Source organism: Salmo trutta, chromosome 21 (assembly GCF_901001165.1).
Source record: "Salmo trutta chromosome 21, fSalTru1.1, whole genome shotgun sequence".
Taxonomy (NCBI): domain Eukaryota; kingdom Metazoa; phylum Chordata; class Actinopteri; order Salmoniformes; family Salmonidae; genus Salmo; species Salmo trutta.
In genome coordinates this window covers 51,684,309-51,828,487 of record NC_042977.1, presented here as the reverse complement: position 1 = coordinate 51,828,487, position 144,179 = coordinate 51,684,309, and the positions used below count along the sequence as shown (strand labels likewise).

General features: G+C 46.7%; 5 protein-coding genes and 2 long non-coding RNA genes across 9 annotated transcripts; 2 read left to right on the top strand and 5 right to left on the bottom strand.

The window, feature by feature from the left end:
- Positions 1–49,110: 49,110 nt before the first annotated feature.
- LOC115156428 (uncharacterized) lies at positions 49,111–49,674 on the bottom strand. Its single transcript, XR_003868244.1, has 2 exons — positions 49,548–49,674; positions 49,111–49,473 (listed from the first exon to the last, which is right to left on the bottom strand). It is a non-coding gene; the product is annotated as an uncharacterized LOC115156428 (long non-coding RNA).
- Positions 49,675–53,472: 3,798 nt separating this feature from the next.
- Positions 53,473–91,310, bottom strand: LOC115157683 (chemokine XC receptor 1). 2 transcript variants are annotated; one of them, XM_029706129.1, is made up of 5 exons: positions 90,886–91,310; positions 90,727–90,786; positions 62,048–62,349; positions 57,403–57,653; positions 53,473–54,737 (listed from the first exon to the last, which is right to left on the bottom strand). In XM_029706129.1, the coding sequence occupies exons 3-5, from the start codon at positions 62,072–62,074 to the stop codon at positions 53,723–53,725; spliced, it is 1,293 nt and encodes a 430-aa protein (XP_029561989.1). In that variant the 5' UTR covers positions 62,075–62,349; positions 90,727–90,786; positions 90,886–91,310; the 3' UTR covers positions 53,473–53,722. The 2 variants fall into 2 exon arrangements, with proteins under 2 accessions (XP_029561989.1, XP_029561990.1); XM_029706130.1 differs by having other exon boundaries at positions 57,403–57,640.
- Positions 73,929–88,349, bottom strand: LOC115157684 (zinc finger protein 79-like). Its single transcript, XM_029706131.1, has 3 exons — positions 88,331–88,349; positions 86,361–86,577; positions 73,929–75,007 (listed from the first exon to the last, which is right to left on the bottom strand). Exon 3 carries the CDS (start codon positions 74,871–74,873, stop codon positions 74,022–74,024), a length of 852 nt encoding a protein of 283 aa, XP_029561991.1. The 5' UTR covers positions 74,874–75,007; positions 86,361–86,577; positions 88,331–88,349; the 3' UTR covers positions 73,929–74,021.
- A 148-nt stretch (positions 91,311–91,458) lies between the features above and the next one.
- On the top strand, positions 91,459–111,691 carry LOC115157685 (elongation factor 1-delta). 2 transcript variants are annotated; one of them, XM_029706132.1, is made up of 8 exons: positions 91,459–91,565; positions 105,617–105,743; positions 107,103–107,162; positions 108,089–108,167; positions 108,291–108,376; positions 110,097–110,282; positions 111,004–111,198; positions 111,542–111,691. In XM_029706132.1, the coding sequence occupies exons 2-8, from the start codon at positions 105,624–105,626 to the stop codon at positions 111,578–111,580; spliced, it is 765 nt and encodes a 254-aa protein (XP_029561992.1). In that variant the 5' UTR covers positions 91,459–91,565; positions 105,617–105,623; the 3' UTR covers positions 111,581–111,691. The 2 variants fall into 2 exon arrangements, with proteins under 2 accessions (XP_029561992.1, XP_029561993.1); XM_029706133.1 differs by lacking the exon at positions 107,103–107,162 and having other exon boundaries at positions 91,462–91,565.
- LOC115157686 (uncharacterized) lies at positions 105,753–106,440 on the top strand. Its single transcript, XR_003868526.1, has 2 exons — positions 105,753–106,302; positions 106,338–106,440. It is a non-coding gene; the product is annotated as an uncharacterized LOC115157686 (long non-coding RNA).
- Positions 111,692–119,322: 7,631 nt separating the features above from the next.
- On the bottom strand, positions 119,323–121,667 carry ndufb3 (NADH:ubiquinone oxidoreductase subunit B3). Its single transcript, XM_029706128.1, has 3 exons — positions 121,566–121,667; positions 121,072–121,197; positions 119,323–119,886 (listed from the first exon to the last, which is right to left on the bottom strand). The coding sequence occupies exons 2-3, from the start codon at positions 121,194–121,196 to the stop codon at positions 119,736–119,738; spliced, it is 276 nt and encodes a 91-aa protein (XP_029561988.1). The 5' UTR covers position 121,197; positions 121,566–121,667; the 3' UTR covers positions 119,323–119,735.
- A 5,356-nt stretch (positions 121,668–127,023) lies between these two features.
- On the bottom strand, positions 127,024–142,252 carry pecr (peroxisomal trans-2-enoyl-CoA reductase). Its single transcript, XM_029706127.1, has 8 exons — positions 142,088–142,252; positions 134,259–134,392; positions 133,836–134,001; positions 133,616–133,697; positions 131,348–131,444; positions 130,135–130,245; positions 127,665–127,776; positions 127,024–127,582 (listed from the first exon to the last, which is right to left on the bottom strand). Exons 1-8 carry the CDS (start codon positions 142,197–142,199, stop codon positions 127,500–127,502), a joined length of 897 nt encoding a protein of 298 aa, XP_029561987.1. The 5' UTR covers positions 142,200–142,252; the 3' UTR covers positions 127,024–127,499.
- Between the last annotated feature and the right edge of the window lie 1,927 nt (positions 142,253–144,179).

Genomic DNA, 144,179 nt, shown 5'->3' with positions numbered 1-144,179 from the left:
GAATTACGTCATTCCTGTTTTTCCCGGGCTATGAGACCTCATTGGAGACGTGCGAAGTGTCACGTAAGAGCAGAGATCCTTTGTAAACGATAGAGATAATAAAGAAGTGCAAGAAATGTTCAGACAGGGTACTTCCTGAACAGAAGCATCTCAGGTTTTTGCCTGCCATAGGAGTTCTGTTATACTCAGACACCATTCAAACAGTTTCAGAAACTTTGGAGTGTTTTCTCTCCAAAGCTAATAATTATATGCATATTCCAGTTTCTGGGCAGGACTAATAATCAGATTAAATCGGGTACGTTTTTTATCCAGCCGTGAAAATACTGCCCCCTAGCCATAAGAGGTTTTAATGCGTTTGAGCCAATTAGTTGTGTTCTAACATGGTAGGTGTGGTATACAGAAAATAGCCCTATTTGGTAAAAGACCAAGTCCATATTATGGCAAGAACAGCTCAAATAAGCAAAGAGAAACGACAGTCCATCATTACTTTATGACATGAAGGTCAGTCAATTCGGAAAATGTCAAGAACTTTGAAAGACCCAGAGTTACCTCTGCTGCAGAGGATAAGTTAATTAGAGTTAAACTGCACCTCAGATTGCAGCCCAAATAAATGCTTCACAGAGTTCAAGTAACAGACACATCTCAACATCAACTGTTCAGAGGAGACTGCGTGAATCAGGCCTTCATGGTCGAATTGCTGCAAAGACACCACTACTAAAGGACACCAATAAGAAGAAGAGACTTGCTTGGACTAAGAAACACGAGCAATGGACATTAGACAAATACTGACAAATTCAATAAAACAAAGTTGTAGGTGGCTTATGCTAGTGGAATGAACATTAAATTCTCTGGCAACACCTATGGTGGACATTCCTGCAGTCATCATGCCAGTTGCACGCTCCCTCAACTTGAGACATTGTGTGGCACAACTGCACCTTTTAGAGTAGTGGCCTTGTCCCCAGCACAAAGTGCACCTGTGTAGTGATCATGCTGTTTAATCAGCTTCTTGATCTGCCAGCCCTGTCAGGTGGATGGATTATATTGACAAAGGAGAAATACTCACTAACAGGGATGTAAACAAATTTGTGCACAACATTTTTGAGAAATAAGCTTTTTTGTGCGAATGGAACATTTCTGTGATGTATTATTTCAGCTCATGGGACCAACAGTTTAAATGTTGCGTTTATATTTTTGATGCAGAAGAAAAGCTAGCAGTTTGTTGTCCGTATTATCAGGCTAAAGTCTCTGGTGTTCCCCTGGTGGTCCTCTAGTGGTCCTCTAGTGGTCCTCTGCTGGTCTCCTGGTGGTCCTCTAGTGGTCCCCTGGTGGTCCTCTAGTGGTCCTCTAGTGGTCCCCTGGTGGTCCCCTGGTGGTCCCCTGGTGGTCCTCTAGTGGTCCTCTAGTGGTCCCCTGGTGGTCCTCTAGTGGTCCCCTGGTGGTCCCCTGGTGGTCCTCTGGTGGTCCCCTGGTGGTCCCCTGGTGGTCCTCTAGTGGTCCCCTGGTGGTCCTCTAGTGGTCCTCTGGTGGTCCTCTAGTGGTCCCCTGGTGGTCCCCTGGTGGTCCTCTGGTGGTCCCCTGGTGGTCCCCTGGTGGTCCTCTAGTGGTCCCCTGGTGGTCCTCTGGTGGTCCTCTAGTGGTCCTCTGGTGGTCCCCTGGTGGTCCTCTGGTGGTCCCCTGGTGGTCCCCTGGTGGTCCTCTAGTGGTCCTCTAGTGGTCCCCTGGTGGTCCCCTGGTGGTCCTCTAGTGGTCCTCTGGTGGTCCTCTAGTGGTCCTCTAGTGGTCCTCTGGTGGTCCCCTGGTGGTCCTCTAGTGGTCCTCTGGTGGTCCCCTGGTGGTCCTCTAGTGGTCCTCTGGTGGTCCTCTAGTGGTCCTCTAGTGGTCCTCTAGTGGTCCCCTGGTGGTCCTCTGGTGGTCCCCTGGTGGTCCTCTGGTGGTCCTCTGGTGGTCACAACGTCCACAGAAGGTGGCGCCTCTCCCTTTTGAGTTTATACCCTGCCTTGGGTTGTGGCATAATTGGACTCATTCATTAAATGTGTGTTTTCACATAGTTTTGTCTCCTGCGCTTGACTTCACCCCTCCTACAATCCGGAGACGGTTCTGACACTCTTTATACAACTATTATAGTAGTTAGTACCATAACCTGTTAGTTACTGGATGTGTCCCTTACCAAGTACTGTTTCAGCTGTCAGAATAAACTCCTACACAATCTTTCAATTGTAGTCTCCTTTCAAAATATTCAGAAACAAGGAATGGCAAATAACTGCAACAATGTCATTTTCACACTTCTATCTAAGAGTGCAACAGCAAGCGGGAAGGAACATATGTCTGTATGAAAAGGCGTAGGAGAGAGAAGTGAAGAGACAGAGAAAATAAGCTAATATCAGGTGTTGTTCTAAGTTTCTGTTCTTCCTCCAGCACTAACTATGGTGATAATTGACCTTGGGTGAATCATAACATACTGCCAACAGAAGCTGTAAATACATTTTGTCTGTTGTTATTCATCGTTGTGTTAGTACGTGTAAATTTGCATGTTGTTCTCTACCTCCCCTGTAACACGCCACACAGAAAGTTTGATGAATTGATTTGACATGCTGGTATGTAGCATGTACTGTTTGTAATATGTAGCATGTACTATATGTAGTATGTACCATATGTAGCATGTACAATATGCAAAATGTACTATATGTAATATGTAGCATGTACTATATGTAATATGTACTATATGTTGCATGTACTACATGTAATATGTAGCATGTACATGCTAATATAGGGCTGAGGGAGGACGATGAGGGAGGACGATCATTTTTTTTTTGAGCATGGTCTTATTTCTATTACAGCATATTGGATTAATGTCATTCATATTCCATCCACCCAGTTCAATGTAACAGAGAGGAGAGGAGAGGAGAGGAGAGGAGGAGGAGAAGAATGGAGGAGGAGGAGAAGAATGGAGGAGGAGGCGAAGAGGAGAAGGGAGAAGAGGAGAAGAGAGGTGAATATGTAATATGCGCAACCAGAGGGGAAAAAAATCTAGATACCCTGTACTCCACACAGAGACGCGTACAAAGCTCTCCCTCTCCCTCCATTTTTTAATGTAATTGTATTTATTTCACCTTTATTTAACCAGGTAGGCTAGTAGAGAACAAGTCCTTTATTTAACCAGGTGGCTAGTAGAGAACAAGTCCTTTATTTAACCAGGTAGGCTAGTAGAGAACAAGTCCTTTATTTAACCAGGTAGGCTAGTTGAGAACAAGTCCTTTATTTAACCAGGTGGCTAGTAGAGAACAAGTCCTTTATTTAACCAGGGAGGCTAGTTGAGAACAAGTTCTCATTTACAACTGCGACCTGGCCAAGATAAAGCATAGCAATTCGACACATACAACAACACAGAGTTACACATGGAATAAACAAAACATACAGTCAATAATACAGTTGAAAAAAGAAAACAGAAAGTCTATATACAGTGAGTGCAAATGAGGTAAGATAAGGGAGTTAAGGCAATAAATAGGCCATGGTGGCGAAGCAACTACAACACAGCAACCAAACATTGGAATGGTAGATGTGCAGAAGATGAATGTGCAAGTAGAGACACTGGGGTGCAAAGGAGCAAGATAAATAAATAAATACAGTATGGGGATGAGGTAGATAGATAGATGGGCTGTTTACAAATTGGCTGTGTACAGGTGCAGTGATCGGTAAGCTGCTCTGACAGCTGATGCTTAAAGTTAGTGAGGGAGATATAAGACTCCATCTTCAGTGATTTTTGCAGTTCGTTCCAGTCATTGGCAGCAGAGAACTGGAAGGAAAGGCAGCCAAAGGAGGAGTTGGCTTTGGGGGTGACCAGTGAGATATACCTGCTGGAGCGCGTGCTACGAGTGGGTGCTGCTATGCTGACCAGTGAGTTGAGATAAGGTGGGGCTTTACCTAGCAGAGACTTGTAGATGACCTGTAGCCAGTGGATTTGGCGACGAATATGAAGTGAGGGCCAGCCAACGAGAGCGTACAGGTCACAGTGGTGGGTAGTATATGGGCTTTGGTGACAAAACGGATGGCACTGTGATAGACTGCATCCAATTTGTTGAGTAGAGTGTTGGAGGCTATTTTATAGATGACATCGCAGAAGTCGAGGATCGGTAGGATGGTCAGTTTTCCGAGGGTATGTTTGGCAGCATGAGTGAAGGATGCTCTGTTGCGAAACAGGAAGCCAATTCTAGATTTATTTTGGATTGGAGATGCTTAATGTGAGTCTGGAAAGAGAGTTTACAGTCTAACCAGACACCTAGGTATTTGTAGTTGTCCACGTATTCTAAGTCAGAGCCGTCCAGAGTAGTGATGCTGGACAGGCGAGCAGGTGCGGGCAGTGGTCAATTAAAGAGCATGCATTTAGTTTTACTTGTATTTAAGAGCAGTTGGAGGCCACGGAAGGAGAGTTGTATGGCATTGAAGCTCGTCTGGAGGTTAGTTAACACAGTGTCCAAAGAGGGGCCAGAAGTATACAGAATGGTGTCGTCTGCATAGAGGTGGATCAGAGAATCACCAGCAGCAAGAGCGACATCATTGATGTATACAGAGAAGAGAGTAGGCCCGAGAATTGAACCCTGTGGCATTTGGTAAATGTGACCACAATTCTATCCTCCTGATTCCTGCTTACGAGCAAAAATTAAAGCAGGAAGCACCAGTGACTCGGTCTATAAAAAAGTGACGGTCTATAAAAAAGTGACCACAGTGACTGTACGTACATACCCCAACCAGAAGCCATGGATTACAGGCAACATTCACACTGAGCTAAAGGGTAGAGCTGCCGCTTTCAAGGTGCCGGACTCTAACCCGGAAGCTTATAAGAAATCTTGCTATGCCCTCCGACAAACCATCAAACAGGCAAAGCGCCAATACAGGGCTAAGATTGAATCGTACTACACCGGCTCCGACGCTCGTCTTATGTGGCAGGGCTTGCAAACAATTACAGACTACAAAGGGAAGCACAGCCGCGAGCTGCCAGTGACACGAGCCTACCAGCCTACCAGCTCACTTCGAGGCAATTAACACTGAAGCATGCATGAGAGCATCAGCTGTTCTGGACGACTGTGTGATCACGCTCTCCATAGTCGACGTGAGTAAGACCTTTAAACAGGTCAACATACACAAGGCCGCGGGGCCAGATGGATTACCAGGACGTGTGCTCCGGGCATGTGCTGACCAACTGGCAGGTTGACATTTTCAACCTCTCCCTGATTGAGTCTGTAATACCAACATGTTTCAAGCAGACCACCATAGTCCCTGTGCCCAAGAACACAAAGGTAACCTGCCTAAATGACTACCAACCCATAGCCCTCAAGTCTGTTGCCATGAAGTGCTTTGAAAGGCTGGTCATGGCTCACATCAACACCATTATCCCAGAAACCCTAGACCCACTCCAATTTGCATATCGACCAAACAGACCCACAGATGATGCAATCTCTATTGCACTCCACACTGCCCTTTCCCACCTGGACAAAAGGAACAGCTATGTGAGAATGCTGTTCATTGACTACAGCTCAGCGTTCAACACCATAGTGACCTCAAAGCTCATCAATAAGCTCAGGACCCTGGGACTAAACACCTCCCTCTGAAACTGGATCCTGGACTTCCTGACGGGCCGCCCCCAGGTGGTGAGGGTAGGTAACAACACATCCGCCACGCTGATCCTCAACACAGGGTCCCCTCAGGGGTGCGTGCTCAGTCCCCTCCTGTACTCCCTGTTCACTCATGACTGCACGGCCAGGCACGACTCCAACACCATCATTAAGTTTACAGACGACACAACAGTGGTTGGCCTGATCACCGACAACGAAGAGACAGCCTATAGGGAGGAGGTCAGAGAACTGGCCGTGTGGTGCCAGGACAACAACCTCTCCCTCAACGTGATCAAGACAAAGGAGATGATTGTGGACTACAGGAAAAGGAGGACCGAGCACGCCCCCATTCTCATCAACGGGGCTGTAGTGGAGCGGGTTGAGAGCTTCAAATTCCTTGGTGTCCACATCACCAACAAACTAACATGGTCCAAGCACACCAAGACAGTCGTGAAGAGGGCACAACAAAGCCTATTCCCCCTCAGGAAACTAAAAAGATTTGGCATGGGTCCTCAGATCCTCAAAAGGTTCTACAGCTGCAACATCGAGAGCATCACTGCCTGGTACGGCAACTGCTCGGCCTCCAACTGCAAGGCACTACAGAGGGTAGTGCGTACGGCCCAGTACATCACTGGGGCTAAGCTGCCTGCCATCCAGGACCTCTACACCAGGCGGTGTCAGAGGAAGGCCCTAGCCAAGCCAGTCATAGACTGTTCTCTCTACTACCGCACAGAAAGCGGTTCCGGAGTGCCAAGTCTAGGACCAAAAGGCTTCTCAACAGTTTTTACCCCCAAGCCATAAGACTCCTGAACAGGTAACCAACTGGCTACCCGGACTATCTGCATTGTGTCCCGCCACCCGCCAACCCCTCTTTTTACGCTGCTGCTACTCTCTGTTTATCATATATGCATAGTCACTTTAACCATATCTACATGTACATACTACCTCAATCAGCCTGACTAACCGGTGTCTGTATGTAGCCTCTCTACTGTATGTAGCCTCTCTACTGTATATAGCCTCTCTACTGTATATAGCCTCTCTACTGTATATAGCCTCGCTACTGTATATAGCCTCTCTACTGTATATAGCCTTTCTACTGTTTATAGCCTCTCTACTGTATATAGCCTCTCTACTGTATATAGCCTCTCTACTGTATATAGCCTCTACTGTTTATAGCCTCGCTACTGTATATAGCCTCTCTACTGTATATAGCCTCGCTACTGTATATAGCCTCTCTACTGTATATAGCCTCTCTACTGTATATAGCCTCTCTACTGTTTATAGCCTCTCTACTGTATATAGCCTCTCTACTGTATATAGCGTCTCTACTGTATATAGCCTCTCTACTGTATATAGCCTCTACTGTTTATAGCCTCTCTACTGTATGTAGCCTCTCTACTGTATGTAGCCTCTCTACTGTATATAGCCTCTCTACTGTATATAGCCTCACCACTGTTTATAGCCTCTACTATATATAACCTCACTACTGTATGTAGCCTCTCTACTGTATATAGCCTCTCTACTGTTATTTTTCACTGTCTTTTTACTGTTGTTTTATTTCTTTGCTTATCTATTGTTCACCTAATACCTATTTTTCACTTAAAAATTGCACTGTTGGTTAAGGGCCTGTAAATAAGCATTTCACTGTAAGGTCTACACCTGTTGTATTCGGCGCACGTGAAAAATAAACTTTGATTTGATTTGATTTGAAGAGAACAGAAGAGAAGAGGAGAAGAGGAGAGGAGAGGAGAGGAGAGGAGAGAAGAGGAGAGGAGAGGAGGAGAGAGGAGAGGAGAGGAGAGGAGAGGAGAGGAGGAGAGAGGAGAGGAGGAGAGAGGAGAGAGGAGAGGAGAGGAGGAGAGGAGAGAGGAGGAGGAGAGAGGAGAGGAGAGGAGAGAAGAGGAGAGGAGAGGAGAGGAGGAGAGAGGAGAGGAGGAGAGAGGAGAGGAGAGAGAGGAGAGGAGAGGAGAGAAGAGGAGAGGAGGAGAGAGGAGAGGAGGAGAGAGGAGAGGAGAGGAGGAGGAGAGGAGAGGAGAGGAGAGGAGAGGAGAGGAGAGGAGAGGAGGAGAGAGGAGAGGAGAGGAGGAGAGGAGAGGAGAGGAGAGGAGAGGAGAGGAGAGGAGAGAAGGAGAGGAGAGAAGAGGAGAGGAGAGGTGGACAGAGGAGAGGAGAGGAGAGGAGAGGAGAGGAGAGGAGAGAAGAGAAGAGAAGAGAAGAGAAGAGAAGAGAAGAGAAGAGAAGAGAAGAGAAGAGAAGAGAAGAGAAGAGAAGAGAAGAGAAGAGAAGAGAAGGGAGAGGAGAGGAGAGGAGAGGAGAACAGAAGAGGTGATTAGAATACAGAAGAGAAGAGAAGAAAGGGGAGGAGAAGAGGACAGGAGAGAAGGACAGAGAGGAGGACAGAGGAGAGGAGGACAGAGGAGAGGAGGACAGAGGAGAGGAGGACAGAGAAGGACAGAGGAGAGGAGGACAGAGGAGAGGAGGACAGAGGAGAGGAGGACAGAGGAGGACAGAGGAGAGGAGGACAGAGGAGAGGAGGACAGAGGAGAGGAGGACAGAGGAGGACAGAGGAGAGGAGGACAGAGGAGAGGAGGACAGAGGAGGACAGAGGAGAGGAGGGCAGAGGAGAATAGGGGAGAGGAGAGGAGGACAGAGGAGGACAGAGGAGAGGAGGACAGAGGAGAGGAGGACAGAGGAGAGGAGGACAGAGGAGGACAGAGGAGAGGAGGGCAGAGGAGAGGAGGACAGAGGAGAGGAGGACAGAGGAGAGGAGAGGAGGACAGAGGAGAGGAGGACAGAGAAGGGGAGAGGAGAGGAGAGGAGGACAGAGAAGGAGAGAGGAGAGGAGGAGAGAGGAGAGGAGGACAGAGGAGAGGAGGAGAGAGGAGAGGAGGACAGAGAAGGAGAGAGGAGAGGAGGAGAGAGGAGAGGAGGACAGAGAAGGGGAGAGGAGAGGAGAGGAGGACAGAGAAGGAGAGAGGAGAGGAGGAGAGAGGAGAGGAGGACAGAGGAGAGGAGGAGAGAGGAGAGGAGGACAGAGAAGGGGAGAGGAGAGGAGGACAGAGAAGGAGAGAGGAGAGGAGGACAGAGGAGAGGAGGACAGAGAAGGAGAGAGGAGAGAAGGACAGAGGAGAGGAGGACAGTGGAGAGTAGGACAGAGGAGAGGAGGAGAGAGGAGAGGAGGACAGAGGAGAGGAGGAGAGAGGAGAGGAGGACAGAGAAGGAGAGAGGAGAGGATGGCATGGAGTGTGTTAAGAGCACTCCTTAAGCTGTGTGTGTGTGTGTGTGTGTGTGTGTGTGTGTGTGTGTGTGTGTGTGTGTGTGTGTGTGTGTGAGAGTGAGAGTGTGTGTGTGTGTGTGTGTGTGTGTGTGTGTGTGTGTGTGTGTGTGTGTGTGTGTGTGTGTGTGAGTGAGTGAGTGTGAGTGAGTGAGTGAGTGAGTGAGTGAGTGAGTGAGTGAGTGAGTGAGTGAGTGAGTGAGTGAGTGAGTGAGTGAGTGAGTGAGTGAGTGAGTGAGTGAGTGAGTGAGTGAGTGAGTGAGTGAGTGAGTGAGTGAGTGAGTGTGTGTGTGTGTGTGTGTGTGTGTGTGTGTGTGTGTAACAGAGCGCTGGTATCCCCGGGCATTGACGCCAGCCCACCAGTCTGTTCAGTCACACCTTACTGCCTTCAGAGATTGCCCTCGAGGGGTGTTTGTGCGTTTCTGCATGTGTGCCTGCCTGTGGGTGTGCTCCCGTTTGTGTGTGTGGTTTAACAGCACAGTCTGTCGACCCAGGAGAGTTACTAGTCAGGATCAGTGCCAAGAAATTCCCACCACAGAGAGAGAGAGAGGTGTGTTATTGTTATACAGCTATCTGAGTCTACATCCTACAGAGAGATATCTGAGTCTACATCCTACAGAGAGATATCTGAGTCTACATCCTACAGAGAGATATCTGAGTCTGCATCCTACAGACAGCTATCTGAGTCTACATCCTACAGAGAGATATCTGAGTCTACATCCTACAGAGAGATATCTGAGTCTACATCCTACAGAGAGATATCTGAGTCTACATCCTACAGAGAGATATCTGAGTCTGCATCCTACAGAGAGATATCTGAGTCTACATCCTACAGAGAGATATCTGAGTCTACATCCTACAGAGAGATATCTGAGTCTGCATCCTACAGAGAGATATCTGAGTCTGCATCCTACAGAGAGATATCTGAGTCTACATCCTACAGAGAGATATCTGAGTCTACATCCTACAGAGAGATATCTGAGTCTACATCCTACAGAGAGATATCTGAGTCTACATCCTACAGAGAGATATCTGAGTCTACATCCTACAGAGAGATATCTGAGTCTACATCCTACAGAGAGATATCTGAGTCTGCATCCTACAGAGAGATATCTGAGTCTACATCCTACAGAGAGATATCTGAGTCTACATCCTACAGAGAGATATCTGAGTCTACATCCTACAGAGAGATATCTGAGTCTACATCCTACAGAGAGATATCTGAGTCTACATCCTACAGAGAGATATCTGAGTCTACATCCTACAGAGAGATTCTGAGTCTACTTCCTACAGAGAGATATCTGAGTCTACATCCTACAGAGAGATATCTGAGTCTACATCCTACAGAGAGATATCTGAGTCTACATCCTACAGAGAGATATCTGAGTCTACATCCTACAGAGAGATATCTGAGTCTACATCCTACAGAGAGATATCTGAGTCTACATCCTACAGAGAGATATCTGAGTCTACATCCTACAGAGAGATATCTGAGTCTACATCCTACAGAGAGATATCTGAGTCTACATCCTACAGAGAGATATCTGAGTCTACATCCTACAGAGAGATATCTGAGTCTACATCCTACAGACAGTTATCTGAGTCTACATCCTACAGAGAGATATCTGAGTCTACATCCTACAGAGAGATATCTGAGTCTACATCCTACAGACAGCTATCTGAGTCTACATCCTACAGAGAGATATCTGAGTCTACATCCTACAGAGAGATATCTGAGTCTACATCCTACAGAGAGATATCTGAGTCTACATCCTACAGAGAGATATCTGAGTCTACATCCTACAGAGAGATATCTGAGTCTACATCCTACAGAGAGATATCTGAGTCTACATCCTACAGAGAGATATCTGAGTCTACATCCTACAGAGAGATATCTGAGTCTACATCCTACAGAGAGATATCTGAGTCTACATCCTACAGACAGCCATCTGAGTCTACATCCTACAGAGAGATATCTGAGTCTACATCCTACAGAGAGATATCTGAGTCTACATCCTACAGAGAGATATCTGAGTCTACATCCTACAGAGAGATATCTGAGTCTACATCCTACAGAGCGATATCTGAGTCTACATCCTACAGACAGCTATCTGAGTCTACATCTTACAGAGAGATATCTGAGTCTACATCCTACAGAGAGATATCTGAGTCTACATCCTACAGACAGCTATCTGAGTCTACATCCTACAGAGAGATATCTGAGTCTACATCCTACAGAGAGATATCTGAGTCTACATCCTACAGAGAGATATCTGAGTCTACATCCTACAGAGAGATATCTGAATCTACATCCCACAGAGAGTTATCTGAGTCTACATCCTACAGAGAGATATCTGAGTCTACATCCTACAGAGAGATATCTGAGTCTACATCCCACAGAGAGTTATCTGAGTCTACATCCTACAGAGAGATATCTGAGTCTACATCCTACAGAGAGATATCTGAGTCTACATCCTACAGAGAGATATCTGAGTCTACATCCTACAGAGAGATATCTGAGTCTACATCCTACAGAGAGATATCTGAGTCTACATCCTACAGAGAGATATCTGAGTCTACATCCTACAGAGCGATATCTGAGTCTACATCCTACAGACAGCTATCTGAGTCTACATCCTACAGAGAGATATCTGAGTCTACATCCTACAGAGAGATATCTGAGTCTACATCCTACAGAGATATCTGAGTCTACATCCTACAGAGAGAGGTGTGTGTGTATATATACCATATAATCCATCCCCCCAACACACTCTCCCCGGCCTAGACGGCATCCTTAGCCGCGTCCTCAGAGCATGAGCAGACCAGCTGGTTGGTGTGTTTACAGACATATTCAATCAGTCTGCTGTCTCCACATGATTCAAGATGACCACCATTGTTCCTGTATCCAAGAAGGCAAAGGTAACTGAGCTAAATGACTATCGCCCCGTAGCACTCACTTCTGTCATCATGAAGTGCTTTGAGAGGCTAGTCAAAGGATCATATCACCTCCACCCTACCTGACACCCTAGACCCACCTCAATTTGCTTACCGCCCCAATAGGTCCACAGACGACGCAATCGCCATCACACTACACACTGCCCTAACCCATCTGGACAAGAGGAATACCTATGTGAGAATGCTGTTCATTGACTACAGCTCAGCATTTAACACCATAGTACCCTCCCCAGGTGGTGAGGGTGCACTATCGAGAGCATCCTGTCGGGCTGTATCACCGCCTGGTACGGCAGCTGCTCCACCCATAACCGTAAGGCTCTCCAGAGGGTAGTGAGGTCTGCACAACGCATCACCGGGGGAAACTACCTGCCCTCCAGGGCACCTACACCACCCGATGTCACAGGAAGGACAAAAAGATCATCAAGGACAACAACCACCTGAGCCACTGCCTGTTCACCCCGCTATCATCCAGAAGGCGAGGTCAGTACAGGTGCATCAAAGCTGGGACCGAGAGACTGAAAAACAGCTTCTATCTCAAGGCCATCAGACTGTTAAACAGCCATCACTAACTCAGAGAGGCTGCTGCCTACATTGAAACCCAATCACTGGCCACTTTAATAAATGGATCACTAGTCTCTTTAATAATGCCACTTTAATAATGTTTACGTATCTTACATTACTCATCTCATATGGATATACTGTACTCTATACCATCTACTGCATCTTGCCAATGCCGATCGGCCATCGCTCATCCATATATTTATATCTACATATTCTTATTCATTCCTTTACACTTGTGTGTATTAGGTAGTTGTTGGGGAATTGTTAGATTACTTGTTGGATATTACTGCACTGTCGGAACTAGAAGCACAAGCATTTCACTACACTCGCATTAACATCTGCTAACCATGTGACCAATAACATTTGATTTGATTTGTGCAGACAGACAGCAGGGAACTGTTCTTTTCAGCAGGCAGGCAGGCAGGCAGGCAGGCAGGCAGGCAGGCAGGCAGGCAGGCAGGCAGGCAGGCAGGCAGGCAGGCAGGCAGGCAGGCAGGCAGGCAGGCAGGTAGGCAGGCAGGCAGGCAGGGGCCAGGCAGGCAGGCAGGCAGGCAGGCAGGCAGGCAGGCAGGCAGGCAGGCAGGCAGGCAGGCAGGCAGGCAGGCAGGCAGGAGGCAGGCAGGCAGGCAGGCAGGCAGGCAGGCAGGCAGGCAGGCAGGCAGGCAGGCAGGCAGGCAGGCAGGCAGGCAGGCAGGCAGGCAGGCAGGCAGGCAGGCAGGCAGGCAGGCAGGCAGGCAGGCAGGGCAGGCAGGCAGGCAGGCAGGCAGGCAGGGCAGGCAGGCAGGCAGGCAGGCAGGCAGGCAGGCAGGCAGGCAGGCAGGCAGGCAGGCAGGCAGGCAGGCAGGCAGGCAGGCAGGCAGGCAGGCAGGCAGGCAGGCAGGCAGGCAGGCAGGCAGGCAGGGCAGGCAGGCAGGCAGGCAGGCAGGCAGGCAGGCAGGCAGGCAGGCAGGCAGGCAGGCAGGCAGGCAGGCAGGCAGGCAGGCAGGCAGGCAGGCAGGCAGGCAGGCAGGCAGGCAGGCAGGCAGGCAGGCAGGCAGGCAGGCAGGCAGGCAGGCAGGCAGGCAGGCAGGCAGGCAGGGCAGGCAGGCTGGCAGGCAGGCAGGCAGGCAGGCAGGCAGGCAGGGCAGGCAGGCAGGCAGGCAGGCAGGCAGGCAGGCAGGCAGGCAGGCAGGCAGGCAGGCAGGCAGGCAGGCAGGCAGGCAGGCAGGCAGGCAGGCAGGCAGGCAGGCAGGCAGGCAGGCAGGCAGGCAGGCAGGCAGGCAGGCAGAGGCAGGCAGGCAGGCAGGCAGGCAGGCAGGCAGGCAGGCAGGCAGGCAGGCAGGCAGGCAGGCAGGCAGGCAGGCAGGCAGGCAGCAGGCAGGCAGGCAGGCAGGCAGGCAGGCAGGCAGGCAGGCAGGCAGGCAGGCAGGCAGGCAGGCAGGCAGGCAGGCAGGCAGGCAGGCAGGCAGGCAGGCAGGCAGGCAGGCAGGCAGGCAGGCAGGCAGGCAGGCAGGCAGGCAGGCAGGCAGGCAGGCAGGCAGGCAGGCAGGCAGGCAGGCAGGCAGGCAGGCAGGCAGGCAGGCAGGCAGGCAGGCAGGCAGGCAGGCAGGCAGGCAGGCAGGCAGGCAGGCAGGCAGGCAGGCAGGCAGGCAGGCAGGCAGGCAGGCAGGCAGGCAGGCAGGCAGGCAGGCAGGCAGGCAGGCAGGCAGGCAGGCAGGCAGGCAGGCAGGCAGGCAGGCAGGCAGGCAGGCAGGCAGGCAGGCAGGCAGGCAGGCAGGCAGGCAGGCAGGCAGGCAGGCAGGCAGGCAGGCAGGCAGGCAGGCAGGCAGGCAGGCAGGCAGGCGGCAGGCAGGCAGGCAGGCAGGCAGGCAGGCAGGCAGGCAGGCAGGCAGGCAGGCAGGCAGGCAGGCAGGCAGGCAGGCAGGCAGGCAGGCAGGCAGGCAGGCAGGCAGGCAGGCAGGCAGGCAGGCAGGGATGCTAGTTCTAAGTCTCAAGAAACAAAGAGATCTTCTGTTGAATCTGACAATTAATCTGGATGGTTGTACAGTCGTCTCAAATAAAACTGTGAAGGACCTCGGCGTTACTCTGGACCCTGATCTCTCTTTTGAAGAACATATCAAGACTGTTTCAAGGACAGCTTTTCTCCATCTGCGTAACATTGCAAAAATCAGAAACTTTCTGTCCAAAATTGATGCAGAAAAATGTATCCATGCTTTTGTCACTTCTAGGTTGGACTACTGCAATTCTCTACTTTCCGGGCTACCCAGATAAAGCACTAAACAAACTTCAGTTAGTGCTAAACATCGCTGCTAGAATCTTGACTAGAACCCCAAAATGTGATCATATTACTCCAGTGCTAGCCTCCCTACACTGGCTTCCTGTTAAGGCAAGGGCTGATTTCAAGGTTTTACTGCTAACCTACAAAGCATTACATGGGCTTGCTCCTACCTATCTTTCCGATTTGGTCCTGCCGTACATACCTACACGTACGCTACGGTCACAAGACGCAGGCCTCCTTACTGTCCCTAGAATTTCTAAGCAAACAGCTGGAGTCAGGGCTTTCTCCTATTGAGCGCCATTTCTACGGAATGGTCTGCTTACCCATGTGAGAGACGCAGACTCGGTCTCAACCTTTAAGTCTTTATTGAAGACTCATCTCTTCACTAGGTCCTATGATTGAGTGTAGTCTGGCCCAGGGGTGTGAAGGTGAACGGAAAGGCACTGGAGCAACGAACCGCCATTGCTGTCTCTGCCTGGACGGTTCCCCTCTCTCCACTGGGATTCTCTGCCTCTATCCCTATTACAGGGGCTGAGTCACTGGCTTACTGGTGTTCTTCCATGCCGTCCCTGGGAGGGGTGCGTCACTTGAGTGGGTTGAGTCGTCTTCCTGTCTGGGTTGGCGCCCCCCCTTGGGTTGTGCCGTGGGGAGATCTTTGTGGGCTATACTCGGCCTTGTCTCAGGATAGTAAGTTGGTGGTTGAAGATATCCCTCTAGTGGTGTGGGGGCTGTGCTTTGGCAAAGTGGGTGGGATTATATCCTGCCTGTTTGGCCCTGTCCGGGGGTTTCGTCGGACGGGGCCACAGTGTCTCCCGACCCCTCCTGTCTCAGCCTTCAGTATTTATGCTGCAGTTGTTTATGTGTCGGGGGGGTAGGGTCAGTCTGTTACATCTGGAGTATTTCTCTTGTCTTATCCGGTGTCCTGTGTGAATTTAAGTATGCTCTCTCTAATTCTCTCTTTCTCTCTTTCTCACTCTCGGAGGACCTGAGCCCTAGGACCATGCCTCAGGACTACCTGGCATGATAACTCCTTGCTGTCCCCAGTCCACCTGGCCGTGCTGCTGCTCCAGTTTCAACTGTTCTGCCTGCGGCTATGGGACCTTGACCTGTTCACCGGACGTGCTACCTGTCCCAGACCTGCTGTTTTCAACTCTCTAGAGACAGCAGGAGTGGTAGAGATACTCTCAATGATCGGCTATGAAAAGCTAACTGACATTTACTCCTGAGGTGCTGACCTGTTGCACCCTCGACAACCTCGACAACCACTGTGATTATTATTATTTGACCCTGCTGGTCATCTATGAACATTTGAACATCTTGGCCATGTTCTGTTATAATCTCCACCCGGCACAGCCAGAAGAGGACTGGCCACCCCTCATAGCCTGGTTCCTCTCTAGGTTTCTAATCTCCACCCAGTACAGGCAGAAGAGGACTGGCCCCCCCCTCATAGCCTGGTTCCTCTCTAGGTTTCTTCCTAGGTTCTGGCCTTTCTAGGGAGTTTTTCCTAGCCACCGTGCTTCTAAACCTGCATTGCTTGCTGTTTTGGGTTTTAGGCTGGGTTTCTGTACAGCACTTTGAGATATCAGCTGATGTAAGAAGGACTATATAAATACATTTGATTTGATTTGATTTGATAGACCGACAGGGAACTGGTCTGTTCAGCAGACAGACAGGGAACTGGTCTGTTCAGCAGAAGACAGGGAACTGGTCTGTTCAGCAGACAGACAGGGAACTGGTCTGTTCAGCAGACAGACAGCCAGGGAACTGGTCTGTTCAGCAGACAGACAAACAGGGAACTGGTCTGTTCAGCAGACAGACAGACAGGGAAATGGTCTGTTCAGCAGACAGACAGGGAACTGGTCTGTTCAGCAGACAGATAGGGAACTGGTCTGTTCAGCAGACAGACAGGGAACTGGTCTGTTCAGCAGACAGACAGGGACCTGGTCTGTTCAGCAGACAGACAGGGAACTGGTCTGTTCAGCAGACAGACAGGGAACTGGTCTGTTCAGCAGACAGACAGACAGGGAACTGGTCTGTTCAGCAGACAGACAGGGAACTGGTCTGTTCAGCAGACAGACAGGGAACTGGTCTGTTCAGCAGACAGACAGGGAACTGGTCTGTTCAGCAGACAGACAGGGAACTGGACTGTTCAGCAGACAGACAGGGAACTGGTCTGTTCGGCAGACAGACAGGGAACTGGTCTGTTCAGCAGACAGACAGGGAACTGGTCTGTTCGGCAGACAGACAGGGAACTGGTCTGTTCAGCAGACAGACAGGGAACTGGTCTGTTCGCCAGACAGACAGGGAACTGGTCTGTTCGGTAGACAGACAGGGAACTGGTCTGTTCAGCAGACAGACAGGGAACTGGTCTGTTCAGCAGACAGACTGGGAACTGGTCTGTTCCGCAGACAGACAGGGACCTGGTCTGTTCAGCAGACAGACAGGGAACTGGTCTGTTCAGCAGACAGACAGGGAACTGGTCTGTTCAGCAGACAGACAGGGAACTGGTCTGTTCAGCAGACAGACAGACAGGGAACTGGTCTGTTCAGCAGACAGACAGGGAACTGGTCTGTTCAGCAGGCAGACAGGGAACTGGTCTGTTCAGCAGACAGACAGGGAACTGGTCTGTTCAGCAGACAGACAGGGAACTGGTCTGTTCAGCAGACAGACAGGGACCTGGTCTGTTCAGCAGACAGACAGGGAACTGGTCTGTTCAGCAGACAGACAGACAGGGAACTGGTCTGTTCAGCAGACAGACAGGGAACTGGTCTGTTCAGCAGACAGACAGGGAACTGGTCTGTTCAGCAGACAGACAGGGAACTGGTCTGTTCAGCAGACAGACAAGGAACTGGTCTGTTCAGCAGACAGACAGGGAACTGGTCTGTTCGGCAGACAGACAGGGAACTGGTCTGTTCAGCAGACAGACAGGTAACTGGTCTGTTCGCCAGACAGACAGGGAACTGGTCTGTTCGGTAGACAGACAGGGAACTGGTCTGTTCAGCAGACAGACAGGGAACTGGTCTGTTCAGCAGACAGACTGGGAACTGGTCTGTTCCGCAGACAGACAGGGACCTGGTCTGTTCAGCAGACAGACAGGGAACTGGTCTGTTCAGCAGACAGACAGGGAACTGGTCTGTTCAGCAGACAGACAGGGAACTGGTCTGTTCAGCAGACAGACAGGGAACTGGTCTGTTCAGCAGGCAGACAGGGAACTGGTCTGTTCAGCAGACAGACAGGGAACTGGTCTGTTCAGCAGACAGACAGGGAACTGGTCTGTTCAGCAGACAGACAGACAGACAGACAGGGAACTGGTCTGTTCAGCAGACAGACAGACAGGGAACTGGTCTGTTCAGCAGACAGACAGACAGGGAACTGGTCTGTTCAGCAGACAGACAGACAGGGAACTGGTCTGTTCCGCAGACAGACAGGGAACTGGTCTGTTCAGCAGACAGACAGGGAACTGGTCTGTTCAGCAGACAGACAGGGACCTGGTCTGTTCAGCAGACAGACAGGGACCTGGTCTGTTCAGCAGACAGACAGGGAACTGGTCTGTTCAGCAGACAGACAGGGAACTGGTCTGTTCAGCAGACAGACAGGGAACTGGTCTGTTCAGCAGACAGACAGACAGGGAACTGGTCTGTTCAGCAGACAGACAGACAGACGGGGAACTGGTCTGTTCAGCAGACAGACAGGGAACTGGTCTGTTCAGCAGACAGACAGGGAACTGCTCTGTTCAGCAGACAGACAGACAGGGAACTGGTCTGTTCAGCAGACAGACAGGGAAGTGGTCTGTTCAGCAGACAGACAGGGAACTGGTCTGTTCAGCAGACAGACAGACAGACAGGGAACTGGTCTGTTCAGCAGACAGACAGGGAACTGGTCTGTTCAGCAGACAGACAGGGAACTGGTCTGTTCAGCAGACAGACAAGGAACTGGTATGTTCTGCAGGCAGACAGGGGACTGGTCTGTTCAGCAGACAGACAGGGAACTGGTCTGTTCAGCAGACAGACAGGGAACTGGTCTGTTCAGCAGACAGACAGACAGGGAACTGGTCTGTTCAGCAGACAGACAGGGAACTGGTCTGTTCAGCAGACAGACAGACAGGGAACTGGTCTGTTCAGCAGACAGACAGGGAACTGGTCTGTTCAGCAGACAGACAAGGAACTGGTATGTTCTGCAGGCAGACAGGGGACTGGTCTGTTCAGCAGACAGACAGGGAACTGGTCTGTTCAGCAGACAGACAGGGAACTGGTCTGTTCAGCAGACAGACAGGGAACTGGTCTGTTCAGCAGACAGACAGGGAACTGGTCTGTTCAGCAGACAGACAGGGAACTGGTCTGTTCAGCAGACAGACAGGGAACTGGTCTGTTCAGCAGACAGACAGACAGGGAACTGGTCTGTTCAGCAGACAGACAGGGAACTGGTCTGTTCAGCAGACAGACAGGGAACTGCTCTGTTCAGCAGACAGACAGACAGGGAACTGGTCTGTTCAGCAGACAGACAGGGAAGTGGTCTGTTCAGCAGACAGACAGGGAACTGGTCTGTTCAGCAGACAGACAGACAGGGAAATGGTCTGTTCAGCAGACAGACAGGGAACTGGTCTGTTCAGCAGACAGACAGGGAACTGGTCTGTTCAGCAGACAGATAGGGAACTGGTCTGTTCAGCAGACAGACAGGGAACTGGTCTGTTCAGCAGACAGACAGGGACCTGGTCTGTTCAGCAGACAGACAGGGAACTGGTCTGTTCAGCAGACAGACAGACAGGGAACTGGTCTGTTCAGCAGACAGACAGGGAACTGGTCTGTTCAGCAGACAGACAGGGAACTGGTCTGTTCAGCAGACAGACAGGGAACTGGTCTGTTCAGCAGACAGACAGGGAACTGGTCTGTTCGGCAGACAGACAAGGAACTGGTCTGTTCAGCAGACAGACAGGGAACTGGTCTGTTCGCCAGACAGACAGGGAACTGGTCTGTTCGGTAGACAGACAGGGAACTGGTCTGTTCAGCAGACAGACAGGGAACTGGTCTGTTCAGCAGACAGTCTGGGAACTGGTCTGTTCCGCAGACAGACAGGGACCTGGTCTGTTCAGCAGACAGACAGGGAACTGGTCTGTTCAGCAGACAGACAGGGAACTGGTCTGTTCAGCAGACAGACAGGGAACTGGTCTGTTCAGGGAACTGGTCTGTTCAGCAGACAGACAGACAGGGAACTGGTCTGTTCAGCAGACAGACAGGGAACTGGTCTGTTCAGCAGGCAGACAGGGAACTGGTCTGTTCAGCAGACAGACAGGGAACTGGTCTGTTCAGCAGACAGACAGGGAACTGGTCTGTTTAGCAGACAGACAGGGAACTGGTCTGTTCAGCAGACAGACAGACAGGGAACTGGTCTGTTCAGCAGACAGACAGACAGGGAACTAGTCTGTTCAGCAGACAGACAGACAGGGAACTGGTCTGTTCAGCAGACAGACAGACAGGGAACTAGTCTGTTCAGCAGACAGACCGACAGGGAACTGGTCTGTTCAGCAGACAGACAGGGAACTGGTCTGTTCCGCAGACAGACAGGGAACTGGTCTGTTCAGCAGACAGACAGGGACCTGGTCTGTTCAGCAGACAGACAGGGAACTGGTCTGTTCAGCAGACAGACAGACAGGGAACTGGTCTGTTCAGCAGACAGACAGACAGGGAACTGGTCTGTTCAGCAGACAGACAGGGAACTGGTCTGTTCAGCAGACAGACAGACAGGGAACTGGTCTGTTCAGCAGACAGACAGGGAACTGGTCTATTCAGCAGACAGACAGCAGGGGAAGACTTCAATAGCCCCGCTTATGAATATTCATGTTAAATTAGTTCATTAAGTTAATTGTTCTGACGAATATTCATTTGTCTTTCCCAAGGACGTTTCTGTACTGATTTTAACATGTTTCCGTCGTTAGTCACGCTATGGGCTATTTAAAATCACTTAGGTCTTCTCCTAGAGAAGTTATGCCTGGAAGCAGGGGTGATATAGAGAGGAGGAGATGGAGAGACGGGTGGAGGGAGAGACATGATAGCTGTCACATGCAATAAAGAAAGGAATGGACTGATACTGCAGACTGATACTACAGACTGATAATACAGACTGATACTGCAGACTGATACTGCAGACTGATACTCCAGACTGATACTACAGACTGATACTGCAGACTGATACTGCAGACTGATACTGCAGACTGATACTGCAGACTGATACTACAGACTGATACTGCAGACTGATACTCCAGACTGATACTGCAGACTGATACTGCAGACTGATACTACAGACTGGTACTGCAGACTGATACTGCAGACTTATACTCCAGACTGATACTCCAGACTGATACTGCAGACTGATACTGCAGACTGATACTCCAGACTGATACTACAGACTGATACTGCAGACTGATACTCCAGACTGATACTCCAGACTGATACTGCAGACTGATACTACAGACTGATACTACAGACTGATACTACAGACTGATAATACAGACTGATACTGCAGACTGATACTACAGACTGATACTGCAGACTGATACTACAGACTGATACTGCAGACTGATACTACAGACTGATACTGCAGACTGATACTACAGACCAGACTGATACTACAGACTGTTACTACAGACTGATACTCCAGACTGTTACTACAGACGGATACTACAGACTGATACTACAGACTGATAATACAGACTGATACTGCAGACTGATACTGCAGACTGATACTACAGAGTGATGCTACAGACTGATGCTATAGACTGATGCTACAGATTGATGCTACAGACTGATACTACAGACTGATACTACAGACCAAGCTGATACTACAGACTGATTCTACAGACTGATACTACAGACCAGACTGATGCTACAGACTGATTCTACAGACTGATACTACAGACCAGACTGATACTACAGACTGATACTACAGACTGATACTACAGACTGATGCTACAGACTGATACTACAGACTGATACTACAGACCAGACTGATACTACAGACTGATTCTACAGACTGATACTACAGACCAGACTGATACTACAGACTGATACTACAGACTGTTACTACAGACTGATACTCCAGACTGATACTACAGACTGTTACTACAGACGGATACTACAGACTGATACTAAAGACTGATACTACAGACTGATACTACAGACTGTTAATACAGACTGATACTACAGACTGATACTACAGACTGATAATACAGACTGATCCTACAGACTGATACTGCAGACTGATCCTACAGACCAGACTGATACTACAGACTGATACTACAGACTGTTACTACAGACTGATACTCCAGACTGTTACTACAGACGGATACTACAGACTGATACTACAGACTGATAATACAGACTGATACTGCAGACTGATACTGCAGACTGATACTACAGACTGATGCTACAGACTGATGCTATAGACTGATGCTACAGATTGATGCTACAGACTGATACTACAGACTGATACTACAGACCAAACTGATACTACAGACTGATTCTACAGACTGATACTACAGACCAGACTGATACTACAGACTGATTCTACAGACTGATACTACAGACCAGACTGATACTACAGACTGATTCTACAGACTGACACTACAGACTGATACTACAGACTGATGCTACAGACTGATACTACAGACTGATACTACAGACCAGACTGATAATACAGACTGATTCTAAAGACTGATACTACAGACCAGACTGATACTACAGACTGATACTACAGACTGATAATACAGACTGATAGTACAGACTGATACTACAGACTGATAATACAGACTGATACCGCAGACTGATTCTACAGACTGATACTACAGACTGTTACTACAGACTGATACTACAGACTGATACTACAGACTGATAATACAGACTGATACTGCAGACTGATACTGCAGACTTATACTCCAGACTGATACTCCAGACTGATACTGCAGACTGATACTCCAGACTGATACTACAGACTGATACTGCAGACTGATACTCCAGACTGATACTCCAGACTGATACTGCAGACTGATACTACAGACTGATACTACAGACTGATACTACAGACTGATAATACAGACTGATACTGCAGACTGATACTACAGACTGATACTGCAGACTGATACTACAGACTGATACTGCAGACTGATACTACAGACTGATACTGCAGACTGATACTACAGACCAGACTGATACTACAGACTGTTACTACAGACTGATACTCCAGACTGTTACTACAGACGGATACTACAGACTGATACTACAGACTGATAATACAGACTGATACTGCAGACTGATACTGCAGACTGATACTACAGAGTGATGCTACAGACTGATGCTATAGACTGATGCTACAGATTGATGCTACAGACTGATACTACAGACTGATACTACAGACCAAGCTGATACTACAGACTGATTCTACAGACTGATACTACAGACCAGACTGATGCTACAGACTGATTCTACAGACTGATACTACAGACCAGACTGATACTACAGACTGATACTACAGACTGATACTACAGACTGATGCTACAGACTGATACTACAGACTGATACTACAGACCAGACTGATACTACAGACTGATTCTACAGACTGATACTACAGACCAGACTGATACTACAGACTGATACTACAGACTGTTACTACAGACTGATACTCCAGACTGATACTACAGACTGTTACTACAGACGGATACTACAGACTGATACTAAAGACTGATACTACAGACTGATACTACAGACTGTTAATACAGACTGATACTACAGACTGATACTACAGACTGATAATACAGACTGATCCTACAGACTGATACTGCAGACTGATCCTACAGACCAGACTGATACTACAGACTGATACTACAGACTGTTACTACAGACTGATACTCCAGACTGTTACTACAGACGGATACTACAGACTGATACTACAGACTGATAATACAGACTGATACTGCAGACTGATACTGCAGACTGATACTACAGACTGATGCTACAGACTGATGCTATAGACTGATGCTACAGATTGATGCTACAGACTGATACTACAGACTGATACTACAGACCAAACTGATACTACAGACTGATTCTACAGACTGATACTACAGACCAGACTGATACTACAGACTGATTCTACAGACTGATACTACAGACCAGACTGATACTACAGACTGATTCTACAGACTGACACTACAGACTGATACTACAGACTGATGCTACAGACTGATACTACAGACTGATACTACAGACCAGACTGATAATACAGACTGATTCTAAAGACTGATACTACAGACCAGACTGATACTACAGACTGATACTACAGACTGATAATACAGACTGATAGTACAGACTGATACTACAGACTGATAATACAGACTGATACCGCAGACTGATTCTACAGACTGATACTACAGACTGTTACTACAGACTGATACTACAGACTGATACTACAGACTGATACTACAGACTGATACTACAGACTGATACTACAGACTGATACTGCAGACTGATACTACAGACTGATACTACAGACTGATACTACAGACTGATACTACAGACTGATACTGCAGACTGATTCTACAGACTGATTCTACAGACTGATACTACAGACTGCTACTACAGACTGATACTACAGACTGATACTACAGACTGATACTACAGACTGATACTGCAGACTGATACTACAGACTGATACTACAGACTGATACTGCAGACTGATACTGCAGACTGATAGTACAGAACAGACTGATACTGCAGACTGATACTACAGACTGATATTACAGACTGATAATACAGAACAGACTGATAATACAGACTGATAATACAGACTGATACTACAGACTGATACTACAGACTGATACTACAGACTGATACTACAGACTCATGAGAATACCGAGGGACTGATGAGAATATCGAGGGACAGATGAGAGAGGGACTGATGAGAATACCGAGGGACTGATGAGAATACCGAGGGACTGATGAGAATACAGAGGAACAGATGAGAGAGGGACAGATGAGAATACCGAGGGACTGATGAGAGTACCGAGGGACTGATGAGAATACCGAGGGACAGATGAGAATACCGAGGGACAGATGAGAATACCGAGGGACGGATAAGAATACCAAGGGACAGATGAGAATACCGAGGGACAGATGAGAGAGGGACAGATGAGAGAGGGACAGATGAGAATACCGAGGGACGGATGAGAATACAGAGGGACGGATGAGAGAGGGACAGATGAGAATACCGAGGGACGGATGAGAATACAGAGGGACTGATGAGAGAGGGACAGATGAGAATACCGAGGGACGGGTGAGAATACAGAGGGACGGATGAGAATACAGAGGGACTGATGAGAGAGGGACAGATGAGAATACCGAGGGACGGGTGAGAATACCGAGGGACTGATGAGAGAGGGACTGATGAGAATACCGAGGGACTGATGAGAATACCGAGGGACAGATGAGAATACCGAGGGACAGATGAGAGAGGGACAGATTAGAATACCGAGGGACAGATGAGAGAGGGACTGATGAGAGAGGGACTGATGAGAGAGGGACAGATGAGAGAGGGACTGATGAGAATACCGAGGAACAGATGAGAGAGGGACTGATGAGAGAGGGACTGCCATTTCAGATGACGGAGGACGATACTTTTTTAATGAGCACGGCCTTATTTCTATTACAGCATATTGGATGACTCCCATTCATATTCCATTCACCCAGTTCAATGTAACAGTGATGGGTTTAGGTTACTGTCCTTCATATTCACCCAGTTCAATGTAACAGTGATGGGTTTATGATACTGTCCTTCATATTAACCCAGTTCAATGTAACAGAGATGGGTTTAGGTTCCGGGTTTCATATTCACCCAGTTCAATGTAACAGTGATGGGTTTAGGTTACTGTCCTTCATATTCACCCAGTTCAATGTAACAGTGATGGGTTTAGGATACTGTCCTTCATATTCACCCAGTTCAATGTAACAGTGATGGGTTTAGGTTACTGTCCTTCATATTCACCCAGTTCAATGTAACAGTGATGGGTTTATGATACTGTCCTTCATATTAACCCAGTTCAATGTAACAGTGATGGGTTTAGGTTACTGTCCTTCATATTCACCCAGTTCAATGTAACAGTGATGGGTTTAGGTTACTGTCCTTCATATTCACCCAGTTCAATGTAACAGTGATGGGTTTAGGATACTGTCCTTCATATTCACCCAGTTCAATGTAACAGTGATGGGTTTAGGTTACTGTCCTTCATATTCACCCAGTTCAATGTAACAGTGATGGGTTTAGGTTACTGTCCTTCATATTCACCCAGTTCAATGTAACAGTGATGGGTTTAGGATACTGTCCTTCATATTCACCCAGTTCAATGTAACAGTGATGGGTTTAGGATACTGTCCTTCACCCAGTTCAATGTAACAGTGATGGGTTTAGGATACTGTCCTTCACCCAGTTCAATGTAACAGTGATGGGTTTAGGATACTGTCCTTCACCCAGTTCAATGTAACAGTGATGGATTTAGGATACTGTCATTCATATTCACCCAGTTCAATGTAACAGTGATGGGTTTAGGATACTGTCCTTCATATTCACCAAGTTCAATGTAACAGTGATGGGTTTAGGATACTGTCCTTCATATTCACCCAGTTCAATGTAACAGTGATGGGTTTAGGATACTGTCCTTCACCCAGTTCAATGTAACAGTGATGGGTTTAGGATACTGTCATTCACCCAGTTCAATGTAACAGTGATGGGTTTAGGTTACTGGGCTTCACCCAGTTCAATGTAACAGTGATGGGTTTAGGTTACTGTCATTCATATTCACCCAGTTCAATGTAACAGTGATGGGTTTAGGATACTGTCCTTCACCCAGTTCAATGTAACAGTGATGGGTTTAGGTTACTGTCCTTCATATTCACCCAGTTCAATGTAACAGTGATTGGTTTAGGTTACTGTCCTTCACCCAGTTCAATGTAACAGTGATGGGTTTAGGTTACTGTCCTTCACCCAGTTCAATGTAACAGTGATGGGTTTAGGATACTGTCCTTCACCCAGTTCAATGTAACAGTGATGGGTTTAGGTTACTACATGATACTAGAATGTTCCCTATACCCATCATGAGGTTGCTACAACACTATGTCACCAGGACATATACAGGATACTACCCTCCACAACACTATGTCTGTCACGTCCTGGCCAGTATAAGGGTTAATTGGTATTGTAGTTTGGTCAGGACGTGGCAGAGGGTATTTGTTTTATGTGGTTCAGGGTGGTGTTTTTGTTGTAAGGGCATTTGATTTAGTATTCCGGGGTTTTTGGGCACTGTTTTGAGTTTCACGTATTTCTATGTTGATCTAGTTAGTTGTATGTCTATGTTTGGTTAATTGGGGTGGACTTCCAATTGAAGGCAGCTGTGTGGTGTTGCCTTTGATTGGAAGTCCTATATTAGTTGGGTGTGTTTGTCTGTGTGTTTGTGGGAGATTGTTCTGTGTTTAGCCTTGTGCCTTGACAGACTGTGTGTTGATCGGTCGTTCTCTTTTTGTTATTTTGGTGTTCATTTTGGAGTTAATAAACCTCAAGATGAGCTTACACATACCTGCTGCGTTTTGGTCCTCCTTAACCAACGACAACCGTGACAGAATCTCCCACCACCAAAGGACCAAGCAGCAGAGGAAGGAGCAGAGGGAATTTGGATTGGATAAACGGGAGAAATGGAGCAAAGACCGGGAATGCTACCGAGGAACACGACTGGCGATTAAACCCGAGAGGCAACCCCAATAAAACATTTTGGGGGGGCATATGGGTAGTTTGGCGGGGCAAGTTTGGAGCCCCAGGCCAAATCCCCGGACTGTTTTTCGAAGGCCAGTTAATGGACAGGTCTTATGCTTCGGGGTAATGGGTGTTATGGCGAGGCCAAGTGTTTTTAGGCCAGTACGCGCTATACCAGCGCCCCGCATTTACCAGGGGGTAGTAGGCATTCAGCCAGAAAGGGCGATGCCAGGGTTAAGCTCGAGACCGCCAGTAAGCCTCCATGGTCCTATATATCCTGTTCCCGCTCCATGCACTAGCCTAGAGGTGCGTGTTCCCAAGCTGGCATATCCAGTACAAGCACCACGCACCAGGATTATAGTGCGTCAGCCCAGTCCAGTACGTCCTGTTCCCGCTCCACGCACTAGCCCTAAGGTGTGTGTTTCAAAGCTGACATATCCAGTACCAGCACCACGCATCAGGCATCTAGTGCGTAAACCCAGCCTCGCCAGTCTAAAGTCGCCAGAGCTGCCCGCCAGTCAACAGTCGCCAGAGCTGCCCGCCAGTCAACAGTCGCCAGAGCTGCCCGCCAGTCAACAGTCGCCAGAGCTGCCCGCCAGTCAACAGTCGCCAGAGCTGCCCGCCAGTCAACAGTCGCCAGAGCTGCCCGCCAGTCAACAGTCGCCAGAGCTGCCCGCCAGTCAACAGCCGCCTAAAGCGGCCCGACTGCCCCGAGCTGCCAGAGCGGCCCGACTGCCCCGAGCTGCCAGAGCGGCCCGGGCTGCCCCGAGCTGCCAGAGCTGCCCCGGGCTGCCCCGAGCTGCCAGAGCGGCCCGGGCTGCCCCGAGCTGCCAGAGCGGCCCGGGCTGCCCCGAGCTGCCAGAGCTGCCCCGGGCTGCCCCGAGCTGCCAGAGCTGCCCCGGGCTGCCCCGAGCTGCCAGAGCTGCCCCGAGCTGCCCCGAGCTGCCAGAGCTGCCCCGAGCTGCCAGAGCGGCCCGAGCTGCCAAAGCGGCCCGAGCTGCCCCGAGCTGCCAGAGCGGCCCCGAACTGCCAGAGCGGCCCCGAACTGCCCGGAGCTGCCCCGAGCTGCCCAGAGCTGCCCCGAGCTGCCCAGAGCTGCCCAGAGCTGCCCCGAGCTGCCAGAGCTGCCAGAGCTGGCCCGAGCTGCCAGAGCTGCCCCGAGCTGCCAGAGCTGCCAGAGTGCCCCAAGCTGCCCCGAGCTGCCAGAGTGCCCCGAGCTGCCCCGAGCTGCCAGAGTGGCCCGAGCTGCCCCGAGCTGCCAGAGTGGCCCGAGCTGCCCCGAGCTGCCAGAGTGGCCCGAGCTGCCCCGAGCTGCCAGAGTGGCCCGAGCTGCCCCGAGCTGCCAGAATGGCCCGAGCTGCCCCGAGCTGCCAAAGTGGCCCGAGCTGGCCCGAGCTGCCCCGAGCTGCCCCGAGCTGCCAGAGTTGCCCGAGCTGCCCCGAGCTGCCAGAGAGGCCCGAGCTGCCCCGAGTTGCCAGAGTGGCCCGAGCTGCCCCGAGCTGCCAGAGCTGCCCCGAGCTGCCAGAGCTGCCCCGAGCTGCCCCGAGCTGCCAGAGCGCCCCGAGCTGCCCCGAGCTGCCCCGAGCTGCCCCGAGCTGCCAGAGCGGCCCGAGCTGCCCCGAGCTGCCAGAGCTGCCCCGAGCAGCCAGAGCGGCCCGAGCTGCCCGAGCGGCCCCGAGCTGCCAGAGCGGCCCCGAGCTGCCAGAGCGGCCCCGAGCTGCCAGAGCGGCCCCGAGCTCCGAGCTGCCAGAGCGGCCCCGAGCTGCCAGAGCGGCCCCGAACTGCCAGAGCTGCCAGAGCTGCCAGAGCTGCCAGAGCTGCCCCGAGCTGCCCAGAGCTGTCCCGAGCTGCCCAGAGCTGCCCCGAGCTGCCCAGAGCTGCCCCGAGCTGCCAGAGCTGCCAGAGCTGCCAGAGCTGGCCCGAGCTGGCCTGAGCTGCCAGAGCTGGCCAGAGCTGGCCTGAGCTGCCAGAGCTGCCAGAGCTGCCCCGAGCTGCCAGAGTGCCCCGAGCTGCCCCGAGCTGCCAGAGTGGCCCGAGCTGCCCCGGGCTGCCAGAGTGGCCCGAGCTGCCCCGAGCTGCCAGAGTGGCCCGAGCTGCCCCGAGCTGCCAAAGTGGCCCGAGCTGGCCCGAGCTGCCCCGAGCTGCCAGAGTGGCCCGAGCTGCCCCGAGCTGCCAGAGTTGCCCGAGCTGCCCCGAGCTGCCAGAGTGGCCCGAGCTGCCCCGAGCTGCCAGAGTGGCCCTAGCTGCCCCGTGCAGCCAGAGTGGCCCGAGCTGCCCCGAGCTGCCAGAGTGGCCCGAGCTGCCCCGAGCTGCCAGAGTGCCAGAGTGGCCCCGAGCTGGCAGAGTGGCCCCGAGCTGGCAGAGTGGCCCCGAGCTGGCAGAGTGGCCCCGAGCTGCCAGAGTGGCCCGAGCTGCCCCGAGCTGCCCCGAGCTGCCAGAGTGGCCCGAGCTGCCCCGAGCTGGCCCGAGCTGCCCCGAGCTGCCAGAGTGGCCCGAGCTGCCCCGAGCTGCCAGACTGCCCCGAGCGCCTGGAACGGCCAGAACCGGAGCCACCTCCAGATATAGGTGGGTTGGGGAGGGGGGGTGTAGCACAGTGCCGTCGTTGACGGCAGCCACCCTCCCTTCCCTCCCTTTAGTAGGGGGGAATTTATGTTTTGTTGTTGTTTGGGGTTGTTTTTCTTAAGGTGCTTCCGGGGTTAGCACCTTTAAGGGGGGGGTACTGTCACGTCCTGGCCAGTATAAGGGTTAATTGATATTGTAGTTTGGTCAGGACGTGGCAGAGGGTATTTGTTTTATGTGGTTCAGGGTGGTGTTTTTGTTGTAAGGGCATTTGATTTAGTATTCCGGGGTTTTTGGGCACTGTTTTGAGTTTCACGTATTTCTATGTTGATCTAGTTAGTTGTATGTCTATGTTTGGTTAATTGGGGTGGACTTCCAATTGAAGGCAGCTGTGTGGTGTTGCCTTTGATTGGAAGTCCTATATTAGTTGGGTGTGTTTGTCTGTTTAATTGTGGGAGATTGTTCTGTGTTTAGCCTTGTGCCTTGCCAGACTGTGTGTTGATCGTTCGTTCTCTTTTTGTTATTTTGGAGTTAATAAACCTCAAGATGAGCTTACACATACCTGCTGCGTTTTGGTCCTCCTTAACAAACGACAACCGTGACAATGTCACCAGGACATATACAGGATACTACCCTCCACAACACTATGTCACCAGGACATATACAGGATACTACCCTCCACAACACTATGTCACCAGGACATATACAGGATACTACCCTCCACAACACTATGTCACCAGGACATATACAGGATACTACCCTCCACGACACTATGTCACCAGGACATATACAGGATACTACCCTCCACAACACTATGTCACCAGGACATATACAGGATACTACCCTCCACAACACTATGTCACCAGGACATATACAGGATACTACCCTCCACAACACTATGTCACCAGGACATATACAGGATACTACCCTCCACAACACTATGTCACCAGGACATATACAGGATACTACCCTCCACAACACTATGTCACCAGGACATATACAGGATACTACCCTCCACAACACTGTGTCACTAGGACATATACAGGATACTACCCTCCACAACACTATGTCACCAGGGCATATACAGGATACTACCCTCCACAACATAACCTTCACTATGTCACCAGGACATATACAGGTTACTACCCTCTACAACACTATGTCACCAGGACATATACAGGATACTACCCTGCACAACACTATGTCACCAGGACATATACAGGATTCTACCCTCTAGAACACTATGTCAACAGGACATATACAGGATACTACCCTCCACAACACTATGTCACCAGGACATATACAGGATACTACCCTCCACAACACTATGTCACCAGGACATATACAGGATACTACCCTCCACAACACTATGTCACCAGGACATATACAGGATACTACCCTCTACAACACTATGTCACCAGGACATATACAGGATACTACCCTCCACAACACTATGTCACCAGGACATATACACAGGATACTACCCTCCACAACATAACCTTCACTATGTCACCAGGACATATACAGGATGCTACCCTCCACAACACTATGTCACCAGGACATATACAGGATACTACCCTCCACAACACTATGTCACCAGGACATATACAGGATACTAACCTCCACAACACTATGTCACCAGGACATATACAGGATACTACCCTCCACAACACTATGTCACCAGGACATATACAGGATACTACCCTCTACAACACTATGTCACCAGGACATATACAGGATACTACCCTCCACAACACTATGTCACCAGGACATATACACAGGATACTACCCTCCACAACATAACCTTCACTATGTCACCAGGACATATACAGGATACTACCCTCCACAACACTATGTCACCAGGACATATACAGGATACTACCCTCCACAACATTATGTCACCAGGACATATACAGGATACTACCCTCCACAACATAACCTTCAACCTGATTTTAGACAAAATTACCTTGAAGGATTCCTACTACCAAAGATTCTTGTTTCCAAGCTAAACAGCAAATGCTTTGACAAACAAACAACAGAAACCTGAAAACACCATCCAACCTGGAACTGAGTGAGTCATGTTTAGTCTGAAGCTACTTTTAAAGCCAAGAAGAAAAATACATTACAATGATATATTTTACTTTGTAAGGACTGTATGCTAAGTTAAGGCTAACAATTAGCACTGAGGTGTGACGTGAGAGGTGTCAAAGCCCTTGAGCCCAACAACGACAGGAGAGTCTCACAGCCTCCCCCCACCCAAACGCAGAGGTCTTTGAAGCCGCCCCCTGCTGTTCAGAGGTCATTACGATACAGTACCCTCTGGACATAAAAAAAAAATGAGAAGGCATGGCAAGAATACAAAAAGAAGCTCAAGAGACATTTTTTTTGCTGACTGCTATAAAAATGGAAACGTATTCTTCCACACTGACCCCTGGCATGGCACAGGGCTATATTAACACACTACCCCTCTGTTAAGAGGTGTTAGTGATGGGTGGAAACTAGGACTGAGTCAGCCAATGTCAACAAGTCTGGCACAGTATTGGTACAGGGCAACCCCAAACAGTTTCAGCTGGACTTTCACATAATCAAAGAGATAGAGCTTCTCCTGCAGCGAACAGATGGTCACCTCCACCCTGCTACCATGAAAAGACTTCCACCCTGCTACCATGAAAAGACTTCCACCCTGCTACCATGAAAAGACTTCCACCCTGCTACCATGAAAAGACTTCCACCCTGCTACTGTAGTAGAGTGATGTTGTTCCCCTAGATTATGCACCAAGTTGCACGCAAGGACAGTTCAAGTAGGCCAGGTCAAGAGGGGATGTTAATAAGTTAATAACAATGATAATAATTCAATGTGTTTTCTTTATTTAATTACAGCAGCATAGTTAATGTTATTTTTCGGTGTACAAACATTTTTTGATATCTATATTGTAAATACACCTAATTGTAAAAGTTTGTATATTTTGGTTTGGTCCATCGCGGGTTATCCGTACTTACGGACCCTTTTATCGTTCTCTTTTGCCGGACCTTCAGCTAGCAAGGTGCCCGAGAGCTGTGACTGCACCGAGGGCTAACATATTGTGTGTTTTCTCTTCGTGTGCAGGACCAATAAACATGATTCAACCATCACAATTCCAGTTGTGGCAGTGTCCTAATTAAAAGTACACAACGCAGAACGAACCACGCTACACTACCATGAAAAGACTTCCACCCTGCTACCATACAGCGGGTAAACACAAGTATTTCCTGTGACTGTGCCTTTAAATCAAATGTTGACCTGGCCCATCACTTCACCCTGAACTTGAACAGCCTTTATGACCAGGTCCACCTATACAAGGCAGCAGTGCCCATCTTCGCCCGGACTCTAGAGGACAACTCCCTCAACTGCAGCCCCCACACTTCACACAGGAGCATCAGATCAACAGACACACCGCCCAGACCAGTGAGACCCCCCCCCCCCGGACCTACACATAGAGGACCCACGCTGAGAGGACCTACATCCAGACCACAACACCACATCCACATCCACACCCCCACCCCCACCCCAACCAATCAATATCCCCCCAAAACCAACCATGCCCACACCCCATATAGGCCCCCTCAGATCAGACCGATGCCCCTCCTGCCCACCTCATGCCCCCCCCACTCCCACAAAGAGGGCCTCAACATGAAAGGCACACATTTCGCCCAAGCCGTGAGCAGGCAAACAGGCCCAACCCCCGCTCTTACACTAGCCCACGCCAATGGCATGTACCAGATGCTCAGCAGGCTCTGCTCACACTTACTGGTCTGAGGCCAAACCACACGACCAACAACATTGGACACTTTATGGAACACAAAGCCTTCAGTATCTCATCCTAGAATATCCAAGGCCTGAGGTCATCTGCCTTTGACGTAAAGAGCAGGAACCTGGACTTCACCAAAGAAATCAGAAATACAGACATTATCATCCTACAAGAAACCTGGTATAGAGGAGACGGACCCACTGGTTGTCCTCTAGGTTACAGAGAGCTGGTAGTCCCATCCACCACACTACCAGGTGGATGGTATAGAGGAGACGGACCCACTGGTTGCCCTCTAGGTTACAGAGAGCTGGTAGTCCCATCCACCACACTACCAGGTGGGTGGTATAGAGGAGATGGACCCACTGGTTGTCCTCTAGGTTACAGAGAGCTGGTAGTCCCATCCACCACACTACCAGGTGGGTGGTATAGAGGAGACGGACCCACTGGTTGTCCTCTAGGTTACAGAGAGCTGGTAGTCCCATCCACCACACTACCAGGTGGGTGGTATAGAGGAGACGGACCCACTGGTTGCCCTCTAGGTTACAGAGAGCTGGTAGTCCCATCCACCACACTACCAGGTGGGTGGTATAGAGGAGACGGACCCACTGGTTGCCCTCTAGGTTACAGAGAGCTGGTAGTCCCATCCACCACACTACCAGGTGGTATAGAGGAGATGGACCCACTGGTTGCCCTCTAGGTTACAGAGAGCTGGTAGTCCCATCCACCACACTACCAGGTGGGTGGTATAGAGGAGACGGACCCACTGGTTGCCCTCTAGGTTACAGAGAGCTGGTAGTCCCATCCACCACACTACCAGGTGGTATAGAGGAGATGGACCCACTGGTTGCCCTCTAGGTTACAGAGAGCTGGTAGTCCCATCCACCACACTACCAGGTGGGTGGTATAGAGGAGACGGACCCACTGGTTGCCCTCTAGGTTACAGAGAGCTGGTAGTCCCATCCACCACACTACCAGGTGGTATAGAGGAGACGGACCCACTGGTTGCCCTCTAGGTTACAGAGAGCTGGTAGTACCATCCACCACACTACCAGGTGGTATAGAGGAGACGGACCCACTGGTTGCCCTCTAGGTTACAGAGAGCTGGTAGTCCCATCCACCACACTACCAGGTGGTATAGAGGAGATGGACCCACTGGTTGTCCTCTAGGTTACAGAGAGCTGGTAGTCCCATCCACCACACTACCAGGTGGGTGGTATAGAGGAGACGGACCCACTGGTTGTCCTCTAGGTTACAGAGAGCTGGTAGTCCCATCCACCACACTACCAGGTGGTATAGAGGAGATGGACCCACTGGTTGCCCTCTAGGTTACAGAGAGCTGGTAGTCCCATCCACCACACTACCAGGTGGTATAGAGGAGACGGACCCACTGGTTGCCCTCTAGGTTACAGAGAGCTGGTAGCCCAATCCACCAAACTACCAGGTGGGTGGTATAGAGGGAATGGACCCACTGGTTGCCCTCTAGGTTACAGAGAGCTGGTAGTCCCATCCACCACACTACCAGGTGGGTGGTATAGAGGAGACGGACCCACTGGTTGCCCTCTAGGTTACAGAGAGCTGGTAGTCCCATCCACCAAACTACCAGGTGGGTGGTATAGAGGAGACGGACCCACTGGTTGCCCTCTAGGTTACAAAGAGCTGGTAGTCCCATCCACCACACTACCAGGTGGTATAGAGGAGATGGACCCACTGGTTGCCCTCTAGGTTACAGAGAGCTGGTAGTCCCATCCACCACACTACCAGGTGGGTGGTATAGAGGAGATGGACCCACTGGTTACCCTTTAGGTTACAGAGAGCTGGTAGTCCCATCCACCACACTACCAGGTGGTATAGAGGAGATGGACCCACTGGTTGTCCTCTAGGCTACAGAGAGCTGGTAGTCCCATCCACCAAACTACCAGGTGGGTGGTATAGAGGAGATGGACCCACTGGTTGCCCTCTAGGTTACAGAGAGCTGGTAGTCCCATCCACCACACTACCAGGTGGTATAGAGGAGACGGACCCACTGGTTGTCCTCTAGGTTACAGAGAGCTGGTAGTCCCATCCACCACACTACCAGGTGGTATAGAGGAGACGGACCCACTGGTTGTCCTCTAGGTTACAGAGAGCTGGTAGTCCCATCCACCAAACTACCAGGTGTGAAACAGGGAAGGGACTCAGGGGGTATGCTAATATATACCAGACCTAACTCACTCTATTAAATTAGTCAAAACAGGAACATTTTACATTTGGCTAGAAATTCCAAAGGAAATTATCTCAACAGAGAAAAATGTCCTCCTGTGTGCTACCTATATCCCCCCACTAGAATCTCCATACTTTAATGAAGACAGCTTCTCCATCCTACCTATATCCCCCCACTAGAATCCCCATACTTTAATGAAGACAGCTTCTCAATCCTGGAGGGGGAAATCAATCATTTCGGGCCCAGGGACAGGTGGTAGTCTGTGGCAACCTAAATGCCAGAATTGAACAAGAACCTGACACTCTCAGCACACAGGGAGACAAACACCTACCTGGAGGTGACAGCATTCCCTCCCCCATATGCCCCCCTAGGCACAACTACAACAACATAACAGGTCATAACTCCTGCAGCTCTGTCACACACTGGGTCTGTACATAGTCAATGGTAGGCTTCGAGGGGACTCCTGCGGTAGGTACACCTATAGCTCATCTCTTGGCAGTATTACTGTAGATTACTTTATCACTGACCTCAACCCAGAGTCTCTCAGAGAATTCAGTCAGCCCACTGACATCCCTATCAGATCACAATAAAATCAGTCTACTTTTTTTTAACAAGGCAAGTCAGTTAAGAACAAATTCTCATTTACAATGACGGCCTACCCCAGCCAAACCCAGACGACGCTGGGCCAATTGTGCTTCACCCTATGGGACTCCCAATCACGGCTGGATGTGATGCAGCCTGGATTCGAACCAGGGACTGTAGTGACACCTCTTGCACTGAGATGAGACCTTAGACTGCTGCGCCACTCGGGAGCCCTACATGAACAGAGCAAGAGGCATCAAAGTCAAAGGAACTGAATAAAATCAAGAAAGGCTATAGATGGAAGGAAAGTAGCGTGGAAATCTACCAAAAAGTAATTAGGCAACAACAAATTCAATCCCTTCTAGATAACTTCCTGTACAAAATGTTTCACTGTAATAGTGAAGGTGTAAACTTGTCACGACATCCGCCGAAGTCGGCTCTTCTCCTTGTTCGGGCGGCGTTCGGCGGTCGACGTCACCGGTCTTCTAGCCATCGCCGTTCCACTGTTCACTGTTCCATTTGTTTTGTCTTGTTTCCCGCACATCTGGTTTACATTCCTTAATCACACTACATATTTGTTCCCTCTGTTCCCACCATGTCTTTGTGTGGAATTGTTTTTGTTACATGTTTCGTGTTACGCGCCAGGCAGGTTTTTCCCCGGGTACCGTGTTGAACCCGAGTGTGTTTAATTGTTTGACTTATGCATTATTGTGACTGTTTTCGTGCTTTGTACTTTTGCCATTTGGCTGGAGGTTTTTGACGCAGTTGTCACTTCTGCCAATTAAAGTGTGCGCCTGATCACAACTCTCCGCTCTCCTGCACCTGACTTCTTACCAGTAGCGCACAACCTGACAGAATTCCACACCACCCATGCAGTCAGCAGGAGCAGGTACCCCGGGCTGAGGGGTCGAGGAGCGCGTCCGAGAACACTCGGCGATGTTGCAACATCTCGGCGCCACGATGGATCGCGTTGTCCAGACCATGGACCGCTGGGAGAGACAGGGAGTCTCTCCAGCGCTTCGACCAGCACAACCGGGATTACCACTAACCGTCCCTCCTGTATCCGGTCCCAGTGAGATACGTCTCGCCCTTCCCAGGGAGTACGATGGGACGGCAGCACGGTGCCAGGGGTTCCTATTACAGCTGGATCTATACCTGGCCTCTCGGGGAGAGCTCTGGAGTGGGAAAACGTTGTGTGGGGAGAAGGAGATGCGGCGTTAGACCAGGGTAGAGCGGCGGGGGAACGGCTCTTCCACTTGAGGCAGGGGACGAGGAGTGCCCAGGAGTTCGCCCTGGAATTCCGGACCTTGGCCGCCAGAGCAGGATGGAACAACAGGGCCCTTATCGACCACTACCGATGCAGCCTGCGCAAGGATGCCCGTCGGGAGTTGGCTTGCAGGGATGCCACCATCACCTTTGACCAGCTGGTGGATCTGTCCAATCGGTTGGATAACCTGCTGGTCACCCGCAGACATCCAGAGAGGGCTCTGTCGGTTCCAGCTTCCAGCACCCACGCTCCGGTGCCTATGGAGCTGGGCGGGACTGTGCTCAGGGAGGCCGAGGAGGTGCCTTCACATGCACCATCTGTGGTCGCAGAGGGCACACTGCTGGTCGGTGCCGGGTTGGTTCCTCTGGGAGTCAAGGTGGCAGGCAGGGCTCTCTGGCGTCACCCCAGGTGAGTTTGCACCACTCTCATCCAGAGTCCTCTGTTGTCCACCTGTTTGTGCATGTTGTTTTTCACGAGTTTTCCCCGCATTCCCAGCATAAGGTGCTCATCGATTCAGGCGCGGCTGGGAATTTTATTGACAGAGCATTCGCCCTTAGTTTAGGGATCCTCATTGTTCCTGTGGTTAGACCCTTCCCGGTACACGCTCTGGATAGTCGACCATTAGGGTCCGGGTTAATTAGGGAAGCCACCATCTCCCTGGGCATGGTGACACAGGGGGGTCACGAGGAGAGAATCAGTCTCTTCCTCATTGACTCTCCTGCGTTTCCCGTGGTGCTAGGGCCTACCCTGGTTAGCTCGTCATGAACCCACTATTTCATGGCAACAGAAGGATCTCACGGGGTGGTCGCAGGAGTGCTCGGGGAGGTGTGTAGGGGTTTCCGTTGGTGCTACTACGGTGGAGAGTCCAGACCAGGTCTCCACTGTGCGCATCCCCTCTGAATATGCCGATTTGGCTCTCGCCTTCTCCAAAAAGAAGGCTTCTCAATTTTGACATGAGGGTATGCTATACAAATTGATAGAAAAACAAAAAACAACAAGTGTGGGGTTAAAATTGGCAAAAAAACACACACACAATTCTTTCTAAAGGGCCGTGGGCTGAGACAGGGATGCACCCTCTTCAATGTATATATCAACAAATTGGCGAGGGCACTAGAACAGTCTGCAACACCCAGCCACACCCTACTAGAATCTGAAGTCAAATGTCTACTGTTTGCTGATGATCTGGTGCTTCTGTCTCCAACCAAGGAAGGCCTACAGCAGCAGATCTTCTGCATAGATTCTGTCAGACCTAGGCCCGGACAGTAAATCTTAGTAAGACAAAAATATTGGTGTTCCAAAAAAGGTCAAGAAGGGCCTTCTACGCCACCAAAAAGAACATAAATTTTGACATACCAATTAGGATCTGGCTAAAAATACTTGAATCAGTTATAGAACCCATTGCCTTTTATGGTTGTGAGGTCTGGGATCCGCTCACCAACCAAGAATTTACAAAATGGGACAAACACCAAATTGAGACTCTGCATGCAGAAGTCTGCAAAAATAAAAAAGAGCCGTTAAATTCTACAACCACCTAAAGGAAGAGTTTCCCAAACCTTCCATAACAAAGCCATCATCTACAGAGAGATGAACCTGGGGAAGAGTCCCCTAAGCAAGCTGGTCCTGGGGCTCTATTCACAAACACAAACAGACCCCACAGAGCCTCAGGACAGAAACACAATTATACCCAACCAAATCATGAGAAAAAATTACTTGACACATTGGAAAGAATTAACAAAAAAACAGAGCAAACTTGAATGCTATTTGGCCCTAAACAGAGAGTACACAGTGGCAGAATACCTGACCACTGTGACTGACCCAAATATAAGGAAAGGTCTGACTATGTAGAGACTCAGTGAGCATAGCCTTGCTATTGAGAAAGGCCGCCGTAGGCAGACCTGGCTCTCAAGAGAAGACAGGCTATGTGCAACACTGCCCACAAAATGAGGTGGAAACTGAGCTGCACTTCCTAACCTCCTGCCAAATGTATGGCCATATTAGAGACACATATTTCCCTCAGATTACACAGACCTACAAAGAATTTGAAAACAAACCCAATTTTGATAAACTCCCGTATCTACTGGGTGAAATACCACAGTGTGACATCACAGCAGCAGGATCTGTTGCCACAAGAAAAGGGCAACCAGTGAAGAACAAACACCATGTTATTAAATACAACCCATATTTATGTTAATTTATTTTCCCTTTTGTACTTTAACAATGTGCACATCGTTACCACACTGTATATAGACATAATATGTTTCAAATGTCTTTATTCTTTTGAGAGAGAGAGAAAATGAGCAGCTGTGTTTCTAACAGCTGGGAACTACAGGACAGACAACAGTCTGTTAAAGATTTAGCTTCTAAAATGTATACTACCTTTTTTAAAGCAGACCAGGAAGCAACCCTGCAACAACAAAAAATGTGTTGGTCGCATGGTTGGAGGCAGCATTACTCCAATACACACCTCCCCTCCAGTGGTCGAACCTGGTATTACAGAAACCATCAGTGACAATTTACATTTACATTTAAGTCATTTAGCAGACGCTCTTATCCAGAGCGACTTACAAATTGGTGCATTCACCTATAACAATGACCTTGATATGAGGCCAATGGATAAATACCACAACAATTTCAGCCTGATGAGTAACTTCTAACATACATTAGTAATAGCTGTCGCTGAAATTTTCCGCTGCTACAATATAGTGAATTCGGATTTCTAATGTGATTTATCTGAGGGATCACAGAAATAGCATCCATCCACCGTCACAGTCAGCTGTTAATCCTACTCTCCATCTGGTGGATTAACATCCACCATCACAGTCAGTTGTTATACCTACTCTCCATCTAGTGGATTAACATTCACAATCAGCTGTTAATCCTACTCTCCATCTAGTGGATTAACATCCACCATCACAGTCAGCTGTTAATCCTACTCTCCATCTAGTGGATTAACATCCACCATCACAGTCAGCTGTTAATCCTACTCTCCATCTAGTGGATTAACATCCATCATCACAGTCAGCTGTTAATCCTACTCTCCAACTAGTGGATTAACATCACAGTCAGCTGTTAATCCTACTCTCCATCTAGTGGATTAACATCACAGTCAGCTGTTAATCCTACTCTCCATCTAGTGGATTAACATCCACCATCACAGTCAGCTATTAATCCTACTCTCCATCTAGTGGATTAACATCCACCATCACAGTCAGCTGTTAATCCTACTCTCCATCTAGTGGATTAACATCCACCATCACAGTTAGCAGTTAATCCTACTCTCCATCTAGTGGATTAACATCCACCATCACAGTCAGCTGTTAATCCTACTCTCCATCTAGTGGATTAACATCACAGTCAGCTGTTAATCCTACTCTCCATCTAGTGGATTAACATCCACCATCACAGTCAGCTATTAATCCTACTCTCCATCTAGTGGATTAACATCCACCATCACAGTCAGCTGTTAATCCTACTCTCCATCTAGTGGATTAACATCCACCATCACAGTTAGCAGTTAATCCTACTCTCCATCTAGTGGATTAACATCCACCATCACAGTCAGCTGTTAATCCTACTCTCCAACTAGTGGATTAACATCACAGTCAGCTGTTAATCCTACTCTCCATCTAGTGGATTAACATCCACCATCACAGTCAGCTGTTAATCCTACTCTCCATCTAAATGAAATCAAATGAAATCAAATTTATTTATATAGCCCTTCGTACATCAGCTGATATCTCAAAGTGCTGTACAGAAACCCAGCCTAAAACCCCAAACAGCAAGCAATGCAGGTGTAGGAGCACGGTGGCTGGGAAAAACTCCCTAGGAAAAACTCCTGAGAAAGGCAAAAACCTAGGAAGAAACCTAGAGAGGAACCAGGCTATGAGGGGTGGCCAGTCCTCTTCTGGCTGTGCCGGGTGGATATTATAACAGAACATGGTCAAGATGTTAAAATGTTCATAAATGACCAGCATGGTCAAATAATAATAATCATAGTAGTTGTCGAGGGTGCAACAAGCACGTCCGGTGAACAGGTCAGGGTTCCATAGCCGCAGGCAGAACAGTTGAAACTGGAGCAGCAGCACGGCCAGGTGGACTGGGGACAGCAAGGAGTCATCATGTCAGGTAGTCCTGAGGCATGGTCCTCAGGATTAACATCTAGTGGATTAACATCCACCATCACATAACTGATGCAACCCCATTTAACATCACTATTGATGCAACCCCATTTAACATCACCTAACTGATGAACCCCATTTAACATCACCTAACTGATGAACCCCATTTAACATCACCTAACTAATGCAACCCCATTTAACATCACCTAACTAATGAACCCCATTTAACATCCCCTAACTAATGAACCCCATTTAACATCACCTAACTGATGCAACCCCATTTAACATCACCTAACTAATGAACCCCATTTAACATCACCTAACTAATGAACCCCATTTAACATCACCTAACTAATGAACCCCATTTAACATCACCTAACTGATGCAACCCCATTTAACATCACCTAACTAATGCAACCCCATTTAACATCACCTAACTAATGAACCCCATTTTGTTAGTCAGTATATACATAACAGACACACATTTTAAACCCTGTTCAACCATGTTAAACCCTGTTAAACCATGTTAAACCCTGGTAAACCCTGTTAAACCCTATTAAACCATGTTAAACCCTGGTAAACCCTGTTAAACCCTGTTAAACCATGTTAAACCCTGTTAAACCATGTTAAACCCTGTTAAACCCTGTTAAACTCAGTTAAACCCTGTTAAACCCTGTTAAACCCTGTTAAACTCAGTTAAACCCTGTCAAACTCTGTTAAACCCTGTTAAACTCAGTTAAACCATGTTAAACCCTGGTAAACCCTGTTAAACCCTGTTAAACCATGTTAAACCCTGGTAAACCCTGTTAAACCCTGTTAAACCCTGTTAAACCATGTTAAACCCTGTTAAACCATGTTAAACCCTGTTAAACTCAGTTAAACCCTGTTAAACCATGTTAAACCCTGTTAAACCCTGTTAAACTCAGTTAAACCCTGTTAAACCATGTTAAACCCTGTTAAACCCTGTTAAACCCTGTTAAACCCTGTTAAACCCTGTTAAACTCAGTTAAACCCTGTTAAACCCTGTTAAACCCTGTTAAACTCAGTTAAACCCTGTCAAACTCTGTCAAACCCTGTTAAACTCAGTTAAACCATGTTAAACCCTGGTAAACCCTGTTAAACCATGTTAAACCCTGGTAAACCCTGGTAAACCCTGTTAAACCCTGTTAAACCATGTTAAACCCTGTTAAACCATGTTAAACCCTGTTAAACTCAGTTAAACCCTGTTAAACCATGTTAAACCCTGTTAAACCCTGTTAAACTCAGTTAAACCCTGTTAAACCCTGTTAAACCCTGTTAAACAATGTTAAACCTTGTTAAACCCTGTTAAACCATGTTAAACCCTGTTAAACCCTGTTAAGGAGAATGAAGAGGAGAGCGGAGGAGAGGGAAGGGGAGGAGAGGGGGAGGGGATGAGAGGAGAGAGGGGAGGCGAGGGGAGGGGTGGGGAGGGGATGAGAGGAGAGGCGAGGGGAGGGGTGGGGAGGGGATGAGAGGAGAGAGGGGAGGGGTGGGGAGGGGAGGGGTGGGGAGGGGATGAGAGGAGAATGGGTATGAAGAGCTGGAGGAGGGAAACATCAGAAGAGAAAACAACAACAGCTGTTTGGCTTCTGGCAAAAACAGGACCGAAGAACAACACAATAACAACAACAACTGAATAACAACAAAACATCGACTAATTCAGCCAAGGTACGATACAGACTTTAAAAAGGAGGTTGTCTTGACTGATAGGTACAGCAGAAAGCATTAACTTGGTATTGGTGTTTAGGTATTTTATTAGGATCCCCATTAGCTGTTGTAAAAGCAGCAGCTACTCTTCCTGGGGTCCACACAGAACATGATACAATACATAATGACATAATACAGAACATCAATAGACAAGAACAGCTCAAGGACAGAACTACATACATTTTTAAAAAGGCACACCTAGCCTACATATCAATACATACACACAAACTATCTGGGTCCAATAGGGGAGAGGCGTTGTGCCGTGAGGTGTTGCTTTATCTGTTTTGTGAAAGCAGGTTTGCTGTTTGTTTAAGATGGAAGGAAGTCCCATGCAATAAGGGCTCTGTATAATACTGTACGCTTTCTTGAATTTGTTCTGGATTTGGGGACTGTGAAAAGACACCTGGTGGCATGTCTGGTGGGACAAGTGTGTTTGTCAGAGCTGTGACTATGCAAACAATTTGGTATTTTCAACACATGAATGTTTCTTATAAAAATAAGAAGTGATGCAGTCAGTCTCTCCTCAACTCTTACCCAAGAGAGACTGGCATGCATAGTATTTATATCAGCCCTCTGATTACAACGAAGAGCAAAACGTGCTGCTCTGTTCTGGGCCAGCTGCAGATTAACTAGGTGTTTCCTTGCAGCACTGGACCACACGACTGGAACAATAATCAAGATTAGACTAAACTAGAGCCTGCAGGACTTGCTTTGTGGAGTGTGGTGTCAAGAAAGCAGAGCATCTCTTTATTACGGACAGACCTCTCTCCATCTTTACAACCATTGAATCTATATGTTTTGACCATGACACTTACAATGTAAGGTAACGGCCAGTAATTTAGTCTCCTCAACTTGTTCAACAGCCATACCATTCATTACCAGATTCAGCTGAGGTCTAAAACTTAGGGAACGATGCTCTTAGTGTCACGCCCTGATCTGTTTCACCTGTCCTTGAGATTGTCTCCACCCACCTCCATGTGTCTCCTGTTTCCCCATTAGTCCCCAGTGTATTTATCCCTGTGTTTCCTGTCTCTCTGTGCCAGTTCGTCTTGTTTTCCCCATTAGTCCCCAGTGTATTTATCCCTGTGTTTCCTGTCTCTCTGTGCCAGTTCGTCTTGTTTTCCCCATTAGTCCCCAGTGTATTTATCACTGTGTTTCCTGTCTCTCTGTGCCAGTTCGTCTTGTTTTCCCCATTAGTCCCCAGTGTATTTATCCCTGTGTTTCCTGTCTCTCTGTGCCAGTTCGTCTTGTTTTCCCCATTAGTCCCCAGTGTATTTATCCCTGTGTTTCCTGTCTCTCTGTGCCAGTTCGTCTTGTATGTTTTTCCAAGTCAACCAGTTTTTTCCGTTCCCCTGCTTTTTGCTATTCTCCTTCTTCTAGTCCTCCTGGTTTTGACCCTTGCCTGTTTCTGGACTCTGTACCCGCCTGCCTGACCATTCTGCCTGCCTTGACCACGAGCCTGTCTGCCACTCTGTACCTCCTGGACTCTCCTTAGACTCACCTGGATGAAGGCTGAAAGTCTGTTGTTAATTTGTTTACAGAGAAATTATTGCATTTCAGGTAAGACCCAACTGTGTTGAAGTAACAATGTTTATTACAAGACAATCTTCCAGACAAACTAGACACCTTCTTTGCCTGCTTTTGAGGATAATACAGTGCCACCGTCTCAGATTGCTAACAAAGACTGTGCCCCCCCTCTCCCTCTCAATGGCTGATGTGAGTAAAACATTTAAACGTGTTAACCCTCGCAAGGCTGCTGGCCCAGACGGCATCCCTAGCCGCGTTCTCAGAGCATGCGCAGACCAGCTGGCTGGAGTGTTAACGGAGATATTCAATCTCTCCCTATCCCAGTCTGTTGTCCCCACATGCTTCAAGATGTCCACCATTGTTCATGTACCCAAGAAAGCAAAGGTAACTGAGCTAAATGACCACCGCCCTGTAGCACTCACTTCTGTCATCATGAGATGCTTTGAGAGACTAGTCAAGGATCATATCACCTCCACCCTACCTGTCACCCTAGACCCACTCCAATTTGCTTACCGCCCCAATAGGTCCACAGACGACGCAATCACCATCACACTGAACACTGCCCTATCCCATCTGGACAAGAGGAATACCTATGTAAGAATGCTGTTCATTGACTACAGCTCAGTACCCTCCAAACTCATCATTAAGCTTGAGACCCTGGGTCTCGACCCTGCCCTGTGCAACTGGGTCCTGGACTTCCTGACGGGCCGCCCCCAGGTGGTGAAGGTAGGAAACAACATCTCCACTTCGCTGACCTTGACCATTGGGGCCCCACAAGGGTGCGTTCTCAGCCCTCTCCTGTACTCTCTGTTCACCCACGACTGCGTGGCCATGCACGCCTCCAACTCAATCATCAAGTTTGCAGACGATACAACAGTAGTGGGCTTGATCACCAACAACAACGAGACAGCCTACAGGGAGGAGGTGAGGGCTCTGGGAGTGTGGTGTCAGGAAAACAACCTGTCCCTCAATGTCAACAAAACAAAAGAGATGATCGTGTACTTCAGGAAACAGCAGAGGGAGCAGCCCCCTATCCACATCGAAGGGACAGCAGTGGAGAAGGTGGAAAGTTTTAAGTTCCTGGGCGTACACATCACAGACAAACTGAAATGGTCCACCCACACAGACAGTGTGGTGAAGAAGGCGCAACACTGCCTCTTCAACCTCAGGAGGCTGAAGAAATTTGGCCTGTCACCCAAAACCCTAACAAACTTTTACAGATGCAGAATCGAGAGCATCCTGTCGGGCTGTATCACAGGTCTGCACAACGCATCACCCGGGGAAAACTACCTGCCCTCCAGGACACCTACAGCACCCGATGTCACAGGAAGGCCAAAAAGATCATCGAGGACAACAACCACCCGAGCCACTGCCTGTTCACCCCGCTATCATCCAGAAGGCAAGGTCAGTACAGGTGCATCAAAGCTGGGACCGAGAGACTGAAAAACAGCTTCTATCTCAAAGCCATCAGACTGTTAAACAGCCATCACTAACTCAGAGAGGCTGCTGGCTACACTGAGACCCAACCACTGGACACTTTAATAAATGGATCACTAGTCACTTTAAACAATGCCACTTTTAATAATGCCACTTTAATAATGTTTACATATCTTACATTACTCATATCACATGTATATACTGTATTTTATACCATCTACTGAACCTTGCATGTGCCGCTCGGCCATCACTCATCCATATACTTATATGTACATATTCTCATTCACCCCTTTAGATGTGTGTATTAGGTAGTTGTTGGGAAATTGTTAGATTACTTGTTAGATATTACTGCACGGTCGGAACTAGAAGCACAAGCATTTCTCTACACTCACATTAACATCTGCTAACCATGTGTATGTGACCAATAAAATTTGATTTGATTTAATTTACAACAAAAGAGGCAGGCAAACGACAGGTCAAGGCAGGCAGGGTTCGTTAATCCAGAGTAGGGCAATGGCACCAGACGGCAGGCACCCTCAGGGTCAGGCAGAGTGGTCAAGCAGGCGGGCTCAGAGTCAGGACAGGCAGAGTGGTCAGGCAGGCGGGCTCAGAGTCAGGACAGGCAATGGTCAAAACCAGGAGGGTGAGAAAAGAGAGACTGGGGAAAAGCAGGAGCTGAGAAACAAAACACTGGTTGACTTGACAAACTGGCAACAGACAAACAGAGAACACAGGTATAAATACCCAGGGGATGGGATAATGGGGAAGATGGGAGACACCTGGAGGGGGGTGGAGACAAGCACAAGGACAGGTGAAACAGATCAGGGCGTGACAGAAATAGCATTGTATTTGGTCAAACACCATTTTTTTTCACCAGCTTGCTAAGAGCTGGCAGCAAGCTGATAGGTCTGCTGTTAGAACCAGTAAAGGCCGCTTTACTACTCTTGGGTAGCGGAATGACTTTGGCTTCCCTCCAGGCCTGAGGACAAAGACTTTCCTCTAGGCTCAGATTAAAGATATGACAGATAGGAGTGGTTATAGAGTCAGCTACCATCCTCAGTAGCTTTCCATCTAAGTTGTCAATACCAGGAGGTTTGTCATTATTGATCGATAACAATAATTTCCCCACCTCTCCCACACTAACTTTACACAATTCAAACTTGCAATGCTTTTATTTAATTATTCATTTTTTTATGCATGAATACAATTGCTCACTGTTCGTTGTTGGCATTTCCTGCCTAAGTTTGCCCACTTTGCCAATGAAGTAATCATTAAAATAATTGGCAACATCAAATGGTTTTGTGATGAATAAGCCATCTGATTGGATGAAAGATGGAGTTGAATTTGTCTTTCTGCCCATAATTTAATTTAAAGTTCTCCAATGTTTTTTTCCATCATTCTTTATATCATTGATCTTGGCTTCATAATAACGTTTCTTCTTCTTTTTGTTGAGTTTAGTCACATAATTTCTCCATTTTGCAGTAAGTCAGCCAGTCAGATGTGCAGCCAGACTTATTAGCCACTCCTTTTGCCCCCGTCTCTTTCAACCATACAGTTTATCAATTCCTCATCAATCCATGGAGCCTTAACAGTTCTAACAGTCAGTTCCTCATCAATCCATGGAGCCTTAACAGTTCTAACGGTCAGTTCCTCATCAATCCATGGAGCCTTAACAGTTCTAACGGTCAGTTCCTCATCAATCCATGGAGCCTTAACAGTTCTAACGGTCAGTTCCTCATCAATCCATGGAGCCTTAACAGTTCTAACAGTCAGTTCCTCATCAATCCATGGAGCCTTAACAGTTCTAACAGTCAGTTCCTCATCAATCCATGGAGCCTTAACAGGTCTAACAGTCAGTTTCTCGTCAATCCATGGAGCCTTAACAGTTCTAACGGTCAGTTTCTTAACAGGTCCATGTTTATCAATCATTGGAAGAATCAATTTCATAAATTCATCAAGTCCAGCATCTGGATTCTCCTCATTAATCACATCAGACCAACAAATATTTTTAACATCATCCACATAAGAGTCACAGCAAAATCTTTTGTATGATCTCTTATACAGTATTTTAGGCCCAGCTGTTGGAACTTTGGCTTTCCTGGATATAGCCACTATATTGAGATCACTGCATCCAATGGGTACGGATACAGCTTCAGAACAAAGGTCTATAGTATTAGTAAAAATGTGATCGATACATGTGGATGATCTTGTTCCTGTAGTGTTTGAAAACACCTTGGTAGGTTGATTCATTAACCTGAACCAGATTACAGCCACTGGTTACAGTGAGAAGCTTCCTCTTGAGTGGACAGCTTGATGAAAACCAGTCAATATTCAGGTCCCCAAGAAAGTAGACCTCTCTGTTTACATCATATACACTATCAAGCATTTCACACATATTATTTAGATACTGACTGTCAGCACTTGGTGGCCTATAGCAACACCCCAAAAGAAAAGGCTTTAGATATTATTTTATTAATTTATTTAAACATAGGTTAATAATGCCTGTGACTACAGTTAAGAATTCGATGCTTATTTTCCCACGTTGATAAAAAGCTGTAAACGCTGTGTCCTGTATAATTCAGAACAGATTTGGTTTGATGTGCTAAAGCAGTGAGTAAAACAAACTCAGGGAAGAGGTTTCTGATGTTAACATGCATGAAAACCAAGGCTTTTACGGTTACACTTAATACATAAATACCACTTGAAGCTTGACGATGAGTTGATCATTTCAATGATCTGTGAAGAGCTAAGGCACTGAGACTGAGAATGACTGCTCTTTATTGGGACATCTTCATCTGCAGTCAGGCTTTCACAGCTCTCTGTATCTAAGGACAGAAAACATCACAAGAAACGTCATTATACTCAAACTAGACAGCACTGAATGTGATGTTGTTATTACCTCTGTCCTCACTTCTAGGGACTGGAACTACAGCGTGACATGACCACCGTCACACAGTGGTCCACTGTCAGGCAGGTCAGCAACATCAGACTGCAGTAATGACCGGTGAAGTAGGCCCTGGTTAACTGGGGTCAGAGGTTAGGGTTAGGGTCAGGCAGGTCAGCAACATCAGACTGCAGTAATGACCGGTGAAGTAGGCCCTGGTTAACTGGGGTCAGAGGTTAGGGTTAGGGTCAGGCAGGTCAGCAACATCAGACTGCAGTAATGACCGGTGAAGTAGGCCCTGGTTAACTGGGGTCAGAGGTTAGGGTTAGGGTCAGGCAGGTCAGTAGCATCAGACTGAGGGAGGGAGTCAGGTTTAGGGGTTAGAAAGGGTTAGACAGGTCAGAGGGTTAATGTAATGACATCATACCCACCAAGGCGCTGAACACCGAGTGAGTCAGGTGACAGACGGCCCAGAAGGGCAGGGTCAGGGTGAAGAGGAAGAGGAGGGCAGAGGACAGCAGGTGGAGAATGAACAGGTTGGTGACCCTCCTCAGGTCCTCAATGACAAATAGCACACAGCAACAGCCAGTTACCTAGACGACACAGAGCACCCAGCAACAGGCAGTTACCTAGACGACACAGAGCACCCAGCAACAGGCAGTTACCTAGACGACACAGAGCACCCAGCAACAGGCAGTTTCCTAGACGACACAGAGCACCCAGTAACAGGCAGTTACCTAGATGACACAGAAGCAGGCAGTTACCTAGACAACACAGCAACAGGCAGTTACCTAGACGACACAGAGCACCCAGTAACAGGCAGTTACCTAGACGACACAGAAGCAGGCAGTTACCTAGACAACACAGCAACAGGCAGTTACCTAGACAACACAGAGCACACAGCAACAGGCAGTTACCTAGACAACACAGAGCACACAGCAACAGGCAGTTACCTAGACAACACAGAGCACACAGCAACAGGCAGTTACCTAGACAACACAGAGCACCCAGCAACAGGCAGTTACCTAGACAACACAGAGCACACAGAAACAGGTCGTTACCTAGACAACACAGCTGATCATAGTCCTCCTCACTGTTGTTCAGAAGGCTGTTGTTCAGGAGGCTGTTGTTCAGGAGGCTGTTGTTCAGGAGGCTGTTGTTCAGGAGGCTGTTGTTCAGGAGGCTGTTGTTCAGGAGGCTGTTGTTCAGGAGGCTGTTGTTCAGAAGGCTGTTGTTCAGGAGGCTGTTGTTCAGGAGGCTGTTGTTCAGAAGGCTGTTGTTCAGAAGGCTGTTGTTCAGAAGGCTGTTGTTCAGAAGGCTGTTGTTCAGAAGGCTGTTGTTCAGAAGGCTGCAGCTGGTCTTCCAGGACTCACTCAGGTCCATGGCTGCATGTCTGCAAGTTATTTCCCAGAAAAGGTAATACTGCATCACAGAGGCATCCATGAAGGAGTAAGAAACATGTGATATTTAAGATACTTTCCAAGATGTTGAAGTATACAGTTCTAGAACTCCAAATATACTGCACTACAACAACTACTACAGTTCTAGAACTCCAAATATACTGCACTACAACAACTACAGTTCTAGAACTCCAAATATACTGCACTACAACAACTACTACCGTGTAGTGTATTTGGGTTGGGAATCCGTTTCAATACTGTCACAGATGAATGTCCAGTTTCCTGAATGTTTCAACAACATATTGATGGATAAGATAATATGGTAATAATGAAGAGACCATCTTACCGTTCTAGGGTGGAGGGGACAGACTGCATGTTGTTCCTCATTTAGAGAGCTGTTAACCTGTTCTAGAGAGGAGGGGACAGACTGCATGTTGTTCCTCATTTAGAGAGCTGTTAACCTGTTCTAGAGAGGAGGGGACAGACTGCATGTTGTTCCTCATTTAGAGAGCTGTTAACCTGTTCTAGAGAGGAGGGGACAGACTGCATGTTGTTCCTCATTTAGAGAGCTGTTAAAACCTGTTCTAGAGAGGAGGGGACAGACTGCATGTTGTTCCTCATTTAGAGAGCTGTTAACCTGTTCTAGAGAGGAGGGGACAGACTGCATGTTGTTCCTCATTTTCACCTCAGTTTCAAATTTAGTCAAATTATCAAAGTATTAATTATTGTGATATATTGGACAGTTTAGACATTTTCCATCAATGTTAAAACAATTCAGTACTTTATTCAGAAGACTTAAAAACATTAAACAATATTTCAATATTTACACAATTCAAATCTGACCTTGAAAAATATATGCTGATTATATAAACCTACAGTATGGCAACACAATGGCTTGAGTGTTTACGGACATATTCAATCTCTCTCTATCCCAGTCTGCTGTCCCCACATGCTTCAAGATGTTCACCATTGTTCCTGTACCCAAGAAAGCAAAGGTAACTGAACTTAATGACTATCGCCCCGTAGCACTCACTTCTGTCATCATGAAGTGCTTTGAGAGACTAGTCAAGGATCATATCACCTCCACCCTACCTGACACCCTAGACCCACTCCAATTTGCTTACCGCCCCAATAGATCCACAGACGATGCAATCACCATCACACTGCACACTGCCCTAACCCATCTGGACAAAAATAATATCTGTATGTAAGAATGCTGTTTATTGACTACAGCTCAGCATTCAACACCATACTACCCTCCAAACTCATCATTAAGCTGGAGGCCCTGGGTCTGAACCCCGCCCTGTGCAACTGGGTCCTGGTCTTCCTGACGGGCCGCCCCCAGGTGGTGAAGGTAGGAAACAACATCTCCACTCCACTGATCCTCAACAAGGGTGTGTGCTCAGTCACCTCCTGTACTCCCTGTTCACCCACGACTGCGTGGCGTGAGTGAACGGCCTACAGACGGCCTACAGAGAGGAGGTGACGGCACTCGGAGTGTGGTGTCAGGAAAATAACCTCTCACTCAACGTCAACAAAACAAAGGAGATGATCGTGGACTTCAGGAAACAGCAGAGGGAGCACCCCCTATCCACATCGATGGACAGCAGTGGAGCTTAAATCTGCCCTTTGCATCACTGGGGGCAAACTACCTGCCCTCCAGGACACCTACACCACCTGATGTCACAGGAAGGCTAAAAAGATCATCAAGGATAACAACCACCCGAGCCACTGCCTTTTCACCCAGCTATCATCCAGAAGGTGAGGTCAGTACAGGTGCATCAACGCTGGGACAGAGAGACTGAACCTGTTTTTCAATCTTAAGGCCATCAGACTGTTAAACAGCCATCACTAGCACATTAGAAGCTGCTGCCTATAGGCATAGACTTGAAATCACTGGCCACTTTAATAATGGAACACTAGTCACTTTAGTAATGTTTACATATTTTTCCTTTACTCAACTCAAATGTATATGTTTTCTATTCTACTGTATTTTAGTCAATGCCACTCTGACATTGCTCATCCTAATATTTAAATATTCCTTAATTCCATTATTTTACTTTGAGGTTGTGTGTGCGTGTGTGTGTATTGTTGTGAATTGTTAGATATTACTGAACTGTTGGAGCTAGAAACACAAGCATTTCGCTACACCCACAATAACATCTGCTAAACACGTGTATATGACAAATAAAATTAGATTTGACTTACAGCAATCAAAATACAACAATCACAAGTTAATTTGCTTCTAAACGTGGTATTAAACGTGGTATTAAACGTGGTATTAAACGTGGTATTAAACGTGGCATTACAAGTGGCATTACACGTGGTATTAAACATGGTATTAAACGTGGTATTAAACGCGCCTCGAAACGTGGTATTAAACGTGGTATTAAACATGGTATTAAACGTGGTATTAAACGTGGTATTAAACGTGGTATTAAACGTGCTTCTAAACGTGGTATTAAACGTGGTATTAACCGTGCTTCTAAACATGGTATTAAACATGGTATTAAACGTGGTATTAAACATGGTATTAAACGTGGTATTAAACGTGGTATTAAACGTGGTATTAAACGTGCCTCTAAACGTGGTATTAAACGTGGTATTAAACGTGGTATTAAACGTGGTATTAAACGTGCCTCTAAACGTGGTATTAAACAGGTAACATGAAGTAAATAATACTACAATATCTAGTATGAAAGTGACTCCTTCCCCCTGGACTGTGAGTCAGTCTGTTACTTCTGTACAGACCACTGCTATTGTTGGGTGTTGTTTTACAGTGCTGCTATTTTAAAGTGAGAACTCCTCCCCACTGGACTGTGATGTCATTCTGCTGCTCCTGTACAGAACACTGCTATTGTTGGTGTTGTTATTGACAACGGTAACACCGTGACAACAACCTTTCAACATTCTCTTCAGGTGGTTCCGGAACTTGACCCCGACGAACACATAGAACAGAGGGTTGAGACAACAGTAAGAGAACGCCAGCAGTCTGGTCACATAGAAGGAATAGTCCAATGTATCGCTGGCGCCGCACTCCTCCGATGGTGTTGAGGATGACTCAACACTGTCAACGCCGCCGCCATCTTGACTCTTATACACCAACGTCCTGAGGAAGATAACCATGTTGTACGGCGCCCAGCCCACAAAGAAAACAAGGACCAGGCCCAAGACCAACCTGGCTGTTCTCTGACTCCTCCTGTCTCCTCCGCTCCTCTGGCGTCTAACCCTAACCCTGGGCCTCAGGAGGCGGACTACAATCTGACTGTAACAGACACACACTACTAATAATGTCACTATGAACAGGATGTTTTGCTGGTAGACCCCCCACAGCCTCCAGCTGACATCTGCAACCTCGCAGTACCGCTGTTCATCACTAGGGGCGGTAGAGTCACTAGGCCCATCAGGGTTGTTATGGTCCAGAAGGTCTTTAAGGTCGTTAGAATCAGTGATGATGAGCTTGGTAAAGATGAGAGCTGGCATAGCAGCTAACAGACTGACGGTCCAGACGACCAATGATACGACAGCGCTCCAGGTGCCCTGAGAGCGGGAGGGGCCTGACACCAGGCGAGACAGGGGGCGGAGCACGGCCAGGTAACGATGCAGCGTCATTAGGATGAGGAAGATGCCACTGCTGTAGTAGCCAGCATAGAACAGGAAGCTGACCGCCTTACAGGTGATGTCACCGTAGCTCCAGCCACTCAGGTGATAGGAGACCCAGAAGGGGAGGCCGCAGGTGAACACCAGGTCAGACAACGCCAGGTTCATCATGAACGCATTTGTCATAGACCGAAGATGCTCATACCTGGGAGAGAAGCAGAGACACACAACACTGTTTTAAACACAACACCGTTTTAAACACAACACCGTTTTAAACACAACACTGTTTTAAACACAACACTGTTTTAAAAACAACACAACACTGTTTTAAACACAACACTGTTTTAAACACAACACTGTTTGAAACACAACACTGTTTTTAACACCCTGTAACCCTGATGAAGACTACAGTAATAGTCCTACCCTGTAACCCTGATGAAGACTACAGTAATAGTCCTACCCTGATGAAGACTACAGTAATAGTTCTACCCTGATGAAGACTACAGTAATAGTTCTACCCTGATGAAGACTACAGTAATAGTTCTACCCTGTAACCCTGATGAAGACTACAGTAATAGTCCTACCCTGATGAAGACTACAGTAATAGTCCTACCCTGTAACTCTGATGAAGACTACAGTAATAGTCCTACCCTGTAACCCTGATGAAGACTACAGTAATAGGTCTACCCTGATGAAGACTACAGTAATAGTCCTACCCTGATGAAGACTACAGTAATAGTTCTACCCTGATGAAGACTACAGTAATAGTCCTACCCTGATGAAGACTACAGTAATAGTTCTACCCTGATGAAGACTACAGTAATAGTTCTACCCTGATGAAGACTACAGTAATAGTTCTACCCTGATGAAGACTACAGTAATAGTCCTACCCTGATGAAGACTACAGTAATAGTCCTACCCTGTAACCCTGATGAAGACTACAGTAATAGTCCTACCCTGATGAAGACTACAGTAATAGTTCTACCCTGTAACTCTGATGAAGACTACAGTAATAGTTCTACCCTGATGAAGACCACAGTAATAGTCCTACCCTGATGAAGACTACAGTAATAGTTATACCCTGATGAAGACTACAGTAATAGGTCTACCCTGATGAAGACTACAGTAATAGTTCTACCCTGATGAAGACTACAGTAATAGTTCTACCCTGATGAAGACTACAGTAATAGTCCTACCCTGATGAAGACTACAGTAATAGTCCTACCCTGATGAAGACTACAGTAATAGTTCTACCCTGATGAAGACTACAGTAATAGTTCTACCCAGATGAAGACTACAGTAATAGTCCTACCCTGTAACTCTGATGAAGACTACAGTAATAGTCCTACCCTGATGACTACAGTAATAGTCCTACCCTGTAACCCTGATGAAGACTACAGTAATAGTCCTACCCTGATGAAGACTACAGTAATAGTCCTACCCTGTAACTCTGATGAAGACTACAGTAATAGTTCTACCCTGATGAAGACTACAGTAATAGTTCTACCCTGTAACCCTGATGAAGACTACAGTAATAGTCCTACCATGTAACCCTGATGAAGACTACAGTAATAGTCCTACCCTGATGAAGACTACAGTAATAGTCCTACCCTGTAACCCTGATGAAGACTACAGTAATAGTCCTACCCTGATGAAGACTACAGTAATAGTCCTACCCTGTAACTCTGATGAGGACTACAGTAATAGTTCTACCCTGATGAAGACTACAGTAATAGTTTTACCCTGATGAAGACTACAGTAATAGTTCTACCCTGATGAAGACTACAGTAATAGTTCTACCCTGATGAAGACTACAGTAATAGTTCTACCCTGATGAAGACTACAGTAATAGTCCTACCCTGATGAAGACTACAGTAATAGTTCTACCCTGATGAAGACTACAGTAATAGTCCTACCCTGATGAAGACTACAGTAATAGTTATGGTTTAAACTAGGCTCTTCAACCCTGTTCCTGGAGAGATACCCTCCTGGAGGTTTACACTCCAACCCTGTTCCTGGAGAGATACCCTCCTGGAGGTTTTCACTCCAACCCCAGTCGTAACTAACCTGATTCAGTTTATCAACCAGCTAATTATTAGAATCAGGTGTGCTACAGCAGGGTTGTAGTGAAAACCTGCAGGATGGTAGTTCTTCAGGAACTGGGTTAGAGCGCCCTGAACTAGGCTATAAGGCAGTGAGGAAGACTCCACTCCTTCAGATAACACAGACCACTGAGGAAGACTCCACTCCTCCACACAGACCACTGAGGAAGACTCCACTCCTCCACACAGACCACTGAGGAAGACTCCACTCCTCCACACAGACCACTGAGGAAGGCTCCACTCCTCCACACAGACCACTGAGGAAGACTCCACTCATCCACACAGACCACTGAGGAAGACTCCACTCCTCCACACAGACCACTGAGGAAGACTCCACTCCTCCACACAGACCACTGAGGAAGACTCCACTCATCCACACAGACCACTGAGGAAGACTCCACTCCTCCACACAGACCACTGAGGAAGACTCCACTCCTCCACACAGACCACTGAGGAAGACTCCACTCCTCTACACAGACCACTGAGGAAGACTCCACTCCTCTACACAGACCACTGAGGAAGACTCCACTCCTTCAGATAACACAGACCACTGAGGAAGACTCCACTCCTCCACACAGACCACTGAGGAAGACTCCACTCCTCCACACAGACCACTGAGGAAGACTCCACTCCTCCACACAGACCACTGAGGAAGACTCCACTCCAGTTACCTCGCTCTCTCCGAACAAGATGCATGACAAGAGCAGCAAGCCAAGTTAAAATGAGGAAAATATTCCTTATCTGTGTCTCATCATCAGACTGTCCTACCTGGCCAGAATCACCAGCACCAGCAGGTTACCCACAAGGCTTAGCACAATGACCACGGAGAGGACCATGGGTGTGACGAGGGCTCCGAACCAGACCACGTCTGTCTTGGAACAGAGTTCATCCCCATACTCTTCGTCAAAGTAGCCGCTGCCGTAGAAATCACTGGTGGCATTGGTTCCATTGCTGTAGTTGAGGGTAATAGGTCTCCATCCTTCCTCTACAGTGCTATACAGGTTCCCTGTAGGAAACAGCTAAGATTCAACAAGTCTTAATGAGTGAGATTCCTATGAGGGGAAATAGGTTCAACTATACCCAGCAACAATGATAGCATGAAATACTCATAAATATACCATCATACACTGCTCAAAAAAATAAAGGGAACACTTAAACAACACAATGTAACTCCAAGTCAATCACACTTCTGTGAAATCAAACTGTCCACTTAGGAAGCAACACTGATTGACAATAAAGATTATTTCATTCATTCAGATCTAGGATGTGTTATTTTAGTGCTCCCTTTATTTTTTGAGCAGTATATTTGACCTACAATGGTATCAGTTCCTGTTTTACTAGCTCCTAGTCTGAGTCAGTCAATCTGGGTTAGTCGTAAATCTGAGTCAGTCGTCTTGCCTGTGGCTCAGTTGGTAGAGCATGGTGTGTGCAACGCCAGCATGGTGTGTGCAACGCCAGGGTTGTGGGTTCGATTCCCACGGGGGGCCAGTACAATTTTTTTTAAATGCATGAAATGAAATGTATGCATTCACTACTGTAAGTTGCTCTGGATAAGAGCGTCTGTCTGCTAAATGACTAAAATGTAAACAATATTTCTCCATGAGCGGCACAATCATATCTGTGATAAGGTGTTACAAGCTGAAGTGAACAGCAATCATGTTAAAATATACTGAACGAAAATAGAAATGCAACCGTTTCAAAGAGTTTACTGAGTTACAGTTCATATCAGGGGCGCAACTTTCACTGGGGATATGGGGGGTCAAGTCCCACATTTTGAAATTGCATTTTTGTCCCCCCACTTATCATTGTAATGGGATCCAAAAGGTGGCAACGGTGTGCTTTAGGACCATGCGGACACCTCTGACCGGTGGGGAAGGCTGTTTGGAGTGTTCCGCCGGCTGAGTTTATGACTACCCCGGACACCACACAGCGTCGTGCTGACATGGTGTGTGTAGACAAAGCTTCTGGAAGGCTGGCTGGACCAGCATGGGAGAGTTGAGCTTAGTTCAGTGTGTATGTGGTGCACTCTGTCACCGAGTTGTAAAAGCAAGCAGAGCAGAAACTGGCTACTCTTTAATTGACTGATGTAGCTGGCAAGGTAACTGCTGTTTAACTTAACAGAAAAAAAATGAGTGTTTATTCGCAGTGCTGAGCTAGTATTGTATCAGACATGTACAGTAACGTAAGCTAATGTTTCATCCCATCTCGACAAAGGTGAATGAATAAGCTATGCTAGCTAGTAATAGCTACCACAGCCAGGTCAGCTCTAGTATCTAGTTATCGGTCAGAAAGTAATAATATCCACCTCATATCGCTATCTAACAGCTGTTGTTTGTATGAAAAAATAAATTGTAGCCTTTGTTTGTCCCGTTTTAGAAGTAAATTATTAACTTTGCAAGCTTGCGCCAGTTGATGTACCGTTAGAGAAAGAGTTGGCCAAAAGTTGGCTAATCAAACTAGACCTGAATCAAACTAGACCTGAATCACACTAGACCTGAATCACACTAGACCTGAATCACACTAGACCTGAATCACACTAGACCTGAACCAAACTAGATCTGAATCAAACTACACCTGAATCAAACATGAAACCATCAGCAAAACGATTGAAGATAGATATTCTGATGTTTCTTCAGTGCAATGTGAGTTCTATTAGTCATTATGTCAATGTAACGTTATTGATCTGTCAGTTTCCCTAGCTAATTCACTACTTTTCACACTGACGCAGTAATAAACAGCACTAAGCTTACAGGCTTAACTGTCATTGTGCACAGTAGAGGTCTGGGCGGGGACCGATTTCTTCATCCCGCTACTGCCTGCACCCACTGGCTTTCTGTCCGACTCCCACCCACTACCTCAAGACCTGGTCCAACCACAGCCCTACCCACTACCTCAAGAACTGGTCCAACCCAACCACAGTCCTACCCACTACCTCAAGAACTGGTCCAACCACAGTCCTACCCACTACCTCAAGACCTGGTCCTACCCACTACCTCAAGACCTGGTCCTACCCACTACCTCAAGAACTGGTCCAAACCAACCACAGTCCTACCCACTACCTCAAGAACTGGTCCAACCGCAGTCCTACCCACTACCTCAAGAACTGGTCCAACCCAACCGCACTCCCACCCACTACCTCAAGACCTGGTCCAACCGCAGTCCCACCCACTACCTCAAGAACTGGTCCAACCCAACCGCAGTCCTACCCACTACCTCAAAAACTGGTCCAACCGCAGTCCCACCCACTACCTCAAGACCTGGTCCAACCGCAGTCCCACCCACTACCTCAAGAACTGGTCCAACCCAACCGCAGTCCTACCCACGACCTCAAGAACTGGTCCAACCGCAGTCCCACCCACTACCTCAAGAACTGGTCTAACCGCAGCCCTACCCACTACCTCAAGAACTGGTCCAAACCAACCGCAGTCCTACCCACTACCTCAAGAACTGGTCCAACCGCAGTCCTACCCACTACCTCAAGAACTGGTCCAACCGCAGTCCCACCCACTACCTCAAGAACTGGTCCAAACCAACCGCAGTCCCACCCACTACCTCAAGAACTGGTCCAAACCAACTGCAGTCCTGCAATGTTATTTTAGGCGTATGTGATGCAGCTCGCCTACCAGCCATGGTCCCCGCAATTTTGCACCCTATAAGCAATATCAAATGCACAAAAATAACTTCAGAAATAGGTTAAATTACCAGAGATTCTCACATGGCCTTTATATTGTATTACTGGGTTATATCAGCCACTTTGCTAGATGTAGTTTGAGGAGAGCAGAGTTGGAGAGACTTGCACTTCATCTTCAGCTATTTTTATAGCCTACCTTTCAGGAGTGGGAAGATTTTCAAAAGGAGAAATACGGGTGATCAATATTTAGCCCTATTTCTAGGTAATGTAGTAAACTATAGCCTAACCATAGGCCGATTTAGGAAGTCCATTTCCTTGGAAAGATAACAGCCTCGTGCTTCTCCGCCCATGCATAGGATATAGCCCACTCTATTTAATAGAGACCACACGAGCACCTGATCTCACAGGCATGGCTACTGAACTGGAAGCAGCAAGAATGATGATGCAACGTTTTGGCTAGGCCAAAAGGGTATAGTCTACCTTTTAGGAGGACGATTTGCAGGCAGAGACAAATAAATGGGTAATCAATACATATTGAAAATGAAAAGGCGCAACGCTCGCTCACCATAGTAGCCTAACCTATGTGCATGTTATGCCTTTGTAACAGTGTAGATTCCGTCCCTCTCTTCGCCCCAACCTGGGCTCGAACCAGGGACCCTCTGCACACATCAACAACTGACGCCCACGAAGCATCGTTACCCATCGCGCCACAAAAGCCGCGGCCCTTGCAACGCAAGGGGAAACCCTACTTCAGGTCTCAGAGCGAGTGACGTCACTGATTGAAATGCTATTAGCGCGCACCACCGCTAACTACTAGCCATTTCACATCAGTTACACCTTTTCCTTTTCATTGATGATTAAGTTGCTGGATATTGGTGGGAACTGGAACACACTGTCGTACACGTCGATCCAGAGCATCCCAAGCATGCTCAATGGGTGACATGTCTGGTGAGTATGCAGGTCATGGAAGAACTGGGACATGTTCAGCTTCCAGGAATTGTTTACAGATCCTTGCGACGTGGGGCCGTGCATTATCATGCTGAAACATGAGGTGATGGCAGAGGATAAATGGCACGACAATGGGCCTCAGGATCTCATCACGGCATCTCTGTGTATTCAAATTGCCATCAATAAAATGTAATTGTGTTTGTTGTCCGTAGCTTATGCCTGCCCCATACCATAACCCCACCGTCACCATGGGGCACTCTGTTCACAACGCTGACATCAGGAAACACCTCGCCCACACGACACCATGTGGTTACACGTGGCCTGTGGTTGTGTGGCCGGTTGGACGTACTGCCTAATTCTCTAAAACCACGTTGGAGGTGGTTTATGGTAATGAAATTAACTTTCAGTTCTCTGGCAGCAGCTCTGGTGGACATTCCTGTAGTCAGCAGGCCAATTGCACACTCCATCAACTTGAGGCATCTGTGGCATTGTGTTGTGTGACCAAACTGCACATTTTAGTTGCCTTTTATTGTCTACAGCACAAGGTGCACCTGTGTAATGATCATGCTGTTTAATCAGCTTCTTGATATGCCACAACCGTCAGGTGGATGGATTATCTTGGCAAAGGAGAAATGCTCACTATCAGGGATGTTAACACATTTGTGCAAAAAATTTGAGAGATATAAACTTTTTGTACGTATGGAACATTTCTGGGATCTTTAATTTCAGCTCATGAAACATGAGACCAACACTTTACATGTCACATTTATATTTTTGTTCAGTATATTTTTGTTCAGTATATATTAGATATAAAATGTATATCGCTCCTCCTACCTCCATGTTGACTCCTTCAGCATCCATCTCCCTGTAGAGGTATGTAGTCCCAGCAGGACAGGACTAGGTGGTGAGACCTTGGAACACGGAGACCCTGGAACACAGAGACCTTGGAACACAGAGACCTTGGAACACGGAGACCTTGGAACACAGAGACCTTGGAACACGGAGACTCTGGAACACGGAGACCCTGGAACACGGAGACCCTGGAACACGGAGACCCTGGAACACGGAGACCCTGGAACACGGAGACCCTGGAACACAGAGACTCTGGAACACGGAGACCCTGGAACACGGAGACCCTGGTTGTTGCTAAGTGACTACAGATGAGGATGACTGATCTGATTCAGTCTACCTGTCTCAGATACCTACTCTGACTGACTGGAACACTAGACCCTAAGGATAGACCAATGGCACCCTATTCCCTTTATGGTGCACTACTTTATATAGTGTACTATGGGGGCTCTGGTCAAAAGTAGTGCACCATATAGACCATTGAGACGCACCAAGTATGGAAGTTGGCCCTGAAATCTGTTCCTCATAGAAACAGTATGGAAGTTGCACCTGAAATCCAACTGCAGGTTTCTGTTCCTCAGAGAAACAGACGAGACCATAGGTATGACGCGTCAGAAATGGCACTCTATTCCCTTTTAACCAGGCCCACATGGGCTCCCGAGTGGCACAGCGGTCTAAGGCACTGCATCTCAGTGCTAGAGGCGTCACTACAGACTCTGGTTCGATTCCAGGCTGAATCACAGCGGTCTAAGGCACTGTATCTCAGTGCTAGAGGCGTCACTACAGACCTTGGTTCGATTCCAGGCTGAATCACAGCGGTCTAAGGCACTGTATCTCAGTGCTAGAGGCGTCACTACAGACCTTGGTTCGATTCCAGGCCGAATCACAGCGGTCTAAGGCACTGTATCGCAGTGCTAGAGGCGTCACTACAGACCTTGGTTCGATTCCAGGCTGTATCACAAACGAACGTGATTGGGAGTCCCCCAGCGTCGTCCGGGTTAGGTTTTGGCTGGGGTAGGCCGTCATTGTTAAATAAGATTTGGTTCTTAACTGACTTGCCTAGTTAAATAAAGGTTAAATCAATGTACTGTAAAGAGAATAGGGCTGCACACATAGTGTGGAGGTTGGAGCTGAACTCCAAACTAGAACACATGCAGGTATCTGTTCCTCTCAGGTAGAACGGTCCTAACAACTACAGAGGGTTACCAGGAGGATTTGGGAAAGTAAAGGTCACTAGACCACAAAGACATCAAGGTCTTTAACATCGCTGGCTGTTGTTTTTAACCCTTTCCATATAGATATGGAGGCCTTTTTTAGAGATCCACAGGACGTCTTCCTCTCCTCTTTTTTTCTATTTCCTGTTGACATTAATTACCTTCTGTTGGCTGCCGATGCCATTAAATGCTCTATCGTAGGTCTTTAAGATCTCAGTTTAAAACTATTGATCATAACATCTTTGTTGAGCGGATGAAGAGGTGGGTGGGAATCTCTGGCGTTGCCCTCGACTGGTTCAGCTCATATCTTTGTGGAACCTATTCACTACGGTGTCCCTCAGGTATCAATTCTTGAAGCCCAATCCTTTTTTCCCCCTGTATATGCATCCCCCTGGTGACATCACCCGCAATCATAATATTCAGTTTCACTGCTATGCGGATGGCATGCAGCCCTATTTACCAATCAGACCCAGTGACCAAGCTAGCATAGCTGCCCTTCACCAGTGACCAAGCTAGCATAGCTACCCTTCACCAGTGACCAAGCTAGCGTAGCTACCCTTCACCAGTGACCAAGCTAGCGTAGCTACCCTTCACCGGTGACCAAGCTAGCGTAGCTACCCTTCACCCGTGACCAAGCTAGCGTAGCTACCCTTCACCGGTGACCAAGCTAGCGTAGCTACCCTTCACCAGTGACCAAGCTAGCGTAGCTACCCTTCACCGGTGACCAAGCTATCGTAGCTACCCTTCACCAGTGACCAAGCTAGCGTAGCTACCCTTCACCGGTGACCAAGCTAGCGTAGCTACCCTTCACCAGTGACCAAGCTAGCGTAGCTACCCTTCACCGGTGACCAAGCTAGCGTAGCTACCCTTCACCAGTGACCAAGCTAGCGTAGCTACCCTTCACCAGTGACCAAGCTAGCGTAGCTACCCTTCACCGGTGACCAAGCTAGCGTAGCTACCCTTCATCAGTGACCAAGCTAGCGTAGCTACCCTTCACTGGTGACCAAGCTAGCATAGCTACCCTTCACCATTGACCAAGCTAGCGTAGCTACCCTTCACCAGTGACCAAGCTAGCGTAGCTGCCCTTCACCAGTGACCAAGCTAGCGTAGCTGCCCTTCACCAGTGACCAAGCTAGCATAGCTACCATTCACCGGTGACCAAACTAGCGTAGCTACCCTTCACCATTGACCAAGCTAGCGTAGCTACCCTTCACCAGTGACCAAGCTAGCGTAGCTACCCTTCACCAGTGACCAAGCTAGCGTAGCTACCCTTCACCAGTGACCAAGGTAGCGTAGCTGCCCTTCACCAGTGACCAAGCTAGCGTAGCTGCCCTTCACCAGTGACCAAACTAGCGTAGCTACCCTTCACCAGTGTCTTGCTGACGTCAAATGTTGGATGTCTGACCGTTTTCTCCAGCTCAATGATTTAAAAAAATCATTGGCCCCCCACCTTGCTAGAACACAGATTGTGGATAACCTTGATAATTTGTCCACCAATGTAAAGCCTAAGGCCAGAAACCTTGGTGTCTTCTTTGACCCTGACTTTAACCTCAAGCTGCATGTAAAAAAAAGTTGTCCAGTCCTGCTTTTTATCATCCAAGAAATATAGCTAAGGTCCAGTATTTTATCTCAGTCACTGATCTGGAGAAACATGCCTTTCTTTCCTCACGTCTCGATGACTGTAACTCTGTGTATACATGTCTCAGTCAGAAAACACTTAAATCGGGTGTTAGTTCATAATGCTGCAGCTCTGCTTTTAACAGGCAACAGGACATGGAATCATATCACACCTAATTTAGCTTTACTACACTGGCTACCAGTCACTTTTACAATATATTATAAAATGTTATTAATCAAGTTTAAGGCTAGGCTTTGTTTAGCCCCATCTTCTACCTCTGATCTTGTATCTCCCTATGAGCCAGGACGCAGCCCGGGAACCTCTGGCAGGACACTGTTGACCATTCATCTCCCTATGAGCCAGGACGCAGCCTGGGATCCTCTGGCAGGACACTGTTGACCATCATCTCCCTATGAGCCAGGACGCAGCCTGGGATCCTCTGGCAGGACACTGTTGACCGACCATTCATCTCCCTATGAGCCAGGACGCAGCCCGGGATCCTCTGGCAGGACACTGTTGACCATTCATCTCCCTATGAGCCAGGACGCAGCCTGGGATCCTCTGGCAGGACACTGTTGACCATTCATCTCCCTATGAGCCAGGACGCAGCCTGAGATCCTCTGGCAGGACACTGTTGACCGACCATTCATCTCCCTATGAGCCAGGACGCAGCCTGAGATCCTCTGGCAGGACACTGTTGACCGACCATTCATCTCCCTATGAGCCAGGACGCAGCCTGGGATCCTCTGGCAGGACACTGTTGACCATTCCAGAGTCTATGTTGATATAGAAAGGAGGCTGGGTATTTGCCATTAGGACCCCTAGACTTTGGAATGTTCTTCCAGAGGAGATCAGGCTTGCCGATTCAGAGCCTCTTTACATCCCTGCTGAGCATGGCTTTAATGTATGATTTCAATGTATGATTTCAATTAGCTATCTTTTTTTCAATTTCTCCTTCCACTTGTTTTTGTTTTCATTGTTATTAGTTTTATTTTATTATTTTATTATTTTACTTGCATTGAAAAGTGCGACACAAATAAAGTTATTATTTTACGATTGCGTTTTGATAATGATAATATTCATTATTATATTATTCTGTCTGCCTTTAGTTGTGTTGTTTTTATTCTCTCCTTCAAATGTTTTCATCAAATCCTCTACTATCTGATGTCATCGGTCTGTCCAGAGAGGAAGAGGTGAAGGGAGAGGGAAGTCGGTCCCTCTCCATGTTCGGGCGGCGTTCGGCGGTCGACGGCACCGGCCTTCTAGCAATCGCGATTCCCTTTTCATTTTCCATTTGTTTTGTCCTTGTCTTACACACTTGGTTTCAATTCCCCAATTACTTGTTAATTATTTAACCCTCTGTTCCCCCATGTTTGTTTGTGAGTAATATGGTCCGTTATTGTGGGCTCGCATTATTGCGTTGTATTTGTTTGTATTTTGAGTAAATAAGGTTTTTTACTCATATCTGCTGTCCTGCGCCTGACTCCCACACTTTATTACAGAGAGGGTTTATTCTGTCCAGAGAGAGGGTTTACTCTGTCCAGAGAGAGGGTTTACTCTGTCCAGAGAGAAGTGAAGGGAGAGGGTTTACTCTGTCCAGAGAGAGGTGAAGGGAGAGTGTTTACTCTGTCCAGAGAGAGGTGAAGGGAGAGGGTTAACTCTGTCCAGAGAGAGGTGAAGGGAGAGGGTTAACTCTGTCCAGAGAGAGGTGAAGGGAGAGGGTTTACTCTGTCCAGAGAGAGGTGAAGGGAGAGGGTTTACTCTGTCCAGAGAGAGGTGAAGGGAGAGGGTTTACTCTGTCCAGAGAGAGTGGAAGGGAGAGGGTTTACTCTGCTATGTGAGGATTATCTGATCAAATTAAATGAAATTTTATTAGTCACATGCGCAGAATACAACATGTGTAGACCTTACAGTGAAATGCTTACTTACGAGCCCCTAACCATAAAATACAAATAAAAAATAAGAAATAAAAGTCATTAAATTGAAGCAGTAAAATAACAATAGTGAGACTATTTACAGGGGGGGTACCGGTACAGAGTCAATGAGCGGGAGCACCAGTTAGTCGAGGTAGTATGTACATGAAGGCAGAGTTATTAAAGTGGCTATGAATAGATGATAACAGAGTAGCAGCAGTGGTGTAAAGAGGGGGGGCAATGCAAATAGTCTGGGTAGCCATTTGATTAGATGTTCAGGAGTCTTATGGCTTGGGGGTAGAAGCTGTTTAGAAGCATCTTGGACCTAGACTTGGCGCTCCGATACCGCTTGCCATGCGGTAGCAGAGAGAACAGTCTATGACTGGGGTGGCTGGAGTCTTTGACAATTTTTAGGGCCTTCCTCTGACACCACCTGGTATAGAGGTCCTGGATGGCAGGAAGCTTGGCCCTAGTGATGTACTGGGCCGTTCGCACTACCCTCTGTAGCGCCTTGCGGTCAGAGGCCGAGCAGTTGCCATACCAGGCCATGATGCAACCAGTCAGGATGGTCTTGATGGTGCAGCTGTAGAACCTTTTGAGGATCTGAGGACCCATACCAAATCTTTTCAGTCTCCTGAGTAGGCTGAAAAGATTTGGTATGGGTCCTCAGATCCTCAAAAGGTTCTACAGCTGCACCATCAAGACCATCCTGACTGGTTGCATCACTGCCTGGTGCGCATGAGCACTTCCTATTAGGTGTCGTAACATAACACTACCCTGCTGCTGCTCTCTGTTTATAGTCTATGCATGGTCACATTGTGTCACGGCTTCCACCGAAGTCGTTTCCTCTCTTTGTTCGGGCGGCGTTCGGCGGTCAGCGTCACCGGTCTTCTAGCCATCGTCGATCCACTTTTCATTTTCCATTTGTTTTGTCTTGTTCTCCTACACAGCTGGTTTCCATTTCCTTCATTAAGTGTTGTGTATTTAACCCTCTGTTCCCCCCATGTCTTTGTGTGGGATTGTTTGTTGTAAGTGCTTGTGCACTTGTTTACTGTTGCGCATCGGGTTTTTTGTACCCATTTTCTGTTGTATTTTTATGCCGTTGGGTTTTTGGATTAAACTGCTCCGGTTATTATCTCGTTCTGCTCTCCTGTGTCTGACTTCCCTGCCAGTTACGCATCCCTTTACACACTGGGAATGTGATGAAAGAAATAAAAGCTAATAATAAATTATTCTCTTTACTATTACTCCTGACATTTCACATTCTTAAAATAAAGTGGTGATCCTAACTGACCTAAGACCGGGAATTTTTACTGGGATTAAATGTCAGGGATTGTGAAAAACTGAGTTTAAATGTATTTGGCTAAGGTGTATGTAAACTTCTGACTTCAACTGTACATATTACCTCAATTACCTCGACTAACTTGTGCCCCCGCACATTGACTCTGTACCGGTACCCCCCTGTATATAGCCTCCACATTGACTCTGTACCGTAACCCCCTGTATATAGTCTCCACATTGACTCTGTACCGGTACCCCCTGTATATAGCCTCCACATTGACTCTGTACCGGTACCCCCTGTATATAGCCTCCACATTGACTCTGTACCGGTACCCCCTGTATATAGCCTCCACATTGACTCTGTACCGTAACCCCCTGTACATAGTCTCCACATTGACTCTGTACCGGTACCCCCTGTATATAGTCTCACTATTGTTATTTTACTGCTGCTCTTTAATTATTTGTAACTTTTAGTTAAAAAAATGTACTATTTTTTACTTAACACTTATTTTTCTTAAAACTTCTTAAAGTATCGTTGGTTAAGGACTTGTAAGTCAGCATTTCACTGTAAGGTCTACCTACACCTGTTGTATTCGGCGCATGTGACAATTTGATTTGATTTCTTGGGCCAGGGGCTGTGGAGTACAAGATGTTTTTACTAAACAACCCTAAACTGCCTGATCTCCACAGCACAACTATCACAGCGGCGATGAGGTGATTCTTCTTAAACTGCTTGAAGAGAAGGATGAAACTCAATACCAGGACGTAAATCGGCAGGTTTTGTTTCACCAGTAGAAGAAGGTTATGCTCAGCACTGCTATCAGGCACAGCGTTCGGGAGCTGCCAAGCAGCAGGCCTATTGGAGTCCACAACAGCGATACTGCCCTCTGGTGGTTAAAGTAAGAACTGTCATTGAAAATAGGCATCTCAGTGGAGAAATATAGTTTTTTTTTAAAGGAATACAATGGAAGTGGAAACTGAACAATTAACTGTGAAAATGACAGCCATTGGTCGAGTACCAGAGTTTGAGGCTACAAAAGAGGATTCTGATTCCTGTTTTGAGCGTTGGCTGGCTGCAAATGAAATCAAAGTTGAAAAGAAAGCAGATGTATTTCTCAGTGTTTTGGGTCTGAGTATGGATGAGTTGACCTATGCAGAACGGACTGAAACTCTCTCAAGGCATTTCAAGCCAATTCTCATTGCAGAACGTTTTCTTGACGACGCTCTCTGAGACAAGTTTGTATGTGGTCTCACAGGTGAAACATATCACAGAGTGGCATTGACTAAACTACAGTAGAATAGAATAAGTAAAGCAGTATGTAAACATTATTAAAGTGGCCAGTGATTCCATGTCTATGTATATGGGGCAGCAACCTCTAAGGTGCAGGGTTGAGTAACCGGGTGGTAGCCGGCTAGTGATGGCTATTTAAGAGTCTGATGGCCTTGAGATAGAAGCTGTTTTTCAGTCTCTCGGTCCCAGCTTTGATGCACCTGTACTGACCTCGCCTTCTGGATGATAGCGGGGTGAACAGGCAGTGGCTCGGGTGGTTGTTGTCCTTGATGATCTTTTTGGCCTTCTTGTGACATCGGGTGGTGTAGGTGTCCTGGAGGGCAGGTAGTTTGCCCCCGGTGATGCATTGTTCAGACCTCACTACCCTCTGGAGAGCCTTACGGTTAAGGGCGGTGCAATTGCCGTACCAGGCGGTGATACAGCCCGACAGGAGGCTCTCAATTCTGAATCTGTAAAAGTTTGTGAGGTTTTTAGGTGACAAGACACATTTCTTCAGCCTCCTGAGGTGTTGTGGTTTCTTCACCACGCTGTCTATGTGTGTGGACCATTTCAGTTTGTCAGTGATGTGTACGCCTACGAACTCAAAACTTTCCACCTTCTCCACTACTGTCCCACCGATGTGGATAGGGGGGTGCTCCCTCTGCTGTTTCCTGAAGTCCACGATCATCTCCTTTGTTTTGTTGAAGTTGAGTGAGAGGTTGTTTTCCTGACACCACACTCCCAGGGCCCTCACCTCCTCCCTGTAGGCCGTCTCGTCATTGTTGGTAATCAGGCCTACCACTGTTGTGTCGTCTGCAAACTTGATGATTGAGTTGGAGGCGTGCATGGCCACGCAGTCGTGGGTGAACAGGGAGTACAGGAGAGGACTGAGAACGCACCCTTGTGGGGCCCCAGTGTTGAGGATCAGCGAAGTAGAGGTGTTGTTTCCTACCTTCACCACCTGGGGGCGGCCCGTCAGGAAGTCCAGGACCCAGTTACACATGGCGGGGTCGAGACTCAGGGTCTCAAGCTTAATGGTGAGCTTGGAGGGTAGTATGGTGTTAAATGCTGAGCTGTAGTCAATGAACAGCCTTCTTACATAGGTATTCCTCTTGTGCAGATGGGATGGGGGCGGTAGTCATTTAGCTCAGTTACCTTAGCTTTCTTGGGAACAGGAACAATGGTGGCCATCTTGAAGCATGTGGGAACAGCAGACTGGGATAGAGAGAGATTGAATATGTCCGTAAACACACCAGCTGACTGGTCTGCGCATGCTCCCGAGGACGCGGCTAGGGATGCCGTCTGGGCCGGCAGCCTTGCAAGGATTAACATTTTTAAATGTCTTATCTCGGCCATAGAGAAGGAGAGCCCACAGTCCTTCGTACTGGCTGCGTCGGTGGCACTGTGTTATCCTTAAAGCAGGCAAAGATTGTGTTTAGCTTGTCCGGAAGCAAGACATCAGTGTCTGTGACGTGGCTGGTTTTCCTTTCGTAGTCTGTGATTGTCTGTAGACCCTGCCACATACGTCTGGTGTCTGAGCCGTTGAATTGCGACTCCACTTTGTCTCTGTACTGACGTTTTCCCTGTTTGATTGCCCCACATCAATCTGCAGAGAGTAATGGGAGAAACTCCCCCAATACAGGTGTGCCAAGCTTGTAGCATCATACCTAAAACTCAAGGTTGTAATCACTGCCAAAGGTGCTTCAAAAGTACTGAGTAAAGGCGCTGAATAATTATGTAGATGTAATATTTCCATTTTTTATTATTAATACATTTGTAAAAATGTCAAAAATAATTTTTGCTTTGTCATTATGGGGTACTGTGTGTAGATTAATCCATGTTAGAATAAGGCTGTAAAGTAACAAAATGTGGAAACCATCAAGGGGTCTGAATACTTTCCGAATGCACTGCACTTCATTATTAGAAGCCTCTGGCGTCACATCATTATTAGAAGCCTCTGGCATCACATCATTATTAGAAGCCTCTGGCATCACATCATTATTAGAAGCCTCTGGCAACACATCATTGTTAGAAGCCTCTGGCATCACATCATTATTAGAAGCCTCTGGCATCACAACATTATTAGAAGCCTCTGGCATCACATCATTATTAGAAGCCTCTGGCATCACATCATTATTAGAAGCCTCTGGCATCACATCATTATTAGAAGCCTCTGGCATCACATCATTATTAGAAGCCTCTGGCATCACATCATTATTAGAAGCCTCTGGCATCACATCATTATTAGAAGCCTCTGGCATCACATCATTATTAGAAGCCTCTGGCAACACATCATTGTTAGAAGCCTCTGGCATCACATCATTATTAGAAGCCTCTGGCATCACATCATTATTAGAAGCCTCTGGCATTACATCCTTATTAGAAGCCTCTGGCATCACATCATTATTAGAAGCCTCTTGCAACACATTATTAGAAGCCTCTAGTATTTGAAATACTATTAAACTCAATGTATTATATTATCTCATTTTAAATCCATGTTTTAAACAAAAGGTTGAGAGTAGAACAACTGACTTGACTAATGTTTGATGAAAGCATTTACACCTTCAACACAGGCATTTACACCTTCAACACAGGCATTTACACCTTCAACACACACAGTCATTTACACCTTCAACACAGTCATTTACACCTTCAACACACACACAGGCATTTACACCTTCAACACAGGCATTTACACCTTCAACACACAGTCATTTACACCTTCAACACACACAGTCATTTACACCTTCAACACACACAGGCATTTACACCTTCAACACACACAGTCATTTACACCTTCAACACACACAGGCATTTACACCTTCAACACACACAGGCATTTACACCTTCAACACAGGCATTTACACCTTCAACACACACACAGTCATTTACACCTTCAACACACACACAAGCATTTACACCTTCAACACACAGTCATTTACACCTTCAACACACAGTCATTTACACCTTCAACACACACACAGTCATTTACACCTTCAACACACACAGGCATTTACACCTTCAACACAGTCATTTACACCTTCAACACACACACAGTCATTTACACCTTCAACACACAGTCATTTACACCTTCAACACACAGTCATTTACACCTTCAACACACAGTCATTTACACCTTCAACACACACACAGTCATTTACACCTTCAACACACACAGGCATTTACACCTTCAACACAGTCATTTACACCTTCAACACACACACAGTCATTTACACCTTCAACACACAGTCATTTACACGTTCAGCACACAGTCATTTACACCTTCAAAACACACACAGTCATTTACACCTTCAACACAGTCATTTACACGTTCAGCACACAGTCATTTACACGTTCAACACACACAGCCATTTACACCTTCAACACACAGTCATTTACACGTTCAACACACAGTCATTTACACCTTCAACACACACAGTCATTTACACCTTCAACACACACAGTCGTGCTGTTATCAACTAGACTGCCATGAAAAGTTCAACATTCACTGGGAGGGAAAACACAAAAGTGTGTAACTGTTGTGTTTAGCTGTAGCCGTCATCCATCCACCCATCCACCCACCCACCCATCATCAGCTCATCTTCAGGCCTTGTCCGTCCGTCCGTCCGTCCGTCCACCCACCACCCATCCACCCATCATCAGCTCATCTTCAGGCCTTGTCCGTCCGTCCGTCCACCCACCACCCATCCACCCATCATCAGCTCATCTTCAGGCCTTGTCCGTCCGTCCGTCCGTCCACCCACCCATCATCAGGCCTTGTCCGTCCACCCATCCACCCATCATCAGGCCTTGTCCGTGCACCCACCCACCCATCCATCCATCATCAGCTCATCTTCAGGCCTTGTCCGTCCACCCACCCACCACCCATCCACCCATCCATCATCAGCTCATCTTCAGGCCTTGTCCGTCCGTCCGTCCACCCACCCACCACCCATCCACCCATCATCAGGCCTTGTCCGTCCACCCACCCACCCACCCACCCATCCATCCATCATCAGCTCATCTTCAGGCCTTGTCCGTCCGTCCACCCACCCATCCATCCACCCATCATCAGGCCTTGTCCGTCCACCCACCACCCATCCACCCATCATCAGGCCTTGTCCGTCCACCCATCCACCCATCATCAGGCCTTGTCCGTCCACCCACCCACCCATCCATCCATCCATCATCAGCTCATCTTCAGGCCTTGTCCGTCCGTCCGTCCACCCACCCACCCACCCACCCATCCATCCACCCATCATCAGGCCTTGTCCGTCCACCCACCCACCCACCCATCCATCCATCATCAGCTCATCTTCAGGCCTTGTCCGTCCGTCCGTCCACCCACCTACCTACCCACCCATCCATCCATCCATCATCAGCTCATCTTCAGGCCTTGTCCGTCCGTCCGTCCACCCACCCACCCACCCACCCATCATCAGGCCTTGTCCGTCCGTCCGTCCGTCCGTCCACCCACCCATCATCATCAGGCCTTGTCCATCCGTCCGTCCGCCCACCCACCCATCCACCCACCCATCCATCCACATGATGTATTGCAGGATATTTGACAGAATAATAACACCAATGGTTTTATGCAGCAGTGAGATACAAGCAAAAACAGTGTAAAAAATGGACACAGTCTGGAATTATGCAATCAAACCAATCACTCAAGGTCACTCATTAATTCAGGATGTACAGGTTGTTCTGGTACAGTTTCTTCATCAAAGACGTTAGGTGGATCATCTATCGGTCTAATGTGCTGATCTGGACTGATGCTAGGGGTTAACTGATCTTCAGGTGTGTCCACAGCTAGGTGGATGCGTCTATGCCTGTCCAGATGCCCTTGTTGAATAAAGCTCTTCCAACAGAGGGAGCAATGATAGGGTCTTTCCCCTGTGTGAGTCCTCTGATGAGCCTGGAGGTGAGCCAGCTGGGAGAAGCCTCTCCCACAGTCAGAGCAGCAGTGAGGTTTTTCTCCTGTGTGCGTCTGGCTGTGCTTTTTCAGAGCCCCAGAGTTTATAAACGATTTACCGCAGGCCGAGACAGCGCAGATGTAGGGTCTCTCTCCTGAGTGAATCCTCTGGTGGTCCTTCAGAGCTCCTGGGTGGGAGAAGGTCTTCAGACACTCTGAGCAGTGGTACGGCCTCTCTCCTGTGTGAGTACGCATGTGTTGGGTCAGCTGGCCTGAGTTGGAGAATCTCCTTCCACAGTCAGAGGAGGAGCAGGGGTAAGGCTTCTCTCCTGTGTGAGTCCTGTGGTGTGTCTGTAGGTGTTCTAACTTGGAGAAACTCTTGCCACACTCTGTGAAAGTGCAGTGGAATGGCTTCTCTCCTGTGTGTGTTCTCTGGTGCTTGGCCAGGCCTCCTGGCTGACTGAAGCTCTTGCCGCAGACCAGACAGTGGTACGGTCTCTCTCCTGTATGGATCACCTGATGACTCCTCAGGTTGCCAGAGTGACTGAAGCTCCGCCCACACTCAGAGCAGTGGTACGGCCTCTCTCCTGTGTGAGTACGCATGTGTCTCCGCAGGGTTGATGAGTTGTAGAAATACTTCCCACAGGCTAAGCAAGGGTAGTTGGTTTCAGTGGTGTGACCCTGCTTATTCTTCTGGGGTGATTCTGAAGGGTCTATAGCCTGGTCTATACAGCCACCTGCAGGACAGGAGGGGAACAGCATTACTTTAAAAAAAAAAATCATAGTGCTGTATTCAAACGTAGGATATTTTATTCATTTTAAACTTTACATAATTTCATCTATTGTTTTTTTTGTATAAACAATTCATCTTTAAAACACAAAACAACAACCAATATACAGTACCAGTCAAAAGTGAAGACATCATGAACTAACACATACGGAATCATGTAGTAACCAAAATAAGTGTTAAACAAATCAAAATATATTTTATATTTGAGATTCTTCAAAGTAGCCACCCTTTGCCTTGATGACAGCTTTGAAAGTTTCTTCAAGTGGAGTTGCAAAAACCATCAAGCGCTATGATGAAACTGGCTCTCATGAGGACCGCCACAGGAAAGGAAGACCCAGAGTTACCTCTGCTGCAGAGGATAAGTTCATTAGAGATACCAACCTCAGAAATTGCAGCCCAAATAAATTCTTCAGAGAGTTCAAGTAACAGACACATCTCAACATCAACTGTTCAGAGGAGACTGCGTGAATCAGGCCTTCATGGTTGAATTGCTGCAAATAAACCACTACTAAAAGGACACCAATAGGAAGAAGAGACTTGCTTAGGCCAAGAAACACAAGCAATGGACATTAGACCAGTGGAAATCTGTCCTTTGGTCTGATGAGTCCAAATTTGAGATTTTTGGTTCCAACCGCCCTGTCTCTGAGACTCAGAGTAGGTGAACAGATGATCTCCGCATGTGTGGTTCCCACCGTGAAGCATGGAGGAGGCGGTGTGATGGTGCTTTGCTGGTGACACGGTCTTTGATTTATTTAGAATTCAAGGGACTCTTAACCAGCATGACTACCACAGCATTCTGCAGCGATACGCCATCCCATCTGGTTTGTGCTTAGTGGGACTATCATTTGTTTTCAACAGGACAATGACCCAACACACCTCCAGGCTGTGTAAGGGCTATTTGACCAAGGAGAGTGATGGAGTGCTGCATCAGATGACCTGGCCTCCACAATCACCCGACCTCAACCCAATTGACATGGTTTGGGATGAGTTGGACCGCAGAGTGAAGGAAAAGCAGCCAACAAGTGCTCAGCATATGTGGGAACTCCTTCAAGACTGTTGGAAAAACATTCCTCATGAAGCTGGTTGAGAGAATGCCAAGAGTGTGCAAAGCTGTCGTCAAGGCAAAGGGTGTCTACTTTGAAGAATCTCAAATATAACATATTTTAATTTGTTTGACACTTTTTTGGTTATTTCATGATTCCATATGTGTTATTTCATAGTTCTGATGTCTTCACTATTATTCTACAATGTAGAAAATAGTAAAAATAAAAGAAAAACTCTTGAATGAGTATGTGTGTCAACTTTTGACTGGTGCTGTATTAAACAAGAAAACACTAATAAAAAACACAAATCCAAAGGGAGAAAACAGACACTGCAGATCCATAGAGATGTTTTCCTGATAAATGATCTGCGATTTCATGATATTCTGTTATGTGCTTGTAAGGAAACACAGGAATGGTTCTCATCTCTTCTTGGAGTCTGTACTGTTTTCCTCCGGCCTCTTTGCCAACATGATTTCATACAATGTTGTTTTTTTATCAATGTATTAATCCATTCCGTCAACAAGGGGTAGGCCGTCATTATAAAGGGGATCCAAGGCCGTCTCCCATGCACTACAAGGCTTTGTCCCATAGGGGGTGCACAACCGGGCTTTCCCACAATGCATCTAGGAGGGTTCCCCTTCACATCATCCTATGGAACCTTACAGGAGGGAAATAAAATCAATGAAAAACGTTTAATTGTATACCTTTCTATCGGCTTCTCTGACAATATCTGTGATAATATACAATCATATCCTCTTATTGGGCGATTTGGACCAAAACCCATTTCACAATAAATTGACTGAATTATCACAATAATGATAAATTGAACAATATGTTTTTAAAATTAATAAACAACCAGTTACTTTCATTTTATTTGACCTTTTAAAATCCTACATCTTTGAATGTTATTTGCCCTGTTATTAGCAGACTTAGGCCTGTTTCATTTCAAACCTTTCTTCTAGTATAGGCTACTATCGTTGTTATCGATATCTGTAAAATGTCCTCGATAAAAATGGTCGCTTTGGACAGTGTCGATATTTCCGGTTTATCAGCTCTACTTCTTACGTCACATTGTCCCTCTGCCACAATTCAGGTTCACATGATTAACCTTTAAACAGCATTGTAACATACAACGGCTGATTGTACAAAGCTTGGGAATGAAAATACACCTTCTACAACCTTGTTGCCTTTTGACATAATGGCGCCACCTAGTGTTGACAGCTTTTAGTTAGCAATATATCATTATCACACACTTTATACAAAAATACCTTATTCTTGTTCAGGTCTCCCAGAGTAGGAATCCTTCATTTCCCCCACATTATAGCAGTGTACCATACAAAAGCATATCTTTGTCTGTGTGGAGACTCTTTGATCCTTGTATGCACTGACAACCACAGCGCTCAGGAATGGTCTAGAAATTGATTAATTCCCTGAATATCTGTATCATTAGCTCTTTTTTTGGGGATATGAATATGTAACGGTCCAAAATGAGCTGTTAAACCCCGTTTAAATTTAAACCATCTCTCCTTAACTTCCTCCTGTGTTCACCTGTTCTGGATCGCTGGAGAGGCCATGTTGTACAGTTTCACATCTGGAAGTCCTTTTCTTTAGGGGCACGTGTTTTCTGCATACCGATGTCTTTTCCCTCCCATACGCTCTTTAATAATACCTTTACACTGATTAAACATTGATGGAATGCAAAATCGGTAGAATCATTGAAATATAATTAAAATTAGGAACAACCATTTTAATTGAATTAATTTCCCCCCATAAACAAAGATTGTCATTGATAGAGCTTGTAGTCCTAAAACCTGGAAATAAGTTACCTCTGGTTCATTCAGCCAATTAATGGGGTTCATTCAGCCATCCCCATGGGAAAGGAATGGGGTTCATTCAGCCATCCCCATGGGGAATTAATGGGGTTCATTCAGCCATCCCCATGGGGAATTAATGGGGTTCATTCAGCCATCCCCATGGGGAATTAATGGGGTTCATTCAGCCATCCCCATGGGGAATTAATGGGGTTCATTCAGCCATCCCCATGGGGAATTAATGGGGTTCATTCAGCCACCCCCATGGGGAATTAATGGGGTTCATTCAGCCATCCCCATGGGGAATTAATGGGGAATTAATGGGGTTCATTCAGCCATCCCCATGGGGAATTAATGGGGTTCATTCAGCCATCCCCATGGGGAATTAATGGGGTTCATTCAGCCACCCCCATGGGGAATTAATGGGGTTCATTCAGCCACCCCCATGGGGAATTAATGGGGTTCATTCAGCCACCCCCATGGGGAATTAATGGGGTTCATTCAGCCACCCCCATGGGGAATTAATGGGGTTCATTCAGCCACCCCCATGGGGAATTAATGGGGTTCATTCAGCCATCCCCATGGGGAATTAATGGGGTTCATTCAGCCACCCCCATGGGGAATTAATGGGGTTCATTCAGCCACCCCCATGGGGAATTAATGGGGTTCATTCAGCCATCCCCATGGGGAATTAATGGGGTTCATTCAGCCATCCCCATGGGGAATTAATGGGGTTCATTCAGCCATCCCCATGGGGAATTAATGGGGTTCATTCAGCCACCCCCATGGGGAATTAATGGGGTTCATTCAGCCACCCCCATGGGGAATTAATGGGGTTCATTCAGCCACCCCCATGGGGAATTAATGGGGTTCATTCAGCCACCCCCATGGGGAATTAATGGGGTTCATTCAGCCATCCCCATGGGGAATTAATGGGGTTCATTCAGCCACCCCCATGGGGAATTAATGGGGTTCATTCAGCCACCCCCATGGGGAATTAATGGGGTTCATTCAGCCATCCCCATGGGGAATTAATGGGGTTCATTCAGCCATCCCCATGGGGAATTAATGGGGTTCATTCAGCCATCCCCATGGGGAATTAATGGGGTTCATTCAGCCACCCCCATGGGGAATTAATGGGGTTCATTCAGCCACCCCCATGGGGAATTAATGGGGAATTAATGGGGTTCTGGAATAAAGGCTGAAAATAAGGTACTGGGTAAACACAGGCTTAGGAGATCTCTCCATGTTCTATGAGATAATATCAGTCAGGTAACATTACCTGTATGTTCTATAATACCAGTCAGGTAACATTACCTGTATGTTCTATAATACCAGTCAGGTAACATTACCTTTATGAATTATGAAGCCTTTGTGATTTACAGTGCATTCGGACCCCTTGACTTTTTCCACGTTGTTACGTTACAGCCTTATTCTAAAATGGATTAAATAAACATCAATCTACATAATGCCAAAGCGAAAACATTTTCTCATTTATTCAAAATAAAAAACAGATGCCTTATTTACATAAGTATTCAGACCCTTTGCTATGAGACTAAATCGAGTTCAGGTGCATCCTGTTTCCATTGATCATCCTTGAGATGTTTCTACAACTTGATTGGAGTCCACCTCAAATTCAAATCAAATTTTATCAGTCACACACACATGGTTAGCAGATGTTAATGTAGCGAAATGCTTGTGCTTCTTGTTCCAACCATGCAGTAATATCTAACAAGTAATCTAACAATTCCACAATAACTACCTTATACACACACACACATACATCTAAAGGGATGGAATAAGAATATATACAGGTGAAGTCGGAAGTTTACATACAACTTAACCAAATACATTTAAAAACTCAGTTTTTCACAATTCCTAACATTTAATCCTAGTAAAAATTCCCTATCTTAGGTCAGTCAGGATCACCACTTTATTTTAAGAATGTGAAATGTCAGAATAATAGTAGATAGAATGATTTAGTTCAGCTTTTATTTCTTTCATCACATTCCCAGTGGGTCAGACGTTTACATAAACTCAAATAGTATTTGGTAGCATTGCCTTTAAATTGTTTAACTTGGGTCAAACGTTTTGGGTAGCCTTCCACAAGCTTCCCACAATAAGTTGGGTGAATTTTGGCCCATTCCTCCTGACAGAGCTGGTGTAACTGAGTCAGGTTTGTAGGCCTCCTTGCTCGCACACACTTTTTCAGTTCTGCCCACAAATGTTCTATAGGATGGAGGTCAGGGCTTTGTGATGGCCACTCCAATACCTTGACTTTGTTGTCCTTAAGCCATATTGCCCCAACTTTGGAATTATGCTTGGGGTCATTGTCTATTTGGAGGACCCATTTGCGACCAAGCTTTAACTTCCTGACTGATGTCTTGAGATGTTGCTTCAATATATCCACATACATTTTCCTGCCTCATGATGCCATCTATTTTGTGAAGTGCGCCAGTCCCTCCTGCAGCAAAGCACCCCCACAACATGATGCTGCCACCCCCGTGCTTCACAGTTGGAATGGTGTTCTTTGACTTGCAAGCGTCCCCTTTTTTCCTCCAAACATAACAATGGTCATTATGGCCAAACAGTTCTATTTTTGTTTCATCAGACCAGAGGACATTTCTCCAAAGTTGCAAACCGTAGTCTGACTTTTTTATGGTGGTTTTGGAGCAGTGGCTTCTTCCTTGCTGAGCGGCCTTTCAGGTTATGTCGATATGGGACTCGTTTACTGTGGATATAGATACTTTTGTACCTGTTTCCTCCAGCATCTTCACAAGGTCCTTTGCTGTTGTTCTGGGATTGATTTGCACTTTTCGCACCAAAGTACGTTCATCTCTAGGAGACAGAACGTGTCTCCTTCCTGAGTGGTATGACGGCTGAGTGGTCCCATGGTGTTTATACTTGCGTACTATTGTTTGTACAGATGAACGTGGTACCTTCAGGCGTTTGGAAATTGCTCCCAAGGATGAACCAGACTTGTGGAGGTCTACAATTCTTTTTCTGAGGTCTTGGCTGATTTCTTTAGATTTTCCCATGATGTCAAGCAAAGAAGCACAGAGTTTGAAGGTAGGCCTTGAAATACATCCACAGGTACACCTTCAATTGACTCAAATTATGTCAATTAGCCTATCAGAAGCTTCTAAAGCCATGACATAATTTTCTGGAATTTTCCAAGCTGTTTAGTTTAAAGACACACAACTTAGTGCATGTAAACTTCTGACCCACTGCAATTATGATACAGTGAATTATAAGTGAAATAATCTGTCTGTAAACAATTGCTGGAAAAATGACTTGTGTCATGCACAAAGTAGATGTCCTAACCGACTTGCCAAAACTATAGTTTGTTAACAAGAAATTTGTGGACTGGTTGAAAAACGAGTTTTAATGACTACAACCTCCAATGTAAACTTCCGACTTCAACTGTACATATAAATATTTGGATCAGCGATGATCTAGCAGCATAGGCAAGATGCAATAGATTTATTCATTATTAAAGTGACTGGTGATCCATTCATTAAAGTGGCCAATGATTTCGAGTCTGTATGTAGGCAGCAGCCTCTCTGTGTTAGTGATGGCTGTTTAACAGTTTAATTACTGAGGATGATAGCAGACAATGTTGCCACTCCTATTTGCCATATTTTCAATTTAAGTCTACTAGAGAGCGTGTGCCCTCAGGCCTGGAGGGAAGCTAAAGTCATTCCGCTACCCAAGAATAGTAAAGCCCCCTTTACTGGCTCAAATAGCCGACCAATCAGCCTGTTACCAACCCTTAGTAAACTTCTGGGGAAAAAATGGTGTTTGACCAGATACAATGCTATTTTACAGTAAACAAATTGACAACAGACTTTCAGCACGCTTATAGGGAAGGACATTCAACAAGCACAGCACTTACACAAATGACTGATGATTGGCTGAGAGAAATTGATGATAAAAGATTGTTGGGGCTGTTTCGTTAGACTTCAGTGCGGCTTTTGACATTATTGATCATAGTCTGCTGCTTGAAAAACGTATGTGTTATGGCTTTACACCCCCTGCTATAATGGCTTTACACCCCCTGCTATAATGTGGATAAAGAGTTACCTGTCTAACAGAACACAGAGGGTGTTCTTTAATGGAAGCCTCTCCAACATAATCCAGGTAGAATCAGGCATTCCCCAGGGTAGCTGTCTAGGTCCCTTACTTTTTTCGATCTTTACTAACGACATGCCACAGGCTTTGAGTAAAGCCATAGTGTCTATATATGTGGACGACTCAACACTATACACACCAGCTACTACAGCGACTGAAATGCCTGCAACACTTAAGAAAGAGATGCAGTTAGTTTCAGAGTGGGTGGCAAGGAATAAGTTAGTCCTAAATATTTCAAAAATTGGGAGAAGTCTGTCCATAATAAAGCACTGCTCTGCCTTCTTAACAACACTATCAACAAGGAAGGTCCTACAGGCCCTAGTTTCTACCTTCTTAACAACACTATCAACAAGGCAGGTCCTACAGGCCCTAGTTTCTACCTTCTTTACAGCACTATCAACAAGGCAGGTCCTGACTTCATCCCTACTGTATTTATGAGAGGTATTGACATGTTGAATGCACCGAGTTGTCTGTTTAAACTACTGGCACACAGCTCAGACACCCATACATACCCCACAAGACATGCCACCAGAGGTCTCTTCACAGTCCCCAAGTCCAGAACAGACTATGGGAGGTGCACAGTACTACATAGAGCCATGACTACATGGAACTCTATTCCATATCAAGTAACTGATGACAGCAGTAGAATTAGATTTAAAAAAACAACACCTTATGGAACAGCGGAGACTGTGAAGCAACACAAACATGCCCACGAACGATAGCATACGCAATACACACACACACATGGATTTGGTACTGTATATATGTGGTAGTGGTGGAGTAGGGGCCTGAGGGCACACAGTCTGAATGTATTGTAATGTTTTTAAAATTGTATATACTGCCTTCATTTTGCTGGACCCCAGGAAGAGTAGCTGCTGCCTTGGCAGGAACTAATGGGGATCCATAATAAACCCCAGGAAGAGTAGCTGCTGCCTTGATAGGAACTAATGGGGATCCATAATAAACCCCAGGAAGAGTAGCTGCTGCCTCGGCAGGAACTAATGGGGATCCATAATAAACCCCAGGAAGAGTAGCTGCTGTCTCGGCAGGAACTAATGGGGATCCATAATAAACCCCAGGAAGAGTAGCTGCTTCCTTGACAGGAACTAATGGGGATCCATAATAAACCCCAGGAAGAGTAGCTGCTGCCTTGGCAGGAACTAATGGGGATCCATAATAAACCCCAGGAAGAGTAGCTGCTGCCTTGGCAGGAACTAATGGGGATCCATAATAAACCCCAGGAAGAGTAGCTGCTGCCTTGGCAGGAACTAAATGGGGATCCATAATAAACCCCAGGAAGAGTAGCTGCTGCCTTGGCAGGAACTAATGGGGATCCATAATAAACCCCAGGAAGAGTAGCTGCTGCCTCGGCAGGAACTAATGGGGATCCATAATAACAACAAATGGCCTTGAGATAGACTGAAAAACAGCTTCTCTCTATCCCAGCTTTGATGCACCTGTACTGACCTCGCCTTCTGGATGATAGCGGGGTGAACAGGCAGTGGCTCGGGTGGTTGTTGTCCTTGATGATCTTTTTGGCCTTCCTGTGACATCAGGTGCTGTAGGTGTCCTGGAGGGCAGGTAGTTTGCCCCCGGTGATGCATTGTTCAGACCTCACTAACCTCTGGAGAGGTTGTGAGCGGAGCAATTGCCGTACAGCCTGACAGGATGCTCTCAAATTGTGCATCTGTAAAAGTTTGAGGGTTTTGGTGACATACCACATTTCTTCAGCCTCCTGAGGTTTAAGAGGCGCTGCTGCGCCTTCTTCACCACGCTGTCTGTGTGGGTGGACCATTTCAGTTTGTCCGTAAAACTATCCACCTTCTCCATTTCTGTCCCATCGATGTGGATAGGAGAGTGCTCCCTCTGCTGTTTCCTGAAGTCCACGATCATCTCCTTTGTTTTGTTGACATTGAGTGTGAGGTTATTTTCCTGACACCACACTCCGAGTGCCCTCACCTCCTCCCTGTAGGCTGTCTTGTCATTGTTGGTTATCAAGCCTACTAGTGTTGTGTCGTCTGCAAACTTGATGATTGAGTTGGAGGCGTGCATGGCCACGCAGTCGTGGGTGAACAGGGAGTACAGGAGAGGGATGAGAACGCACCCTTGTTGGGCCCCAGTGTTGAGGATCAGCGAAGTAGAGGTGTTGTTTCCTACCTTCACCACCTGGGGGCGGCCCGTCAGGAAGTCCAGGACCCAGTTACACATGGCGGGGTCGAGACTCAGGGTCTCAAGCTTAATGGTGAGCTTGGAGGGTACTATGGTGTTGAATGCTGAGCTGTAGTCAATGAACAGCCTTCTTACATAGGTATTCCTCTTGTCCAGATGGGTTAGGGCAGTGTGCAGTGTGATGGTGATTGCGTCGTCTGTGGATCTATTGGGGCGGTAAGCAAATTGGAGTGGGTCTAGGGTGTCAGGTAGGGTGGAGGTGATATGGTCCTTGACTAGTCTCTCAAAGCACTTCATGATGACAGAAGTGAGTGCTACGGGGCGGTGGTCATTTAGTCCAGTTATCTTAGCTTTCACCTGTGGTAAATTCAGTTGATCGGACATGATTTGGAAAAGCAGACACATGTCAATATAAAGTCCCACAGTTGACAGTGCATGTCAGAGCAGAAACCAAACCATGAAGTGAAAGGAATTGTCCGGAGAACCACCAAGACTCTTCCTAGAGCTGGCCAGACACTCCTAATGTCCCCCCTCATCATGTACACTGTTCCCCAGACACTCCTAATGTCCCCCCTCATCATGTACACTGTTCCCCAGACACTCCTAATGTCCCCTCTCTCCTCTCCATGTACACTGTTCCCCAGACACTCCTAATGTCCCCTCTCCATGTCCACTGTTCCCCAGACACTCCTAATGTCCCCCCTCATCATGTACACTGTTCCCCAGACACTCCTAATGTCCCCTCTCCTCCTCTCCATGTCCACTGTTCCCCAGACACTCCTAATGTCCTCTCTCCATGTACACTGTTCCCCAGACACTCCTAATGTCCCCTCTCCATGTACACTGTTCCCCAGACACTCCTAATGTCCTCTCTCCATGTCCACTGTTCCCAAGACACTCCTAATGTCCCCCCTCTCCATGTACACTGTTCCCCAGACACTCCTAATGTCCTCTCTCCATGTCCACTGTTCCCCAGACACTCCTAATGTCCCCCCTCTCCATGTACACTGTTCCCCAGACACTCCTAATGTCTCTCCTCTCCATGTCCACTGTTCCCCAGACACTCCTAATGTCCCTCCTCTCCATGTCCACTGTTCCCCAGACACTCCTAATGTCCCTCCTCTCCTCCTCCACTCATATAGCTGATCTCATGGATGAACTCTCACCAAACCTAATATTTGTAACTACACTGATATTTCTCTTCCATAAACACTTGTTTACATGTCTGTTCTCAGCAGACACTGTTGTACTTTCAGAAGCAAGAATAAAGGTTTATTAGCGGGCCGTTCTTTTGGCATTTCATCTCAATACTAGGCGTTTCAATCCATTTGGACATGAATTTCTGACATCGTAGAGAAGGTGTGTCACAGACCTTCTACTGATGGTGTAGTTCAATCTCAATTACTGAACACTGAGACGTCACAGAAATCAGGTTTCAATTTATTAACAAGATTAAAACTCGACATTTTAGTACAAAGTACTTTCGTTCACAGTGCATCCATTAAGGAGTGTGTGAGAGCAGTCCAAACAAAGGCCTGTTCTGATTGGCTGGCCTTGGGTCGAGTTGTCCTCTTCTAACCATGGCTTCTTGCCATGGCAACGTCCGGGGGGGTTTGGCGGGTTGTCAGTGATGAATTAGAATGCTGACTGAGGCAGGCCTAATCGCCCAACATCAGCGCACGACCTCACTAATGCTCTTGTGGCTGAATGGAAGCAAATCCCTGCAACAATGTACCAACATCTAGTGGAAAGCCTTCCCTGAAGAGAGGAGGCTGTTATAGCAGCAATGTTCCAACATCTAGTGGAAAGTCTTCCCTGAAGAGAGGAGGCTGTTATAGCAGCAATGTTCCAACATCTAGTGGAAAGCCTTCCCAGAAGAGAGGAGGCTGTTATAGCAGCAATGTTCCAACATCTAGTGGAAAGCCTTCCCAGAAGAGTGGAGGCTATTATAGCAGCAAAGGGGGGACCAACTCCATATTAATGACTTCCCAGAAGAGTGGAGGCTGTTATAGCAGCAATGTACCAACATCTAGTGGAAAGCCTTCCCAGAAGAGAGGAGGCTGTTATGGCAGCAAAGGGGGGACCAACTCCATATTAATGCCCATCATTTTGGAATGAGATGTTCAACGAGCAGGTGTCCACATACCTTACTGTTGGTCATGTAGTGAATCTTACGTTTGGCTAATGAGCTTCATCTGTGGAAGACAGGTAGTTGTGGAGGGTCACCCGTCCATACGAGGGTACCCCTGAAAAGGCTAAGGACGACCAAGAACCCTCGTCGAAGCCATAATGCCGAATGCATTCTTTGACTGCGAGAACAAGAGGGGTGATGGTTCAAGGTACGCCCAGGTTTATTGAGACACCTGTGAATGAGAGGATATATGGCAGATACATACATGTCTGAGATAGATTTTAAAAAAAAGAAATTGTCAAAAATATATACAGGGAACACTAAAAAAACACATCCTAGATCTGAATGAATGAAATAATCTTATTAAATACTTTTTTCTATACATAGTTGAATGTGCTGACAACAAAATCCCACAAAAATAATCAATGGAAATCCAATTTATCAACCCATGGAGGTCTGGATTTGGAGTCACACTCAAAATTAAAGTGGAAAATCACACTACAGGCTGATCCAACTTTGATGTAATGTCCTTAAAACAAGTCAAAATGAGGCTCAGTAGTGTGTGTGGCCTCCATGTGCCTGTATGACCTCCCTACAACGCCTGGGCATGCTCCTGATGAGGTGGCAGATGGTCTCCTGAGGGATCTCCTCCCAGACCTGGACTAAAGCATCCGCCAACTCCTGGACAGTCTGTGGTGCAACGTGGCGTTGGTGGATGGAGCGAGACATGATGTCCCAGATGTGCTCAATTGGATTCAGGTCTGGGGAACGGGCGGGCCAGTCCATAGCATCAATGCCTTCCTCTTGCAGGAACTGCTGACACACTCCAGCCACATGAGGTCTAGCATTGTCTTGCATTAGGAGGAACCCAGGGCCAACCGCACGAGCATATGGTCTCACAAGGGGTCTGAGGATCTCATCTCGGTACCTAATGGCAGTCAGGCTACCTCTGGCGAGCACATGGAGGGCTGTGCGGCCCCCCAAAGAAATGCCACCCTACACCATGACTGACCCACCGCCAAACCGGTCATGCTGGAGGATGTTGCAGGCAGCAGAACGTTCTCCACGGCGTCTCCAGACTCTGTCACGTCTGTCACGTGCTCAGTGTGAACCTGCTTTCATCTGTGAAGAGCACAGGGCACCAGTGGCGAATTTGCCAATCTTGGTGTTCTCTGGCAAATGCCAAACGTCCTGCACGGTGTTGGGCTGTAAGCACAACCCCCACCTGTGGACGTCGGGCCCTCATACCACCCTCATGGAGTCTGTTTCTGACCGTTTGAGCAGACACATGCACATTTGTGGCTTGCTGGAGGTCATTTTGCAGGGCTCTGGCAGTGCTCCTCCTGCTCCTCCTTGCACAAAGGCGGAGATAGCGGTCCTGCTGCTGGGTTGTTGCCCTCCTACGGCCTCCTCCACGTCTCCTGATGTACTGGCCTGTCTCCTGGTAGCGCCTCCATGCTCTGGACACTACGCTGACAGACACAGCAAACCTTCTTGCCACAGCTCGCATTGATGTGCCATCCTGGATGAGCTGCACTACCTGAGCCACTTGTGTGGGTTGTAGACTGTCTCATACTACCACTAGAGTGAAAGCACCGCCAGCATTCAAAAGTGACCAAAACATCAGCCAGGAAGCATAGGAACTGAGAAGTGGTCTGTGGTCACCACCTGCAGAACCACTCCTTTATTGGGGGTGTCTTGCTAATTGCCTATAATTTCCACCTGTTGTCTATTCCATTTGCACAACAGCATGTGAAATTTATTATCAATCAGTGTTGCTTCCTAAGTGGACAGTTTGATTTCACAGAAGTGTGATTGACTTGGAGTTACATTGTGTTGTTTAAGTGTTCCCTTTATTTTTTTGAGCAGTGTATATTTTTTAAATATCATACAATTTTCCAGAAACCATATTCCAAAAGCCTTAATAAAATGGCATTTCTCATAGAGGAAATTAGATTGATTGCAACATTCTATTATCAACATACCTGGATGAGGGCGCACGAGGTTCTCATATGGAGGGAAAACTACATCTCCCAGGAAAACACAAGGAATAGTCATTATGGCAGGACAGCTGGCGGTGGTAAATCAAGGGTCTTCTGCAGCAGTTTAGAACCCAAAAGAACTATTGAATCACTCCACCATTGCTCTCTCGGCCTTACGCCCACCATGATGCACCTGTAACGGGCATCTTGTCTGTCTCCGTATCTATTATGTTGCTGCTACGTACAGAAAATCTAGTAGATCCCTATTAAATCAAACTTTATTTGTCACATGCGCCGAATACAATAAGTGTAGACTTTACCGTGAAATGCTTATTTACAAGCCCTTAACCAACACTGCAATTCAAGAAGAGTTAAGAAAATATTTACCAAGTAGACTCAAATAAAAAGTAACACAATAAGAATAATGAGACTATATGCAGGGTGTTACGGTACAGAGTCAATGTGGAGGCTATATACAGGGTATTACGGTACAGAGTCAATGTGGAGGCTATATACAGGGTGTTACGGTACAGAGTCAATGTGGAGGCTATATACAGGGGGTACCGGTACCGAGTCAATGTGGAGGCTATATACAGGGGGTACCGGTTCAGAGTCAATGTGGAGGCTATATACAGGGGGTACCGGTACAGAGTCAATGTGGAGGCTATATACAGGGGGCACCGGTACAGAGTCAATGTGGAGGCTATATACAGGGGGCACCGGTACAGAGTCAATGTGGAGGCTATATACAGGGTGTTATGGTACAGAGTCAATGTGGAGGCTATATACAGGGGGCACCGGTACAGAGTCAATGTGGAGGCTATATACAGGGGGCACCGGTACAGAGTCAATGTGGAGGCTATATACAGGGGGCACCGGTACAGAGTCAATGTGGAGGCTATATACAGGGGGCACCGGTACAGAGTCAATGTGTGGGGGTACAGCTTAGTCGAGGTAATTTGTACATGTCGGTGGGGGTGAAGTGACTATGCATAGATAATAAACAGCGAGTAGCAGCAGTGTACAAACAAAGGGGGGGTTTAGTGTAAATAGTCCGGTGGCGGTTTTATTAATTGTTCAGCATTCTTATGGCTTGGGGGTAGAAGCTGTTAAGGAGCCTTTTGGTCCTAGACTTGTCACTCTGGTACCGCTTTTCCTCTTGGCCATGTTCTGTTATAATCTCCACCCGGCACAGCCAGAAGGGGACTGGCCACCCCTCATAGCCTGGTTCCTCTCTACCCAGTACAGCCAGAAGAGGACTGGCCACCCCTCATAGCCTGGTTCCTCTCTACCCGGCACAGCCAGAAGAGGACTGGCCACCCCCTCATAGCCTGGTTCCTCTCTACCCAGTACAGCCAGAAGAGGACTGGCCACCCCTCATAGCCTGGTTCCTCTCTAGGTTTCTTCCTAGGTTTTGGCCTTTCTAGGGAGTTTTTCCTAGCCACCGTGCTTCTACACCTGCATTGCTTGCCGTTTGGGGTTTTAGGCTGGGTTTCTGTACAGGACTTTGAGATATCAGCTGATGTTAGAAGGGCTTTATAAATACATTTGATTGATTGATTGATTGATTGATTGATTGATAGATTGATAGTAGATCCCCATTATGCGTGTTGCAAGTATATCAAATCTAGTAGATCCTGGGCAATTCGCACAACTTCCGTTATCTCGCCAGTCAAGTGTCTCTCTGTGTACACTATTATATCACAGATAGAACAATGAGACGGATATTTCACCGGTCACTGGCCGGCAGTGGGAGAAGACAAATTAGAATGATTTTGGCCTACGTTCTCCACATTTTCTCATCAATTAAACACTTGATGTCAATGCAGTTCTGTTCCCAAAACTAGAATATGTTATGAACAGAGTGAACTACGTTTTGTAGACTTTACCTTTTGAAAAAAGTTTTAAAAAATAGCGTCTCTTAGGAGGAGTGCAAAAGAGAATTGAGTTGTAGCACACAATAGGCGTTCCCTAATGGAAATATGCAGATTCGTGCCAGAACACGCCAATAGGATCTCTCTGGCTCGTCCTTGGCTCTGCCCACAATGACTCAATTGTCCCCGTTGGAAACGACAGGCTGTGGCCCATCTTCTTTCAGTTAAAAAAATCTTTGTTTATATTCCCCAGCGCGTTTCTTCCTTGTTTGGTTGTTGTCACTTCCTTGTTTGGCCGTAGATGTGTATTACCAGCTCACCGCCCTCTACTGTCCCTGGGTAATACTGCCGCTTTACCCCTTATTTATTTATTTTGTTTTTCAAGTGAACATCATTTTAGGGACCATACGAGTACACTCGTCTGGTTCGCCTTGCCGCCAGCCGAACTGAAGCCGAAACCGGCTTTAGAGCCTCCAAAAATACGCCATAACTATTTTATTTCTCTCTATTATCACTCAGACTTACCGTGTTCTCCTAGGTGACACGGTACCTCTTCTTGTTCCTCTTTCACACCCCAGGACAGCACTATTTTAAAACAGAATAAAAACACATAGGCTATAACAACAAACAAATAAAATATCACAAAAACATACAGTTTAGTTACATGGATCCATCATAACTTACTTGGTTCAGTTCTATAATCCACTACTTCTCCCTCTTCATCCTTCACCACAACGTTGATCCCGAGTACCGGATCAGAGTCCACTGGGTTGACTGATACCATCTCGCTAGTTCGGTGCTTTTTACCGTGTACGGTGCTAAGCTAACTAGCTAACTGTCAACGGTTAGTTTATGTAGCAGACAAACTGTACGGATTTCACAGTCCCGTGTAGAACGAAAACCAATGGGGGTATACCTAAATCAGAGTTTCTACAAACAGCTAGCTACTTGAAAGACTAGTTACTTTGTTATGTTGTTGCTAAAAAAAAAAAAAAAACTTTCCTCTTTTCTTACCGGACCGAATTTATAGACACACCCTAAGCGCAATGCATTGTGGTAAATGTAGTTTTTGAATGTTGGTGCGTACCAACTGAGAAAGTACATTTAAAAATCGTAAAAACATAAACTAGCTTTTCACTGCTAACTAAAACGAATAGGTCTTTACAGTTTCATATAGTGGTCACTATATCTTTATATAGTTTAATAGTTCCTCCACGCATGATATAACTTATACAAAGTTCCCCCCTTCCTTTCTGAACAAGTACCGTTCGTCCATCCTGTCCACTTCTTTTCGATCGTCGGATTACAGCAGGGTGCACGCCGGCAACACCGACTCAACTATAAAACCTCGATAAAAAAACACAGTGAGTAAAACTAACTGATTATTTTACACCTCCGAGTATCTATAGTTGAGGTTAATGTTATTTTAGTCAGAAAACATGTTTAACGGGGTATATTTAATAGCACGTGGCCGAATTAACCAGCAACTTTCTGCATTCCGAACTTCAGCTGAAGTTACCTAAGCGGAGTTTCTCCTGCCACACATCAAACCACAGCTGCAATTCACGACACTAGTTACTTGCACGGACTTGCTCTTTGGTAACTAGTAAAGTCCTTTCAAGGGGAAAACAAAACGTTTGCATGACAATCAAGTCCAATGTGAAATTGATCAAAGCTGTTTTATCCGGAATTGTTTCAAACTTATTTTTATGTAATGTCCGTCATGAGAAACTGAACACCACATGTACCATGCTGCTAGAGGAAACCATGAACACTAGGCATGTACCATGCTGCTCTAGGAAACCACTAGGCATGTACCATGCTGCTCTAGGAAACCACTAGGCATGTACCATGCTGCTCTAGGAAACCACTAGGCATGTACCATGCTGCTCTAGGAAACCACTAGGCATGTACCATGCTGCTCTAGGAAACCACTAGGCATGTACCATGCTGCTAGTGGAAACCACTAGGCATGTACCATGCTGCTAGTGGAAACCACTAGGCATGTACCATGCTGCTCTAGGAAACCACTAGGCATGTACCATGCTGCTCTAGGAAACCACTAGGCATGTACCATGCTGCTCTAGGAAACCACTAGGCATGTACCATGCTGCTATAGGAAACCACTAGGCATGTACCATGCTGCTATAGGAAACCACTAGGCATGTACCATGCTGCTATAGGAAACCACTAGGCATGTACCATGCTGCTCTAGGAAACCACTAGGCATGTACCATGCTGCTAGAGGAAACCATGACCACTAGGCATGTACCATGCTGCTATAGGAAACCACTAGGCATGTACCGTGCTGCTATAGGAAACCATGACCACTAGGCATGTACCGTGCTGCTCTAGGAAACCACTAGGCATGTACCATGCTGCTCTAGGAAACCACTAGGCATGTGCCATGCTGCTCTAGGAAACCACTAGGCATGTGCCATGCTGCTCTAGGAAACCACTAGGCATGTACCATGCTGCTCTAGGAAACCACTAGGCATGTACCATGCTGCTCTAGGAAACCACTAGGCATGTACCATGCTGCTCTAGGAAACCACTAGGCATGTACCATGCTGCTCTAGGAAACCACTAGGCATGTACCATGCTGCTCTAGGAAACCACTAGGCATGTACCATGCTGCTCTAGGAAACCACTAGGCATGTGCCATGCTGCTCTAGGAAACCACTAGGCATGTGCCATGCTGCTCTAGGAAACCACTAGGCATGTACCATGCTGCTATAGGAAACCACTAGGCATGTACCATGCTGCTATAGGAAACCACTAGGCATGTACCATGCTGCTATAGGAAACCACTAGGCATGTACCATGCTGCTAGTGGAAACCACTAGGCATGTACCGTGCTGCTATAGGAAACCATGACCACTAGGCATGTACCATGCTGCTATAGGAAACCATGACCACTAGGCATGTACCATGCTGCTAGAGGAAACCATGAAGACTAGATGGGTGATTGTCACAGAAACTGGCACCATAATTCCTCTTGGATCACTGAGATTAGGATCTCTATTGATCTATTTCATAATCATGTTTATTGATCTGATACTTTGCATTTTACCACAATGTCCATAACTTCCAACAGTTTTCGGAGTCCAAAAAAGTAATAAATCCAATTCTAATATTTTGTTTTTTACCTTGTTCACCTAATGGAAAGGCCCGAGTTAAACAACACCTAATGGAAAGGCCCGAGTTAAACAACACTGAAAGCAAATATATTTCAAATGAAAATGTATTTAGTAATTTCTCAAAACAATCTTTTCTGAATGTTATTTTATTTACTCATATTTGGATAAAGAACATAAAGCACACCATCAGATTAAGCCAAAATTACTGAAGTAAAGGTTTTATTTTTGTAAATATTGGTGCATTACGTTAATGATAAGCAGGTTTCGGAGATGATGTTTTGATAATGAGTGTTCCATAGTTTGCCATTGAAAAACTGTTCTGATCTCTTAGATTCCATAACCCAAACTATCACTTGTTAATCCAAATGATTTGCAAAATGCTAAAATCAAATTGTATTTGTCACATGCGCCGAAATACAACAGGTGTAGACCTTAGAGTGAAATGCTTACTTACAAACCAACGAAGCAGTTTTAAGAAAATACCACACACACAAAAAAATATATATATAAGTAAGAGATGAAAAACGAATAATTAAATAGCAGCAGTAAATAACAATAGCGGGGCTATATACAGGGGGTACCGGTACAGAGTCAATGTGGAGGCTATATACAGGGGGTACCGGTACAGAGTCAATGTGGAGGCTATATACAGGGGGTACCGGTACAGAGTCAATGTGGAGGCTATATACAGGGGGTACCGGTACAGAGTCAATGTGGAGGCTATATACAGGGGGGTACCGGTACAGAGTCAATGTGGAGGCTATATACAGGGGGGTACCGGTACAGAGTCAATGTGGAGGCTATATACAGGGGGGTACCGGTACAGAGTCAATGTGGAGGCTATATACAGGGGGTACCGGTACAGAGTCAATGTGGAGGCTATATACAGGGGGTACCGGTACAGAGTCAATGTGGAGGCTATATACAGGGGGTACCGGTACAGAGTCAATGTGGAGGCTATATACAGGGGGTACCGGTACAGAGTCAATGTGGAGGCTATATACAGGGGGGTACCGGTACAGAGTCAATGTGGAGGCTATATACAGGGGGGTACCGGTACAGAGTCAATGTGGAGGCTATATACAGGGTATTACGGTACAGAGTCAATGTGGAGGCTATATACAGGGGGGTACCGGTACAGAGTCAATGTGGAGGCTATATACAGGGGGCACCGGTACAGAGTCAATGTGGAGGCTATATGCAGGGGGTACCGTTACAGAGTCAATGTGGAGGCTATATACAGGGGGTACCGGTACAGAGTCAATGTGGAGGCTATATACAGGGGGTACCGGTACAGAGTCAATGTGGAGGCTATATACAGGGGGGTACCGGTACAGAGTCAATGTGGAGGCTATATACAGGGGGTACCGGTACAGAGTCAATGTGGAGGCTATATACAGGGGTACCAGTACAGAGTCAATGTGGAGGCTATATACAGGGGGTACAGGTACAGAGTCAATGTGGAGGCTATATACAGGGGGTTACGGTACAGAGTCAATGTGGAGGCTATATACAGGGGGTACCGGTACAGAGTCAATGTGGAGGCTATATACAGGGGGTACAGGTACAGAGTCAATGTGGAGGCTATATACAGGGGGTACCGGTACAGAGTCAATGTGGAGGCTATATACAGGGGGTACAGGTACAGAGTCAATGTGGAGGCTATATACAGGGGGTACCGGTACAGAGTCAATGTGGAGGCTATATACAGGGGGTACAGGTACAGAGTCAATGTGGAGGCTATATACAGGGGGTACAGGTACAGAGTCAATGTGGAGGCTATATACAGGGGGTACCGGTACAGAGTCAATGTGGAGGCTATATACAGGGGGGTACCGGTACAGAGTCAATGTGGAGGCTATATACAGGGGGTACCGGCACAGAGTCAATGTGGAGGCTATATACAGGGGGCACCGGTACAGAGTCAATGTGGAGGCTATATACAGGGGGTACCGGTACAGAGTCAATGTGGAGGCTATATACAGGGGGTACCGGTACAGAGTCAATGTGGAGGCTATATACAGGGGGTACCGGTACAGAGTCAATGTGGAGGCTATATACAGGGGGTACCGGTACAGAGTCAATGTGGAGGCTATATACAGGGTGTTACGGTACAGAGTCAATGTGGAGGCTATATACAGAGGGTACCGGTACAGAGTCAATGTGGAGGCTATATACAGGGGGTACCGGTACAGAGTCAATGTGGAGGCTATATACAGGGGGTACCGGTACAGAGTCAATGTGGAGGCTATATACAGGGGGTACCGGTACAGAGTCAATGTGGAGGCTATATACAGGGGGTACCGGTACAGAGTCAATGTGGAGGCTATATACAGGGGGTACCGGTACAGAGTCAATGTGGAGGCTATATACAGGGGGTACCGGTACAGAGTCAATGTGGAGGCTATATACAGGGGGTACCGGTACAGAGTCAATGTGGAGGCTATATACAGGGGGGTACCGGTACAGAGTCAATGTGGAGGCTATATACAGGGGGGTACCGGTACAGAGTCAATGTGGAGGCTATATACAGGGGGGTACCGGTACAGAGTCAATGTGGAGGCTATATACAGGGTGTTACGGTACAGAGTCAATGTGGAGGCTATATACAGGGGGTACCGTTACAGAGTCAATGTGGAGGCTATATACAGGGGGTACCGGTACAGAGTCAATGTGGAGGCTATATACAGGGGGTACCGGTACAGAGTCAATGTGGAGGCTATATACAGGGGTTACAGGTATTTGAGATAATTATTTGAGAAATCACTGATCTTAATGCAATTGACAAAAACGCCCCTTATTTTAGCGTAACTAGAGGTACTGTAATTACTAACTAGAGGTACTGTAATTACTAACTAGAGGTACTGTAATTACTAACTAGAGGTACTGTAATTAGGTGTATTTTCAAAAGTGGACTTGGTGCCAGTGAACACGCCGATTGGTACGTGTTTTTCTGTTGCTCATTTAGAAAAACAAGACTTCAGTTTAAGAGGTGTATTTCCTGACTGATTTCAGCGTTTTGTTTAATGATGTTCATCTCACATGAAGCCTAGTTCTCTTCCTCCAAATCCCCAGAAGGAATCTAAGATGACTCACGCAATCTGTAATTCATTTGAAGTTTTTGCCCGAGGAGGTCTTAGTCGTGCAATTTGACATCGAACCGCGTTTGGTGCAGTATTTCCCACGTAAAATATGTGACGTGTTGTCTTTATGTGAACAAAGTCAGCGCTGATTGGCAGGTCTGTCTCACTCTCTATGCTATTGGATAGAGAGCAATCTGTTCACCCCCATGTTCGTTTGCAAACGGACATCATCAAAACACAACTTCCATTTACCTGTTGTGACGCACAGATCATCCGAACTCTGTTTTAGACCAGACTGACATTATGACAAATGATCATGTTTACACTTTGTAGTCAATTTTGACCCTAGAATAAATGTTTCTTGCTCAATGCAACAGACCGTTTTCAAAGGGATTCGGTGCTTTTTTAAAGGCAGTCACTCTTTAGGCATGAAGTGACTTAAACAATAAACGTAATTCTCCAAACTCATTAATATTGGTCTATTAGGATGTGGATATGTGTATTTCTAAGTTGAATGGGATCCTATGGGCAAATGGCATGACGTGATATGCCTATAAAGAATCGGACGTATTCACCACCCTTAAGTTTTATTGTTAAAGTGGAATTAAAATTAATTTAATTGTCTTTTTTTTTTTTTTTTAAAGGTTAATGAAAATAAAACACAAATATAAATATATATATATATATATATATATATATATATAATCTTGATTTGATAAGTTATTCACCACTGAGTCAATACCTGTTGGAACGCCTTTGGCAGCGATTACAGCTGTGAGTCTTCTTGGGTGTGTCTCTTAGAGTTTTCCACACCTGGATTGTATAATATTTGCCCATTATTCTTGGAAAAATTCTTCAAGCTCTGTCAAGGTATTGGGGATCATGGCAAACAGCAATTTTCAAGCCTTGTCATATATTTTCAAGCAGATTTAGGTTAAAACGGTAACATGGCCATTCTGAAGTATTCACTGTCTTCATGGCCTTGTGTTATGTTATTGTCCTGCTGAAAGGTGAACTAGTCTCCCAGTGTATATTTGACCTTGTGTTGTATGTTATTGTCCTGCTGAAAGGTGAACTAATCTCCCAGTGTCTGGTGGAAAGCAGACAACCAGGTTTACCTCCAGGATTTTTCCCTTAGATCCGTTCAGTTTATTTTTATCCTGGAAAACTATATATTAATAATACCCATACCATGATGCAGCCACCACTATGCTTCAAATCCAATATGTATTGGATTTGCCCAAACACATTTTGTATTCAGGACAAAAAGTGAATTGCTTTGCCACGTCTTTTGCGGTATTAAGTGACTTGTTGCAAACAGAATGGATGTTTTTGGAATATTTTTATTCAGTACAGATTTCTGACAGTTTTTGTAGAAATTCTTCAGTTGTGCAAACCCACAGTTTCATCAGCTGTCCTGGTGGCTGGTCTCAGATGATCCCACAGTTTCATCAGCTGTCCTGGTGGCTGGTCTCAGATGAACCCACAATTTCATCAGCTGTCCAGGTGGCTGGTCTCAGGCGATCCTGCAGGTGAAGAAGCCGAATGTGGAGGTCCTGGGCTGGCGTGGTTACACGTGGTCTGTGGTTGTGAGGCCGGTTGGACGTACTGACAAATTCTCTAAAATGATGTTGGAGGCGGCTTATGGTAGAGAAATAAACATTACATTCTCGGGCAACAGCTCTGGTGGACATTCCTGCAGTCAGCATGCCAATTGCACGCTCCCTCGACTTGAGACATCTGTGGCCTTTTTATTGTCCCCGGCACAAGGTGCACCTGTGTAATTATCATGCTGTTTAATCAGCTTCTTGATATGCCACACCTGTCAGGTGGATGGATTATCTTGGTCAAGGAGAAAAGCTCTTTAACAGAGATGGAAACAAATTTTGTGCACAAATTTGAGAGAAATAAGCTATTTGGAAAATTTCTGGGATGTTTTATTTTAGCTCATGAAACATGGGACCAACACTTTACATGTTGCGATTATATTTTTGTTCAGTGTAGTATTTTAGTATTGCTCAGTGTAGTATATGTGCTGTTCATATGACTGTTGAAGTTCCTGTTCTTTTTCCAAGACTTCTGTGAAATATCAACAGCTTATCGCAAGCTTTTTATTTTCAAAGCCTGTTACATCTAATTCGGCTCGTGCCGTGCTAATTCGTGTCGTGCTAATTCGGCTCGTGTCGTGCTAATTCTGGTACATGGAAACAATTTGGACGAGGAAGACCACTAAACGACGGTTTTGTAGAGAATAACACCGCTCTGTCAGCTCGGTACGTAGTATCAGATGTATTAGGCTGAAAATAATGTTAGTCCCCACTAAACGATAAAGGACAAAGAATCACTTGTTACACCCTCGACAACTACTATGATTATTATTATTTGACCCTGCTGGTCATCTACGATCATTTTAACATCTTGGCCATGTTCTGTTGTAATCTCCACCCGGCACAGCCAGAAGAGGACTGGCCACCCCTCATAGCCTGGTTCCTCTCTAGGTTTCTTCCTAGGTTCTGGCCTTTCTAGGGAGTTTTTCCTAGCCACCGTGCTTCTAAACCTGCATTGCTTGCTGTTTGGGGTTTTAGGCTGGGTTTCTGTACAGCACTTTGAGATAGCAGCTGATGTAAGAAGGGCTATATAAATACAATTTATTTGTCTTGGTAAATTGTATTTTATAACATAACGGAGTGAAATGTCATCACATTTTCATCCGCTCTGGGCAGAGTGGTGGACACCCTACAGTCTCCTCTGTATGTAATTTAAAGGAAATGCATTCCAGGTGACTACCTCATGAAGCTGGTTGAGAGAATGCCAAGAGTGTGCAAAGCTGTCATCAAGGCAAAGGGTGGCTACTTTGAATAATCTAAAATATATATATATATATATTTTTTTTTTGTTACTACATGATTTCATATCTGTTAATTCATCATTTTGATGTCTTCACTATTATTCTACAATGTAGAAAATAAAGAAACCCTTGAATGAGGTAAATTGTTTTGACTGGTTATATATGCAATATCTGTTGCCTATATTTCACTAATACTCATGTAGTGGATGTGGACACCTGCTGGTCCAACATCTCATTCCAATATCATGGGCATTAATATGGAGTTGGTCCCCCCTTTGCTGCTATAACAGCCTCCACTCTTCTGGGAAGTCATTAATATGGAGTTGGTCCCCCCCTTTGCTGCTATAACAGCCTCCACTCTTCTGGGAAGGCTTTCCACTAGATGTTGGAACATTGCTGCTATAATAGCCTCCACTCTTCTGGGAAGGCTTTCCACTAGATGTTGGAACATTGCTGCAGGGACTTGCTTCCATTCAGCCACAAGCGCATTAGTGAGGTCAGGCACTGATGTTGGGTGATTAGGCCTGGCTCGCAGTCCACTTTCCAATTCATCCCAAAAGTGTTTGATGGGGTTGAGGTCAGGGCTCTGTGCAGGCCAGTCAAGTTCTTCCACACCGATCGACAAACTATTTCTGTATGGACCTTGCTTTGTGCATGGAGGCATTGTCATGCTGAAACAGGAAAGGGCCTTCTCCAAACTGTTGCCACAAAGTTGGAGGCACAGAACAGTCTACAGTGTAATTGTATACTGTAGCATTAAAATTTCCCTTCACTGGAACTAAGGGGCCCGAACCATGAAAACTTTACAGTTGGCACTAAGCATTGGGGCAGGTAGCGTTCTCCTGGCATCCACCAAACCCAGTCCGTCAGACTGCCAGATGGTGAAGCGTGATTCATCACTCCAGAGAACACGTTTCCACTGCTCCAGAGACCAATGGCGGCAAACTTTACACCACTCCAGCCGACGCTTGGCATTGCACATGGTGATGTTAGGCTTGTGAATGTTGCAACCGAGAACAGATGTTTTTTATGCACTTCAGCACTCGGTGGTCCCGTTCTGTGAGCTTGTGTGGTCTACCACTTCACGGCTGAGCCGTTGTTGCTCCAAGACGTTTCCACTTCACAATAACACCACTTACAGTTGACCGGGGCAGCTCTAGCAGGGCAGAAATTTGACGAACTGACTTGTTGGAAATGTGCCGTCCTATGACGGTGCTACGTTGAAAGTCACTGAGCTCTTCAGTAAGGCCGTTCTACTGCCAGTGTTAACTTATGGAGATTGCATGGCTGTGTGCTCGCTTTTATACACCTGTCAGTAGATAGTTTGAATGCAATTTAATGTTTTGCATTTTTTTTTCCTGAACCTAAATATGCTGCACTGCCAGCGAATTCTGAAACATGATCTACTAGGGGGAAAATGACCTACAGTAGGGCTAATTACAGTGGTATCCTACACACAGTGGTATCCTACACACAGTGGTATCCTACACTCGGTGGCGACCCCCGCACTCGGTGGCGACCCCCTACACTCTTCAATGTAAAGATCAACTGTATGTTCACCTGTTTAAATTCTACTGTTATAAAACCTGCTTCCTTTTGGGTGCATGGAGCAAAAACTAGACATTATAATTAAATAAGAGAACTAGACATTATAATGTTATGTTCAGCATATGATGCGCCCAACGTAATAAGAGCTGTGGATTTGTTGTATGGCCGGATGTTAGGTTTAGCCTTTCTTGTTGCAGGCCTATAGGCTATTTCACCAGTATGAAACCATCAGTCAGAAAAGGTATTTATTTATTGGTCATGGAAATTAAATAAATACTAGGAAATATTCTTATTTCAAATTATTTTATAATGCAAAGATTAATTAAATTTTCGCTCTTCCCACTAACGATAAATGATTGCATCTTGTTTATTATTAGTGATTCACCGATATGACATTTTTGACCGATACCCAATATTTTCCCCCAAAAAAACAAGAAACGATATTTAACATTTTAGCGGCCTTAAGCATTCTAGTACAGTTAAATAGTTAAAACACGGACGCAGCGGTCTAAGGCACTGCATCTCAGTGCAAGAGGCGTCACTACAGTCCCTGGTTCGAATCCAGGCTGTATCACATCCGGCCGTGATTGGGAGTCCCATAGGGCGTTGCACAATTGGCCCAGCGTCTTCTGGGGTAGGCCGTCATTGTAAATAAGAATTTGTTCTTAACTGACTTGCCTAGTTAAATAAAGGTTTTACACACACTGACCAAAATGTTATTTTGGTGGCATTTACGTATGTCCCCATTACCAGTAAAACAGCATCAAAACCTATTTCTTTCACTTACTTGCTGTGCTGTTTCGTTGTTCCTTTGTTCAGTCGTTTCATTCTCAACCAGGATTTCTATGGAACGCCGTTTGGGTCTTTGCGTGTCAAAAAAGACACTATTTGACGTGTCAAATAAGTTTGTTGACCAATCAGGACCTGAATATGACTGCACGTCACATAATAATTTAACGCATTCATTAATGTTTTAAGTAGTTATTACACATTGATTACACTATCACTCGTATTTCATATGTCACAACGATTCATCAATACGTATGCTATGATGCTGGTAAAGTTGTCTCACACACCTACTGTGCTGGTCATTAACAAAAAGCTAGCTAGCTCATGGATGCAAACAATGTTCTTCCCCAAAAACATCTGTTTCAGTAGCTATCGTTAGCTAGCTAACTATATATCTAGGTGCCATCTAAAATAACCCTCATTTATAAGACAGTTCTTATTTGATTAATGGTGGTCGGACCCATCTATGTGAAGCTAGACACAATAAGGATTAGCCACAATAGTGGACTTTGCGGTTAGCCTTCAATGAAAGTATGGCATAATTCTACTATTTTTATTCATTTGCATCACTGTTAATGACATACTTTTATATCGAAGGCAAACCGCAAATTCCACTATTGTGCCTAGTCGTTATTGTGGCTAGCTTCACACCACAACCCGGTCAAGCCTCACAAGCCAGATGAAGAAAGCTGGCTGCTTATAACATTAGCTTTGTGCAACAGGGTTAAGTAGCTGGCTAGCTATTTATTTTAATCAAATCAAATTTATTTATATAGCCCTTCGTACATCAGCTGAAATCTCAAAGTGCTGTACAGAAACCCAGCCTAAAACCCCAAACAGCAAGCAATGCATGTGAGAGAAGCACGGTGGCTGGGAAAAACTCCCTAGGAAAAACTCCTGAGAAAGGCCAAAAACCTAGGAAGAAACCTAGAGAGGAACCAGGCTATGAGGGGTGGCCAGTCCTCTTCTGGCTGTGCCGGGTGGATATTATAACAGAACATAGTCAAGATGTTAAAATGTTCGTAAATGACCAGCATGGTCAAATAATAATAATCATAGTAATTGTCGAGGGTGCAACAAGCACGTCCGGTGAACAGGTCAGGGTTCCGTAGCCGCAGGCAGAACAGTTGAAACTGGAGCAGCAGCATGGCCAGGTGGACTGGGGACAGCAAGGAGTCATCATGCCAGGTAGTCCTAGGGCTCAGGTCCTCCGAGAGAAAGAAAGAAAGAAAGAGAGAATTAGAGAGAGCATATTTACATTCACACAGGACACCGGATAAGACAAGAGAATACTCCAGATGTAACAGACTGACCCTAGCCCCCCGACACATAAACTACTGCAGCATAAATACTGGAGGCTGAGACAGGAGGGATCAGAAGACACTGTGGCCCCATCCGATGATACCCCCGGACAGGGCCAAACAGGCAGGATATAACCCCACCCACTTTGCCAAAGCACAGCCCCCCACACCACTAGAGGGATATCTACAACCACCAACTTACCGTCCGAAGACAAGGCCGAGTATAGCCCACAAAGATGTCCGCCACGGCACAACCCAAGGGGGGGGCGCCAACCCAGACAGGAAGACCACGTCAGTGGCTCAACCTACTCAAGTGACGCACCCCTCCCATGGACGGCATGGAAGAACACCAGTAAGTCAGTGACTCAGCCCCTGTAAAAGGGTTAGAGGCAGAGAATCCCAGTGGGAAGAGGGGAACCGACAAGGCAGAGACAGCAAGGGCGGTTCGTTGCTCCAGCCTTTCCGTTCACCTTCACACTCCTGGGCCAGACTATACTTAATCATAGGACCTACTGAAGAGATAAGTCTTCAGTAAAGACTTAAAGGTTGAGACTGAGTCTGCGTCTCTCACATGGGTAGGCAGACCATTCCATAAAAATGGAGCTCTATAGGAGAAAGCCCTACCTCCAGCCGTTTGCTTAGAAATTCTAGGGACAATTAGGAGGCCTGCGTCTTGTGACCGTAGCGTACGTGTAGGTATGTACGGCAGGACCAAATCGGAAAGATAGGTAGGAGCAAGCCCATGTAATGCTTTGTAGGTTAGCAGTAAAACCTTGAAATCAGCCCTTGCCTTAACAGGAAGCCAGTGTAGGGAAGCTAGCACTGGAGTAATATGATCAAATTTTTTGGTTCTAGTCAGGATTCTAGCAGCCGTATTTAGCACTAACTGAAGTTTGTTTAGTGCTTTATCCGGGTAGCCGGAAAGTAGAGCATTGCAGTAGTCGAGCCTAGAAGTAACAAAAGCATGGATTAATTTTTCTGCGTCATTTTTGGACAGAAAGTTTCTGATTTTTGCAATGTTACGTAGATGGAAAAAAGCTGTCCTTGAAGCAGTCTTGATATGTTCTTCAAAAGAGAGATCAGGGTCCAGAGTAACGCCGAGGTCCTTCACAGTTTTATTTGAGACGACTGTACAACCATCCAGATTAATTGTCAGATTCAACAGAAGATCTCTTTGTTTCTTGGGACCTAGGACAAGCATCTCTGTTTTGTCCGAGTTTAAAAGTAGAAAATTTGCAGCCATCCACTTCCTTATGTCTGAAACACAGGCAATGACCTAAAGTTCAATTTCAATAGGCGAACAATGCACCTGTACTGACCTCTCCTTCTGGATGATAGCGGGGTGAACAGGCAGTGGCTCGGGTGGTTGTTGTCCTTGATGATCTTTTTGGCCTTCCTGTGACATCAGGTGGTGTAGGTGTCCTGGAGGGCAGGTAGTTTACCCCCGGTGATGCGTTGTGCAGACCTCACTACCCTCTGGAGAGCCTTACGGTTGTGGGCGGAGCAGTTGCCGTACCAGGCGGTGATACAGCCCGACAGGATACTCTCGATTCTGCATCTGTAAAAGTTTGTTTTTGGTGACAAGCCAACTTTCTTCAGCCTCCTGAGGTTTAAGAGGCGCTGGTGTGCCTTTTTCACCACACTGTCTGTGTGGGTGGACCATTTCAGTTTGTCCATGATGTGTATGCCGAGGAACTTAACTTTCCACCTTCTCCATTTCTGTCCCGTCGATGTGGATTGGGGGCTGCTCCCTCTGCTGTTTCCTGAAGTCCACGATCATCTCCTTTGTTTTGTTGACATTGAGTGAGAGGTTATTTCTAACACCACACTCCGAGGGCCCTCACCTCCTCCCTGTAGGCGGTCTCATTGTTGGTAATCAAGCCTACCGCTGTAGTGTCGTCTGCAAACTTGATCATTGAGTTGGAGGCGTGCAGGAGAGGGCTGAGCACACACCCTTGTGGGGCTCCAGTGTTGAGGATCAGCGAAGTGGAGGTGTTGTTTCCTACCTTCACCACCTGGGGGCGGCCTGTCAGGAAGTCCAGGACCCAGTTGCACAGGGCGTGGTTCAGACCCAGGGCCTCTAGCTTAATGACGAGTTTGGAGGGCACTATGGTGTTGAATGCTGAGCTGTAGTCAATGAACAACATTCTTACATAGGTATTCCTCTTGTCCAGATGGGATAGGGCAGTGTGCAGTGCGATGGCGATTGCATCGTCTGTGGACCTATTGGGGAGGTAAGCAAATTGGTGTGGGTCTCGGGTGTCAGGTAGGGTAGAGGTGATATGATCCTTGACTAGTCTCTCAAAGCACTTCATGATGACAGAAGTGAGTGCTACAGGGCGATAGTCATTTAGCTCAGTTACCTTAGCTTTCTTGGGTACAGGAACAATGGTGGCCCTCTTGAAGCGTGTGGGGACAGCAGACGGCGATAAGGGTTGATTATGTCTGTAAACACCAGCCAGCTGGTCTGCGCATGCTCTGAGGACACGGCCGGGGATGCCGTCTGGGCCTGCAGCTTGCGAGGGTTAACACGTTTAAATGTTTTAATCACGTTGGCTACAGTGAAGGAGAGCTGTGTAAGTCCTTGTGAAAAACTTGGATTTTATCCACCTCAAATTCAATTATTTTTGCAGAAGTACTCAGGAGCTCATGACTCTCTAACTTCCTCTCTGTTCTTCTCACTTTCTCTCTTCCGCTCTCCTTCAGTATCATCATGTCTGGTCTACAGTGCCTTGGTGAAGATAACATCTGGTTTGAGAAGCCCCGCTACGATGAGGCTGAGAGACGCTTCTACGAGGGAGCCAACGGGCCCTCCACACACTCACACCACCAGGTACTGACGTAACGACACACACTCGCACCACCTGGTACCGACGGGCCCTCCACACACTCGCACCGCCAGGTACCGACGGGCCCTCCACACACTCGCACCGCCAGGTACCGACGGGCCCTCCACACACTCGCACCGCCAGGTACCGACGGGCCCTCCACACACTCGCACCGCCAGGGTACCGACGGGCCCTCCACACACTCGCACCGCCAGTACCGACGGGCCCTCCACACACTCGCACCGCCAGGTACCGACGGGCCCTCCACACACTCGCACCGCCAGGTACCGACGGGCCCTCCACACACTCGCACCGCCAGGTACCGACGGGCCCTCCACACACTCGCACCGCCAGGTACCGACGGGCCCTCCACACACTCGCACCGCCAGGTACCGACGGGCCCTCCACACACTCGCACCGCCAGGTACCGACGGGCCCTCCACACACTCGCACCGCCAGGTACCGACGGGCCCTCCACACACTCGCACCGCCAGGTACCGACGGGCCCTCCACACACTCGCACCGCCAGGTACCGACGGGCCCTCCACACACTCGCACCGCCAGGTACCGACGGGCCCTCCACACACTCGCACCGCCAGGTATTGACGTAACGACAGACTCACACCACCAGCCAACGGAACGCCTCGCCAATATCCAATGATAGAGCGTGGCGCGAATTACAAACACCTCAGAAAAAAAAAAGAAGAAAATGGAGTCTTCACGTGCAAGCGCACACTCGTGTCATTGTTCTCAGATCGACCACTTTCCAAAACCTCTACTGTTTTTCGCCCAGGGACTGCAGAGTCATCATTCCCCGTTCTGGCGCCTTCTGAGAGCCTATGGGAGCCTTAGAAAATGTCACGTTACAGCAGAGATCCTCTATTTTCCATAAAGAGGCTATAGAAGGCCAAGAAATGGTCAGAGAGGGCACTTCCTGTATGGAATCTTCTCAGGTTTTGGCCTGCCATATGAGTTCTGTTATACTCAGACACCATTCAAACAGTTTTAGAAACTTTAGGGTGTTTTCTATCCAAATAAAATGATTATATGCATATTCTAGTTTCTGGGCAGGAGTAATAACCAGATTAAATCGGGTACGTTTTTTGTCCGGCCGGGAAAATACTACCCCCTATCCCCAACAGGTTAACAATCTGTTATTTACATCTTTCTCTGTTTTCAATGTCCCTTATTTCCTGTAGTATTCCTGGCGTCTCTTTCTGTAGTGTTCCTGGCGTCTCTTGGTGGACCTTCAATCTTTCTCCTCCCTTTCTCCTCCCCTCCTGTCCTTCATGGCTGTTTCACTGTCCTCTCCTCCCTGTCTGTGTCCTGTCCTCCCGCTTCTTCCCCCCCTCCATGTTAACCAGGTAAAGTCAGCCCTCCAAGGTAAAGGACGATCTCGTCCCCAGAAGCGCCAGCACAGGAATGTAAGTCCCCGTCATAAGGGCCTTGTACAGGGCTGAGAGGTGCATGGATTGGATTGGACTGGCGTGTACCACACACACACACACAGGTTGACCTACCCCCCCCCCCCCCCCACCCCACCCCATGGATCATGAACTAGATTCAGCCGCGGACCAATTTCTTTCTTGACCGGATGGTTTGGGGCCCAGAACATAATTACAAATAATTTGTAGACACCAATTTGACTGCAGGAGTCCCAAACAGATCATTTCAAACCTTTCTTCCATTTGTATACGATCACATGTATCTCTACTATGCGCGGAGATACTTAGGAACAGATTTCCTAAATTAACATCACTTGGAGCTGATTTCCTGGTGTTTTTATAGTTGTTGGCTCAGCATGGTGGCCAAAATTCAGCCCACCAATTGGGGAACCCTACTCCTGCTACAGTTAGATATCTGGTCTGTCAGAGAGCTGACCTGTCGACGGATATCTGGTCTGTCAGAGAGCTGACCTGTCGACCAGTTCAATATCTGGTCTGTCAGAGAGCTGACCTGTTGACAGATAGATATCGGGTCTGTCAGAGAGCTGACCTGTTGACAGATAGATATCGGGTCTGTCAGAGAGCTGACCTGTTGACAGTTAGATATCGGGTCTGTCAGAGAGCTGACCTGTCGACAGATAGATATCTGGTCTGTCAGAGAGCTGACCTGTCGACAGTTAAATATCTGGTCTGTCAGAGAGCTGACCTGTTGTTGTAGGTGGGATAACTTGTTGTCCAGTCTGCTGAAGAGGATGACCTCTAATGATGTAAATAGAGAGCTGTGTTTTCAGTATAGAAGTGACCCGTTGTATTACAGCGTTACTTAGTCAGTCCTGCATATGGCTGTATTGAAGTGAACTTCCTCTGATCGCCGGGGGTGTGTGTGTGTGTGTGTGTGTGCGCAGTCTTCCTCAGCCAGTGGAGACCAGGAGTTGGTGTCTCGTATGAAGAGTCTGGAACTGGAGAACCAGGGACTGCACAAAGGTACGTCTGTCTTTAATTTGTTAATAATCATATTCTGATCTACATTGATGTGGAATAGATCTTTATTGATCCAGACCACTGAAACAATGATGATTGACGATAATGTTGTGTGTGTGTGTGTAGTGGTGGACGATCTGAGAGCAGCCTTGTTCAAGTTGGAGAACAGAGTCCAGGTTCTGGAGAGAAGCCCAGCTGTTCCCTGTGTCAAGGTGGGTTTAGAGAAGTCTAATTTACACCTTCCGCACTGTCCGCTTGTTCCGTTCAATCCAAATGATTCCATTTCGAACGTCCACCCCCGTCCGCATCGGCATCGGCCGTTATGGACGCGGAACTCTGTGCGGACTGGAGCGGACATTCGGTTGAAGATTGAAGGTGTACGTTTGGATTTTTCTGTACCGAGAATGGTGTGATCTATGAACGATATTTAGGCTTGAAAGTACACTGAACAAGCATGCGTCTCAGTCCCATGTTTCATGAGTTGAAATAAAAGATCCCAGAAATTTTTCAAATGCACAAAAAGATTATTTCTCACAAATTTGTTTACATCCCTGTTAGTGAGCATTTCTCCTTCACCAAGATAATCCATCCACCTGACAGGTGTGGCACATCAAAGAGCTGATTAAACAGCATGATCGTAACACAGGTGCACCTTGTGCTGTGGACAATAAAAGGCCACTAAATTGTACAGTTTTGTCACACAACACAATGCCACAGATGTTTAAAGTTTTGAGGGAGCGTACAATTGGCCTGCTGACTGCAGGAATGTCCACGAGCTGTTGCCAGAGAATTGAATGTTAATTTCTCTACCATAAGCCGCCTCAACATCGTTTTAGAGAATTTGCAGTATGTCCAACCGGCCTCACAACCACAGACTACGTGTAACCACACCAGCCCAGGACCTCCACATTCGGCTTCTTCACCTGCGGGATCATCTGAGACCAGCCACCAGGACAGCTGATGAAACTGTGGGATCATCTGAGACCAGCCACCAGGACAGCTGATGAAACGGTGGTTTTGCACAACTGAAGAATTTCAACACGAACTGTCAGAAACCGTCTCAGAGAAGCTCATCTGTGTGCTCGTCGTCCTCACCAGGGTCTTGATCTGACTGCAGTTCGGCGTCATAGCTGACTTCAGTGGGCAAATGCTCACCTTCGATGGCAACTAGCATGCTGGAGAAGTGTGCTCTTCACAGATGAATGGCATCGTGTGGGCGAGCAGTTTGCTGATGTCAACATTGTGAACAGAGTACCCCATGGTAACGGTGGGGTTATGGTATGGGCAGACATAAGCTACGGACAATGAACACAATTGCATTTTATCTATGGAAATTTGAACGCACAGAGATACTGTGATGAGTTCCTGAGGCCCATTGTTGGGCCATTAATTCGCCGCCATCACCATGTTTCAGCGTGATAATGTACATCTCCATGTCGGAAGGATCTGTACAATTCCTGAAAGCTGAACATGTCTGTTCTTCCATGACCTGCATACTCACCAGACATGTCGCCCGTTGAGCATGTTTGGGATGCTCTGGTTCGATGTGAATGACAACGTGTTCCAGGTCCCGCCAATATCCAGCAACTTCACACATAAGAGGGACAACATTTCACAATCAACAGCCTGATCAACTCTGTGTGAAGGAGATGTGTCGCGCTGCATGAAGCAAATGGTGGTCAAACCAGATACTGACTGGTTTTCTGATCCACGTCCCTACCTATTTTAAAGGTATCTGTGACCAACAGATGCATATCTGTATTCCCAGTCATGTGAAATCCATAGATTAGGGCCTAATGAATTTATTTCAATTGACTGATTTCCTCATATGAACTGTAACTCAGTAAAATCTTTGAAATTGTTGCACGTTAGATCAGTGTACTTACTATGAACGATATTTTGTAGATGCTTATTTCTCCCGTCTCCTCCCAGGCGGTGACTGTTCAGTCTGTGAAGGTGGTGGAGGAGGATGATGACATCGACCTCTTTGGGAGTGATGAGGAGGAGGATGAAGAGGCAGAGAGGATGAAGGAGGAGAGAATCGCTGCTTACACTGCCAAGAAGTCCAAGAAACCAGCACTCATCGCCAAGTCTTCTATCCTGCTCGACGTCAAACCTGTACGTTGTCCTCTGTCTGTTCCATGTCCTCTGTCTGTTCCATGTCCTCTGTCTGTTCCATGTCCTCTGTCTGTTCCATGTCCTCTGTCTGTTCCATGTCCTCTGTCTGTTCCATGTCCTCTGTCTGTTCCATGTCCTCTGTCTGTTCCATGTCCTCTGTCTGTTCCATGTCCTCTGTCTGTTCCATGTCCTCTGTCTGTCTCCTCTCTGTCTGTCTCGTCTGTCTGTCTGTCTCGTCTGTCTGTCTGTCTCCTCTCTGTCTGTCTGTCTCCTCTCTGTCTGTCTGTCTGTCTGTCTCCTCTCTGTCTGTCTGTCTCCTCTCTGTCTGTCTGTCTCCTCTCTGTCTGTCTCTGTCTGTCTGCTCTCTGTCTGTCTGTCTGTCTGTCTGTCTCCTCTGTCTGTCTGTCTGTTCCATGTCCCCTGTCTGTTCCATGTCCCCTGTCTGTTCCATGTCCCCTGTCTGTCCTTCTAACCTGCTCGACGTCAAACCTGTACATTGTCCCGCTGTCTGTTCCATGTCCCCTGTCTGTCCTCTCCGTCTGTCCCCTCTGTCCTTCTATCCTGCTCGATGTCAAACCTGTACTGTTCCATGTCCTCTCTCTGTCCTCTCTCGGTCCTCTCTGTCCAACTGGATGTGAAACCTGTACGTCAATAGTTGAAACAAGTTGAAAGGCGGAAGGTATATCTAATGCTCTCTCTTTCTCTCTCCTCTCTCTCCCAGTGGGATGATGAGACAGACATGTCTAAGTTGGAGGAGTGTGTGAGGTCTGTTGTAGCGGACGGTCTGCTGTGGGGTCAGTCCAAGCTGGTTCCCGTGGGTTACGGCATAAAGAAGCTTCAGATCGGGTGTGTTGTCGAGGACGACAAGGTGGGGACAGACCTGCTAGAGGAAGAGATCACCAAGTTTGAGGACTATGTGAGTATTATACGCTGTAGATAACACTACTACTACTACTAATGTATTATAGTGGTCTGAGGCCCTGGTCTGAGGCCCTGGTCTGAGGCCCTGGTCTGAGGCCCTGGTCTGAGGCCCTGGTCTGAGGCCCTGGTCTGAGGCCCTGGTCTGAGGCCCTGGTCTGAGGCCCTGGTCTGAGGCCCTGGTCTGAGGCCCTGGTCTGAGGCCCTGGTCTGAGGCCCTGGTCTGAGGCCCTGGTCTGAGGCCCTGGTCTGAGGCCCTGGTCTGAGGCCCTGGTCTGAGGCCCTGGTCTGAGGCGGCGTTGTGTAGTGATGTTACCCTGATCTGAGCTCTTTTATTTCAGGTCCAGAGTGTCGACGTGGCGGCCTTCAACAAGATCTAAGCCACTTCTTTCCTCCCTCCTTCCTCCTCCTTCCTCCTCCTCAGTCATCCAAAGAGTACCTGCTGCTCTCTGCTTGCACGGTTACTAATAAAACAGAGCTTTAAGCACAAACACCTGTCTATTTCTGTATGAATGAGGGGAAACATGACGTCTATATGGGTCTGTTAATACAGGACTAGTAAAGGCCTGTTAATACAGGACTGGTAAAGGCCTGTTAATACAGGACTGGTAAAGGCCTGTTAATACAGGACTGGTAAAGGCCTGTTAATACAGGACTGGTAAAGGCCTGTTAATACAGGACTGGTAAAGGCCTGTTAATACAGGACTGGTAAAGGTCTGTTAATACAGGACTGGTAAAGGTCTGTTAATACAGGACTGGTAAAGGCCTGTTAATACAGGACTGGTAAAGGCCTGTTAATACAGGACTGGTAAAGGCCTGTTAATACAGGACTGGTAAAGGCCTGTTAATACAGGACTGGTAAAGGCCTTGTAATACAGGACTGGTAAAGGCCTGGAAATACAGGACTGGTAAAGGCCTGTTAATACAGGACTGGTAAAGGCCTGGAAATACAGGACTGGTAAAGGCCTGGAAATACAGGACTGGTAAAGGCCTGGAAATACAGGACTGGTAAAGGCCTGGAAATACAGGACTGGTAAAGGCCTGGAAATACAGACTGGTAAAGGCCTGGAAATACAGGACTGGTAAAGGCTGGAAATACAGGACTGGTAAAGGCCTGGAAATACAGGACTGGTAAAGGCCTGGAAATACAGGACTGGTAAAGGCCTGGAAATACAGGACTGGTAAAGGCCTGGAAATACAGGACTGGTAAAGGCCTGGAAATACAGGACTGGTAAAGGCCTGGAAATACAGGACTGGTAAAGGCCTGGAAATACAGGACTGGTAAAGGCCTGGAAATACAGGACTGGTAAAGGCCTGGAATACAGGACTGGTAAAGGCCTGGAAATACAGGACTGGTAAAGGCCTGGAAATACAGGACTGGTAAAGGCCTGGAAATACAGGACTGGTAAAGGCCTGGAAATACAGACTGCTATATCTGTCTACTAATACAGGACTAGTAAAGGCCTGTTAATACAGGACTAGTAATACAGGACTAGTAAAGGCCCAGTGAGGGGAAAGCACCCCTACTTGTTCTATGCCCCTGTAGACACCCCCCTATAGACACCCCGCCTCCCAGTAGCAGCGCTCAGTAATTCCCCCTCCACACAGCACCTGAGCCCAGAGGGTGAAGAAGTCCGGCTGGTCAGGGGTCCAGCTGGGGGTCCCCCGTGTCCTCGCCTCCCTCTGCCCCTCACACACACAGGTAGGGGTTGGCTGAGTTCACGTTCAGAACCAGCAGCCTCATTTAGAAACGTTGCATATGCCCCTGAGACATGCATGGGCCAGTTTTCACACAGAAAATTGAAATTGTAAAAAACTGAACTTGACACGAGAATGTGCTCATCTTCCCACCGACCGTAGACCTCTCAGACTCACTGCCAGAACCCAAACGTAGCCTGGTAGCCATATGGACTCACTGCCAGAACCCAAACGTAGCCTGGTAGCCATATGGACTCACTGCCAGAACCCAAACGTAGCCTGGTAGCCATATGGACTCAGACTCACTGCCAGAACCCAAACGTAGCCTGGTAGCCATATGGACTCACTGCCAGAACCCAAACGTAGCCTGGTAGCCATATGGACTCACTGCCAGAACCCAAACGTAGCCTGGTAGCCATATGGACTCACTGCCAGAACCCAAACGTAGCCTGGTAGCCATATGGACTCACTGCCAGAACCCAAACGTAGCCTGGTAGCCATATGGACTCACTGCCAGAACCCAAACGTAGCCTGGTAGCCATATGGACTCACTGCCAGAACCCAAACGTAGCCTGGTAGCCATATGGACTCACTGCCAGAACCCAAACGTGGCCTGGTAGCCATATGGACTCACTGCCAGAACCCGAACGTAGCCTGGTAGCCATATGGACTCACTGCCAGAACCCGAACGTAGCCTGGTAGCCATATGGACTCACTGCCAGAACCCGAACGTAGCCTGGTAGCCATATGGACTCACTCCCAGAACCCGAACGTAGCCTGGTAGCCATATGGACTCACTGCCAGAACCCAAACGTAGCCTGGTAGCCATATGGAATATATGATGAAACGTATTCAGAACAATAAAACGGGTTGCTAAACAGAAAAACAAGATACAATCGTTTGCATTTTAAAATAATTAGCATATATTTCATTTACAAGATCATTGCAGAATAAATTCCTCACCTTTTCTTAACTGATGGTTTCATACTCGCAGAATAGCCTATAGACCTACAAGTTAGGATAAGCATTCATCCCATCTCTCATTTAATTGGACCCATTTCACAGTAGGAAATAGATATTTCAAGCAGCTCTACGCGGTCCAACCCAACGCGCCGGTTAGCGATAGAACAGACGGTTTGACTTGTGTTCGTCTGAACACTGTGAAATTCAGTTTATAAAGAACACCACATTGCAGAATACATTTCTCATTCCTTTTCCGGTCATGAGTTCATATTCCCGAAGTAGCGCTACAACAAATGACCATGTGTATCCCATTTCATTGGACCTGTCATATGCTGAACAACAATATAAACGCAACCTGTAAAGTGTTGGTCCCATGTTTCATGAGCTGAAATGGGGGGAAAAAAACAGAAATGAGCATTTCTCCTTGGCCAAGATAATCCATCCACCTGACAGGTGTGGCATATCAAGAAACTGATTAAACAGCATGATCATTACACAGGTGCACCTTGTGCTGGGGGACAATAAAAGTCCACTTTAAAATGTGCAGTTTTGTCACACAAGAAAATGCCGCAAATGTCTCAGAGTGAGCAATTGGCAAGAGAATTTGCCAGAAAATGTAATGTTAATTTCTCTACCCTAGCTGCCTCTAATGTCGTTTTAGAGAATTTGGCAGGACGTCCAACCGACCTCACAAACGCAGACCACGTGTAACCACGCCAACCCAGGACCTCCATATGCGGCTTCTTCACCGGCGGGGAGGGGGAAGGGGTGTTGAATATTTATCTCTGTAATAAAGCCCTTTTGTGGGGAATAACTCATTCTGATTGGCTGGGCCTGGCCCAGTTTCCCTCCCCAATCATGTGAAATCCATAGATTACAGCCTAATGAATTTATTTTAATTGACTGATTTTCTAATATGAACTGTAACTCAGTAAACTCTTTGAAGTTGTTGCATGTTGCGTTTATACTTTTGTTCAGTATAATTTCAAGTTTTTTGCTCTATGCAGACAGGGTGCACGGTTTATAACATACAGTACAATTTAAAAGGTGAACAGACAGTTGATATATTGAAGTGTTTTGACTCCACTGTAATTAGACCTACCGTAGTACATTGTTTTTCCTTGTAGATCATGTTTCAGAATTCATGGGCAGTGCAGCATATTTAGGTTGAGGAAAAAGCAAAACATTAGGGAGCCGTCGAAATGTACACACCTGTTACCTGGAGGAAAATGGGGGGAGGATCGTGCATTTTCAATCAGGGGGAGGGTTTAGTTTGTGGTTTTTTTTATTCCAGGGGAGGGTCATGTAATTTGTAATTGATTTAAAGTCCTATTGCTCGAGGTTTGAGAATTAGTTGTGTAACAGTATAGGTTCCGTCCCTCTCTTCGCCCCAACCTGGGCTCGAATCATGGACCCTTACACACATCAACAACTAACACCCCACGAAGCATCGTTACCCATCGCGCCACGCAAGGGGAAACCTACTTCAAGTCTCAGAGCGAGTGACGTCACTGATTGAAACGCTATTAGCGCGCACCACCGCTAACTAACTAGCCATTTCACACCGGCTACAGTTGCTTATTTTAGTATTTTGTGTGTGTGTGTGCCCGATGAGGCCCTTCATATTGTCTGCTGGGCAGCAATATCAGTCAAATTACACAGCCCGTACTATAGACCAGTGGTCTCAATCAAATTACACAGCCCATACTATAGACCAGTGGTTCCAATCAGATTACACAGCCCATACTATAGACCAGTGGTTCCAATCAAATTACACAGCCCATACTATAGACCAGTGGTTCCAATCAAATTACACAGCCCATACTATAGACCAGTGGTCTCAATCAAATTACACAGCCCATACTATAGACCAGTGGTATCAATCGAATTACACAGCCCATACTATAGACCAGTGGTTCCAATCAGATTACACAGCCCGTACTATAGACCAGTGGTCTCAATCAAATTACACAGCCCATACTATAGACCAGTGGTCTCAATCAAATTACACAGCCCATACTATAGACCAGTGGTTCCAATCAAATTACACAGCCCATACTATAGACCAGTGGTTCCAATCAAATTACACAGCCCATACTATAGACCAGTGGTTCCAATCAGATTACACAGCCCGTACTATAGACCAGTGGTATCAATCAAATTACACAGCCCATACTATAGACCAGTGGTCTCAATCAAATTACACAGCCCATACTATAGACCAGTGGTTCCAATCAAATTGCACAGCCCGTACTATAGACCAGTGGTTCCAATCAAATTACACAGCCCATACTATAGACCAGTGGTCTCAATCAAATTACACAGCTCATACTATAGACCAGTGGTTCCAATCAAATTACACAGCTCATACTATAGACCAGTCGTTCCTAACTGGGGGGCGTATGGACCCCCCCCCCCCGTACAGTACCAGTCAAAAGTTTAGACACACCTACTCATTTAAGTTTATTTTTTTTGCTATTTTCTACATTGTAGAATAATAGTGAAGACATCAAAACCATGAAATAACACATATGAAATCATGTAGTAACCAAAAAAGTATTAAACAAATCAAAAGATATTTTATATTTTTTAAAGTAGCCACCCTTTGTCTTGATGACAGCTTTGCACACTCTTACCCTGTCGATAACTACAGAGATTAAACCGTGAGTTCGTAACTGTCGTGCGTGGTCCATGTCTCTGTGTGAGTATCTTATATCTAAGCTAGAAAGCCTGCCTACAGCATCTCCATCATGTGTGGATAAGATAACTCCTGTAATAACTAAACAGTACCACAATATGCTGTATACCACTTAGCAGATGCTTTTTATCCAAAGTCGCCTACAGTACAGTGCTGAACAATAAAACTAAGTTATGGGTGTGTCTGTGTGTGTGTGTGACTGTCTGTGTGTGTGATCACCACAGTGAGAGGGCCTTCCTGACCCAGTGGGACCCATGTTCTTCTGTAGGAGGGGGTGTGTCACATTGTTCCCATGGGGCGGGCCATCTGAGCCCCAAACCCAGAACCTCAGCTGGGTGGAATCATTACAGGAACTGTTTAACAACCAAACCAAATGGAGAGGGACCTACCTGGATTTGTTCAATAGAAACTTGTCTGTATTTTCTGTTGCAACATAATCAGTATTGATTATACCCCAGGTTGCAGAACCACAGCCTGGATGGTCTGGTGGTGATGGTCGTTGTCCTGGTGACGGCAAAGTGCTTGTGCTTGGTTAACAACCAGGAAGCAGGACTGACCGGGAGAGCAGAGCAACAACATGAATCTCCTTTAACTTTCAATTTCAGAAAATGTGTGTATAAAAAGTGTATACCAGTATTTCCTAAACACCTGGAGGATGCCCAGCCATTCCACCACCAGCACACCTGGGGGTCTCCTTCAGTAGAGTAAACGGAGTGCATCAGCGACAGAGTCTCTGAGAATAAGGTAACTAAAACGGTCAGAAATGATCGAGGGACCTAGCTGAATTTGGGTTGTAAAACAGTTAGCTATGGACTGTGTACTAATGACCCCAGCTGTGTTAAGGAAATAAAGATGGTAAAAGCTGAACGGTGGTCATGCAGGATTTCCAGGTATAGCTAAAAAAAAATGTGGGCAAAAATCAAAAATCAACCCACAAGGCCTAAAAACCATCCCCCCAAAAAATAATTTGCTGCAAAAGGAATAGCCGCATTTATCCAATAGATGTCTTCATATTACCCGGCTAGTGCGGTATTTCCTTGTTCTCACATCACATGCTGCTCTCCTCTCACTCAGGTGACTCGCCGGCAGTACTCTCTCAACACCTCCTCCTCCATCCCCACCTGCCTCGCTGTCTGAGTCAGCTGGTCACAGTAAAATGCATAGATGGTGGCCGCAGTGCAATTTAGAAGTAGCCCAAAAACCTGCAACCAATATATACTGCTCAAAAAAATAAAGGGAACACTTAAACAACACATCCTAGATCTGAATGAAAGAAATAATCTTATTAAATACTTTTTTCTTTACATAGTTGAATGTGCTGACAACAAAATCACACAAAAATAATCAATGGAAATCCAATTTATCAACCCATGGAGGTCTGGATTTGGAGTCACACTCAAAATTAAAGTGGAAAACCACACTACAGGCTGATCCAACTTTGATGTAATGTCCTTAAAACAAGTCAAAATGAGGCTCAGTAGTGTGTGTGGCCTCCACGTGCCTGTATGCCCTCCCTACAACGCCTGGGCATGCTCCTGATGAGGTGGCGGATGGTCTCCTGAGGGATCTCCTCCCAGACCTGGACTAAAGCATCCACCAACTCCTGGACAGTCTGTGGTGCAACTAGGCGTTGGTGGATGGAGCGAGACATGATGTCCCAGATGTGCTCAATTGGATTCAGGTCTGGGGAACGGGCGGGCCAGTCCATAGCATCAATGCCTTCCTCTTGCAGGAACTGCTGACACACTCTAGCCACATGAGGTCTAGCATTGTCTTGCATTAGGAGGAACCCAGGGCCAACCGCACCAGCATATGGTCTCACAAGGGGTCTGAGGATCTCATCTCGGTACCTAATGGCAGTCAGGCTACCTCTGGCGAGCACATGGAGGGCTGTGCGGCCCCCCAAAGAAATGCCACCCCACACCATGACTGACCCACCGCCAAACCGGTCATGCTGGAGGATGTTGCAGGCAGCAGAACGTTCTCCACGGCGTCTCCAGACTCTGTCACATCTGTCACGTGCTCAGTGTGAACCTGCTTTCATCTGTGAAGAGCACAGGGCGTCAGTGGCGAATTTGCCAATCTTGGTGTTCTCTGGCAAATGCCAAACGTCCTGCACGGCGTTGGGCTGTAAGCACAACCCCCACCTGTGGACGTCGGGCCCTCATACCACCCTCATGGAGTCTGTTTCTGACCGTTTGAGCAGACACATGCACATTTGTGGCCTGCTGGAGGTCATTTTGCAGGGCTCTGGCAGTGTTTCTCCTGCTCCTCCTTGCACAAAGGCGGAGGTAGCGGCCCTGCTGCTGGGTTGTTGCCCTCCTACGGCCTCCTCCACGTCTCCTGATGTACTGGCCTGTCTCCTGGTAGCGCCTCCATGCTCTGGACACTACGCTGACAGACACAGCAAACCTTCTTGCCACAGCTCGCATTGATGTGCCATCCTGGATGAGCTGCACTACCTGAGCCACTTGTGTGGGTTGTAGACTCCGTCTCATGCTACCACTAGAGTGAAAGCACCGCCAGCATTCAAAAGTGACCAAAACATCAGCCAGGAAGCATAGGAACTGAGAAGTGGTCTGTGGTCCCCACTTGCAGAACCACTCCTTTATTGGGGATGTCTTGCTAATTGCCTATAATTTCCACCTGTTGTCTATTCCATTTGCACAACAGCATGTGAAATGTATTGTCAATCAGTGTTGCTTCCTAAGTGGACAGTTTGATTTCACAGAAGTGTGATTGACTTGGAGTTACATTGTGTTGTTTAAGTGTTCCCTTTATTTTTTTGAGCAGTGTATTTGTTTTCAAAGTAGCCTAATTTACAGGAAAACTGCAAACATATAAACCCTGGCCGTGTGCCTTTTTCAGTGTCAGAGTAGCAGGGAGAGTAATACTATTACCAACCACACTACACCAACCCAACCACACTACACCAACACAAAGACACCACACCAACACAACCAGCCATTTAGTGAACCACACCACACCAACCACACTACACCAATCACACCACACTACACCAACACAACCACACCAACACCACCCACACTACACCAACCACACTACACCAACCATACCAACACAACCAGCCATTTAGTGGATGAAAACACTCAACATTTATTATACAGGAAAATCATCTGATCCGGTTGTGTTCCGAAGCGTTCTGGGGTTAGAGGTCAGTGGCCAGACTTCTTGGGGGGGAAGAGAGCGTACTCTACAGTCAGAGCCACAGCAAAGGCAGCAAAGCCCCATTTAAAACCCCTCAGCATCACGTCTCCCAGGGATACAGGACGGCTGAACCCTCCCACGTACCTCCACACCTCATTACTGTGGGTGGGAGAGAATAACATCAGTATCACTCACATACACAGAGCGTTCAGGAAGTATTCAGACCGCTTGACTTTTTCCACAATCTACAAATAAAACCCCATAATGACAAAGCAACATTTTTTGGGACATTTTTGCTAATTTATTAAAAATAAAAAAACAAATATTACATTTACATAAGTATTCAAACTCTTTACTTAGTACTTTGCTGAAGCACCTTTGGCAGCGATTACAGCATTGAGTCTTCTTGGGTATGACGCTACAAGCTTGGCACACCTGTATCTGGGGTGTTTCTCCCATTATTCACTGCAGATCCTCTCAAGCTCTCTCCAGAGATGTTCGATCAGGCTCTGGCTGGACCACTCAAGGACATTCAGAGACTTGTCCCGAAGCCACTCCTGCGTTCTCTTGGCTGTGTGCTTAGGGTCGTTGTTCTGTTGGAAGGTGAACCATCGCCCCAGTCTGAGGTCCTGAGCGCTCTGGAGCAGGTTTTCATCAAGGATCTCTGCACTTGGCTCTGTTCATCTTTCCCTCTATCCTGACTAGTCTCCCAGTCCCTGCCACTGAAAAACATCCCAACAGCATGATGCTGCCACCACCATGCTTCACCGTAGGGATGGTGCCAGGTTTCCTCCAGATGTGACGCTTGGCAATCAGGCCAAAAGTTCAATCTTGGTTTCATCAGAGCAGAGAATCTTGTTTGTCATGGTCTGAGAGTCTTTAGGTGCCTTTTGGCAAACTCCAAGCGAGCTGTCATGTGCCTTTTACTGAGGAGTGGCTTCCTTCTGGCCACTCTAACTTAAAGGCCTGATTGGTGGAGTGCTGCAGAGATGGTTGTCCTTCTGGAAGGTTCTCCCATCTCCACAGAGGAACTCTGGAGCTCTGTCAGTGACCACCGGGTTCTTGGTAAACAAGGCCCTTCTCCCCCAATTTCTCAGTTTGGCCGAGTCTCATAGCAAAGGGTCTGAATACTTATGTAAATACGATATCCGTTTATTTTAAATGAATTTGCAAACATTTCTAAAAACCTGTTTTCGCTGTCACTATGGGTTATTGTGTGTAGATTGCCGGGTTTATTTATTTATTTAATTTAACAAAATGTGGAAAAAGTCAAGGTGTGTGAATACTTTCCGAAGGCACTTTACATGTACACATCTTTAATGGAAAGATCTCCCTCTCTCTCACCGTGCCCACGGGTCCTTCAGTCCTCTAGCTGCCAGTCTCTGCTGTGTGAACTCCAGAGGTGTTCCCTCTACCTTCCACTGCTTAAAGTCTGGCAGGTTTAGTTTACTGCCGTGGTCTCCTCCCATCCTAACACACAGCATCAGGGGGGTTTGACTTGTGGAACTAGCTAGCTAAATTAGTTCATGAAAGCATACAGGAACACACCACCGACTGTAAGAATATTTCATAGTACCATAGAGATGTTAGGTTTCCATGATCAGATACTCTTGGATTGTACTGTAGTTAGCTAGATAACTAGCACAGCCTGCCGACTAGGGAGCTAGCAAGCTAGTTAGCCTGCTATTTAACGTTCGCAGTGGACCTTGGGAAGCAGCAATGACACATTTAACTATGAAACAATAAAATATGTCTTCAGTAGTACAATATATTTATATTTCAAACACTTGCGTCTTATTTCATGTATTTGTAATAGTATAAACACGTAACAGCTGTACCTGTCTGTTTGTGACCTCTGTTGTGGATGAAGCACTTCGACAATTGCGTCTGATGTACGGCACTGCTACGGTACACCGAAGAGACCACACTTAGTTGGTCTTACACTTTGTCGAAGCGTAAACAATCCAGTGTATTTGTAGGTCAGAACCATAGTCTGGACAGAACTAGGGATGTACATTCCCTTTCAAGACTTTACAGGAACGACACGTTTTAGTTTGAAGCGATTCAGTTTGATTATAACATCTGTTATATTTATTTAACTAGGCAAGTCATTTAATTAAGAACAAATTCTTATTTACAATGACGGCCTACCCCGGACGACGTTGGGCCAATTGTGTGTCACCCTATGTGACTCCCAATCACGGCCGGTTGTGATACAGCCTGGATTCGAACCAGGGAGTCTGTAGTGACGCCTCTAGCACTAAAATGCAGTGCCTTAGACCGCTAAACCGCTTTATTTCAAAGGGATATTGTATCCATTCCATATGTCACAAATTACTGGAATACATTGGTCACTAATATCTGTTGGGGAAAAGTCTGGTTATTACCACACAAATACCTGCTTGTTAACAAGGTGAAAGAGGTCTCTTTCAGAATGATCCATATGTATTACCCTGCCAATCATTACCTGAAGAAACTCAAAAAGACATTAACATTGATTGTACTTTTTGTGTTGAGCATCCAGAAACAGTTTCTCATTTATTTTGGCATTTGTCTACATGTAAAACAATTATGGAAAGATATTCACAGTTTTATAATTGTTAATATTCTTGATGACTTTTGTTTGTTATTGGAGAATGTGCTGCTCGATTTCCTTAACCATAATAAAGATAATGAAAAACTATTTTACCTCATAAATCTAATTGTGCTAATGGCAAAGTTTCATATTCATAAATGTAAATTCAGTAATAAAAACCCACTCTTCCATGTTTTCTAGAAGGGATTCGAGCAATACATTAAGACCATTCTACATTCTTCTAATCAGGAAGCTGTTAAAACAATGTGTGTTTCTTTTAAGGTCTTTGTATAATCTGTCATTTGTTGTACCCCCTAGCATATGTTATCATTGTCTATTTATGTACTTATTGTATGTATACAGACTTTTCTACATTGGGAAATATTATATATTTTTTTAAATAGACCGCTGAACCAGGGAGTCTGTAGTGACGCCTCCAGCACTGAGATGCAGTGCCTTAGACCGCTGAACCAGGGAGTCTGTAGTGACGCCTCTAGCACTGAGATGCAGAGCCTTAGACCGCTGAACCAGGGTCTGTAGTGACGCCTCCAGCACTGAGATGCAGAGCCTTAGACCGCTGAACCAGGGTCTGTAGTGACGCCTCCAGCACTGAGATGCAGTGCCTTAGACCACTGAACCAGGGTCTGTAGTGACGCCTCCAGCACTGAGATGCAGAGCCTTAGACCGCTGAACCAGGGTCTGTAGTGACGCCTCTAGCACTGAGATGCAGAGCCTTAGACTGCTGAACCAGGGAGTCTGCCGCTCGGGAGCCCACACATAAACATAAAAAGTTCCATTCTAAATGACTATCTGCTGCTGATGGAACTCATGAGCTGGGCCTCTGAAATGACTGTGTGTTAGAGAGATGTAATATGTGTGTCTACGGTCTATTTACTGTGTGTGTGTGTGTGTGTGTGTGTGTGTGTGTGTGTGTGTGTGTGTGTGTGTGTGTGTGTGTGTGTGTGTGTGTGTGTGTGTGTGTGTGTGTGTGTGTGTGTGTAAATGATGTATGTACTATGTAGGCACCTGAGCTGAGCCATAAGGGAGACAAGGCCTCTACCACCCCATTAGGGAGGGGGGGAATGTTTTTGTCCCCCTACCGTTTCTGAAATCACCATCACCCACTAATTAACTTGTCATTTTTGCAGATTAAATGTTTGAGCTGCTAATGAATCAATATTTATCGTTTGAATTAGCTATGACATAGCCAATGAATATATAGCACAACTTTCGATTTCACCCCCGATCTCAAAGCCGAATAATTTGACAGTTCGTGAAGGTTTTATGGCGTGATTATCTTCGGCCATGCATTGCAGCTCGCAAAAGTGATTGTGTCTTCGTTATGAAACGATCAACTTTACCCTGTATATTTAAAAATTACCATATACACTGTATGTTCAAAGCAAAACTAACAAAACTATTGCTGAACAATCCAAATAAAATCGATCGTAAACCCCGTTCAGCAGGTATAGCCAGAATAGTTGTCTCAGGTAGTTTAGGCCTACTTTTATTCTGGTAAAACGCAGTGTATAGATAATAACCTAGCAAATGACATAGGTCTTCACTCAACTAATAAAGCCTCATATCATATCAAGCCATTTGTATGCTGAAGGTGCTGTGCAGAGCACAGGAGGTTGGTGGGGAGGACAGGCTCGTGATAATGGCTGGAGTGGAATAAGTGGAATGGTATCAAATACATCAAAACAAAAGGGTTACATTCCATTAGCTCTTTTCATTCCATTAGCTTTTCATTCCATTAGCTCTTTTCATTCCATTAGCTCTTTTCATTCCATTAGCTTTTCATTCCATTAGCTTTTCATTCCATTAGCTCTTTTCATTCCATTAGCTTTTCATTCCATTAGCTCTTTTCATTCCATTAGCTCTTTTCATTCCATTAGCTTTACATTCCATTAGCTCTTTTCATTCCATTAGCTTTTCATTCCATTAGCTTTTCATTCCATTAGCTCTTTTCATTCCATTAGCTTTACATTCCATTAGCTTTTCATTCCATTAGCTTTACATTCCATTAGCTTTTCATTCCATTAGCTTTTCATTCCATTAGCTTTTCATTCCATTAGCTTTACATTCCATTAGCTTTTCATTCCATTAGCTTTTCATTCCATTAGCTTTTCATTCCATTAGCTTTACATTCCATTAGCTTTACATTCCATTAGCTTTACATTCCATTAGCTTTTCATTCCATTAGCTCTTTTCATTCCATTAGCTCTTTTCATTCCATTAGCTCTTTTCATTCCATTAGCTTTTCATTCCATTAGCTTTTCATTCCATTAGCTTTTCATTCCATTAGCTTTTCATTCCATTAGCTCTTTTCATTCCATTAGCTTTTCATTCCATTAGCTTTACATTCCATTAGCTCTTTTCATTCCATTAGCTTTTCATTCCATTAGCTTTTCATTCCATTAGCTCTTTTCATTCCATTAGCTTTTCATTCCATTAGCTTTTCATTCCATTAGCTTTACATTCCATTAGCTTTTCATTCCATTAGCTCTTTTCATTCCATTAGCTTTTCATTCCATTAGCTTTTCATTCAATTAGCTCTTTTCATTCCATTAGCTTTTCATTCCATTAGCTTTTCATTCCATTAGCTCTTTTCATTCCATTAGCTCTTTTCATTCCATTAGCTTTTCATTCAATTAGCTCTTTTCATTCCATTAGCTTTTCATTCCATTAGCTTTTCATTCCATTAGCTTTTCATTCCATTAGCTTTTCATTCCATTAGCTTTTCATTCCATTAGCTCTTTTCATTCCATTAGCTCTTTTCATTCCATTAGCTTTTCATTCCATTAGCTTTACATTCCATTAGCTCTTTTCATTCCATTAGCTTTTCATTCCATTAGCTTTACATTCCATTAGCTTTTCATTCCATTAGCTCTTTTCATTCCATTAGCTTTTCATTCCATTAGCTTTTCATTCCATTAGCTTTTCATTCCATTAGCTCTTTTCATTCCATTAGCTTTTCATTCCATTAGCTTTACATTCCATTAGCTCTTTTCATTCCATTAGCTCTTTTCATTCCATTAGCTCTTTTCATTCCATTAGCTTTACATTCCATTAGCTCTTTTCATTCCATTAGCTTTACATTCCATTAGCTTTTCATTCCATTAGCTTTACATTCCATTAGCTTTACATTCCATTAGCTTTACATTCCATTAGCTTTTCATTCCATTAGCTTTACATTCCATTAGCTCTTTTCATTCCATTAGCTCTTTTCATTCCATTAGCTCTTTTCATTCCATTAGCTTTACATTCCATTAGCTCTTTTCATTCCATTAGCTTTTCATTCCATTAGCTCTTTTCATTCCATTAGCTTTTCATTCCATTAGCTTTACATTCCATTAGCTCTTTTCATTCCATTAGCTTTTCATTCCATTAGCTTTACATTCCATTAGCTTTTCATTCCATTAGCTTTTCATTCCATTAGCTCTTTTCATTCCATTAGCTCTTTTCATTCCATTAGCTTTTCATTCCATTAGCTTTTCATTCCATTAGCTCTTTTCATTCCATTAGCTTTTCATTCCATTAGCTCTTTTCATTCCATTTGCTCTTTTCATTCCATTAGCTCTTTTCATTCCATTAGCTCTTTTCATTCCATTAGCTTTTCATTCCATTAGCTTTTCATTCCATTAGCTTTTCATTCCATTAGCTTTTCATTCCATTAGCTCTTTTCATTCCATTAGCTCTTTTCATTCCATTAGCTTTACATTCCATTAGCTTTTCATTCCATTAGCTTTTCATTCCATTAGCTTTTCATTCCATTAGCTTTTCATTCCATTAGCTCTTTTCCAGCCATTATCATGAGCCGTCAACCTTGTGCTCAGTTTGACCAGATAACTGATGTTACCTGGGGGTTGTTCAGAACGTGACCTTGTGCTCAGTTTGACCAGATAACTGATGTTACCTGGGGGTTGTTCAGAACGTGACCTTGTGCTCAGTTTGACCAGATAACTGATGTTACCTGGGGGTTGTTCAGAACGTGACCTTGTGCTCAGTTTGACTAGATAACTGATGTTACCTGGGGGTTGGTCAGAACGTGACCTTGTCCTCAGTTTGACCAGATAACTGATGTTACCTGGGGGTTGTTCAGAACGTGACCTTGTGCTCAGTTTGACCAGATAACTGATGTTGGTCAGAACGTGACCTTGTGTTCAGTTTGACTAGATAACTGATGTTACCTGGGGGTTGGTCAGAACGTGACCTTGTCCTCAGTTTGACCAGATAACTGATGTTGGTCAGAACGTGACCTTGTGTTCAGTTTGACTAGATAACTGATGTTACCTGGGGGTTGGTCAGAACGTGACCTTGTGTTCAGTTTGACCAGATAACTGATGTTGGTCAGAACGTGACCTTGTCCTCAGTTTGACCAGATAACTGATGTTGGTCAGAACGTGACCTTGTGTTCAGTTTGACTAGATAACTGATGTTACCTGGGGGTTGTTCGGCGTGTAAAATCACTTGTAGATCAATGATCGTCAACAGTTACACGAAGAAGAGGGTACATCAGTTGTCACGGTATTTTCAGAAGGTAGAATGTAATATGATCAACAACAACAAAAATGATGGACCGGCAATTCGTGAATGGATTTTCAGACCAATGCATGCTACATTTGGATCGGATTGGGGTCCGTGGACTGATGCGTATTGGTGAATCTTTACATCCCTAAGCAGAACCACAGACCGCATGGTCAGACCTGAGGGAGAAGTCAGTGTAAAAGGGTGTTTATTGTAAGGCAGAGTTATGTTTCTTTATGAGACAAGAATTAGTAAAAACATTATGGTTCATATTCAACATTCTTCGGCATTATTAAAACACTAATAACAGCCAATAATCAGGAAAATTGTCACATAGGCCTATTATCATGTTAATAATATCTGAATTAATCTACAATTATGTACAGTACATGAGATACAGGGCGACACAGGGTCACACAGGGCGATACAGGGTCACAAACGGTAAGGCTGATAGGACGAGAGCAGAAAGATAGAGTTCAGTCTCTATATTGACACCGACCCTTCCATTAATTCATATTGATCGCATTCTGATCAGCGTTCTCAAAAACAATTCTCTAAAACATCTACTGTCTGTCTACAATCATACACCCGTCCGTCCGTTGCCAAGGCCGGTCACCGCGGTACTGGGTCGGTCTCCGTAGCGATGACCTTGTTTCCGTAGTGACAGTTAGAGCTTGGCCTTGGGTTTCAGCAGCTCTTTCAGAGTGTCCAGATTCTCTCCCTCTGGGGCAGCAGGCCATGCACTGTGATCTACACACACGCGCATGAGAGGGAGGTTATAAACTCATGTGTAGACGTGTACAAGTGAGTAACTGTGTGTGTGTGTACCTACCTGGTATTTCCCACATAGAGTGGTAAAGACTCTGTCCAGCGTCCACCCTCAAAGTGGCTCCAGAGATGTAAGAGGCACCAGGAGACAGGAGGAAGCACACTGCTGGAGAGATCTGAGAGAGAGAGACTGTCAGTACACACACAGAGAGAGAGAGAGAGAGAGAGAGACCGTCAGTACACACAGAGAGAGAGAGAGAGAGACCGTCAGTACACACAGAGAGAGAGAGAGAGAGAGAGACCGTCAGTACACACAGAGAGAGAGAGAGAGAGAGAGACCGTCAGTACACACAGAGAGAGAGAGAGAGAGAGACCGTCAGTACACACAGAGAGAGAGAGAGAGAGACCGTCAGTACACACAGAGAGAGAGAGAGAGAGAGACTCGTCATTGTACACACAGAGAGAGAGGAAGAGAGAGACCGTCAGTACCACACAGAGAGAGAGAGAGAGAGAGAGGAGACCCGTCAGTCACACCACAGAGAGAGAGAGAGAGATAGAGGCACCTTCAGTACACACAGAGAGAGAGAGAGGAGAGAGAGACCGTCAGTACAACACAGAGAGAGAGAAGAGAATCGAGAGAACCGTCAGTTACCAACAGAGAGAGAGGATAGAGAGGAGAGGACACCGTCAGTACACCCACAGAGAGAGAGAGAGACCGTCACACACAGAGAGAGAGAGAGAGCCGTCAGTACACACAAGAGAGAGAGCGAGAGAGAGGATATGAGACCGTCAGTACACACAGAGAGAGAGAGAGAGAGAGAGACCGTCAGTACATACAGAGAGAGAGAGAGACAGAGACCGTCAGTACACACAGAGAGAGGGAGAGAGACCGTCAGTACACACAGAGAGAGAGAGAGAGAGACCGTCAGTACACACAGAGAGAGATTGAGGGAGAGAGACCGTCAGTACACAGAGAGAGAGAGAGAGACCGTCAGTACACACAGAGAGAGAGAGAGAGAGAGAGACCGTCAGTACACACAGAGAGAGGTAGAGAGACCGTCAGTACACACAGAGAGAGAGAGACCGTCAGTACACACAGAGAGAGAGAGAGACTGTCAGTACACACAGAGAGAGAGAGAGACTGTCAGTACACACAGAGAGAGAGGGAGAGACTGTCAGTACACACAGAGAGAGAGAGAGGGAGAGACCGTCAGTACACACAGAGAGAGAGAGAGACTGTCAGTACAAAGAGAGAGAGAGACCGTCAGTACACACAGAGAGAGGGAGAGACTGTCAGTACACACAGAGAGAGAGAGACCGTCAGTACACACAGAGAGAGAGACCGTCAGTACACACAGAGAGAGAGACCGTCAGTACACACAGAGAGAGAGGGAGAGAGACCGTCAGTACACACAGAGAGAGAGAGAGAGAGAGAGAGACCGTCAGTACACACAGAGAGAGATTGAGGGAGAGAGACCGTCAGTACACACAGAGAGAGAGAGAGACCGTCAGTACACACAGAGAGAGAGAGAGAGAGAGAGAGAGAGAGCGAGAGAGACCGTCAGTACACACAGAGAGAGGGAGAGAGACCGTCAGTACACACAGAGAGAGAGACCGTCAGTACACACAGAGAGAGAGAGAGACTGTCAGTACACACAGAGAGAGAGAGGGAGAGACTGTCAGTACACACAGAGAGAGAGAGAGGGAGAGACCGTCAGTACACACAGAGAGAGAGAGACCGTCAGTACACACAGAGAGAGAGACCATCAGTACACACAGAGAGAGAGACCGTCAGTACACACAGAGAGAGAGGGAGAGAGACACCGTCAGTACACACAGAGAGACAGGGAGGGAGAGAGAGAGACCGTCAGTACACACAGAGAGAGAGAGACACCATCAGCACACACAGAGAGAGAGGGAGAGAGAGACACCGTCAGTACACACAGAAAGAGAGAGACCGTGAGTACACACAGAGAGAGAGAGAGACTGTCAGTACACACAGAGAGAGAGAGGGAGAGACTGTCAGTACACACAGAGAGAGAGGGAGAGACCGTCAGTACACAGAGAGAGAGAGAGAGAGGGAGAGACCGTCAGTACACACAGAGAGAGAGAGACCGTCAGTACACAGAGAGAGAGACCCTCAGTACACACAGAGAGAGAGAGACCGTCAGTACACACACAGAGAGAGAGAGGGAGACCGTCAGTACACACAGAGAGAGAGGGAGAGAGAGACCGTCAGTACACACAGAGAGAGAGACACACCGTCAGTACACACAGAGAGAGAGAGAGAGAGACCGTCAGTACACACAGAGAGAGAGAGAGAGAGAGAGAGACCGTCAGTACACACAGAGAGAGAGACACACCGTCAGTACACACAGAGAGAGAGAGACCCTCAGTACACACAGAGAGAGAGAGAGAGAGAGAGACCGTCAGTACACACAGAGAGAGAGACACACCGTCAGTACACACAGAGAGAGAGACCTGTGAAGCACTGTGCTGTGTGTATGTCGTATGTACATAAATGCTGTGAGTACCTCCTCTGGGACGCCCAGTCTTTTAGCAGGACTGAAGGGAACAGACATCTTAAACAGTGTTGGTCCAAACTCCTTATAGTTCTCAACGGCTGTCTTGGAGATGATGGTACCCTGGAAGAGGTGACAGAGGGACTGGCGTGAAACCCGCGGGCCTCCTAGGTACCGTAAGACTGGGTTAGCCCACTGAGCTTAAGTTAAGGCTTTGAGAGCTTGGGGAGCAAACGCAAGTCTTCAGGTCAGTCATATCGTCACATCTTAGTGCAATTACAATTCAGGCACACAGTGAACACACACACACGTACATACCGGCGCTACGGCGTCGACTCTGACCACGTACGTACCGGTGCTACGGCGTCGACTCTGACCACGTACGTACCGGCGCTACGGCGTCGACTCTGACCGCGTACCGGCGTCGACTCTGACCACGTACGTACCGGCGCTACGGTGTCGACTCTGACCACGTACCGGCGTCGACTCTGACCACGTACCGGTGTCGACTCTGACCACGTACCGGTGTTGACTCTGACCACGTACCGGCGCTACGGCGTCGACTCTGACCACGTACGTACCGGTGCTACGGCGTCGACTCTGACCACGTACCGGTGCTACGGCGTCGACTCTAAACACGTCCCGGCGCTACGGCGTCGACTCTGACCACGTACGTACCGGCGCTACGGTGTCCACTCTGACCACGTACCGGTGCTACGGCGTCCACTCTGACCACGTACGTACCGGTGCTACGGCGTCGACTCTGACCACGTTCGTACCGGCGCTACGGCGTCGACTCTGACCACGTACGTACCGGCGCTACGGCGTCGACTCTGACCACGTACGTACCGGCGCTACGGCGTCGACTCTGACCACGTACCGGCGTCGACTCTGACCACGTACCGGTGTCGACTCTGACCACGTACCGGCGCTACGGCGTCGACTCTGACCACGTACGTACCGGTGCTACGGCGTCGACTCTGACCACGTACCGGTGCTACGGCGTCGACTCTGACCACGTACCGGTGCTACGGCGTCGACTCTGACCACGTACCGGTGCTACGGCGTCGACTCTGACCACGTACGTACCGGCGCTACGGCGTCGACTCTGACCACGTACGTACCGGCGCTACGGCGTCGACTCTGACCACGTACCGGTGCTACGGCGTCGACTCTGACCACGTACGTACCGGTGCTACGGCGTCGACTCTGACCACGTACGTACCGGTGCTATGGCGTTGACCCGGACTCCAGATACGGCCCATTCGATGGCCAGAGTCTTCGTCAGGTTGTCCACAGCGGCCCGAGCTGCTCCGGTATGACTGGACAGACACAATGCAGACGTCAGCGCGTGAGGTCCCCTCAGTAAGGAAGGAAGGTAGGTAGGTAGGTAGGTATGAATGGAGGTAGGTAGGTAGGTAGGTAGGTAGGTATGAATGGAGGTAGGTAGTTGGTAGGTAGGTAGGTAGGTATGAATGGAGGTAGGTAGGTAGGTAGGTAGGTAGGTAGTTGGTAGGTAGGTAGGTAGGTAGGTAGGTAGGTAGGTAGGTAGGTATGAATGAATGGAGGTAGGTAGTTGGTAGGTAGGTAGGTAGGTAGGTAGTTGGTAGGTAGGTAGGTAGGTAGGTAGGTAGGTATGAATGGAGGTAGGTAGTTGGTAGGTAGGTAGGTAGGTATGAATGGAGGTAGGTAGGTAGTTGGTAGGTAGGTAGGTAGGTAGGTAGGTAGGTAGGTAGTTGGTAGGTAGGTAGGTAGGTAGGTAGGTAGATAGGTATGAATGGAGGTAGGTAGTTGGTAGGTAGGTAGGTAGGTAGGTAGTTGGTAGGTAGGTAGTTGGTAGGTAGGTAGGTAGTTGGTAGGTAGGTAGGTAGGTAGTTGGTAGGTAGGTAGTTAGGTAGGTATGAATGGAGGTAGGTAGTTGGTAGGTAGGTAGGTAGGTAGGTAGGTAGGTAGGTAGGAAGGTAGGTAGTTGGTAGGTAGGTAGGTAGGTAGGTAGGTAGGTAGGCAGGTAGTCAGGTAGGTAGGTAGGTAGGTAGGCAGGTAGTCAGGTAGGTATGAATGGAGGTAGGTAGAGAGTTGGTAGGTAGGTAGGCAGGTAGGTAGGTGGGTGGATGGGTCAGTAGGTAGGTAGGTAGGTAGGTAGGTAGGTAGGTAGTTGGTAGGTAGGTAGGTAGGTAGGTAGATAGGTATGAATGGAGGTAGGTAGTTGGTAGGTAGGTAGGTAGGTAGTTGGTAGGTAGGTAGGTAGGTAGGTAGGTAGGTAGATAGGTAGTTGGTAGGTAGGTAGGTAGGTAGGAAGGAAGGAAGGTAGGTAGGTAGGTAGGTAGGTAGGTATGAATGGAGGTAGGTAGTTGGTAGGTAGGTAGGTAGGTAGGTATGAATGGAGGTAGGTAGGTAGTTGGTAGGTAGGTAGGTAGGTAGGTAGTTGGTAGGTAGGTAGGTAGGTAGGTAGGTAGATAGGTATGAATGGAGGTAGGTAGTTGGTAGGTAGGTAGGTAGGTAGGTAGGTAGGTAGTTGGTAGGTAGGTAGTTGGTAGGTAGGTAGGTAGGTAGGTAGGTAGGTAGGTAGGTAGTTGGTAGGTAGGTAGGTAGGTAGGTATGAATGGAGGTAGGTAGGTAGGTAGGTAGTTGGTAGGTAGGTAGGTAGGTAGGTAGGTAGGTAGGTAGGCAGGTAGTCAGGTAGGTATGAATGGAGGTAGGTAGAGAGTTGGTAGGTAGGTAGGCAGGTAGGTAGGTGGGTGGATGGGTCAGTAGGTAGGTAGGTAGGTAGGTAGGTAGGTAGGTAGGTAGGTAGAGTTGGTAGGTAGGTAGGTAGGTAGGTGGGTGGATCAGTAGGTAGGTAGGTAGGTAGGTAGGTAGGTAGGTAGGTGGATAGGTAGGTAGGTAGGTAGGTAGGGAGGTAGGTAGGTAGGTAGGTGGATAGGTAGGTAGGTAGGTAGGTGGATAGGTGGGTAGGTAGGTAGGTAGGTAGGTAGGTAGGTAGGGAGGTAGGTAGGTAGGTGGATAGGTGGGTAGGTAGGTTGGTAGGTAGGTAGGTGGATAGGTGGATAGGTAGGTAGGTAGGTAGGTAGGTAGGTAGGTGGATAGGTAGGTAGGTAGGTAGGTGGATAGGTGGGTAGGTAGGTAGGTAGGTAGGTAGGTAGGTAGGTAGGTAGGTGTGTGGATGGGTCAGTAGGTAGGGTAGGTAGGTAGGTAGGTAGGTAGGTAGGTAGGTAGGTGGGTGGGTCAGTAGGTAGGTAGGTAGGTAGGTGGGTGGATCAGTAGGTAGGTAGGTAGGTAGGTAGGTAGGTGGGTGGGTCAGTAGGTAGGTAGGTAGGTAGGTAGGTAGGTAGGTAGGTGGATAGGTAGGTAGGTAGGTAGGTAGGTAGGTAGGTAGGTAGGTAGGTAGGTGGATAGGTGGATAGGTGGGTAGGTAGGTAGGGTAGGTATGAATGGAGGTAGTGTCTCATCAGATGTATTATTATCAGTGTGAATCAGGAAGTGAGAGACTCACGCCATGCCCGGGAAGCCCTTCCACATATCAGCGATGATGTTGACGATCGCTCCCCCATTGTCCTTCATCCATGCGGCATACACTAGGAAAACACACATCATGTTACACACACACACACACACACACACACACACACACACACACACACACACACACACACACACACACACACACACACACACACATCACGTTACACACACACACACACACGCCATCCTACCTTCCTTGCAGCAGTGGAAGGTTCCTGTGAGGTTTGTATCTATGACAGCCTTCCACCCTTTAGATGAGGTGTGTTCTGCTGGGCTGCTGAACTGGCCTCCACCGTTATTTACCAGGAAGTCTATACGACCATACTGCTGCAACACTGACGAGACCAGAGACTTCACCTACACACACAGAGAAGAGGTTTCCCTTGATACGCCATGGGTTGCTGTGTGTACCTCTTCCTCAATGTGGAAGTTACAGGGTGCTGTGTGTACCCCTTCCTCAATGTGGAAGTTACAGGATGCTGTGTGTACCCCTTCCTCAATGTGGAAGTTACAGGATGCTGTGTAGACCTACCTCTTCCTCAATGTGGAAGTTACAGGATGCTGTGTGTACCTCTTCCTCAATGTGGAAGTTACAGGATGCTGTGTAGACCTACCTCCTCCTCATTGCGTATGTTACAGACTATAGGGGTGACAGAGGCAGGGCTAGACTGAGGTATACTCCGTCTCAGCTCGTCAGCTGCAGCCTCCAACCTCTCCAACTTCCTACTGGAGATCACCACGTTACAGCCTGATACACAGAGACATGATCACCAGGTTACAGCCTGATACACAGAGACACATGATCACCAGGTTACAGCCTGATACACAGAGACATGATCACCAGGTTACAGCCTGATACACAGAGACATGATCACCAGGTTACAGCCTGATACACAGAGACATGATCACCACGTTACAGCCTGATACACAGAGACACATGATCACCAGGTTACAGCCTGATACACAGAGACATGATCACCAGGTTACAGCCTGATACACAGAGACACATGATCACCAGGTTACAGCCTGATACACAGAGACATGATCACCAGGTTACAGCCTGATACACAGAGACACATGATCACCAGGTTACAGCCTGATATGATCAGGCCTACTGTACATCTTACTGTAGACATTATTGTTGAAAACTAGTCTAGGTTGGAACTGTTGCTGTTAAAATACAATAATAGTTGTTTTTCTGAACTGGAATAAACATATTGAAGCAAGATGCTTTTTGAGGGAAACATTCATCTACAACAGGAAGCAGTCTCCTGCCTGACTGAGAACGCAGAGGAAGCGGTTTCCTGCCTGACTGAGAACGCAGAGGAAGCAGTTTCCTGCCTGACTGAGAACGCAGAGGAAGCAGTTTCCTGCCTGACTGAGAACGCAGAGGAAGCAGTTTCCTGCCTGACTGAGAACGCAGAGGAAGCAGTCTCCTGCCTGACTGAGAACGCAGAGGAAGCGGTTTCCTGCCTGACTGAGAACGCAGAGGAAGCGGTTTCCTGCCTGACTGAGAACGCAGAGGAAGCGGTTTCCTGCCTGACTGAGAACACAGAGGAAGCGGTTTCCTGCCTGACTGAGAACGCAGAGGAAGCGGTTTCCTGCCTGACTGAGAAAGCAGAGGAAGCGGTTTCCTGCCTGACTGAGAACGCAGAGGAAGCAGTTTCCTGCCTGACTGAGAACGCAGAGGAAGCGGTTTCCTGCCTGACTGAAAACGCAGAAGAAGCGGTTTCCTGCCTGACTGAGAACGCAGAGGAAGCGGTTTCCTGCCTGACTGAGAACGCAGAGGAAGCAGTTTCCTGCCTGACTGAGAACGCGGTTTCCTGCCTGACTGAGAACGCAGAGGAAGCAGTTTCCTGCCTGACTGAGAACGCAGAGGAAGCAGTTTCCTGCCTGACTGAGAACGCAGAGGAAGCAGTTTCCTGCCTGACTGAGAACGCAGAGGAAGCAGTTTCCTGCCTGACTGAGAACGCAGAGGAAGCGGTTTCCTGCCTGACTGAGAACGCAGTAGGTGTTCTGATCCAGTTTGGTTCCACATACCTATGTGAGTCAGGGTTCTGAACTCTGACCTACTTAAAAAACACGTACAGAAACAGTCTCAAGGCTGAGCATAACCTCAGAGATGCACTGTTAAAAACAGAGCCCACAACAGACCTGCTGTCATTAGGACTGAGGGTGTGTTTTCTGGTCTACAGATGTGATCAATCACTTTATTCCAGTTCAGAATTAAAAATAATAATTGTATTTTAAACAGCAACAGTTCCAAGCTAGACTTTCTTTCAACAGTAACTTCTACATTAAGCTGTACAGTAGGATGTGCAGTAGGATGTGCAGTAGGATGTACAGTAGGCCTGATCATTTCTACATTAAGCTGTACAGTAGGATGTACAGTAGGCCTGATCATTTCTACATTAAGCTGTACAGTAGGATGTGCAGTAGGCCTGATCATTTCTACATTAAGCTGTACAGTAGGATGTGCAGTAGGCCTGATCATTTCTTTTTATTTATTTTATTTCACCTTTATTTAACCAGGTAGGCAAGTTGAGAACAAGTTGTCATTTACAATTGCGACCTGGCCAAGATAAAGCAAAGCAGTTCGACAACATACAAAAACACAGAGTTACACATGGAGTAAAACAACATACAATCAATGATGCAGTAGAAAAAAATAAGACTATATACAATGTGAGCAAATGATGTGAGATAAGGGAGGTAAAGGCAAAAAAATGCCATGGTGGCAAAGTAAATAAAGTATGGCAAGAAAAACACTGGAATGGTAGATTTGTAGTTTGAAGAAAGTTCAAAGTTAAAATATAAATAATATGGTGCAAAGGAGCAAAATAAATAAAATAAATAAATACAGTAGGGGAAAAGGTGGTAGTTTGGGTTCAATTAAAGATGGGCTATGTACAGGTGCAGAGATCTGTGAGCTGCTCTGACAGCTGGTGCTTAAAGCTAGTGAGGGAGATAAGTGTTTCCAGTTTTAGAGATTTTTGTAGTTCGTTCCAGTCATTGGCAGCTGAGAACTGGAAGGAGAGACGACCAAAGGAGGAGTTGGCTTTAGGGGTGACCAGAGAGATATACCTGCTGGAGCGCGTGCTACAGGTGGGTGCTGCTATGGTGACCAGTGAGCGGAGATAAGGGGGGACTTTACCTAGCAGGGTCTTGTAGATGACCTGGAGCCAATGTGTTTGGCGACGATTATGAAGTGAAGGCCAGCCAACGAGAGCGTACAGGTCGCAGTGGTGGGTTGTATATGGGGCTTTGGTGACAAAACGGATGGCACTGTGATAGACTGCATCCAGCTTGTTGAGTAGGGTATTGGAGGCTATTTTGTAAATGACATCGCCGAAGTCGAGGATTGGTAGGATGGTCAGTTTTACGAGGGTATGTTTGGCAGCATGAGTGAAGGATGCTTTGTTGCGAAATAGGAAGCCAATTCTAGATTTCACTTTGGATTGGAGATGATTGATGTGAGTCTGGAAGGAGAGTTTACAGTCTAACCAGACACCTAGGTATTTGTAGTTGTCCACAAATTCTAAGTTAGAACCGTCCAGAGAAGTTATGCTGGATGGGCGGGCAGGTGCAGGCAGCGATCGGTTGAAGAGCATGCATTTAGTTTTACTTGTGTTTAGGAGCAGTTGGAGACCACGGAAGGAGAGTTGAATGGCATTGAAGCTCGTCTGGAGGGTTGTTAACACAGTGTCCAAAGAAGGGCCAGAAGTATACAGAATGGTGTCGTCTGCGTAGAGGTGGATCAGAGATTCACCAGCAGCAAGAGCGACATCATTTATGTATACAGAGAAAAGAGTTGGCCCAAGAATTGAACCCTGTGGTACCCCCATAGAGACTGCCAGAGGTCCAGACAGTAGGCCCTCCGATTTGACACACTGAACTCTGTCAGAGAAGTAGTTGGTGAACCAGGCGACGCAATCGTTTGAGAAACCAAGGCTACTAAGTCTGCCGATGAGGATATGGTGATTAACAGAGTCAAAAGCTTTGGCCAGGTCAATGAATACGGCAGCACAGTATTGTTTCTTATCGATGGCGGTTACGATGTCGTTTAGGACCTTGAGCGTGGCTGAGGTGCACCCATGACCAGCTCTGAAACCAGATTGCATAGCGGAGAGGGTGCGATGGGATTCGAAATAGTCGGTAATCTGTTTGTTGACTTGGCTTTCGAAGACCTTAGAAAGGCAGGGTAGGATGGATATAGGTCTGTAGCAATTTGGGTCAAGAGTGTCACCTCCTTTGAAGAGGGGGATGACAGCAGCTGCTTTCCAATCTATGGGAATCTCAGACGACACGAAAGAGAGGTTGAACAGGCTAGTAATAGGGGTTGCAATAATTTCGGCAGATAATTTTAGAAAGAAAGGGTCCAGATTGTCAAGCCCAGCTGATTTGTAGGGGTCCAGATATTGCAGCTCTTTCAGAACATCAGCTGAATGGATTTGGGAGAAGGAGAAATGGGGGAGGCTTGGGCGAGTAACTGTGGGGGGTGCAGTGCTGTTGAATACAGTAGGGGTAGTTAGGTGGAAAGCATGGCCAGCCGTAGAAAAGTGCTTATTGAAATTCTCAATTATAGTGGGCTTATCGGTGGTGACAGAGTTTCCTATCCTCAGTGCAGTGGGCAGTTGGGAGGAGGTGTTCTTATTCTCCATGGACTTTACAATGTCCCAGAACTTTTTAGAGTTGGAGTTGCACGAAGCAAATTTCTGTTTGAAAAAGCTAGCCTTGGCGTTTCTAACTGCCTGTGTGTATTGGTTTCTAACTTCCCTAAAAAGTTGCATATCGCGGGGGCAGTTCGATGCTAATGCAGAACGCCACAGGATATTTTTGTGTTGGTTAAGGGCAGTCAGGTCTGGGGAGAACCAAGGGCTATATCTGTTCCTGGTTCTAAATTTCTTGAAAGGGGCATGCTTATTTAAGATGGAGAGGAAGGCATTTTTAAAAAATAACCAGGCATCCTCTACTGACGGGATGAGGTCAATATCCTTCCAGGATACCAGGGCCAGGTCGATTAGAAAGGCTTGCTCATTGAAATGTTTCAGGGAGCGTTTGACAGTGATGAGTGGAGGTCGTTTGACCGCTGACCCATTACGGGTGCAGGCAATGAGGCAGTGATCGCTGAGATCTTGGTTGAAAACAGCAGAGGTGTAATTAGAGGGCACATTGGTTAGGATGATATCTATGAGGGTGCCAGTGTTTGCGGCTTTGGGGTTGTACCTGGTGGGTTCATTAATAATTTGTGTGAGATTGAGGGCATCAAGCTTGGATTGTAGAATGGCTGGGATGTTAAGCATGTCCCAGTTTAAGTCGCCTAGTAGCACGAGCTCTGAAGATAGATGGGGGGCAATCAGTTCACATATGGTGTCCAGAGCACAGCTAGGGGCCGAGGGGGGTCTATAGCAGGCGGCAACGGTGAGAGACTTGTTTTTGGAGAGGTGGATTTTTAAAAGTAGAAGTTCAAATTGTTTGGGTACAGACCTGGATAGTAGGACAGAACTCTGCAAGCTATCTCTGCAGTAGATTGCAACACCGCCCCCTTTGGTCGTTCTATCTTGTCTGAAAACGTAGTTAGGGATGAAGATTTCACAGTTTTTGGTGGACTTCCTAAGCCAAGATTCAGACACAGCTAGGACATCCGGGTTGGCAGAGTGTGCTAAAGCAGTGAATAAAACAAACTTAGGGAGGAGGCTTCTAATGTTAACATGCATGAAACCAAGGCTATTACGGTTACAGAAGTCATCAAAAGAGAGCGCCTGGGGAGTAGGTGTGGAGCCAGGCACTGCAGGGCCTGGATTCACCTCTACATCCCCAGCGGAGCAGAGAAGAATAAGTATGAGGGTACGGCTAAAAGCTATAAGAATTGGTCGTCTGTGACGTCCAGAATAGAGAGAAAAAGGAGCAGGTATCTGGGGGCGATAAAATAGCTTCAAGGTATAATGTACAGACAAAGGTATGGTGGGATGTGAGTACAGAGGAGGTAAACCTAGGCATTTAGTGATTATGAGAGAGATATTGTCTCTAGAAACATCATTGAAACCAGAAGATGTCATAGCATGTGTGGGTGGAGGAACTGAGAGGTTGGATAAGGTATAATGAGCAGGGCTAGAGGCTCTACAGTGAAATAAGCCAATAAACACTAACCAGAACAGCAATGGACAAGGCATATTGACATTAAGGAGAGGCATGCTTAGCCGAGTGATCAGAGGGTCCAGTGAGATTCAGACAGCTAGCCGGGCCATAGGTAGCAAGCTGGTGGAAGATGGAGGGAGGTCTGTTTTTAGCCGCCTCGTGCGTTTCCGTCTGTGGGTTAGTGGGGTTCCGTGTGGAAGGGGGGACCTGTCCAAGTTGGCAAAATAGTTAGTTATAGTGGCCCAAGAAAAGTGTCCGACAGACCTATTCAGATCGCAGCCGAAAAGACAGCTAACGATTAGCTGGCCGCAGATGGGCGATCAGGTTACGTCGCGGCGGAGGGGCCAGTTGGATAACTCCCTCGGGCAGATAACGTCGGTGATCCAGTCGTGAAGACCCAATGGGGCTCCGGATCGGCAGTAAAACGGGTCAGGATAGGTGAGTTGTAGCCCAGGAGACACTTCAGCTGGCTAGCTCAGGAATAGCCCACGAGTGGCTGACGGAACTCTTCAGCTGGCTAGCTAGCTAGCTAGCTCCGTAATAGTGTGTGTTAATTCCGAGACCGACGTTGCCAATAGTCACTCAGGTAGCAGCTAGTTAGCTGCAAGATCCAGGTGTAAATGTCCAGAGCCTGCGGTAGAAATCGAGGAAAGGAGAGAGAATAGGTCCGATATGCTCTGGTCTGAGTCGCGCTGTACAAAAACTGGCGATAGCTTTTCGAGCTAATGGATAGCTGAGGACAGCTAACCGTAGCTAGCTGAACTTCAACGTTAGCCAGTGAAAATGGCTAACCTCTGGCTAGCTTCTGTCGTGGAATTCAGATGAGGTAAATAATACTTTCTTTTTTTTTAAATTGATGAGGTGGGTTGCAGGAGAGTGCTTTGAGGTTGAGTATTTAGAATAAAAAAAAAATGTAAAAAGATAAGTGAAGAAAAAAATATGTAAATATATATATATATACACGGGACACGACAGGACGTCTGAACTGCTACGCCATCTTGGGACAGAATTTCTACATTAAGCTGTACAGTAGGATGTACAGTAGGATGTGCAGTAGGATGTGCAGTAGGCCTGATCATTTCTACATTAAGCTGTACAGTAAGATGTACAGTAGGATGTGCAGTAGGCCTGATCATTTCTACATTAAGCTGTACAGTAGGATGTGCAGTAGGATGTGTAGTAGACCTGATCATTTCTACATTAAGCTGTACAGTAGGATGTACAGTAGGATGTGCAGTAGGATGTACAGTAGGATGTACAGTAGGATGTGCAGTAGGCCTGATCATTTCTACATTAAGCTGTACAGTAGGATGTGCAGTAGGATGTACAGTAGGATGTACAGTAGGATGTGCAGTAGGCCTGATCATTTCTACATTAAGCTGTACAGTAGGATATGCAGTAGGCCTGGTCATTTCTACATTAAGCTGTACAGTAGTATGTGCAGTAGGCCCTGATCATTTCTACATTAAGCTGTACAGTAGGATGTACAGTAGGATGTACAGTAGGATGTGCAGTAGGCATGATAATTTCTACATTAAGATGTACAGTAGTATGTGCAGTAGGCCTGATCATTTCTACATTAAGATGTACAGTAGGATGTGCAGTAGGATGTGCAGTAGGCCTGCTCATTTCTACATTAAGCTGTACAGTAGGATGTGCAGTAGGCCTGATCATTTCTACATTAAGATGTACAGTAGGATGTACAGTAGGATGTGCAGTAGGCCTGATCATTTCTACATTAAGCTGTACAGTAGGATGTGCAGTAGGATGTGCAGTAGGCCTGCTCATTTCTACATTAAGCTGTACAGTAGGATGTGCAGTAGGATGTGCAGTAGGCCTGATCATTGTTCATCTGTACTGTTTCTTAGTGTTGCACGATCAAAAAGCCTGTGTGTGTTCTGTTATTCATCTGTGTGATGTGATCAATCTGGTTATTCCAGTTCAGAATGAAACTTATTTATTGTATTTTAAACAGCTACAGTTCCAACCTAGACACATATGTAAGAGTGTTTTTAATGGGGGAAAATAAACATTAATACATATTTATATGGATATTTTATGTCATTGTTATTTGTTTTAGGCATAAGGGCAATGAAATGTACCGATATTTAGGTATAGTTGCATATTTTCCTAAACTTGGGTCCCAGGAAAACTGCATTTCTCATTTGGGTCCCAGGCTGAAAGTGTAAGAAGCCCTGATCTGGGTTAAAGTTCACTCAGTGCTGCTATAACCTAACGAGCGACTCCCTGCGTGTCTAAACGCTGACACACACAGAGTAACCATACGTCTGAACACAGTACCTACCCAGCTGCAGCAGTTCGGAGGAGATGGCTTTACCGATTCCGGTGCCTCCTCCCGTTACCACCGCCACTTTGTGGTTGAACAGACCCGCTTTGAACACACCGGAGACGGCCATGTTTGTCCCTGCTACTCGGTGCTAGTCATGTGATCTGTAGTGTTTTCCAAGTCCTTGTGGCGCCCTCTCCGGGACACAGCCGGTGTTAAAACCGACCTTTAGTGATGGGCCTTCCGGTTCTGTTCAGTGAGCCGGTTCTTTTGGCTCCCAAACGGCTCTTTAAAAAAATATATGTTTTGTATTTGTGATAGTTTGACTATGATTAGTTTTAAACAATTCTAATTAAATGAAATCCTACTCTACCTTAACCACAATGTATTTAAGAATGCACTGGTTTGTTATTTACATTTTAGTCATTTAGCAGACGCTCTTATCCAGAGCGACTTACAGTAGTGAATGCATACATTTCATTTCATGCATATTTTTTCTTCTTCATATTTGTTTTGTACTGGCCCCCCCCATGGGAATCGAACCCACAACCCTGGCGTTATACACACCATGCTCCACCGACTGAGCCACAGGGAAGGCTGTTATGAAAAAGAATACTATTAAACATGTGCATTTAAAGTATAACTTTTTAATGTTTATAAACAAAGTGCATATAAATCTAACAATTCAAAATGAATACTGTTACAGATACAGGTATCCTGAGTGTGTATTTCTTTTCTCTCCTTCTCCCCTCACAGGTGACAATCATCATTCCCCAATCAGTCACCAATCAGTCGCTAATCAGAAGACACCTGCTCCTTTTCCATCACCCAATCACATCCCCTTTCTCTTGGTTTAAAAACCCAGTCAGTTGTTTTCTCTGGAGGTCTCTCTCTCTGTGGCTCATTCGCTAGCATTCATTCTCTCTTTGTAAGTTCGATCTCTCTTTTGTTTTTGCACCTACATGTCACTTTGTCCGGTATCCTGTGAGTATTGTTGTGGTGCATGTTTGATGGTGGGAAAAGGGGTGTACCAAGACAAGTCGCCCATGGGCATACATTACCCGTAGGAATACTTTGTCTAAGTACCCTTGTTAGAACTGTGTGGACCACCCACTGTATTTTTGGTTAGTTAGTTTGCTGTATTGAAGTAGGCTAGTTTAGGGGTGTTTTTGGATTGTTTCTTTCCTTGGGTCCAGCTCAGCCCCTCTTCCCACACCCCTTTACCATGTGTTTTAAAATAAACCATTAGTGTTTGATGGTAGATTTAAGTTGTCTGTTGTTATTAGTTCTCACTGTTCCTTTTCACTGTTATAATTTGCAGGAGTTATGTTACAGGTCTCGTTTCCACCCCCCCTAGACTGCAGGGCCAAAGGGATTCATAACATAAGTGGGGGCTCGTCCGGGATCTGTCTTTACTGATGCCCATGCCGCTCGTGCAACTTATTGTAGTGGTTAGTTCAGTGTTGAGGTTATTCCTATTGTAGTGGTTAGTTGAGGTTATTCTGATTGTAGTGGTTAGTTGAGGTTATTCTGATTGTAGTGGTTAGTTCAGTGTTGAGGTTATTCTGTGAAGAGCCTCATCAATCGCTCTGACATCACTGAAGGCTAATCTCTTAAACCTGGGGTCAAGTGCAGCGGTTTCTAATGGCACATGATTATATTCCATTCTGTGGAACTTCCTGTCCATTGATGAACTCAGGGTGTCCATCAACTGTAACATGACCTGTGGTTACATTTTGCTTCCTCTCTGGCGGCTGGCTGTGATTCGCTGCAGATCCTTACACAAGACGATCATTTTTGAGGCTGTCACATGGCTGAACAGAGAGAACTGATTAGTTCAGGTTCATGTTTTGTCTACTGATACTACATTCTCATCTACCGCTCATACATATATAATACTGGATTAAATAATAATTTAATAATAACTGCTTACTGTACCTCTCTCCACTGATCTCCACAGTGACCTGCTCAAAGGGTACCAGGACTCTGCACACCTCCTCCATCACCTCCCATTCCTATTGGGTCAGAGCATCAACAGGTGCATAGACAACGGCCAGGGTAGAGATGATGGCATCCTTTGACTCAAGAAACCGCTTCAACATCTAAAATG

Bases quoted from the DNA above. Each gene is read 5' to 3' on its own strand.
- LOC115157684 (XM_029706131.1), bottom strand. From the start codon at position 74,873: ATGCGTACTCACACAGGAGAGAGGCCGTACCACTGCTCTGAGTGTGGG.
- ndufb3 (XM_029706128.1), bottom strand. From the start codon at position 121,196: ATGGGAGGAGACCACGGCAGTAAACTAAACCTGCCAGACTTTAAGCAG. The intron at 119,887-121,071 runs GTGAGAGAGAGG...TCCCACCCACAG, and splicing joins CTGAAGGACCCGTGGGCACG to TAATGAGGTGTGGAGGTACG.
- LOC115157683 (XM_029706129.1), bottom strand. From the start codon at position 62,074: ATGGATGCTGAAGGAGTCAACATGGAG. The intron at 57,654-62,047 runs GTAGGAGGAGCG...GTTGAATCTTAG, and splicing joins CTGAAGGAGTCAACATGGAG to CTGTTTCCTACAGGGAACCT. The intron at 54,738-57,402 runs GTAGGACAGTCT...CTTCTCTCCCAG, and splicing joins GTGCTGGTGATTCTGGCCAG to GTATGAGCATCTTCGGTCTA.
- LOC115157685 (XM_029706132.1), top strand. From the start codon at position 105,624: ATGTCTGGTCTACAGTGCCTTGGTGAAGATAACATCTGGTTTGAGAAG. The intron at 107,163-108,088 runs GTAAGTCCCCGT...GTGTGTGCGCAG, and splicing joins AGAAGCGCCAGCACAGGAAT to TCTTCCTCAGCCAGTGGAGA. The intron at 108,377-110,096 runs GTGGGTTTAGAG...GTCTCCTCCCAG, and splicing joins CAGCTGTTCCCTGTGTCAAG to GCGGTGACTGTTCAGTCTGT.
- pecr (XM_029706127.1), bottom strand. From the start codon at position 142,199: ATGGCCGTCTCCGGTGTGTTCAAAGCGGGTCTGTTCAACCACAAAGTG. The intron at 130,246-131,347 runs GTACGTACGTGG...CACCTCTTCCAG, and splicing joins GGGTCAACGCCATAGCACCG to GGTACCATCATCTCCAAGAC. The intron at 127,777-130,134 runs GTACTCACAGCA...TCTCTCTCTCAG, and splicing joins GACTGGGCGTCCCAGAGGAG to ATCTCTCCAGCAGTGTGCTT.